General features: G+C 43.7%; 1 long non-coding RNA gene across 1 annotated transcript; it reads left to right on the top strand.

Annotated features, from left to right (window-relative positions):
• Positions 1–31678: 31678 nt before the first annotated feature.
• On the top strand, positions 31679–108766 carry LOC138113600 (uncharacterized). Its single transcript, XR_011152280.1, has 3 exons — positions 31679–31852; positions 103439–103524; positions 105452–108766. It is a non-coding gene; the product is annotated as an uncharacterized lncRNA (long non-coding RNA).
• Positions 108767–144179: the final 35413 nt, after the last annotated feature.

Genomic DNA, 144179 nt, shown 5'->3' with positions numbered 1-144179 from the left:
GAGGTGTTGGGGCCACCTCTCCAGTGCAGTAGCATCAAAACTGTGCTGCCTTCCGTGTCTCTTTGGCCTTCCTTGCTGAGGTGAGAGATGGAGTCTGAGGGAACACCTTTGTGTTGCAGAGGAAGTAAATTGCAAAAATCTGTTAGAAACCTTTTAATACATTAATAGTTTGGTTTATGTCTCAGTGTGCATATATAGAGGCACTCTATGTATAGTATGTGTGATATGGATGAATGGGTTGGACTATTAGTAAATCATTTTCTTATGGATTCATAAAAGCCATTTTGCCCCTTCAGCTGCCCTGATATATTTCTTTCTTTTTCTTTACTTCTCCCCTCCCATAGTCTATTCATGGAGAAGATCTGGGTAGAAACGGTAGAGGAAACCTCCTCTTTTCCTTGGGAAGTCAGAGAACAGAACTTGGCAATGACTATCAACATAATAGAAAATGTTTCCATGTTCCACCAGCAGACAAGTACTTAAAGAGGCTTCTCCTTAGTGAGTGTTGTTGCAGGCAATAATGTGAGGTGTAAAAGTCACTTTGCCAGAGATCAACTTTTGATAAATATATTTTAATTTCTTTATTGAGTTTTAAAGTATAACAACCACTGCTGAATAGGTACAACTGAAAACATGTTAAATAGCCTTCAACTCTTCACATTTGTATTGAACATCATCTCCAGGAGTGACATTTCATGTTACCATGGAAACAAATTTGACATTTCAAAAATACATTTATTCCTGGGTCACTAAGATGGGAGTTCTGAAAGAAAAAAAGGTCAGAAGATTTGCCTGTATCAGAGAGACTCTACAGTTTGCTGTATTCCTTTGGAGGAAAGAAATATGTGGTATCGTAAAATAGCACGCTCCAGCTTGATCCAGTTTGAAAATATTTTGACAAGATGGTGGCAATGTTACAGGTCAATAAAGCGTGTCTCCGTTGCTGAGATTTTGCGAAGTGATTAAAACTGTTTCTTGGATCAAGACCTTTTCTGGATCAATTCTTCTTCCTAAGGACTTTCAGTCAAGGCTTTCATAATCCCAGTAGCTGTCCTCCACTTTATAATTTCTCCTTGTAGAAAATATTCAAAAGATTGATATTAAGATTTTATTTCATACTCAGGAGAAAACACTGCTATCTTTAACAGGAATTATGTCAAAGTTTTATCCCAGATAATGTATTTCATAAAAAGTAGGAAATTGAAGAATCAGTGCTAAGGTTTGGTACTGAAGAATGTGTGTCTGTATTTAAAAAAGAATTGCGTAATTTAGATAATATTTAATTAAGATGGATCAAATGTTTTTGAATGCCTTGGTGTAGTTCTGTAGTAATATGTTGTAAAATGAGGGTGGTAAAGTGAAAACACTGATCATATAAAGTGAAATGCCATTTTTTCAAGAGATTTACCTTTTACATGGAGTTGTTGAAAGTTAATAATGATTGCAGAGTGGGTTATAGTCTGCAGTGAGATCTTTGGCATTTGTACTAGCAAGTAACTTGTTTGAGCAAGGGAAAAAGTGAGGGTTGAGGGAATGTGATTTTGGAGAGTGCAGCTCACTTAATGATACTGAGCAACTGGCAAAAATGTCTGTGTTCAGAGGTGTGCACACCTGCCCCTGGTGCTGAGCTGGAGCTGGCTGGATAGGAGTCAGCTCTGTTCTGCGTGCCCTGGGTGCTCCTGCACCCTGTGGCACTTTCTTAGGAGGGCTGGTCAGCTTCCAGTCAGAGCTGGCTTGTATCTGGCCAGGTCACCAGGCATCTGCCTGCCCACTTCTCTGTAGACATATATCCACGGGGGATCAATGTACATGAACTTCATTAGGCAAAGAAATACTTCTGGGGTGCATGTGCTCTGCCCTTCTTAGGTCTGTGCTTTTGCCACTTTGTTCCACTAGTATGTTTTCTGAACATCGGGAAAGGGAGAATCATTTGACTCAAAGCCATTTCAGAAGCAGCATTAATTACCATGCTGAGCTGAATTGTCATTGTGGTGTGTGGGGACTGGGGAGGAGTACCTCCCATTAATATCAATGGACTAGTCCTGTGATGAAACCCTCAAGGACCACACAGAAGACTGACCTACTTAGGTATTAACACTGCTGTTGCTAGACTTGTACCTGCCTTTGTATGCAACAAGGGTTATTAAATTAAAACCATCTAATTTTCTAGTAGAAGAGGAAAAACTGTCTGCATAAACTTCTGCCTCTGATCCCCAGGGAGGAGGGTATGTGTAAACAAGAGAATTTTTTTAATGACCTTCTCTTTTCCTCCTAGTTTTTATGGTGAGTGTAGCCCAGGCTGAGTTCTGCTCCTCTTTGCATCCGGACATGCAGGAAATGAAACTGGACCAGCAGTTTGTCTATTCAAAGCGAAATGTAATTGGAAAATGCGTAACATATATATATTAAAAAATCACAGGAGGTGCAGTGTGTACGTACATGTGTTACAGCTAGATTGTAGTCACTGTGCCACTCATGCTGAGCCTGTATTCTGTGTTCATGGTACAGGGGAATAAGTCTTTGTTTTCTGCTGGTTCCTTTTGAGCACCTCCTGTCCATTCAGAAAGTAAGGTGTTAAATACTTGCAAATGCCACAGCTATGCAGGCAAACATGGTGGTTTGCAACTTGCACTCAGTTGTATCTTGTATGACCTTGGACATTAGAGACTGTTTCCTGGGAGGGGATGTCGTCCAGGACAGAGGGGCTATCCACCCTCTCCAATGGCTCACTTACGGCTTGGATAGGTGAGAGGACTTGGTTTCAACTGGCTTCAAACACAGTGCTAATGCTACTGAGGCAAAGAGGCTCAGGAGATTAACGCCTCTGCTTATGATGTTGAGCAAAGCCAAGTCAAACTTCGAATGTGAAGACACTAGTTAATATTTTAAGTAAAGCCTAACTAGCTACAAAGCTAACTGGAATACTTTTGTGGTAGGGGCAGCTTTAAAGTAAGCTGTGACAGTCTGGTACAACTCCTTTGGGTTCTCTGGAGCACTCCCAAGCAGAGTTTGGCTCGTTCAGCATAGCATGCACAGGACTGCAACCCCCAAGTTATTAACAGAATTGCAATCTTCGTGCAATAAAAACGTGCGTGATGGGATGCAGTCAGAGCTGGAATCCCCAGCCAGACCCCTGACAGAAAGGCAATTCCTCATAGTCTGTCCCCTGCCCCTTCAGAACAAGGAGCTTTGGTGAAGGGGCACACCTGGTCTCCTTTGTGTCCCTGCTGCTGAGACTGCCCATCCCTGCGGAAAGGACATGCTCACATGAGACTGCACACAGAGAGGACAGACCTAAACCAGTAGCTTGAGAGGAAGATGGCTTGAACCTCTGAACATGTGTGAATGTGCATAGCATACTTTTCTCTGCTTTGTAGATGCACAAGCTATAATCTCGTGGGAGTTACTAAATCCCAACTGACCTCTTGGTATGCTCGCTACTCTATTTCAGTATGAAGACATGCTCACTGTGATCTACTGTGATTTGCTCTGAATTAATTCCAGTTTGAATTAAAGCTGATCTTTGAGGGGTAGACTGTCAAGAAACACAGTCACATCACTGTTCCCTGCTTAATTCCATGCTGTCTGCTGTTAACTAGCTGCATCAATTAGTACTTAGTTTCTATTTCACACTTTCCAAATCTTTTTGGTTATTTTTATAATTATCCTACAAAGCTGTTCAGTTCTTCAACACCTTCAGTCAGGACACCAGATAGCACACAGCAATCCAGTAGCAGTTACAGCTGGTCCAAAATAGTGGGTACCTCAGGGTTCCTACTTCTCCTGGTAATGTCCCTGCTTCTGAATAGAGGAGGATGTTCATTCTTCTGTCTGCATCCTCACTGTGAGAGTTCCTGTGCAGGTGATCGTCCACCAAGATGCTGTAATTCTCTCTCAGAGTCAAAGGTAGCCTTCCCCCCATGCCCAGGAAGTACAATTCACTTGTTTGTTGGTATTTGCACCTCATTTACAAAGCAATCCAGGTTAGTCTCTCCCTTATTTACCACTCTTTCACTTGTATCATCAATGTCCTTTATCACTAATGGTAGGTTTTCTACCAGGCCACTGAAAAGCAGAGTGTAGGGTTGAAGGCTAGGACACTGTTAGGGACACATCTGCTCAGTGAGATCTTCCTTTCCATATATTATTTGTCAGCTCATCATTCTTAAAGCATTAATATGTGCCAAGCTGACTTTTTTTTGCGTGTTGTGCTGGTATCTTATTTAAAACATCATGCAGTCCACCGTCTTCATAGAAATAGATATCTATTATCTCAGTACTATTACATTTATTGGCAACAGTAATTTTATTTAGAGAAAAGATGTCAAATTAGTTTGAGGAGCTCTGTTTTCCATAAACCTTTGCAGCTCAGTATTAGTTATATTACCTTCCTTTAATTTTTAATTGATTGAATCCTGCATCTGCTCTTCCATTATTCTACCTGGGATGATTCTTTTTCTGTAAGTTAGTATATGCTTGGGCCATTCCATTTCTCTTCCCAAAGCATTGTCTTGACATTAGTTTTGTTTAATTGACTTGGTTCTGTCCCAATATCCAAAAAGGTCTTGAAAATCAGCTTTAGTTTTTCAAAGAGCCCTGATCTTTACTTTGAAAATTCATGAGTGAGACTTTTTGAGATTAACTTGGTTTAAAAAATTTAACCTTAACATCTGCTTAACTTTTGTCCCCTTTGTATAGAATTTTAATACGTATTTGCCAGTTAAATATTTTCTGTGTTGATTTTGACAGGTCTGCCTACTGTTCCCAGATAGTGATGTTTAATGAGTTTTTTTTGCAATACACCTAGAATTCTCTATTGTCCTCCTTGTATATTCTCTTGTATATTTATCATTTTTCTGTAATTCCTAGTTATTTTTATTTTTATTTATTGCTTACTGCTGTTTTGTACATTTCTTTTTTGGTGTGTGCATGTGTTTCATTTATTCTGGTTGCTCTGACTTCCCCTGAGCCAGGTTGAGTTCCTAACCAATATGGCCTTTTTTGTTGATTGTGGCTTTTGGGCATCTAGTAATATATTCTTAAGTAGCTCCCAGTTATCATTCATGTTTTTCTATTTAAATTCATTTTCCAAACTGATTTGGTCCATAATTGTTTTCAGCTTTGTAAAATTGTCTCCTTAAACTGCCATGTGTATAACTTACTAGTTTGGACTTTATTCTGTTTGCATATATATGCAATCAAGTCACAATCCCTTGTATGCAAGCTACCACTAATTTTCAGTTTGGTGAACAGTTCTTCTTTATCTGTCAAAATGAGATCTGGTATAGAATTCCCCCATGCTGGATTTGATTTTTATTGAGTTAGGAGATTGTCAGCTATGATTTTTTGAAATGTCTAGGATATTTCATTACACAAGACCCCCAGTGTGTCGCTCAGGTTGGTGTACTTCATAGTAGTGTGCACATGTCTACACACACACGTCTGTATATAGGTAAACATAGAATTTGTCTTTCCATAAGATTATGAATTTCTGAAGGAGCTTAGTTTGAATTAAAAAAAGACTCCAACAGCTAGAATTCCATTTCTGCTTTGTTTGTAGGTTATTTTGGGGTTTGTAAGGATTGCAATGTTTTGAACAGCTACTCAAAATCTGAAAATGCAGAAATCCTCCAACCTGTTTGTGACTTCATGCAAAGAGATAACACTGGTGCAAATTCATTGTTTATTATTGGTGAAGTCTTATTTATCTCTTAAAAAAAAAGGACCCAAAACTGTCTCTCCAGCCCAGATAGAGCAAGCACCACTCAGGTGTGCCAGCAGAAGACATCAGTGCCACGTGGCTGCTCTAAGGCATTGCACAGCAAGAGTTGTCACTGTCAGACAGCATCCCATGGGTCAAAGATTCTTTCCTTAAACTGTTTGGCAAACACATCTGTATAATGCTCAAGCTTCAGGTGACTCACAAATAGAAGCTTTGCTTGTAAATTGAGTTCCATAGAAAAAAATCCCAGGAAATCTGTTGGTGACCCTTATTACAAACTATCACAGATAAATGAACTACTTACAGCTAAGAGTACACCCTGCACTCCTTTCATGTGATGTAATGCAAAGAGACTGTTTATACTCAGGGGAAGGAAGATGAGTTCCTCCTGGTGAGGTCTGAGAACTTTTGCTCATCTCTCTGACTGACAGTACTACTAGGTCATTAATTTCTCTGTGTTCAGAATGCCTGGATTAAGTGTAAAAAAATGCCTTGTTCTTCTCAGGAACACTTCTAGAATACAGTAGCTTTTAGCTGAAATGTTTAACACAAATTCTGCTTGTTTTGTAGCTCATGGAAGTTCCAAACAGCTGTTCTTTAAAGAACTTTCTGTATCTCACCTTCTCCTGGCTGCCTGCCTCCCACTCTAGTCCTGGAATCCTCAGCTTCCTTGGTAAGCTCCTATTACTCTGTCCTAGGGGATGGGGCACTACCTCCTCCTTGGGCCGGCAATGGCACCTGGAGAAGTTCCCCCCTGTGAGGGATGCCCTTCCCTGGCTTCTGTGGCTAATGAGCACCCTGTGGTGCCAGGAGTTGCTGGAGGGAAATTCTCTGAGCTGCCTGGTGTACAGGGGTGAGAGGCATTCGCGTGCCAAGCCATTTGCCTTAAACACACATTCCGGCACCTTCGCTGACCTCTTAATGGCTCACTTAGCGGAGGATGCAGGGCTTATGAATGAGTGTGTTTGACAGTTCCCCTGTGCCTAGCGAATCATTCATGGTAAGGGCTTGTTTTCCTGCATCAAACAGGAGAAGTACACTAGGGTTTTTGGGAAAACCACTAACAAACAAAAACCCAACCAAAAAACCCCACAACCCCTCAACAAAAACAACAACAACAACAAATATCCATCCAACCAAACCCAAAGCAAACCAATTAAAACACCAACTATGTGGCAAAACACATGCTGAAGAAATTTGTCAGGGTGGATGGAAACATAGGGGTACTTCTGTCAGTCCCCCCAGCATCACATATCAGAAGTAGAAACTGCTTCTGTTTCTTTGGCTCCTGGGGCTCAGGACTGTTGCCACACTCAGAGCTTGCTAGTTTTGACAGCACAAGAAAGGTCGAGATCTGCCAAACTACCTTTGCAGGCAGGGAACAGCTTTAGCTTCTGCAGTTGAAAGTGTTTCCCCAGCCAGAAGGTCTTTTACTGGGGCAGTGTCAGCAAAGAAAGAGGTAGCAGCAGTGGTGTGACTGAGAGGATGCAAAAAGCACCAAAGGTGACATTAGGTGAAGAGACATCAATGGAGAAACTGTAGTGATTTGGAGACACAGCAGATACAGGTTAGGAAGGAAGGTTGGAAACACCTAAAACATCACACCGATAGCCTCTGACAGGACCAACCTCAGTATCAACATGCTTGTGTCTTTTTACAATTTTTTTGTAAAGTCAGCTATTTCCCATGAAAATATTTTTGCCCACTGGAGGAGAGAGGGAAGAGCAGGAATTTCTTAAGGTTAAAATGCTGAAATGCTTCACTGCTGTTGTTAGTTTTGGTGAGAGGGAAACCCCTCCTATTCTTTGCTCTTTTGCTTTCTCTCTCCCCTTTTTCAAAGAAAAGGCAGGTACTAAAAAGCCCGTTTATTAACTTTTTGAATAAGAATCTGGCTGTGTCCTGAAGTCTTGAGTGTAATCACGTCCCTTTTGACCTCCAGTATGAAACATTTTCTTTGCAGTAGAACTGTAGTGCAGCCACATTGGGGAACTGACAGGACCTACTTCAGAGTGCACCACAGTACGGTTACTGCTCCCTGCACTGACTGGGCAGGAGCTGAAGCCTCCTGCTGCTGGGATAAGTGGGCCAGGCCAGGAGCAGCCCTTGCTGGGGCAAAGACCCTCTGCCTTTCTGCTGTGTGTCTCTTACCCTTAGGAAGGAAGGGCTTTGAACAGATTGATGGGTTGCTCATGCTGGCTGTTGAAAGTGGATTCCCAAGTTCAGCTGAGAAATGGATAATGCAGGATTTGCAGAAAAACCTCTCTCATTCTCTGAAGCGCCAGTGTCTGCTGAGCACAGGATGTCTCTACTTTCTTTTTCACATCTGTGCTTGCCTCTGATGGCACTGCCTTTCCTGCTGCCCACCGCCCAGAGGAGCCGTGGCCTTAATGTGGCATCATGAGCTCACCTTAACTGCAGGGTCACAGCTCTCGGCTCCAAGACAAGCATTTTCCTCCACTGGCAGCTGCTCCTGGACTGCTGGCCCCAGCTGCTTCTCAGGCTTTTGTTTAAAACTTGGACAGTTTTTCATCTTTGTTCTAGCACTGGTGCAGCTCCAGAGAAAGTAACAGTGGTGGAAATAATGGCTTATTCATTTTTATCGCTCCTTCCTATAGCTGTGTGGTGTTATCCTTCATTTTTGCCTACCAGCAAGGTAAAATGCTTCAAGGTCAGCTCTGAGGGGAGCCAAAAGGCTTGTGCTGTGCTTGGTGTCTAGAGATGCTCAGTCTGTAGAGGTGTTTCTCACAGGAGCCTGCTGCTCTCCAGCTGGTGCAAGGCAGTCTGATTCAATCAGGAGAAGCCTATGACATGCTGCCCAAACTAAGGCCGGGGTGGCCAAGTTGAGAGGTTGTGCTCTTTCTGCCCAAAATCCTCCTGGGAAAGAGGTGGCTGGGCCAGGGATTAGATGTAGGCCTCTGTTGTGAAGATGAAGGAAAGGAAAACAACTTTTTTTCTCCCATCACTTGCTTGAATGCAAGGGAAAGGGAGATGCAGCCCCAACAGGCTGATCCTTCTGCCAAAGCCAGTGGGTCCCTTCCATGGGAGGGAGCTACCTCAGATCCCTGAGTCGAAATAATCAACTGAAGAGTCAGGCAAGTCTAAGGAAGTGATCTGGTCAGAGTCCATACTTGTATATATGACCATACCAGGTGTTTTTTTTAGGGAATGGCTCTCTTTTCCATTAAACAGATTAACCAGAGAAGGGCAATAGGATAAGTAAAACCAAAAAGACTTGTGCAATGTTTCTGGAGAAAAGAACACAGAAATAAAAGGAGGCTCAGAGCAACCTTCAGATGGATCGAAGTAAACCTGGGAGCATGGTGCTCTCCTTGTTGGCAAATTGCAGGTGACAGGTCACCCATAGCCCTTCCCATTACCTGCTACAGCTCCAAGTAAAGTGTTGCTGCCTCTTTGGGGCAGGTGCATTCATCACTGGGACACTGGCAAGGATCAGCCCAGCAATTAAATGCAACAGCTCATACTATCTCTGGTCAGAAGGCAGCATCTCCCAGTGGCATTAAACCCTTTCAGAGGGACCTGTACACGTAGAAGAAAAATAGATTTAGTAAGCCACTGGCTGTATTTAAATAAACCTTGCTTAAATTGTTATTTTTAATTGGGGGAGGAGTGGGACAGAACAAAAACAACCTGACATAAGAAAAATTAAAGGATTAGGTACGCCCTGCTCTGGTAAAGGGGCACAGGGGAGGGAGGAAAGAGGTCCATGGTTTTGAAATCCAGCTTGCAATGTGGTCCTTGATGCAAAATATAAATAGGCTTTGTGTGGGTGCAGCCCTAATAGGAAATGAGTGTGCTTGACCACATTTGGCTGCCTGGAAAGAGGTGGCTGTGCTGGGCTAACCCTGTCCCTGCTCGGCTCCAGCTGCCTGATTGTACACAGCATTCGGATCTGAAGCCGTGCCTTGGGCTTCAATGCTGCCCAAACACTTGTACTTTTCCATTCTGTATCTCGTCTTTCAGGAGCCTGCAGGCTCCTTTGTTGCTCTTAGGCAGGGGTTTGGTGCTGCAAGCAGCATTGTCCAAACCTGTTTATTCACACAGGAAGGAGAGCTGCATCCAGAGTGGCACTAGCTTCTGCACTTTTTTGATGACAGGATTTCCAGTTTAGTGCCATGCATGGTCATATGGGATCACTTAACAGTATATGCCTATATGGTTTTCAAGAGGTATGCTTGTGGTCTCACTTCCTACACTCATTTGTTTAAGGATCAAGTAAGTTTAATTATCTCTTGGTACCTCTGTGTTCTTCCTGCCTGTAAAGCTAACTTGTGAGCCATTTTCATCTCCACTGGTGGATATGACAACTTTTCCTTCTATCTATTTTGATGTCTTATAGAAGCTGTTATTGTTATTCTGGTTCATAAACCCTGTTTAAAAATCAAATATTGATTTGGTGATTCAAATATGCTCTCTTTTGTGCTTTATAAATTCTCCTTGAAACAAGTCTCTTCCTCTCACTGTTGCTAGAGATCACAAGGATTTGAATTCTAGGGTTCATTAATACTGCCTGCCCATTATTCCAGGCACTTGATCCTAACTGATGGCAGGGAGGCTGCTTAGGACAGAAAAATGAACAGAAATGCCTCCAAATATGAGTGGGCTGGGAGAGGTTCCCCATTACTAACTGGGACACTGGGCACAGAGAGGAAGTGCTGTGGGAATGAAAAGGACCTTAGTGTTTCAGGGAGGAAGATTTAGAGATTTTCAGGGGAAGTTTGGTGTGGACCTGGAGAGGGCCAGAACACACAGCTGGGCCATGATAACATGGCTGCCTTTGAACTGCATTTCACACCTCCCCTTTTACAGTAAGATGCTGCCAAAACAGACATTTTTGCTGGTTGTGCTCTGCACCCCAAGGCCTGGCCTTCAGTGGCCCCTGCAGCCAGCTCCAGCAAAGGGAGGGTGTCATGGGTCTCCTCTCTCTGATGTGTCTCTAACAGCAGGTGAGCCAAGTGGACAGGTCCCAGCTGGCTCAGCCTGACACAGCTTAGAAAGGGTTTAAACCAACCTGGCCTGTGCCAAAGGAGCAACAGACCCTGGGCCATGATTATTTTGTCCTCATATCTGAATATAGACATGCAAAACCTCCTTAACAGTGCTATAGAGTTGCTCTCAATGTTAATAAGCCAAACTCAAGAAATCCTGAGCTCTTCTTTCTGTCCTTCAACTTACTTCTTTTGTTTTCCACTAAGTGTTTTTTTGATGCTGCTTCAAAACATGTGGGAACCATTGTTTTCCTACTTTCTACCACCTTGTAATTTACACTTTAGTAGCATTGTTCCTACCAATCGTTTTTGGAATGATCTCTTTCTGTTAACTTTCTGTTCTTTTTTGAGAAGAAAACTCATTGGGAGATTTCCTAAGCCCCATTTATTTAAATCACAAATCCTGGTCACTATGGAAGCTGCATCTATTTCTTTGATGAAATGGTAAACTAGGATTGTGGCCAACACCCATAAAAGTGGCATTAGTAGAGTTGTAAGAGTCTAATGGCTGTGAGTTTAAATGCCACGTATGATGCAGTAAATTTTACAATCCACATTTTCAATGTAAAAATGGAAATGAGATACAATAAGCAGCTCCCCCAAGGTAGCAGTATAAAATCTACAGTAAATTCTTATAGCACTACAGGAGAAAAACCACTGCTAGTCGCTAGCTACTGTACTGGGAGGAGTTTCCTGCTCACCTAACTTGGGGTTATCTCTCTGTATTTCTGGCCCTCCTGCTTTGTAGGTAGTTGTTAAACACTGCTTTGCTAGTTTTGCATAAAAATGCACAGTCCAGAAATGTGTCTGCTCTGAAGAGCTGGAGTCAAGTCTTCTTGCCAGAAAGAGGAGGGATGCTGTGCAACAGAGCCGAGCTTAGGTGTCAGCAGTCTGCAATCTCAGCCATGACCTGCAGTGGTGGTTTTGGGAAGCAGTTGTACCCCAGAGGAGGACAAGATTAAGCTTGGCCAAATACTGTAAAAAGAGCACTGGGAGATCCTGTTCTAGATTTGCCATCATGTGGGTCCCCTCGCACGGGGGAATTTCTGTTTTACCAAACTTGCAAGTAAAACAGGCGAGTGTGGGTTGGTTTTTTCCTCTGCAAAATTGAAAACTGCTTTTTTTCCTAGAGATGGGAATCTTTTACTGGCTATATAATAGATAGTACTGTGCTGATTGTCAGTTCAGAGAAACCTTGTCTGGTAAATGACAATAACCTGACTGGATTTGCAAAATAGTATGTTAAAATATTCTGCAGGAAAGTTAGTATGCTCTTTTGGCAGATATAAAGAAAAGTTGTTTCTGCTTGGATTTTCCTCTGGGAAAGAAGTCATTCTGGGTGGGATGTTTTTCCTTTGTATTGGCCTTGCCGCTCTCCAGGGCTTCTGGGGAATTGCTTATAAGTGCATAGACCTGAGAAGACATGTGTGAGTTGGTTCCCCACCTGCCAAGAAGTGGGGAGCCGAAGGCTGCAGATGCCTACTTTGCAGCTAGCATAGCCTGTGGTGCAAGGCTGCCCTTTCTGCCATGCCCCCTCAGCCAGCTTTTCCCACCTGCTGCCCTGTCCCACTCAGGGTGTGGTAGCACAAGGTGCCTGCCCAGGTTCTCAGCAGAGATGCCCATACTTTCCAGTGTCCCAGTCTTGCATGGGCATGACAGACAGTGTGACATCTACTCCCAAATATCTAGATGAATGATTATAAAAAAGTGCTATTTTTGAAGGCATAGCAGTCGATTATGCATTTGACAGAAGGTTTTAGGAAATAGGCAATGTGGGATGTACTGGGAGGAAAAAAAAAATCAATCTGTGTATTTGTCTTTTAACTAGTTGGAGACACATTGGCACATATTTTTGGCACATTAATGAATTCTGCCTTATTTAATCTCTGCTACTCTTATAATATGAATTTGTGTTCCATTTGGGTGTTAAAAATCAGAAAGTCAGAGAGTTAAGTTTCTAGAGGAAGTTATAATCACTTCAAGCTCCTGAGCTGGAATGAGGAGGCAGCCACAGTTGCTCTGAAGGAGAGCAACCAGACAAAAGGCTGGGTAGCACAGTTTGAAGCACGTCCCTGTGGCTGTGCCTCGGAGAGCAGGAAGGCCCCGCGCAGCAGCGCAGCTCCCCACAACCTCCTGGCAAACCCCATGGCTCAGCCCCACGCTCCAGCCCAAGCTGCCGGCTGTGCCAGAGTGCACAGGCCAGGGAGTGCTGACAGCCTCAGCAAGCATGCTGGGGGTTGCCCTTTTTCAGAATAAGCTTTGCCAGTTTATTTGCATCTGACTCCATCCTGCTTTAAAAGTGCGAGTGCTCCATGCTTCTTATCGATGACTTATTTTCAGTAAATGTAATTCCTTTTCTTTCTTTCTTTTTCTTTCTCGCTGTACGTCCACGTCAACGTTTTGGGTTTTTTTAAAATTTGAATGCGTACAGAACTGTTGTGTACAAAAGACCTTACAATTTTAACCAAAAATGGCTTAAATAAGAAAGTATTGCATCTTCCACAGAGTAAAGATCGAGTGGGGTTTTTTTCCCCCACGGATGAATATTTAAGAAGACAAAAGGGGAAGATTTAGAGAAAACAGCACTGTTTTGAGCATGAGCAACAGCACTAGAGCTGGCATGATCAGCAGTGCTATGAGCATTCCCAGGGAAGCTGGAGAACAGCTCGGTTGTACAGTGTTACACTTCCATGGTGTGTTGGGGAGGATGGCTGCGGTCAGAGCTGGCTGCAGTGGGTTAGCTGGATAGCATGGGCTGACAGCACATTTTAGAGCTTAAACTAAAAGTGGCCCAGATTTTTTCCATAGTTTCAAACTGTTTAATGAGAGCAGGTAAACTGTTGATATTTGTGAGGTGAAAAAATGTTGATTTTTCTTCCTCCCCCTCCCACCATGTTTGACAAAACGATTTTGTTTTGACTGTGTTCAAACAACAGGTTTTAAGAGAATTGTTTGCAAAACTCAAAAAAGTGACTTTGACAAAACCATTTTCTTTCTGTGTGAAATTGTCACTTGAATAAATGTTTGATATAAAGTTTCTAGAAAAACTAGAGTTAAATGGGGGTGTTTAATTCAGAATAATTTTGTCTGGTTTCCAGTATTTTTTGCGATTCCTCACACTGTTTTTTTCTCTCACAACTCCATTCCTCTACCTGTTCATCTGCAATAAGGTTGACTCATAAAAGCACATAGAGTTTAAATTTATTTTACAGGAAACACTGAAAATTTGGTATTTGTTTTGCCACTTTTGAGACAAAATATTTTGAAAACATTATCAACAGCAATGTTAGACACAGAAATTGTTTTTATTTTTATATTTTATTTTCTGACTGACAACAAAGCCAAACTTCAAAATCAGATTGGATTTTTTCATGAAATGTAAATGTTGAGGTCTGGTCTGCCTTAGGGTTTTTGGGTTTTTTCCCCCTATATTTCTGAAAGAAAAGGATTTAGCAATATAGTTATGAATGATTTCATTAGTGCTAAGCTGAAGTGAAAATAGTTTTTAACCTATAAGAAAATCCAGATTTTTTTCAGGCTTGGAAGGGCGAAGAGGAAGGTGTGAATTTCAGTTTCCAGCTACATACAGTGTCAAATACAGAAATGCAGCTGATCCCCAGGCTGAACAATTTTTCATGAATGAGGAAGAAGGAGGGAAGGACACCAAGTTTACACCACAGAAAGTGGGAATGGGGAAAATTTAAATACTGCCCAGGTGGATGCTGACGCCCCAGGGAGTGCTCCCCAGGGTAGAGCAGAGCAGCTGGGGGGCTGTAGGCCTGATGTGAGAAGAGCTCGTGCCATTCTCCCTGTGGAGTCACCTTGTCTGTGGCAGGGTGGGTCCATTTCTGGTCCGACTATCAGGAGCCCGCGTGCCCCACTTGCAGCCTCATGCATAAGCACTTAGTGATTCCATTTTATGTGAAGTCCAGCTGTCCTCATTCTTTGAAGTACCTTCTCCAGCATTAACAGATGTTCAGTATCACTTTGCTGCTGTAATCAGGGTGTCCTTGATCTTCATTACAATGCACTGAAGCTCTGAGTGATTCTGTGTGTGTGTGTGTGTGTGTGTGTGTGTGTATTTTCTACCTGGTCCTCTGGAAGATCACATGATGGAGGAAGTTCACTGCAGTCCCAGTGTCTGGTTGAACACCACAGTCAAATAAGGCAGAACAGCAAGTGGATGCTCAAGTTCATTGCAAATGTACCCTAGGAAAGGAAAAATTAATTTTATTTGTAGAGCTATTTAGAAAAGCCTGGGTGTCTGTATGGGTTTGTTCCATCTGATGTCCTTACTGCTGTGCTTCCCATTTCTTGCTGTTATGTCATTTAAATTCCTCTTTATTTTGTGGTTTCTTTTTAAGGAAGGATTGATATTTCTTGAGGTTGGTGAAGTGGCACAGATCAGCTTGTTTCCAGGACACTGGTTTCAGTTTGGTCTAGGTCACCAGAAACAATCATACCAGTTAATGACTATGCAGTGTATTTAAAATGAGCAAATACTCTCCTCCCATTTTCCAGTGGAAAATCATTTTATCAGAACTCCCTGGGAGGAAACTCCACTCTGTGAACAACATCCATTGACAATGGGAGCAGTGCCTGTTACCAGTGCTGTTACCATCTCCACTGGTACCTTATTGGCAGCCTAATCACTTCTGCACCTCAAGTGCCCTATTCCTCCCACAGCAATAAGTCTTCCCATTAAATGAGAGATGTACCTTTTGGCTTTTGTTTGCCTTTTACTGAGGAAGGTTGTGCTACTACTAAATAATGATAGATGTCCTGCTGCTGATAGTGATGAGGAGGGTAATGCTTTAGTGCAAACCTGGTAATAAGAAAACTATGTCTTTAATTTACTGCAGTTTATTACCTATTAAATTAATGTCCCATGCATGTGGAGTGTGGCAAGTTTGTCTGAGTTGCTTGGTAGGCAGGTTTTCCTGAGTCCAAATCCTGTACCATGTTAGCGTAATATGGATAATGGACACGCTTTATAACAGCAGTGGAAGCTGCCCTTGTCTTCCTTCCTTATTTCAGGCCTCCACTTCACTCTTTTCTAGGAGGTACCTGCTGCAATGGGTGCTTGAGGGTCTATGGTGGCTTCAGGCCCAGCTCCCGGCACAGTCTCAGCCATTTTCTGCATTAATTTGCTTTTTCTATGAAGATAGAGGCTCCTTCTGAATGTGCTGCTTTTCTTAGGATATAGGACGAATTTTGTGAGTTGTACAAGTGAATCTACAAGTCTGCTAAAACCAATCAAAGATGTGTTCCTCACTAAATTGCAGTTCATCCTTGTGTTCTACGTGACAATAGTGGGCCAGAGCAAACACTTCAACTGTCTTTATTGTCAGATGCTGGTGTTGGCTGTAATGAAGAAAATCTTGAGACTGTGGTATATTGATGACTGTTGCCTAATTCCTGCTATGAATTTGTTACAGAAAACGGTGCCCCCCCAAACTGCTTAGCTATTGCTCAAAGGAGCTGTGGTACTGGGATTGCAGCAGCTGTTGCTCCACCTCAGCACAGAACTGGCACCAAGACAGAGGTACAGAGGGATATTTGCACCTCTATGAAGGGCTTCTTTCGGGAAAGTTTTACCCAAGCTCTTGTCGTCGAAATGCTTCGGGGCCTGTGGCTGCCAGGACCTGGAAGGTTTGCAGAGATGCCACTTGCTTCCTTGAGACAGGGTAGGCCAAAGTATTGTGAGAAGAACTGGGGTAGGTAGCCTTGAAGCTGCTGAACACAGAGATTCTTGTTGGTGTTCCCAACTCAGGCAATGCCAGCCTTGCTAGTGCAACTTATCTACAACAGAAAAGAAGGGACAAATCTGCTCTAGAGAGGCCACAACTTTTTGAATGTGTCCTTTGCTCTCTACTAAGAAGGCAAACCGACCCTGGCAAAGCATATTCAGATACTCAGTGTGCTGTGGCGACTGAGTCCATGACCCAAGGCACACTGGTAAAATGAGGAGTCCCCCACAGCGATGGACAGGGGATGGTTGCCCCATTTGGAAGCCTGGCAAGGCTGATGTTACCTTTTTTTACTCATTTTGGTCTGGAATGAAGCTCTCAGTTCTGAGACAGTTATTAGGAGACAGTTATTAAGAGTTATTAACATCCAGTTGCTAAGGTTTTCAGAAAACTTATTTGGTGATTAGTTGTACATGGAAGATTCCATGTGAGAGTCCTACAGCTGTGAGGTTACCCTTAGAGTTGTGGTTGAGAAGGTATGGTGGTTGTCTTCTTCTGGGGCTTTCCCTTCCGCTGCTTAAAATCTTGCCATGTTTTCTGCGTAGAATTCAGAAACATTTTCTGAGAAACAGGAGCATGCAAATGAAACAAATAATTTGTTTGCCCTGCTTGCTTCAGGGTAAAAGATGAAGGGGATGATGGGATCAAGCAATAAAGTTCCAATGAACACCAAGCTAATAAATCTTTAAAATCAATATTCATTGATTGAGAAATCTCAACTACTAATCATATGGTTGTTGCCTGGCATGAGGGCTGTGCAGCTTTACAGTTCTGAGTTGGAGCAGGGTATGCCCAGAGTTTTTAGAGACACGGTTTCCTTTCGTTTGCCATTTTAACTCTGCAGTTGCTGATTCTGTGTACTCCTACAAGCAGTACCAAATGCTCCTGTGTTCAGTTAGTGCTCAGAGTACTAAAATGATTGCTGGTTTGGGTCCAGGGCATGGTTTTTCACCTGAGTCAGATTTCAGTTTTTGTACTGTCTGTAGAGCAGAGCATCTGCTCTAGGCAGATTCATCCAGTATCTGCACAGAGAACTTCTTTAATTCTTTTTTTCTCCTTGGACTTTTTATAGTTAGGAGATTTAGTCCTTTTGCTATGTGGTTTTAAGTTTGTTGCAGGGTAGTTAGCGACCAGCATCAGGTGGAGATGTTGGAGAACCCCTTGCAATAGCTATATAGAGTATAGGTGGCTGTATTTGCTAATCTCTACTATACTTCCTGGACTGAAGTTTGTAACATCCCTGTAAGGTTTTTATCTGTAAAGTACTGACATGTACATTTCAATTTATTTATCATACATACATCTGTATCTGTGATGTCTTGAAACATTTAAGGCACTTTACTTGTTGATCAGGCATCAGCGATTTTCTTGTACTAAGGAATTGTCTCCAAAATAAAATGTAGCTTTTAAAATACTGCCTCTGGGGATTAATTATTCTGTTTTCATGCATGATTTGCACTGAAGTCAGTGGAAATTGCTATCATAGAACAATGCAAACCAAAACCATGGACCCTGAAGCAGGAAAATGGTTTGTCCTATGCAAGATATCAGCCAGAAGGGCTGTTCCCACCTTATTTCAGAGTGATCAAAATAAAAATGCTAGTTAGATTTTATATGGGCCACAAAAAATTATTAATTGCTCATGTGCAAGCCCAGCTTCTCCTGACAGCTGAGTTTGCTACAGTACCAGTTCTGTGGCTACACTGAGCTCTTGGGGTGCCAGTGAAGTGGAATGGGGATTTGCTTCTTGCACAGTACTGCCCTAGACCATCCCATCTGCGACCTGCAGCTGTGAGAGAAACAGAGACCCAGCTTTTAAAACTCTTAGACCTTTTTGAGATGTAAGATTTGTCCTGGGTAACACAGCAATATGACCCAATAGCTGATTTAGAGAGTTGCTATATATTAATGCAGGTATGTGTTAGTGGAAGGTGAATTTAATAATGAGCAGCTTGGCCTGGTAAAGGCAAAGAGCACCCTCTGGAAGGCTGGAGCCTGCTTTGGTAGTATTGTGCCAGAAATGGAATTATTCAGTCTTCAAATAAAATTTCACATAAGAATATGCCTTGTAGAGTCAGATCTGTAATAGTGACAAGGAGTTGTGGGGTGTTCTCACGCTGTGGTAAGAAGCCAGTGTTTGGGACTGGAAATGTATTTAGGTTCATCTGAAGGAGACCATTGTGTCAGTTCATGCTACAGCAATCTTTTACACAGTTGTTACTTATTATTATTATTTTCCAGATTGAATTAGATGCTGTACAAGCTCAGAACATAAAGATGGGCCCTGCCCAGAGAAACTTAATATGGATGTGACTGCTTAAGCTATTTTTTTTTTATTATTTGAAAATAAATATATAACAGCTGCTGCCATTCCAAGGGAAGGAATGCGCCTATGAAATATCTGGCTTATATAAAAGTTAACAGTTCTTTTAAGTTAGATTCAAGTGATGGAGTGGGTGTGAAGGGGTGGGAAACTACTCAAATTGCCCACAGCCCTGGACTAACGGGGTTTTCCTGCTAATCAGATCAGCAGTGAAACTGTTAACAGTGTTGACATTCACATCGTCACCATTAAGCTGCAGCCTAAACACTCCCTTTTGATTAAAGACAGCATCTTAAATCTCTCCTCACTATTGTTGGAGCATTCCAGCAGTTTGAGCCAGCAGTCTGTCCTTACATCCCTTCTTGGAAGGTTTCCCACCTAACCAGAGAGCTAAGAAACTTCACTGTCACTGAAAATAGCTGAGAACTTGCTTTCTTTTGTATGGGGCAGGGCACATCTTGCCAGCTGTAACTGCAATATTTTTTCCCTCTGTTGAGAGGATGTGGCTGCCTATTCTGTGACTTGGCTGCACACAAAGGCAATGACAGGGGTTAGTTGACTTTTCCCCACAGTTCAAACGTGGGTTTAAAATTACAGGTGCAAGTTTTGTGGTTATAAATTACAGTTGCAAAAAGGGGAGGTGGCCCTGGAATAAACTGTGCCATCCACTTCAGCAGTGGGAAACTGAACATGTATGACGGATGTTGCTGGAGAAAAGTTAGCATCTTGTAACCACCTGTCCCACTGCAGTGGGATCCTTGGAGATAATTAAAGACAAATATATGCCCAAACAAAAGGCAGGGCTTCTCCCTCTCAACTCCTTCATCTTCATTTAATCAAAATCAGGCAATATGTTTTTATACGAGTTTGTTCTTTAATAACGTGGAGGGAAGTGAATTTGTCCCACTGTGTGAAGCAAAGCCTAGTTACATTCAAATCCATGCTCTGGGACACGCATCCAGAGGAGGATTTGAGTGGAAACATTGGCATAGCCTGACCTGCAGTAGCAGTGCCGAGCCTCATTAATGTAATCATAGAATGTATGGGAAGCTGGAGAACAGCCCTGGGTGGGGTGCAGCCCTGGTAGGATTTACAGGGTGCCACGTGTATTGGAAATGTGGTCATAAATGGGCATAAAAATTATCATCTTCAACTTACTTAATAAAATGAGTCAGAGTAAATAGGGAAATGTAAAAACATTCTCTGCTCGTTTTATTGAATGGGGTTTGGCTCTAGAGCTATGGTCATTCTTTTTGTGGTAGGGATTTTTTTTCCTTTTTCTCAGCATGTGAGAGTGAGGATACATAAGAAAAAAAAGAAGGAAAAAAAAAATCAATCAATTTATATCCTTCCTGAACAGCTTAATTGTATTGCCTTGTGCCATACCCAGTCTCTCTCTTCACTGGCTATGCTTGTAAATGTTTTTCCCTCTTGTAAGCTAACCTTCCTGCTCAGGCAGTCAGGAGCCTCCTGCCAGGCTGCTTACTGCAGGGCAACTTCCCGAAGGCAATGGGTGCAGGAGGATGCAGGTCATAGCTACCTGCAAGATCCTGTGGGGACACATGGCTTTGGACAGCTGACAATGCTGAAGACTGTTTCCCTCTCCCCTTAATGCTGTGATAAATCTGAGTGTCAGAGGAAAGGAAAATAAGCCCAGTTTAAACAAGTTTGAGTAAAGTTATAAAATCTTCATCGCAAACTGCTGGATCCACTCACCTCACAGTATCTTGACTGGTTGTGTGGCACTGTCTTGGGCCTTATGTCTGCTAATCGTCCCCAGAAGTTGTAAAGGAATGTTTTGTGCATGGTAGTGCTCTGTGTTAGGGAAATGATCAAGTCCTGTCCTCTGCAATGCCACAGGTCAGTGGTGAGGACATTCCATGGGCCAGGTGCCGGAGCCCTGGTGCTGTGACTGTGTACAATCTACATGCTAGTTGTGCCCTCCTCTGCTCTCTGAAGTCCCAATTAACTCCTTTTTGTAAAGGAAAAAAGGGGGAAATACTTTTTTCTCATTTGTTCAAAAAGTAATGTGGTCCCAGTGGTGTCTTGGGGAGGTTTGGCTCTCCATATGCCACTCCTGCCTTCTGTGGCATGACAGATGTAAAAGGTCCTTTCACGTTTACCATGGTGGCATGACAACAACGCGTGTCCCTGATTATCAGCAGCGTGTCACTCCCAAGGTTATGGAGTGCAAATGATTCTGTAGCCATAAAAAATTAATCTCTATGTTCTCTGGTTTGTCAGTCTGTATATAATTGGCCGCATTCAAATTTCGGTCAGGGTGGTGAAAATTAAGAATAATCCATCTGAGTTTATAATTGCTCAGTCTAGTATAACGTTTAGCTAAATACAGTGTCTGCTTCCATTTCTCTGTACTTGTATATTTATTTGTTTGCATATATAAAAATAAATGTCTGTATAAATGTGTGTGTATGTATGTGTAATGAAAATGCTCCATAGTCCAAAACACGTCTTTTCAAAGATGGAAAGATACCAAAAGGATCATATTGGAGGGGCAGTAACCATGGTGGGGGGAGGAGGGGAAGGGAGAAGAGGATTATTATTAGCAGTATGGATGGAAGGGGGAGGTAAATAAGATTTTTGTTTTTCTACATTCCAGCTTTTGTATGTACCTGCACTATTTTATTTGGAGTATACTGCCATGGTAGAAACAGAAGCAAAGTTCATTTACTCAAAGGAAATGAAATAAACCCACAAAGACTTAAACTAGTACAATGTAAAACATGCTGGTGGCATTGACCTCCTCCTGCTTTACCTTGACAAAAATAAAAAAGAAAAGGTAACGTTTCTGGAAGACAGCTAGTGCTGTGACCTGCACTAATTAATCTGCCTATCAGATCTGATTAAGCACTTTCAAACCTGGCAAATTGCCACTTTTCTTGACACACAAATGTAAATAAATATGACAGTGGTAAATCACAGCCCTCCAGTGATACCTCTGTCAGCAGCCCCGAGCAAAGAGCAGCAGATATTGAGACTCCAAACACTCCGTGCCTGATAATAAAAATGTTTTTCCTGCTCGGGGATGAAGCAGAGCACATTACCATCTGCTCAAACCTGTCTGATGTAGGGCAGCTGAAAGGCTAGCTCTCCTGGATGCAGCCCCAGTCAAGCAACAGGCACAGGGCAGGGCAGTGCTGGTGTGGGCTTTCCCATGTGCGTCAGCGTGCAGGTTTGAGACAGGGCTCACATGCACAGGTTGGCTGCTGCTGGGAGAGCAACGAGCTGCAAAGCCACCCGAAGGGGCTGTGCTTCCACTGGGAGGGGACTTGCAAGTGTTTCCAGAGCTGCTTTTGCAGCTGACTGCCAGTTCCTTTGCACCCTTCTGTGAATGAGGGCAAGCCCCTGGGAGGGCACCATGGAGCACTGTCCCCATGCTCATGGAAGCATGCTTCTGCTTCCCTGCTCACTCCTGGCCTGGCCCTGTCTCAACCAGGAGCTGGAGCTGCACTTTAGAAGTGCCTACGGTAACACTAGTGTTACCTCTTGGTTTACAGCCCTCTCCCTGCTCTAAGACCATCTGGTGTGACAGAGACTTCTAAATAACGTGCATTAAATTTGGTGAAATGCTTTGATTTGATCCTTTGGTCTGAACTATAAAATTATTTCCATGGATTGTTTGCCTCAGTGTACCATTAACCATTTAAGAGTTTGAATATCTTTATTGCAAAGGACTGAAGTCATTCCAGGTAAGGGGATGTTATCTTCAGTTACTCACAATGTACTGCAGGTGTTGACTGATCAGTTCCACCTACTCCGCTTGTGTACATACAATAAAAAAAAACAACAAAATATTGATAAAAGTGGGCTCTGACTGTTCAGGAGCTCTGACCATGCCTGTAAAACAATGAAGTCCTAAAAGTTTACAAATACCAGCCTTACTTTGGATCACTTTGTTACGGACAATTAATTATAACAACAGGCTTTATAGTATGTAAGAGAGGAGAAGGTTAATGCAAGTGAAGGAGAGAGTGCAGTATGTCAAAGGCCCTTTTTCTGAGTATTTAGATTTCTGAAAGCTTCCAGTAGGAGAGCTGTTAGATGGCTGTAAGTAACACCAAGCCCTGTAGCCCCTGGTCCAGTTGATGCAGTGAGAGCTGTCTGGCTTGTCCGTGAGCAGTGGTTTTCCCTGTTTCACATGGACTTTGAAAGGAAAGGTGCGCTGGAGATTCTGAGGAGCGGTGGTTTCAGCCCCAGAGAGGCTAGTATTGAAATCTAAGCTCTTTTAAGGCATTTAGGTCACAGTTTTCCGAGATTTGAGTGAAACAGTTTGAGGGTGGTTTAAATAAAGATCTCATATCTTCATGTACCTGAGAAACGGCCTGGTTTTCAGAGGTGCTGAACCCACACTTGACGAATGATTGATTGATTTCTTTACAGAAATCCTTTTCTTTGTGTAACTGCCTCTGAAGTTTAATCCTGGGTTGTAGGTGGTGCGAAAGCCTTCTTTTTAGGAAAAGAAAAGGGGTTTTTTTCTCCCTCTGTATTACACAATAGCTCTGAAATTACTTTGAGAGAGAAAAGTGATTTACAGTTTTAAAAGACTATCCGAGGATGGAGTACTTTTCCCTGCTCTGATATCCACATGGAGCTTTGCTGGTACAGAAGTAGGCAGTGCCCCACAGCTTGTGGGGGGGTTCCTTGGGGTCAGCAGGACTCTGCTTTTCCTTGTGTATGGCCACACTTGCAGGTCTGTGTATTTCTCTTCCCCCCAAAAAGTTTGCCCTCCCATAGAGAGGAGTCTGATTGCTGGGCAGCTTGCTGCCATCACACGATCCCCTTTGCAGGTAATCTGTGCCTGTTACTGCTCACTTAGGCTCATTTTCTGCATCTCTGTCACAGGAGATCACGCAACCTGCACTTTCTTCCACTGCTCCCTTTAAACCAACAGCTGAAAACTAAAATAGGGCACTGCTGAACTAGGGAGAGCTGAGGAGCTTACAGCAAATGTAGTTTGGGTGAGTCTGCTGAGTCTGCTGCAGGAATTTACCTGCATGTCTAGTTCAAGCCAATGCAGTCCCTTGGCCATCTTAGCGGAGCAAGTGCAGCCAGAGGCCACTGGAAGGAAGGAGGGGCAGTGTGTGCCAGAGCAGAAGTGAGTGGTTAGGTCATGAAAGGAGCCTCCTTCAGAGGTGAGGCTGGATAGGGATGGACTCCTGGGCCTCCTTGTGTGGTCACCATGATCTGTACCCCATGTGACTGGCAGCTGCAGAGTGAACAGAGTGCATGATTTCAGGCAATGCACATGCTTGGCAGATAACAAATTCATTTGTGGAAGCGAGTCAGTGGAGCTGATCTGCTTGGGGATGTACAGAGTGGGTCTGGACGAATGTTTGACAGTGAATCTTCTCCTAGACATCGTTCCCTCACTTGCTGGCTCCTGGGTTTCCAGGGAGTCAGCCCTCCTTTACAGCTCAGAGCAGAACCAGGTGCTGCAAGGGCTTGCAGTATCTGTGCCCTGGCAGTGGAAGGGCTGGCAGCCTGGCAGAGTGTGTGGTTCAGCTTTGACAATTATAGTAGAGAGCCCTGAGGCTTGGGAACAGCACAGCATGAGGGATTTTGGAGAAATTATAAACCCTGTCTTTGGGTCTCCCTACTCATCCAAGGCAAATGCAGCATGTTGTGGTCATTAAACAATACTAGTTCAAGGGCTTATGTTCCTAGGCTGAACTTGATCCAAAAAAGTAGAAAAGGCCTCTTCTATTCTTCAAACTACTGTGTTTTGAGCATGCTCCTGTTCTGCACTGTATTCTGTGTAGGAGATGCACTGCAGCCTCTGAACCAACGACCTGTGAACCTCCATGCCTGGCAAGTCTTTGGTTTGATGGTTGTCTGTTTTCTTGAATTCTTGGCTAGTGCTACCTCCTCCTCCTCCCATAACTTCACAATGCTCTGAGCAAATAATCTTTTCTTAAATGCAACCAGACAACAATACCTTACACAATAGGGAGATGTTTGTTGATTCATGGGGAAAACAGGCCTTGAATACATCATACATCCTCTGTATAAAATATGTTCTATGGAATGCAGTCTGAGGCAAAACATATTATAATCCATTAGCCTTGTAAGAATAACTTTTAAAAAAATCCACACCAGTCTTAGCCAAACCACACAAAACTGACACCTCATGTTTCATAAATGAATTAAGCATAGTAAAGCAATTGTCCTTGGCTGTAGGTCCATGTTCTTATGTGACAGTGCCTTCCACACAATTATTTCATCATAAAGGTGTTTACTAACATTATTTTTCTTGCAACAGTTTTTAATAACATTCTTCAGGGAACACTTAAGAGTCTAAAGAGTCTTAAATTACTAGTTTTTTTCAGAGACATACATATTGGCACTTGTGTTTATGAATGCATTTTGCCATTTCTTTTTGTTCGAAATGTGGATTAGTAGATTACATGAGACTGAAAAGAGAGTAAGTATATGGTTTTAGCCTCTAGAGCTGATAGTAAATGAAAATCTATTTTCACGAACATCTACAGTGTTTTTGAAGTTGGTTTTTTTTATGAAAGTTAAAAATGAATTGGTTCCCTTTCTGTTCACCCTGTTTGTTTTTAAATGATATCAATATGTTTGAGAATTTTCTGTATCTTCTCCTAGTTTAACAAGTACTACTACAATGACAGCTTAAATAGGATTTTTGATTTATGAAAGGAAACATTTATTTTCCCCATGAAACCCACATTTTGGTGAGGTTCATTACCATTTTCTGTAAAAGCTTTTTTTTCCCCCAAAGGCTGTATTTAGTTAAAGAAAAAAAAGTCTATGAATATGAAGAGTTCCACAGATTTCAAGAAGAGGGATAGGAAAGAGCTAAAGGAACAGATAGGAACAAAGATCTCTTAAACTTTTCCTCCCAAACCTTAAGTGTTCCATAAATGCTTCATAAATGCATAGAACTTCAGGAGGAAACACTCCGGAATGAGTGTCTTCTCCAAAGGGAAAAGGTCACCCCTTTTCCTCCACCAATAAGACAAGTGGGTCACAGCAAGTGAAAGTGGAAAAAACAAAGTCTTTATTAACAACCAACAAAACCAGGGTAGAACAGGGAAAAAAAACCCTCAAAATACAACAAATGCCCGAAGAGGGAACAGAGACATGGGCTCAGACCAGCTGGGGCCACCCCACAGCTCCCTGGACCAGCGAGGGGGAGGCAGTGAGGCAAGGGGGGAAGGGAAGGGAAAAAGAACAAGACAAACCAACAAAACCTTTTTCCTGCTAGCCACAACACAAAAGAAACCCAAAGAGCAGCACAGCACTCCCGGCTCACTCCCTCCTGAGCCCTGCCGAGACCCCCAGAGCCCTCGAGCCGTTCAGCTCAGCTGTTAAGCTGCCCCGCACTCAGGCCCTGTGGCCCCCAGGTCCATCTTAAAGGCACAGCATCCTTGGGCATTGAGCGAACGGTTAAGGAATAAAGCGGCTTTATAACATCATCCCACAACATTCCACCCCTTAGTCCATACCATCTGCTCAGTGCCCACATTAATACATTTCAACTTTAAACACACGTTTATACATATATATACGGCTAGGAATTGGATCTCTCTGGCAGTTCCCTTGACTTTGCTCTTCTTGATGGCAAAGCCAGCTTCCAGGAGAATCTGGATGATCTTCTTTCCTTTCCCAAATACCTCCCAGGCTGTGTTCCCCCACACAATGATGTCATCAATGTACTGGAGTGTTGGGGCTCCTTCCCCCTGGTGTGGGGTCTGGGGGAAGGCGGACCCTGGGGTCGAGGCATGGGGTTTCCCTACTCCCTAGTCAACCTCATTCCCCATTGGTTGTTTTGTGTTCCCCTGCCCAGGAAGGACCCTGCTGGTCCCGTGATTGCTACAGTTCTTCGGCAGTTGCCGGCTATGCGGCTGGAAAATAAACATCTCTGAAAAACATCTATCAAGAATCGGTCCATATTTCTTTTCCACGGGCCTCACTGTCTTATACATGTTGCAGTAATCCCTGCTGCAACACTGGAGATGTTCTGGAGCCTCACCCTTTTCCAGTGCAGCCTGGATCAGTCCATGGCAGATGGTGGGACTGTGCTTCCACCCCGGGGCAGTCGTTCCAGGTGTACTGCACACCCCTCCAGGTGAAGCCAAACTGAAGCCTGCACTCTGATGCCAGAGGAATGGAGAAAAGCGCATTCACAATGTCAATGGTGGCGTGCCACTTCACTGCTTTGGACTCCAGCTGGTACTGGAGCTCCAGCATGTCCAGCACTGCAGTGCTCAGTAGTAGAGTTACTTCATTCAAGGCACGATAGTCCACAGTCAATCTCCATTCCCCTTCTGACTTGTCTACAGGCCAGATGGGGCTGTTGAAGCGTGAGTGGGCCTTACTGACCACCCCTTGGCTCTCCAGCTCATGGAACATCTTGTGAATGGGGATCACAGCATCTTGATTTGTCTGATACTGCCGGCAGTGCACTGTCGAGGTGGCAATTGGCACTTGCTGCTCTTCTCCCTTCAGCAGCCCAAATGCAGAAGGATTCTTGGTCAGCCCAGGCAAGGTGTTCAATTGCCCAATGCCCTCTGTCTCCACAGCAGCTATTCCAAAGGCCCACCTGAGTCCCTTCAGGTCTTTGAAATACCCACTCTGGGGAAAATCTATGCCCAGAATACACAGGGCCCCTGGACTAGTCACAATAGGATGTTTCTTCCACTGCTTTCCAATTAGGCTCACGTCGGCTTCAAGCAATGTCAACTGCTGCAATCCCCCTGTCACTCCAGAAACAGAAACCGCTTCTGTCCCCATGTGTCTTGATGGAATCAAGGTGCACTTCATGCCCGTGTCAACCAAGGTTTCGTATTTCTGTGGTTTTGATGTGCCAGGCCATCGGACCCACACTGTCCAAAAGACATGATTTTCCCTGGCCTCTCCCTGGCTAGAGGCAGGGCCCCTCTAGTTCTGGTTATCATTTGAAACTTGAACTACTTCCCTTCTGGTGGAACTCCCTCTCTCAGCATTACCATCGTTCAATTCACGCACCCGTGCTGCCAGGACAGAAGTTGGTTTTCCATCCCACTTCCTCATGTCTTCCCCACAGTCACACAGGAAGAACCACAGCTCAGCTCGTGGGGTGTACTCTCTCTCCCTAGCTGTGGGACATCTGCTTCTGGTAACAGGGCCTCTAGTCTGCACTGATGCGATTTGGAGAAGGCCCTCTTTCAGCTCCTTCCTGAGTTTCTGATGAGTCTTGTCCATCCTATCTTCCATCTTCTGTATGGTCTCTGACAGACTCCTTTCCACAGCTGTGATTCCTGCTTGTGTTGAGCCATGCACAGTGTCTGCATATGCCCGGAGCCTCCTCACCAGAGAACTCACTGTCTTGTCCCCGTCATTCCATGTCATCATTGCTAAAGTAAGGGTGCATTCTGGTGGCGCGTGTTGGGCAAGTTTCAGCCACATCACCAGTGTGCATTTTACCATGTCAGGGCTCCTAATTGCTTGGTCATCTGAGAATATGATCTCCATCACTGCCAGTTCTCTCAGGCATTGAATCCCTTGTTCCATGGTTTTCCAGGGGTTTAGCTGCAGCTGGAGATCTCAGCACAGGTATCTTTCCTTCACACTTCTTAAGAGCCGTGTCCAGAGACTGAGAGCTTCAGGACCCCTTGTCATCCCTTGGTCAATACTTAAATCACATGACAGGGATCCCAAATGCCTCGCTTCAGTGCCATCCAGAATTGTACCATTGCCTGCAGCGTCCCAGATTCAGATCATTCAACTTAATATAGTTTCATTAGGCTGTCAGGTATAATCTTTCCTCAGGGTGCAGTGACTCAGTGATGATTTCAGGTTCCAATTCCTCTGCTGGCTGTGAAGGTCCTGGCTGCCCATCATCATCCACTGGACGAATGGATTTGGCTCTGTGTTTCTTTCTCTGGACAGGGGCAATTGTTATTGGTTTAGGCTCCCCATCTGCTTTAGCTTCAGCTGGAGTGATTGGGGTGTCTGCTGGCTTATTCTCCTGCTCCTCTGGCTGTATCTGCTGCCTTACAGTATCTAACAGTGTGCGGTAAGCGTTAGCTAGGACCCAGCACATGGGATTGAGCTTTTTGTTTTCATCAGTGTTGTTACTGCAATTTTCCTTCAGATACTTCGCCACCTCAGCTGGATTCTGAATTTGTCTGGGGGGAAGTTCCAGGCTACTGGGTCAGAAAATTGCTTCAAGGTCTGGTCTATGTCCTCCCATACCCCACACCACTTAGGATTTTCCACAACTGGGGCAGGTGTCTGGGCAACCCCTCTGGAAATCTCAGTCCTTATTTTAGACAAGCTGGAGACCGCATAGAGAAACCCTGCTAGATAAAATAACAAGAAGGTGGTATCTTTAACATCCAGGGGAAACTGGACACTTTCAAAAGGTGGCATGCCAGATCTGAAGGGGAAGAAGGAGAAGAAGGGCTGGGAATTATCATCCCTTGCTTTTCCCCTAACAAACTGGGTGTAATTACTAATACATTCCTGAAGGAAACTACCAAGGCCAGAATGGAAAAACAACATAACATACACATTCTCAATGGTTTCCATTACTTCCGTCAAACTTTGAGAGATCGCTAACACCAGGCATATCAAAATGGCAGTCCTGATTCTTATTCCTGACTTATAAAAGGTGTAAGCCAGGGACCTGACTGCCCATACCTGTGGACATGTACTTATGGCTAAGTTCCACAGAAAAATTATTAAATCAAACAGCATGGTCTTACTGCTGTATCTCAATACCAAAGTGATTCAAACCAAAATGTTGTTGTATTTTTTTCTACTTTCACGTGCCCCACAAGTTGGGTGCCAATTTACGTCTCGGTTTTGGAGACAAAACTTCAGGAGGAAACACTCTGGAATGAGTGTCTCTTCCAAAGGGAAAAAGGGCCTCTCCTTTTCTTCCACCAATAAGACAAGTGGGTCACAGCAAGTCAGAGTGGAAAAAAACAAACTGTTTATTAACAACAAGCAAAAACAGGGTAGAACACGGGGGAAAAAAAAACCCTCAAAATAAAACAAATGCCCAGAGAGAGAACAAACATGCGGGCTCGGACCAGCCAGGGCCGCCACCCCACGGGCCCGCTGGGGCCGCCCTGCGGCTCCCAGACTGGTGAGGAGGGAAGGGAGGCAGTGAGGCAAGGGGAAGGGAAGGGGAAAAGAACAAGAAAAAAAAAACCCAACAGAACCTTTTCCAGCTATCTGGAACACAAGGGAAACCAAAAAGCAGCACAGCGCTCCCAGTGCACTCCCTCCCGAGCCCTGCCAGGACCCTGGAGCTGATGGGCTCAGCTGTTAAACTGCCCCGCACTCGGGTCCATCTTAAAGGCACAGCGTCCTTGGGCATTGAGCGGATGGTTAAGGAATAAAGCGGCTTCATAACATCACCCCAGGACACTAACACACCTGGAAAAGGGGAGGACAGGTGCTCTGCCATTGCATTAATTTCAGCCTGGTACCTGTAAACTTTTGTGGAGCTATGTCAGTGAGAAATGCTACTGCTCCTGCTCCTCTCTCCATTGAGGCTGCTGGTTCAGGTTGGCAATCTCCAGCACTGTCATCTCTGTAAGTCATGCCAGCCTGTGTGTAGCATCATTTATTCACCTCCTCTTCCAGGGAGACAGAGAGCATGAGCTTGGCTTCAGTGAGGACAAACCTGAGGCTCTTGTTGGCTCTTGAGAATGAATTTACCTTAACATGGATTTTCTGTCTCTTTCTTTGCCTTTTCTACTTCTCCTTTTATATCATTCTTACAAAATTCTCATAAATTCATATTTATATTATGGAAAAATTGTTACCAGGAGAAAACTACCCAGACTCAGTGCCAGTGATATCAAAGTCAAAAACATGTTTAAGAATTAGACAAAGTATTACGAGTGGGTACAAATTTTATATTGTATGGCACAAAAAGCCATGCTAACGATATTGATCTTCAATTCTATCAATTTCAAAGTTTCAGCTTATGATTTACATGAGTAATTTACATAACACTTGAAAAGAGAACAAAAATTATTAAGTTTTTTTTCTTTCTTTAAATGTGCATATTTTTCTTGGTCTAAAACAACAACAAAAAGCTTTAGGAACTCAAGAAATAAAGAGCAAGAGATAAACTCTCCTCTTGTTTGCACCTGCCAAGCCACACAGAAGTCAGCAAGCTGGTATGGGTGTAAACCCAGAGAGAATGTCAATCTTTGCCTTTTCTGCTGTAGAGCTCACATGTGCTGCTCGAGAGGCAGACTGGAGATCTCAAGCCACAAAAGTCTGAATCCAGTTTTCTAGGTTTAGGTGCTCTGGCCTGTCAGACTGAGTTTGACAAGATCCCCAGAAGGTTTTGGAGTTCAGAGAAGGATTTTAATGGCTAAATATTAATTTTGAGCCTAAAGCAATCTTCTGCTTGTGTAAAATTTGGTTGTATCAATGTTTAGACAGACATTCCTGTTTTGTTGGCCTCTTCTAAAATTTGAGTTTGCTTGCCAGTTTTGGATCTGGTTACTAGATTGTCCCGGTTTGAGAATACAGACTACAGTATCATACAGTCACCCCAGGACATAGGTAGACTCCAGCTGCCCTCCAAAACACACAATCACTTGTCTCTGGTTTCTCAAAATCAAGTAGTTTGTGTTTCTAACAGGAAAATCCTTCTTGTTCCAATGAGATGTGCATGCAAATGAAAGTTGGAGTTCACGCATGGTTACAGACATGATTTGTACTGCGCTTAGGTGGTTCATAGTACAGGTCTGTGATGGATTTGAAGAATGAAGGGAGCAATACTTAGATATTTGAGTCTGAAGCTCAAAAGATATGAAGATTTTAAGGCAAAATCCCTTCTATTTCTTCTTCTCTAAATGTTACCTTTTTCAGAAATCACAGGAGGAAAACAATTGGTAAACTTCACTACCTACAAATTCCCTTCTTTGACTGAAGAAGGTCTCAGGTGTTCAACCAGTCTCCTATGGTGCTTAGCCTCGAAAATGCATAGCAGCTGGAAGTCTTACATACTGGTTTCTGGCTTTTCAATATGACATTTCAATTCCTTAAAGTCAAGGTAAGAGAACACTTCTCTTAATGACTAATTCCTAAGTGATATTAATGCTGGGTGAAAACAGAAATGGAGGCAGAGAAGTGGCTTTTGTTAAGTGTGTTGGTAGGAAGAACTGCCATATGCCTGTGTCCATACCCCGGGCCGGTTCCCATGCAGAGGGGACTCTCCTTATCTCAGAAAAATAACTATGTGATAAGCGGGGATGTGAGGTTCTGTTTGGTGGGACATAAGTGCTGTCTGAGAGACTTAATGGACTGGGTTGAACTGCTTGGCATGTACTATTCACTGCAGTCTAACTTGGAGTTTTGGCACCACAGTACAGTAGCAGCTTTTACACAGTGAACAAGAGAAAAAGTGTGTCTGAATTTTTCCATGAACAGTCAAAAGCCTTTGTGTTTGAAACTTGCACAGAGATGCTAATTCAGAAGAACTTTGGCATTGATTAAACAGGTCACATCTGATGTATTATGCATAAATGAGCCTAAAAAGTGCTAGTCTTCACAAATAAAGCAAATAAAATGAGGTGATATACATTTCTTTCTGAAAACCAGCAGTCACTTGGACTCAACAAAGAGTAATTAATACAATTTTTAAAGATACGCTATATAATTCCATGAATATTTAAGGCTAGTATGAAATAATACTCTATATTGGTCTTGAACCACAATGAATAATATGATTATTTTTACTTTGCAAGAGGTCACAACAAATGTTTGAGATTTAAGCTGCCATAGCTACAAATTTAGCAGAAAGTAGGCATTTAATGATAGATTTCATTGCTGTGGTTTAGGTTTTATTTTGAATGTTTGTTTTGTCTTAAAAACACTAATGCTAAAATGTTGTCTCAAATCTTTATTTTCAAATTACTTATTATATCGCCATAAATTACAGGGTGCAGTAAAAGCCAGATTTAAAAGAAGGCATGCTTTACTTTCTCATGTTGCTAAAAATAGTGCAATGCTTATGAAACACAAATCATCATTAAAAAAGTTCTTTTTATACAACTGAAGTTGCTAGTGCTGAACTAGCGGCTTTCCTCCAAGTGGCACAATGGACTGCTCCAAATTTAGGTCTGTAATGGTAGAGGTTAACTTTAGGAAGTCCGAGTAAAACTGTAATCTATAATTCTACCACAATTACAATGTTTTCTCTCAAATGATAGTGAAGTCCCTGGGGTGAATGCTAGCAAATACCTTGTAAAGATGTTCTTCTGGCTTTTATTGTTTTGATGCTTTTGCAATTTCAGCACATGTTCCTAGATTTGTCAAGAGACCCAGGCTGTGCCCCAGGACTGTTCAGAGGCTCTGGGCTGCAGTCGGCTCTCAGCACTCAGCCAGACGCAAAGGGTGGAGCACATAGTTGATAGCAAAGAGATGCATATGCCACGTTGACAAGATGATGGGTAAACAAAGCTTAAGGGACACTTGTTAAACTCAACATAGCCAAAAATGAATCCATTTCATGATATTTTTAGAAGGCTTCAGCCTAGGGAAAACATTCACCTGTGTGACCTGAGGAAAAGTCTAAAGAACTGGTTGCTATTTAGCCATCAAAAAAACCATATGTGCGTCTTTTTCAGATGCCCTCATCAGTTCTTCCCTTCCAGGCATATTTTTGGAAGACTCGCACGTCTCCCTCTGTGAATCACAGTACCCTGCTGGCTTGTCAGATTGAGGTGGGACCAACACGTGTCAACCCTGAACCTAAATCCTATCTAATAGGTGTGACGTGAGGGCTGCTAGCAGCCAGTGCTCCTTTGCCAGGCCACTGAGGGAACTCTGCATTACTGTTGCTGCTTGCTCCCTCAGCTCATGGTACAGTCTCAGTAAGGGTGAACCTGAAGGATGTCGCCATTATAATGTTGCCTCTGCCTGGGAGTGAAAAGAGCTGGGTGCCCGCCAGCATTTAAACTAAAAAGCTCCAGTGTGAGCAGGATGACTGGAGAAGCAGGGGCATGCAGGTAGCGATCCAGTTGGGAAGCAGTGGGGCGGGGGGGGGGGGGGGGCTGTCAGCCCTCGGGGCTTGGCCCAGACTGTACAAAGGTCCAGAATCGGGGGTGTTGCAGGCGGGTGTGTTGTTAGGGGAAGGCTCCCTGGGCAGCATGAGACAGTGACAGCCTGGCTGGGGAGAGCTGCAGAGGGACCAAACGTGGGGCCACCCACTTGTGCTGGGCTGCAGAGGAACAGCTCCAGTGAAATGGGATTTCTGAGCAGGCATTTAATAACGAGTTCATGCAAGCATAACCAAAATAAATGAAAACGTAGTGGAAATCTTTCTTAGCTAACTTCACCAAAGCTTTTGGCCTAATGTGCTGCAGGCATTAGCGCAGCAAGTAGGTGGCCTGTGCTGCTGCCCATACTCTGTCAGGAAGACAAAGAATCTGGGAGAAGCATCAATCTGTTTCTCTTCACAGGGCTGTCTCTTCCCCCCTTTGTCAGTCAAAGGTGTCAATGTCTCTCCCCTCTATCCTCCCCCCTCCCTGAGTTGAGTAGTGTCAGTCATTCCTGTTTTTTTCTTTTTATTAATGATTTTGCAAGGCTATGTCATTACTGTGCTATACATTTTTATACAGATGGCACGACTGTGCATTTTAATGGCAAATCTGTTTCTCACATAACGCCTGAACTGCAAAAAGACTTTGACAGACTGGTTCAAGGAAAACAAACTGGTTTTAAATGTAGCAAAAACTAAAACAATGCCTTTTGGCTCTCCTAATCATCTGAACTCAAAGGATGATTTTATTTGAAAGTCAGAAATCTTAAGGAGTGGACCAAACTTGTGTGTTGAAAGAAAGCCAGAGGAAAAAGATAGAGGTTCATCATTCATGGGCTGCATGCTTTGTTTAGTGAGACACAGAGGATTCATCCCTGATCCTCAATCTAACTGTGTTTGACCAGAACTGAATTTGGCCTGTAACTCTGGAGACTTCTGGACCCAGCAAGGTTTTGAATTTCAGGAAGAAGTGAGGTATTAAGTTTATAAATGTGGTAAGTCGAATGCAGGGCGGGAAAAAAAACCCAGAAAGTGGAAAATATTTGTATGTTAAATACCACTAAAAACAAAGAGCAGAGCACATATTTGCCCATTTTTGAATAAGCCTGTTTCTTCTTTGATCATCTTCTTTGCATTGTGTTATTTTAAGCTTATATAAGTCCAAACAGTTCTCAGGGGTCCTATCATTGTTGTTCTCTGAAGTAACACGTAAGCTTCTGTTTATGTCTCTATCCATGTAACTCCTTTATTATCTTACCTTGCAGTTGCTATTTGGACATAGTTCACAGTAGCCTTGATTTGGCTTTTTTGGCTTCTGCACTGTGCTGTTGATTGTCTCAGTTTGCTCTGCTCCCATGGATTCATTTACATGAACTCGCTGAGCTCAGTAGAAAGGTGTGCTGGTATCTTACAGCTCTTGCATGTCTGAATTTTCACATCCTTGCTACCCTTATTTCCCAGCCTTGAAGGCCATGACAATTCATTGCTTTGACACTTCCATTCATGGTGAATAAAGCTCGGTGTCTCTATTGGAAAGGATGACCAAGAGAAAGGGGAGGTGGAATTCATTCTTATTAGCACGGCAAATTCAAGTATTTTCTGAGGGCCCCAAATAGCAGAAAATTCTCTCATATCATTGGCTGTCTTCTTGTGTATGCTGACTACAGTGAAGTGTAAGAACAGTAATTTTCAGAAGTCTATGAATGTTAGCTGCAACAACATTTGAGGAGCTAGGAAAAACGAGGAAGAGATGGAAAACAGAGACAGACCTAGCTGCTACCATTGACATCTTACACTCTTGAGGCAACCTAAAGGTCCCTCCGTAGGTAAGTGGGATCACTCAGTCCAAATGGTGCTCTGAGATAGAGTAAGAAAGACAATATAATGTACAAGTATTCCCCAAATTTTCAGTAGAAATCAGGGTTTTCTGCTGTTGTCCTTCATTTGCTGGAGAGACACATCAGTGTTCAGATTTGGCTCCCAGGATGTTCTCCTTTTTTGTAGCCTGACTGTAAACATCTGGGTTTTGGTAGGCCAGTGCTTCAATAACATCACAAAAATCAAGGATGGGGAAAAGCACTTGGAGTATGCGTTCCCTCTTTATTCTTCCAGACTCAATGTTGAGCTAGCATTAGACTGAAATCACATGGTTGTTGACCACAGCTGCATTTTATATCCATTCTGCAGCATGTGTAGGACTATAAAAATAAATTATTGGAGAGTTGTTTCAAGAACAACAGTGTATATAATTAAAAAAGCATCATTTACAGCATTCTTTCATGACAAAGTGTTATGTCACTTTTGTTTCATCATAAATAAAAGGGGCGTTGGATAAATTCTTGGCATGATGAGAAAGCTGCCAAACATGAATGTGTGTTGAATTTATCACAAATCATTATTATTTTTATTCACCATGCTATATTTGCATGGTGTAAGTAACTTTTTCTCCCCACCCTAAAGCTGTGGCAGGTGAAAACCATTGCACTGAGACATCAAAATCCCAATTTTTAAAAATAGTATTCTGAATTTTTTTCCCCTGAAATATTTTTCCTTCATGAAGACAGACTTTTCTAGTACTTATGCCTATCTTTTTGTAATTTGAGTGCTCTAGTTAACTCGGACAAGGTTGTAGGTAGATGTAGACACAGGTAAGCTTCTCAAACCCATCTTTAATGACACTTAGCGATAGCACTGCAAGATCATAAGAGTTTAGCAAGTATCTTGCTTTCTTTTGAAATTTTCACTCCTTATTCCATAGCTCTTATGAATGTACTTGTCCAGATGCTCACCCACATGAGTTTGTACTTGATGCAAAAAGATGAGCCGTTTGAGCTATGGCAGAATGCTAGTTAATGAATGCCTTCCTGGCAACAGGGAGGCAAAACATCTCTTACAGAGTGAGATGCAGAGTGCCTGCAGGGGCAGGGGTCTACTGGATAACAGCCACCGATTCTGAAAGGGGCTGAGAGAAGGTGGTGAGCGAAACTGATCTGTGGTGGGTGTTTTAATGGGACTGTTGAGGACAAAAATAGTTTAGTGCAGGAACAGGAAAATTTGCAAAGGTCCTTGCCTTTATGGATCAAGCTAGTAAGACTCAAATCCATCCCCTACCTCTGCCCAGAAGAATTTATTTATTATCTATTCACTGTTTCTCCAGCAGGTAACCATTTACTCAGGGAAATGTCTCTGAGCACATAGACTGTGGTTATTTGATGATGTTTTCTACATACTTTATTGAGACTGTGGCTTGCTGGTTATTTCTCAGTGGAAGTGTAAGTACTTTTGCTTACTGGGGGACTGTCACAACTCATCTGCTATTGGAGATGAAGATAAGATTTCACTCCAATGATGAATTTCTTGGGTCAAATACCTGTGAAAGTGTCCAGGCCAAAGGGAATCCTAGCAGGACTTACTGCAACTCTCTCTTGAGAACTGTCCATCAGTCTGTCTGAGCACCTACCCTGGGTGCAGCAGAGCTCCTTTCTTGACCAAATCTTGGATTTTCTCTTTGTAGAAACCAGATGTAGGGCACAGGGGAAATAATGAGTTCTCACTCTAGGGTGCAGGCAGGTGTGGTCATTTCTGCTCCCCACAAACACATCAGTCGGATCCTCCTGCTGAAGGGAAACCCCTGGAGGAGATCCACATTTTGGCCATGGAATTCATTCCTGGAGTAACACTTGTGGGATATCCTCCTTCCCATGGCAAACAGCAGCAAAGCTGTTATTCACAAGATAAGATGTGTTTCCCCTTTTTATTAACAGTGCATTAGGAGAACTAATTAGCGGCACCTTAGAGATTTCCCTTCTGGGAATCCAGGCTATAAATATCCTCACTGCTCAGCAAGGAGCTCTGCAGAGTGGGACTGTAGAGGAGATGCTACAGCTGGTTAAACAATGCAGCCTTTATGTGGGTGTCTCTGTAAGATTAAGGGGAGCTATAAAGCCACTTCACTGAAAAGTGGTTGTAATTTTTCATCAAAACATTTCTAATTGAAAAAAATGGCTTTGATTTGCTGGAAAAAATTATGTGGCGAGCTTCTGCTTTGGTTTAATTTTTCTTTTTTCCTTCTGTTAGAAAGCCAAAATAATTTCACTTTTATCAGCAGAAAAAAAGCAAAGGGATTGGAAGGATGTGGATAGGAAGAGAATAATGATCTTTGCACTGTCTAACTTCAGAAATGGACCCCTACATTTCCATTTGTTTAGTAAAGATATACATAAGAAACTACAAACAAAAGGGGGGGGTGGGGGGAGGGAATGATTTTGGGGAGCTTCACAGTGACTGACTTCAAGCATTTCTTATGAGGCTGAAGGAAAGCAGAGACTTTCGTCAAAGGATGTTTCCTCTGGTTTAGGCACTTTGTGTTTCCATTCAGTGGATCCCAGCCTTCCCCATTGCCTGAAGGTGCAGCCTGGGCAGACTAATTTCAATTTGGGCAGCACAAATACTGCCAAATGTTCATTTTGTTCACTTCGTGTGCCTCTGTATGACTGTTATTGAAACTTGAGGAATTTTTAACCAACTTAATGTCTAGTTGAATTAATAGAAATATGCTTAGAGATGAGTTTTGATCCTGACTGTTAATAGATGTTAAAATGAAAGAAATCAATTAAAAGCTGTGGTGGTCCTGAGGAGGTGACATCTATAAAATTATGACTGCCACTGGGAGGGTGGATATGGATTGCTTGTGCACTGGGTTTTATTTTTGTTTTAAGAGCTGAAGGGCATCATATGTAGGTGGTGGACAGTGTTTCCTCCCACAATGTGCAGTACCTCAGTGTGCTCCCTTCCCCTTCTGTGGTGCCATTGGCAGCTGCTTGACTGCCTGTTTGGATGCTGAGCTGAGAGGCACTTTTGATGTGACTGTGGGTGGTGAGCAGCTCGTCTTCTGCTGCTCTGAGCTTAGGAAGTCAGGGACTTACACAATTTCCCCCTTCTTTTTCTCCCCCTTCTTCCTCTTTCACTATTCACTAGTCCTTAGAGCAGTGGGTATTGCTTTGTGTGCTCCATGGCTGCCCTGAGAGAGGTGAAGGTCCCTGATGGATAAACTTTCACTGACTTCCCCAGAGCCTCTGGTAAATTGCTGTCACCCAGGAAAGGATTGGTGAAGGGAAGAGGTATTGTCAATGGTGTGTATTTAGCTGCTCAGGCAGTCTGTGCTCAGGGAACACACTTGTGTGGTCAGCACAGCTCCTCATAGCCAACAGAAAGCTCTGGTTTGTTGCTGTCTGGCATTGCTTGCAAGCAGAAACATACTTTGGTGGGAAGCCGAGGGCTTCGGATGACATGAAACCAAAAGCTGCTCAGCAGTTGAAATGCCAAATATTTTAGGGAAGATCTTAGCTGGTACTTGAATTTCCAGAGTGGCAGTGGCTGTCTTTTAGTGTCTCCAGAGCTTTGTATCTTTGCAGCTAATGAAAAATACACTATCTCCTTATTTTAGAATAATTAGTAGAGTTCTAAAAACCTTCCTCCATTGTTTGCAAAAGCACAAACTTCTTAGGTCAGGAGAACTGCAGAATCCAGAGAGAATAAATGACATTAACATTTTAGCAGTTGTGTGACCCTCATGCATGCATGTTTGCTATTATTTCTAGGAGCTCCCTGATGATGAGCATGATATAAAAAATTTAACCACAAAGAAAAAAAAAGTGTTTCAAGAACCATTATGGATCTCACTAATCCCAGAAAAGCAAGGAAGTTCAGAATTCAGCTGATTCCATCAGTAGTGCTGGTTGTGCTGGTTTTCATTAGTGAAATCAGAAAGTTGGATGACGCTATTTGCCACCAGCTCTGTATCACTATGAACCTTTATGCTGGTGGTGTGGTGGTGGGTTTAAAAATCCTGGAAATGTAGGGCAGGAAGGACTTTGAGAGATCTTCTCGTCTTCTGCAAGAACATGGAATCAATTGTGTGTATTCCATCTCTGGCATGTGCTTGTCGAGGTTTTTACAAAATCTTCCAGAGAAGTGCAGCCTGCAGTTTTCCCCCTTCCAGTATTTCTTAATCTGTGGCCAGAAACCCAACCCGAGTCATGTTTAGACTCGAGGTGATTCATTTTTCTTGCTTGTTCTGTTAATTCCTGGGCCTTCAGTCTGGTTTTGAGCATGGTCAATTTTCCACATTAAAACACTGCGTCTCTGGTATGCAAGGGAGAGCCAAGTCCTCAGAGAAAGAGGCAAGAATGCAGTAGCTGCCTGACTGAGCAAAAGTTGGAGATGTTGTCACTCACATCAGGCCAGAAATATTGTTTCTAGGCTGCGCTTCAGGCAGAGAATGAAGTTTCATGTGTGACCCATTCATTTAGATGCTGATCCTTGTGCTTTGAAAGAGCTGGCAGGCTCCCTCCTGTTCTTCCCTTCAGCTGGTGCTGACTGCTCCAGCCTGCAGAGCTGGGAAGTGGGGAGTAGCAGGGATCAGCTCTGCTCTGTGCAATTCCCTCCTGGGAGGGGGGACACCAAGAAAGGCCAGATGACATCAGGTTTGGCTAACATAAAATGAATTACTTTTCCTCTGTCTTCTTCCACCTTCCTCTTGCTGCTAAATGAAACTTGAAACAAGCATAGAAAACAACTATACATTGTTGTGGTATTTCAGACCAAATATGAAAATGTTACACATTTTACCTTCTTAGTGGAAAAAAGGGAGCTGTTGCTGGGGAGCCAAACAAATACTTCAGCATTGACAGTGTAGTCAGCTGACCACTGCATGCAAAAAATGAACCAAAAAATGGACTGTATTGGCCAAAACTGTGCTCATTCCCCTTTCTGAATTAGCTTCCCACAGAAATTCAAATGGACCAAAAATTATTCATAGATGTTTCCAAGAATAATGAATAAAACCAAATTGTAAGCTGCTTGCAGGCATAGTCAGAAGGAGATCTAATTTTCCAGATTACTCAATGTGAATTATTAATTCTGCTTGACTAATGTTGGGCAGTCTCCTGGTGTTTAAGAGAAAAGACAGTTTGCTTTATCAGTCCATTGCTGATACCATCCTGTACTTTTCATGTCACATTATATTTCACTTATTCTGACTTCCTGAATCAAACCTAGCACAAAGGAAGTGAGTAGAAATGCTCTGGCTTGGACAGTTCTGAAAGACATGAGCTATTTGATAACTTGACTGTTCCTGAGGGCTCTTCAGTCCACAAATGCACATGAACCCATCCCTTGTAGGGCAGTGGGATGTGTGAGCTTGCATGAAAAAAAAAACAGCAAACAAACCACTTGTAGCTTACAATAAAACCAGCATAAAAAAAGATAGCCCCTGCCCCATGTTCCTCAGATAGAATTGTTTGTTGCCTTTTTGCTGTGTTCATCTCTAGCAAACTGTGCCAGAGACTCAGTGCTCTGCTGCCTGTGGGTTGCTGGGTTTGTGTGGGTAGGGCAGAGGTGGCTGCTGATGGGATGAGAAGGGACTGGGGCTTAGCTTGTCTGGAAGGAAAGCCTGTTGCACTTTCAAGGTAAAATCCTATGTGTTGTATAATTTTGGAGTAATTTCTGTGATTTACCAGAGTTGCTTGCGATTTATTCTGGATTTACCCCAGGATAAATTTCATCTGATGGATAAAATGGAGCTCAGAGCATCTATGCCACAATTGAACAAAATGTAAATACTTCAGTCCCTCAAGAATGCTCACCCCAAGTGATGATGGAAAAAGCAAAGAAGTTTTGCATTCTGGCAGGTAACTCTCAAGAGCTAGCAAGCTGAAGGAGGTGAGAAAAAATATCTGCACAGTCAACCAAGCCATTTTGAGTATTTTAGAACTGACCCATTTAAATGGTTTTTTAAAAAGGGTTGGAAAACTCAGGTCTCACTTTCCCTGCAAAGCCAGGAGGCAGTAAGATGTGGTGGTGCCTGCTGTGGGAGCAGGCAGGACAAGCAGTGCTCAGCCAGCTGGAAGGTGAGCTGCAGTGTGGGATGCTCCAGCTGCCAGGTCTCCAGAGCCTCACTTGAGTAACAGTTCAGTAAGTGTTTTCCGATCTTCTCTGATCTAGTTTGTGGCAGGGATGAGAAACGCCACAAAAAAGAATATTTTAACAATCAACTCTTGTCACAGAGAAACATTCTCCTTTGTATAGAATGACATATTCTAGCTGAAAGCAGCCTTTCCCTAACTTTCCCCCAGTTCCTACATGTTATGGGGTGTAGCTGCGTTTCTGTGGCTTGATCTGATTTCCAGCTGAAGAACTAAGCTCAAAGTAAAGGGATAAATACAGGGAGGATGTATTTGTGTCACAACTACAAATGGTACAATGGGACTGACTGTCCCTGGTCTCCAGGTCAGTACCAACAACTGAGTTATCACAAGATTTTGTTGGGGTTTTTTTTTAAAGTAAAATAAAATAAAATATGTTTTTATCTCAAAAAGCTTTTTACTCATTTTCCTGTGCTCTGTCCTGCTTTTTGTTTTTAGGCTACTTGATGTATAGTTTGCAGTCACTTAATGACTTATAATGCATAATGCCAAAGACATCCTTCATGAATTGCCCTCAAAATTTCTATAACTGTTTATTTTAGATAGGAACCATACATATTGAAGTATGCAGCATCTCTCTTCTGTAAAATACACAGTCCTGTCCACTGCATTGTATTTTAGTCACCAGTTTTGGATATCCTTTATCAAAAGAGCCATTAATGAGACTTTCCGAGTCTCTTTCCATGGGCACATAATATGCACTATGTCTTTAATTAGCACCTTCATTCCTCTCCCCCTTCCCCCTCTCCCAGGAAAAAGCCAAACCTTCTTCACTACCAAAATGGCCTGTCAAAACCTGACAACTGAAGTTCTGCCTTGTCAATATTAAATTGTCTGTACCACTATGCAAGCTGAATATTTGGGGCTGGTGCAAAATAACGCACCAGCTGCATTGTCTGTTTTCCTACTTTATTCCATTTCTGCTTAATTTTTTCAGGGCTACTGAAGGATTTCTGGACTCCCCTGAGTATTTGCTGTAGAAAACAGATCCTGTTTCCTTAGGGGCTATATGGAGAATTGCTCTAAAAGAGTACTTGTGGATGCATATGGCAATTGACATGTGTATCCATTTCTATATGTGCTTTCCTGTGTGTATTAGTATATTCAGAAGCACTGAGAACTCTTCTGTCAGGGGGTACGTGAATTCAAGCATTGTTTTCCTTTCAGAAGTGGGATTTTACTGGGAATGCTGGCAGGCCCCTCACAACAGAAGGACGGGTGGGTGCAGCTACTGTATGTATCTGTTGTCACATTGGATTTTGTGCAATAAAAATAAAACCCTTGGTCAGAAGTGTCATAAAAGTTTGATTGACTTTCCTCTTTAATTGCTTATCATCTTTGAAGAGACTTCTTGGCATTTAGAAACCAGTGAATCTGTTTCCCATTTCTTCAGGCTTTATAAATACACCCTGTTTATATTAAAATGATAGACAAATATACATAAAGCTGGAAAACATGACCACAAACTCTTCTTCTCTCTCTATGCATTTAAAAAACAAAACCCTAAAGACACTTTTATAGTTGCTAAACTTTTGCCCTTGGCTGGTAGGGCCTTCTTTATGTTTTAACAGATCCAGACATTCTTTTCATGTGGTCCTTGGATGTTCTATATTTTATATCTTTTGTGGCTTTATAAAAAGGGAAGAATGAGCTTGCTGCACAAACATATCTGATGGTAATTTTTTTTGTTGGTTTTTTTGCAAGTCAGAAGTATTGTGACGTTTCCATTTAAAAAAGAATCTTGTTTTTCCCTTCTCTGGGAAGTTGTGTTAGAGGGTTTCAGTAAGCCAATGGAAACTGAATAGATTCTGAAGTATTTTGGAGGTGGACGCTGGGGACAGCCAGGCAAGTGCAGACACCTTCCTTTGCTTTTGCTGTCATCTCCCGCCATTGGAGATGAGGCATGTGCTGGCTGCAGCCTGGTGTGGGGAGAGCTGAGAGCTTCCTGGGTCCTTTGGCACTAGGATAATACCCAGAGACTATTGCCACAAAGGTTTCGCTCCTTTCACGTGGGTTTTTCCCCTGCTGTGGCAAGCTTCTTGCTGTAGGGCAGCATCATCCCCCAGATGCTCTTGAAACCTGCAGAAGTTAAATTCTGGAGTCTGCTGCAGGAGCAGACAGGGAAAGGTGCCTTGTCTGCACTGTACCCCTGGCGCAAGGAGCAGGTAAATGAGGTGCCCTTAGGTTGTTCAAAACTGTGGAGTGTAACCCAAAACAGGAAAGAAAATGGAAATGAGGGACCAGTGAGGTGCTCTGTGGGGCACAAGGCTCTGGTGGGGCCTTTCACTGCTGAGGTGGATGGTAGGCAGGGAGAGGGGGTCATGAGGAAAAGGAGAGGTCAGTAACTGGATGAAGGGCCATTGACCTCACTGTACCTCTGGAGTGAGCAGAAGTCCCTGAAGCACAGAGGTGCTTGATCCTTGTGCAGGGAGATGCTCTCAACAGATTTAAAGATGCCCGAATGTGTCAGATCTATAGGGCAGTTTTGCACCAGAAAAGAAAATTTGGTTTAATACCAGTCTTCCATTCAGAAGAACAGAGCCCTCAAATGATTCACTGACTAAATACAACACCCAGATATTTCTAGACTAATAAAACCTAAGTTAAAGAGAGATACAGTGCAGCTCAGCCATGAAAATATGTGGTAATTGTACAACAGCCAAAGGAGAAAAAAGTTTATCAGAAAACATTTTCAGATGTTTGCTGTCTTCCTCTCCTATAAAACATGACTTCAGCGCAGATCTGTGTCTGCACAGGGATGTGGCTGGTGTGAGCTTGGGCATGGGGCTGGAGAGAGCTTGGGTAGAGAAGCAAACTCCCTGGTTTTCTTTTTGAGGTGCTGCATGCTTGTGTTCCAGATTCCAGGGCCTGAGTAATTAATGACATTTCTTTTTCATGAAATGCTTTTAAACAATGGCAGAAGGTGCCTTGTTTTACTGAATTTAAAAGTTCAAGCCTAGTTAAACAGACAGCATAGCCAACCATATGCCCCAGGGGGCTAATTCTGATCGTTGTTATTTTCAGGGCTCCTGTGCATGTTTGCTAGCCTTGTGGTCCAAGCTGCAGCAGTTCTCATGGAGTGTTGGCTTCACTCTCTGTATAGCTCCCTTTTCTTGCACAGCTTTATCCATGCATTTCTCCATGCAACCGTACTGCTCTTGTAGACATGAAGGAAGTTGTTCTCGGTCAGGATTTTGTGCTGTGAATGACAAGCAGAGACATCTCTGTGACAAGCATCTTAGAACTTTGCAGAAACAGGAAAATATATTTGGAGAACAGGAATACTTTTACTGTTAGGCTTCAGCAATGAGATACTCAGGTTTTACTGGCTTGTGGGATTTAAAAGGTGTATTAGGAGAAGTCTTAACCTACCACTTGATGGAGATAAAGGAGAGATACACTAGACTAGGGGTAAATGTCCTCTCTGGGATATTTCTGCCCCAAATTATCCTTAAGTTTTAATGTAGGAAAAGGGTTTTCTGCTATGGGCTGACCCCAAGCCTTCTCTTTTCAAATACGTTTCCTCATTTTCCTACTTGAGCTAAACCAAGTTATTCTGCTACCTGAAGTCTGCCTAGGTACCAGGGATTCCCTAGTGTAGGGATTTCATCCTGGAAAGGGCCTCTCATTGCTTTTACACAAGGCAGCCAGGTGCCTTCTTTAACCACCCAGCAGCACTCACTACCAAGGGCTGTACTTACAAGTAGCAGGCCCAGCTGTAGTTTAGAGGATAAGGGGCCTCAGGGCATCCCACGTGTGCCATTAAAGGGTCTGGTATGCAGCACCCAGGAGAAAGTCACACAAGTCCCTGTGTTCATAGTATGTGTGAAGCTAGGTGGGTCACTTAGAAGCAGAAGATATTTTTTGTGACTCTAGACTATTCTACCTCAGTATTTTTTTAACTGTGGGCATTATATAAAAGTACTCTAGAAGATTTAAGCTGCAAGAAATATTGAAGCATATTTCTCTTCAGCCAAGGGAATCCTGCATGGACTAGGAGTATTGTAGAAGCAATTCACTCCTTCCACAGTTCCCTGTCCTAGTGAGAAGGGAAGCACAGAGGTAGTTCATTGATCCGGCAACATTAACTAGCCTTTTTATCCCACATTTTCTCTGGACATTTGCTGTGTTGATGTGATACCAAGGGGTTTGGGTGTTTTTTGATCTTTTGTTGGGGATTTTTTGGTGACGTTTGTGTAGGTTGTGGTGAGCCCTTTTGTATCCCACAGGGATCTACGAGGAGCAGCCCTGGACTTTTTGACCATGAGGTTTGATTACTGTAATTTCCTCTTCACAGGGCACTCAGTGCAGCACCTCCCTAACTTGCAGTATGTTTGGGCTGTAAATAACCCAACTGTTTACTAATGAGGGCAGGAGTAGCCAGCATTTTTTAACTATACTCCATCTTTGTGGTCTTACTTGTATTTGCCTCTGGCATGCTTTCCATTGACTTTCTTTGATGATCTCTTGTTCAAGCCCTATAAGTTGTCAAATCCAATGATAAAACAAAGTAGGAAAGAATTTAAATCAATTTGTCATAGTGAAGACAGTAGGAGGGAAAAAAAATTGATGACAGAGTATTTTAGGTAGATTCTGTCAGCTCTCAGCCCCGTTACAGTTTCACAGATAACAAAATGATGCACATCCCAAGGTGGCACTTTCAGGACAATACAAGGAATCTCTAGGGAATATTAACCAAGGGACACCAAGTGGTTTTTGTCAATGAATAAATATTATGAGAAAAAAGATCGAGTCAGTTAGTTTATTAGGTAAAGCAACTTTAAAAAGAAACGTTGTTGGGGTTTTTTGGTTAGCTCTGTTTGACTCTGTATTAGTACATACTTTTGATTATTGTTCTTTTCTGCGCTGGAGCTACGAGAGCTCCTCTGTGGCCCAGCCTCAAACTTGGTTTTCACTCTAGTCAGACTATAACTTGTTTTAATAAGTTATTTGGCAGTGGTGGGGGTTCAGTCTGTTGGTATTTAATGGTGTTTTTAGAAAGATTGGAAAATCCCAAGAAAGAAGATACCTATCTTTGTTAAATGGCCTAGTCAAGATCTTATTTGATTTGTTCTTTAAATCCAAAGCACTGAATGTAGACATTCAAAACCATTTAGCATTAGAGTAACACAGTGCGCATTGACATTCGTTAGCACTGAGTCTGACTGGTAACAGATCATGTTTTATATCCTAGGAAATTTGCTGTTAAAATTAGACATAAATAGAGGTGGGGTATAATTAGTTATTTCTTCCAGATGGATTAGACTGTGCTACTCAGCCAAATGATTCCAAGCAGTGCAGTGTACAGCTGCCCTCCCCCTCCCAATCCAAGCTGCCCTCTCAAAGAAGCTTCCCCGGGCACTGTCTCTGTATTGCCCTGGTCCTAGCACTGGGACCTTGCAAGGGTCTTCATATTCTTCCATCACCTGCACAATCCCACATGTACAATGATGAGATTATTTTTTGTTAGCCTCAAGGAAATTTTTTAAACCTCACTGTAAGTCTGCAAGAACACACTCTGACTTCCCTGCTATACTTTTACTCCCAGTAGAATTGGTTCCAGAGTTTTAAGTTCTATCCATTAACTAATTTTATTTCCTGGGAATCACATGGCTCCAGGATAGCAGGTTTAAGAGAAACAGAGGGTATAGTTAAACCATGGATGAAGTTGAGGGCATTTCCAGCTCTGAGTCTGGTTTTTCTGCTTGTGGAGATGTATTGGTGATTGGGCTGTGCTTAGATAAGGAGCAGGCAGAGGCTGTGTGCCCCACATGCTGTGGGCAGTTCAAACTCATAGGTATGGCATTGCAACACAGCTAATGTCTGCCTGATAGGAAGATCAGATGAATTTGTCATGGGAAATATGTCTGGGTTTTGTTTGGTCTTTTGAACCTTTGAAACACTGAAGCTGTGCTTGCTGTCACGGATGCTGCTATAACTCACATTCAGGTCACTGTCTCAGCTCTTTCACTGCCTCTGATCTTTGTCTTTCTTTGTAAAAGAGACAGGAAGTGTTGGCAGGACCCTTGAACCCTGTTAACAAGCCTCAAATAGAATTAATTTTACCTGTGTCTTAAAATACCTGTATTTAGCACCTGGATCTCACTGGGAATGTTTTTATTTTTACAGTTATTTTAGAAAAAAAAAATCCCATTGTGAATATAGTTAATAAATATGAAAATAAATACTCAGCAAACAAAGGTTCATCTATGAATTTCTTGAGTCCTAGTTTTTATTAGCAGTGCTAGAGGTATTTTAAAGTGTTTATTTAATCCAGCTATTCAGTAGTCTCTAGAGTCCAGGCTTCTGCTTTAGTGCTGAATCAATGCTTGGTCAAGCCTTAAACTTTATGGCTTTTGGCACAGTGTTGAAACAGAAGCTTTGATGCTTGAGACTGCTGCCTGCACAGAGCAAATATAAATTTTGATCAGTAACAGTAAGTGTTCACCATTTAAAATGCCAGTGGGCAGCCTCTAACCATCCCCCTGCCCGGAGCTGCCAGGCTGTGTGGTGGGCACAGCACAGTTAAAGGCTGTAGGGCTTTCCTGGGTGCTGCCCCAGCCCACATCCACTGTGTCGAAATAGCATTGTTGTCTGATGGCAGTCTGGGATGAAATTACTATTTCTAAATTCCTACTGGGCAGTTAATTTTGGTCTTGCAGAGGCTGAGGGTCTACAAAACCTCTCTCCTCTCCATAAACTACGGGTCAAGGTCAGGTGTGAGGGACTTTGTGCTGCGACCTGAGAGCTAAAGCTGTAACTTCTAATATTGTCATTCAAGCGTGCTTCAAGTCTGTAAGGCTTTGTCTCCTACAGTCTGGACTGATTCTAACATGTACCCAGATCTCATTTGGATAATGTATGTAGATGAGTCTCTGATACAGAGGAAAGCCAACATTTATCTTTTCAGAGCTCCATGGCTAAAACACATTTTTCACTTGGTGATCTTGGTGCGTTCTTCAAGGTAACATATAGTGGACAAAAGCTCAATAACAAAGACTCACTTCCGTCTCCCTGGCATGGCTCTCTGGGATACAGCCTGTGTGTGTGCCAGCTGTCCTGCCCCTGCCCTGAGCCAGAATGACTGCACAAAACAGCAGTGCCATGTGCCAAGGAGAAGCAGGTTGTGGACACCCACCCTCCAGAGCACTCAGGAACCATGTGATCCTCTCTCCCTACAACCTCAGCTTCCCTGTCTCCCGGGCTGTGGCAAATGAGGAAGCATGGCCCCATGCAGTATCCTAGAGTGGGGGGTCCTTCACGCCTAGCATGCAGTGGTAGCTCTGATTCCTAAATTCCTATTTCAGCTTCCTTATATTGCCAATTCTTCCTTGTTTTTTTGGCTTGTATCTTCATCCCTTCCACTGGAGATGGGATTGCAACCTGGGCTGTAAGTCCTGCATTGCCAATGCTGGTTAACAGCATATGATGGAGTAATACTGTTTCAATAACTTACTCATGACCCAAAGAATTCTGTTAATTTCTTCCCTTATGTATTTTTATGTGATGTGTAAAGTTTATGGTGCAATTTGGTGCTGCAGAGATTTCACTAACATACAAGCACATTATATCTCCATCATGTGTTTCATCTCTATCTGATAATTCTTATTAATTTTTGAGCATAATTTGGAGCACACAAGGGGCCTGTCTGGGTTCCTTTCATTCGAGGCCTGCTTGTCTCCCACCTCCTGGTGCTTCGTGCTGTGGCTTCTCACCATAGCAGAGCCTTTGCTGGGGGAGCTGGCATCGCTTTCTCGGTAATACCAAAATGACAAGGGTCACACTAATGTTAGCCTGTGGCACTGCACGGAGTTTTTGCAGAATCACAGTCTGTGTCACTGCTTTGGCCAGTCATTTCCATCAGGGGCCAAAAAGGCTGTCAAGTTGGAGGGCAGAGATGGCCCCTGCTAGTTAGCAAGGACTTAATGCTGCTGTGCAGAGCAAATGCCTTCCTTTGTGGTGGTATTTAATAGACAATCACTGAGAACTTTATTAGCATGCTTGACAGACACTGTGAAGTCTCAAAATAGACCACACAGGGAAAGGACACAGTGCTATTTCACTGGACTGGGACACCAGCTCCTTCAGCACATCCCACAGAGCAGAACTGGGACAGGGAGCAAGGATGCAAACAGGACGGGGAATTGTCAGAGGAGCTTATCCTAATGTTGCAAATTAAATTGCGGTCTTCTCCTGATACATTTCCAAGACTACATTTAAGAAAAAGAAAACAAAAAGTAAAATATGTGTTCTGGGAGCACTTAACAACCCCAAGAATTCATGGCCTGTCTGTAAGCCTTTAATAGGATGTTGAGGGAGAAGAGGGGCTCCTTTCTCCTCCTGCAGCAAAGGGAACTCGGGAGCCTCTTGCTTTTCCTCAGCTGCACTGGCTCTCTGCAGGGACACTGACAGATTTGGTGCTCTCCTTCCCCCGCTCCATCGTGTCTGTGCTGGCAGTGCTTAAGGGTGGGGACTCACCTGAGTGGCAGCACAAGCAAGCCCTGATCTTAGCGGGCACCACTTGGTACGACTACGACACCAACAGGTCATGGTACCTGGAAATGCTCTCTGTTATTTGATTCATGAAGCTACCTCTGCTCCTCCTTGTAGTGGAAGAAGTCAGAGAGCCAAATAATCTGCTACAGCAGCATGTCACAGATGGATCAAGAAAACTTGGACCCTGAAGGCCTTGGCTATCTCCAGGTGCTCCCACTTGGCTGGCAGATGGAGCGCCTTTCTTCTCGAGTGCTGGCTGCTGTGAGAGGAGTTCCAGGTTTGCATCTCCCAGAGTATGGCTGCCTCAGCAAAGGAGGAGGATCGACACATCACACTCAGAGCAGCCAAGGTGGCTGCCCCACGGTGTGCCCACGTCCACATCTCGGGCAGCTGGCTAGGGATGAATTCAGCTTTTGTGCTGGCAGGAGGCTGGGCAGGGGCATAGGTGAGCTCCCTCCCTCTCTCCCTCCTCCCCTTACCTCTGCAGGTCCCTGGAACTTGATGTGATCTCTCTGCCTCCTGCCGCAGGAGGAGGGGCAGATCATAGCACCCAACACTTCCAAAGCTTTGTCAGATTTTTAAACAAAGGGAAGTAATTGCCATCTTGGTGAAAACTTGCATCTGACCTGCTTTCAGTGGAGATAACCCTTCATTTTTATCATGTCTTGTTGTCTAAATTAGGAAACTTTAATAATAGATGCAATTTGTCGTAAGGCTTATATGATAATGGTGGAAACTGATATAAAATGAAGAATTTATAATGCTGGATTAGTCTTATGAAACAGTAGTGTACCTTCATAAAGAGTCCAAAGAGCAATTATTATATATGTTTGACTGGCACTGTAAAGTCGTTAGTTCAATCATCATTGACCAATTACTGCTTTATTGTATTTTCTTTTTATTTTTATGGTCAGAGAATGGCATTTTTCCCACAATCAGTCCTTGAGCACAAAGACAATAACAATTAAAAGAAATATTTTAAATCTGGATTTTATCTGCACAGAGGGACCCATCCGTCACTATAAAGATCAGTTTTGTGTGCAGCTGTATTTCAATTCAATAGCCCCCAAATAGTCAGTTTTCCAGAATCAGAAGTTTTAATTTTAAACATTCTTCAAAAAATGAGTAGTTTGTGTTTCACAAACTTGCATAAAATATTAGAGTTCCTTATGACCTTACACTTGTTTCAACACTGCATGTTTACAAAGAGGTGTGCGTGATAAGGTTGCATATGACACTGATTAGAGTCCAGATAAGAACGATTATTGTGGTCATTAGGGACAGACTTGGGCAGTATCCAATATTATCAGCCAAAAGAAATAGAGAAATGTAATACTGTGTGAAAATGCTTATTTATCCTGACAGAGTACTGACCCGCAAATAGGGGTTTGGTCTGTAATTAAGCCGAATGTATTCCTTACAGCAGCGCAGTAATTGTACCTGTCCTGAGCGGTGGCTGCCTGCTCCAAAACTCAGGAGTGCAGGAGCAGACTGGCCTGTGCTTAGGGGTGAAGTGCTTTGGTGACAGGCTGGGGGGTGACCTTGACTTCAGCACGGTTGCATTGAGGACATGGTTTTGGATCGCTTTCAGAGCCAGGCATACTGTGTGAAAACCAGCTTTTGACATCTAACACAGCGTGTGTTCCCTTAATTGTGCCTGTGTGCTGTGTTGCCACCCGGGCACCCTGGGATGCACCCTGGTTGAGGCTGCCTGGGTTCAGGGAGTAGCCATGGGCAGCCCCTCACTGTGGCTTTCCCTTGGGTAGCCAGGTGGCCCAGGAATCTCCAGGGACAGCCTGGCTGTCTGCACATGACTATAAGGTGCTTAGCTCAAGAGAGACTTGGTGCTGCTTGGTGTCCCTAAACGAAAATAAACCCGAGCCCAGAATTTCTCTGCCTGTTCTTCCCCTGCAGAGCTCCTAGCACTGCCCAGAGGGGAGACAGCTCCTGCCCTGTGCTCGTGCTCAGCCCTTCCCTTCTCCCAGGAAAGCTGCTTCCCTGGGCAGGGGCTGGCTCCCTTGGGCATGCTGCTCTCCCTTCACCCTGTGAGGAGGAGCAGCACACAGCACCAGAGAGCCCTCAGGTAAGAACACGTGGCCTCACGTACACAGCTCAGTCTTGTGCTGTCCAGTGGGAGCTGTCAGGTGTGTTCTGAGTGGCAGCAGGTAAAACACCAACTCTTTTTCAAAGCCCTTCCCAGTCCAGTGGGGAGTGGAGGATTGCGTGGAGGTTGCCTCGTGGCTGCTGCAGGTTTCCACAGGCTCAGCATTAGCAGAGCTTCTGGGAATGGATTTGCAAGGAGTGAGCCCATCCCCTTTTGCTGGTGTGATGCAGGCAGGGGTGGCTCTCCTGGGTGAGGTCCTGAGCAGGCTGCAGCTCTGGGACAGGGCTGTGACCAGGCCTCTGCATCAGCGGAGCACAGCTGCTCACTATTTGGGAGACACTAGTAAAACTGCCTTGTCCACCCTTGTCCTCCTCTGGAATATATTTCTATTTTGGGCTTGAGGTTAGCTTTTGAATCAGGAGAAACTTTTGAAAGTATATAGAAAGCCCTGTCAGGGTGAGGAGAGGCAGGAAGAGGGAGCAAGTTACAGAAATGGAAAAAGGGCTACTGAAAAACAGAGTGTCATACAAAGGAATTTCCTTCTTTTTGCTTATTTCAGTTTCACTGTGGAAGCCATTCTTTTTCCCTGCCTGATTATACATCCAAAAATTTAATTTCATTCCCAATTGGACAAAGTATCTACAAGTCCCTCAGCACTACAGTTAACTATAATTAAATGGTGAGAAAATCAGATTAACTGAAGAGGTCAGCCAGATCTCCAGACAAAATGGTTTTTTTTCCTCCTGTTTAGAGATGTACCAGGCAGGCTTGCAACCAAATCCATAGGTGATTTGCCTTGAGGTCATCGAACAAGTTCCTCAGTCCTCATGGTCCAGTTTTGAAATAATTTGGTTTACTTAAATGTGGAAGCAATGAGATAAACCCCTAGTTAAAAAAAGCCTGCAGAAAGCTGGTATTGTGTGTTCCCAACTGATTTCAGCTGAGTTTCTGTGCATAACCTCTGCAGAGTCTCTGGCTACAGAGCCTGAAGTAAGGAGAGCATTGGGGATGAAATGCCTATCATGGCTCATTCAGTGAGAGCCCCTATCAAAAAGACTGACAAGGCTTATGGTGGGTGAGGAATTTCTCCTTGGCTCCAGTCCTGCTGCATCAAGCCTGGGAAGTTTGACAAGCTACACCCATCTCCTTCCCACTCCTGTCCCAGTGATTTTATCCACGAGGTTAATTTTACTAAGTCAGACCCCTCCTTTCCCTCCCCCTCACTTTATTTTCTTAAGAGACTTAATCAAAGGTAATTTGAGTTCCCATTGCTCTATCAATGCTTGTATTTAAAAGGGGCTTATCTGATTTCCATCACCAATTATGGGCTCCCATTTCTTGTTTATATCCATCTCAAATTTGACCAGGTCCCTGTTTGATTTTGATAGGAAGTCAGGGCTTCATACAAAGCTAAGGAGACTCTGAAGCACATTTGTTTGGGTAAAATAATATCTAGAGAATTACTTCACTTGTACTGCATGAGAAGGGGGTGGAATAGGGTGGTCCCTGCCACTTCTGTTGAAAAATATATTCTGAAGCCAAGATAGTAAATATATCCCTGAGCCAACACAGTGGGAGGGAAATCCCAGTGCCCAGGAATATTGCTATTAAGGAGACTTGAGGTCAGAGGTTAATGTAACAGGAGTTGGTCTAGCCAGAAAGGTCAGGAAAGGTTGGCCTTGTAAGTACAGAGCTGTTTGATGACTTAACTATTTTGGGCAAGAAAAACATCTCTGCCCATGTTGTTGGGAGATAGCTGGCAAAATCTGAGGTCTGTTAGGGAAGTGGCTGCTAAAAACGGATGGGGCAAATTTATGCACAGAATGAGCTATCCCTGGACCATTAATGCTTTTCCAGCTTTGACACAGCAGCTTTTAACCTGCTCCAGTGTCTTGCTGTGCTTGGTTTTAAAAATTAATGTATTTGAGGCATATGAATCCTCAGGATGCCACTGTAGCTCACTCAGAGCTTTGGTAGCACATATCTAAGTATGTGATGCCATTTCCCAGATGAATTCATCTAGCACACTCCTGGAAGAGACTGAAACCTTGGAGCCATTCCCAGCAGTGGCAGAGGGTTAGCAGAGGATCATACATTCAGGAGACAGTTGCCACTACATGGAGACCTTTGTCTTTGCTGTTTGGACAAGCAAGTGGATATTTTTATTTGCTTGGAGGAGAGAGGTTGGTTGGTTTTTTTTTGGTTTTTTAGAATTTTGCATAGCATGAGCTCTGTAAAACCCCAAAAGCAGTCAGGCTCTTCTAATATTTACCACAGAGTAGCTTGGCGAGGTTAGTGTGAGCCTCCTTCCCGTTTGGGTTAACTTCCCAGGCCACCATGATGCCAGCTGGGGTGTTAGGGTGGACTGTTTTGCGTCCTGTCCCTGCTTGCCAGGACCTGGGGAACCCTGTGGTTTGGGCTGCCTGTCCCACAGCTGGGCACACAAACTAGACCTGAACTCAGTAGTGACCACACCAGCACAACTTCTGGATGGGCTGGAGCAAGGACAGGGTGAGTTTATGCCTGCAACAAAAGGCAGTCAGGAATTCTGCACCATAAAATGTATCTTTTCCTGGGAGACAATGAATATCAGGGTGTTTATTTCTCTTTCCAAAGCAATGGATATTCCTCAAGTACACAAGAACCCCCACTGTGTGGGGGAGAGGGAGGCAGGGCACCTGAAACCTCAGCACTTTGTGCAGCAGTCAGTCGGAAAAGCCACCTACTGTGCTTCCTTGCTGCCTGCCAAAAGCAGGATCCCCCTGGGATAACATGTGCAGGGGCAGCTCGTGAGCTGAGGGAAAGTACTGTAGTTTGGATCCCATATGGACTCAGGGAGATAAATTAGTACTCGTTAAGTCTTTTTGCTGGGCCTTCTGTCCCTGAAGGGAGTGATGGAGTAAAGCATAATGTGCTTTGGGAAAGGTGTGTATTTGCTGTGTAATGAGGAGCTCAATTGCCTGCAGGAGGAGTCAGGAGCATGTGGAACCAGGAATTCTTCAGGAAACTTGCAGAAGTCTCCCAGCAGTGTATTCCAGCTGCATGCATTTGTGTCACTGTGCAGAGCATCAGTGCCAGAGACCCTGCGCTGGGATTAACTGGTGATAAGTGCAATTATGAGGCATTTTAAAATGTCAGTCACACGGAACCAACACACACAAACAAAGTATTCTTCGTCTGTCAGGCTGTATCTTAGTGGCTCTTTGCTGTCTCTTTGGGTTGGTTAAGTATTTCTTGCTCAAAAAAAAAAAAAAGTGGTCTGTCTTCAGACTGCAGTATTTATTTTCTTGTGCAGAGAACCCTGAACTGAGTAAAAACTAGTGAAAAAGGAAGTTCATCCCAGCCAAGTATGCAAGCTCATGATGGTGTAAGCACTGAAATATTTCAGAGGCAAGTTCCTCTTAAAATGGGTGATATGCATGTTTTGACACTTCTGTTATTTCTCTTTTGGGGGTAATGTCATGCCTCTTTCTCCAAGGACATCAGCTTGGAGGTATGTCTAATTGTTTTGACTGGTATAAAATGTGGAAGAGCTGCCCTGGAAAGCCATTCTGCCCATGCCTTGATGTGGAAGCTTGTACAACTCACAAAAGTTTAATATTAATCGCAATAACTGGTTACAGACTTTTAATTCCTGTTGGCACCTGTCTCTCATTACGAAAGAGAAGCCCCTTGGCTGGTGCTTTCCAATCCTCTAGTATTGCTGATTGCTTCTCTACAGTGATACATACTTTCCTGATAGAGTGGCCACATCACACGTAAGGCAAGGTTAGCATTGTTCCACATTTTCCTCTCCCTTCCTACAAGCTGCACGTTGGCCTTGTTCCATTCTCCCTACTATTGAAAATCTCAAGCATACTTGATTTACTTTGTGCACCGCCCATGTTGGTTGTGCCCTGCCTTTCCTGCAGCAGCCTGTGTGCTTCAGCTCTGCAATAAAGGCTCTGTACAGCACACAGCAGGATCATCGGACAGGTATTGGCAGGGCAGTGCATCAGTGCCAAGCCAATTAAACCATTAAACCTGATACACTAAGCCTGACTGCAACTGGCTGTCTGAGGTCCTCACCAAATATGCTCCAGAGAAGGGGGATATGAACAGAATGTGCAGAAGGGGGCCCTGCAGGAGGAGCTGGGAAGCTTTGACATCCATGCTTTTGAGTAATTACATCGGTTTGGACCGTAATGCAGAAAAGATTTTTTTAGTGCTCACATTAAGAAACAACTCAAATTCTTTACGATGTGAGATTAAATTATTTCATCCCAGATAAAACTTAAGACCAGCAAAAATCCTAATGCTTGATTGCTCTGGAGGTAATATTTCAAGACTTGATTCATTCTGTTTTAAAATACCTCAAGTTTACAATGATAAATCTACGAAGCACTAAAAATCCTACTCAATCAACTCTGGTTCTTGGAATGGCATCTGCCTTTGAGCTATAAAAATAACAGATGATTTTTTGATAGCTTATCAGTTAACAGACTGCTTAGTTAGGATAGCACATTTTTATGCTAATCTTAGGACTGTGATGAGGGAGAGAGAGAAAGAAAATCTATAGTATTATTTTGTATCTACTTTAAGTTCAGCCTAGCTTTTGGAAAAGATCTGTCCTCTTCTAGGAATTGCCAGCCACACGGGGGTTTCAACACTTATCTGAATGGAGGTGGAATTGATTTAAACATGTTAAAATGGTAGTATATGTGGCTGTTTAATGGTGTCTCTTGTGCACCACAGAGCAGACACAGGAGGCAAGGAAAACAGGTTCTGAGTGCTTCCTGGCATGGCTGCAGAAGCAAATCCATCAGCCCAGAACAGGCGGCATCGCTGTCTCACTGAGGTTACAGGTGCCTTTATCTCTGAGAGCTGGTGAGGCAGAGGGCAGAAGCAGAGATTTTCTAAACCCATGATCCTGCTCCCTGCCCTTGGCCCTGCTCCTCTGTGTGTCCTCTGAGAGAGGTGGGAGGAGACTGTGCTGGTGGGACACTTTTGGAAGGTAGCAGAATGGATGACAACTGGGGAAGCACCTGGGCTATTCTGTCCAAATATCAGATGTGCATGCTGTGGTCTTGTTGGAAGGTTGAAATGGAGAAATGGTTCTTCCCATTGATCTAATTTCTTGATCCCCTGAGACTGTGATTAGTTTGGCAAAAATAAATATTGCCACAAATTTGAGGCTGATTTGGCATTTTGCTGGCATGAGTCAGAATTGATGGTGTCTCAGTGGCCAGGCAATGATAAAAATTTAATCCTCTTTTTGTTCACTCTGACCAATTCTCATATTCTTTTAGCAGAAATGGTACTCACTTGGCTTGGCATCCATTACCAGTTCCTTTGGGAAATGAAGTGACAACATAGATGGACCTTGATTTGACCTACAGTTTCACTTTTGCATGCTTGTGTCTTTGATCTCTCATTTGAATATATTCTTTTTCTAATTTCTGTGATATGAAAAGATAAGCAATAAAAATTCTTTTAAATAATAAATTGAATCTACATTCAGACCTGATTTTCCTTGAATTTAAGGTGGGCAGGTATAAGGTAACAGTGATTTGAATCTGATGCTCCTTAATGAGATTGTTTCCTACCCAATTCTATTTCTTCGTAATGGAGAAGACTATTTTAACTGAAAATTAGCATGAGCATTAAAATATGTCTCATCCAGTCAGTTTCCCTTATGTCTGTTCTCTGCTATGCTGACCATGACTTCTCTCTCTTTTGTCTCATGAAGAATTACTTCAGATGTGTATAAAAGTCTCATGAAGTATGAGAGCTGCCCATGGAGGTAAAGCTTGTTCCTTTTCTCTGATAAACATGCCAACAGGAGTCAGTCTCCTTGATCTCTCTGACAGGGACAAGTAACAAGCTAAGACTAAATGAGGAGGCATGTGAAATCTTTGTCTCCATTTGTTTCAGCTGGGAATTTGTATTTTAGAGCTGGGGTAAATCAAAGTGGCACTCAGCTCTTGACTGGCCAGTAGCAACAGTGTTTTCTCAATCAAGTTGTCCTGACAGATCCAGAGAGGAATTTTGTCATCCATTTATCAGAAGTGGGTCCTTTTGTTCTAGATATGATCCAAAGTCAAAATGTAAGAGATACTGGGAAATAAAAACTGAAACCTGAAGCTATGAAAGGCTATTAATTAATACATGTAGACAACAAAATTAGGGATATTTTTCCCCTTTAGGGTCAAAGCCAAAGAAACATACTTGGTTCCCCAATCTTGAGTGAATGCAGGAAGGAGAAAAGAATGAGACTGGCTGCTGCCTTCCTTACAGTTTGGAGACTTCTTCAGGCTCACATTTTCCTTTCCGATATTCCACTTGGCTCCAAGCATTGGAAGGAGGAGGGATGGTGTCTGTCTTGGTCTGCTGCAGATCTTTGTCCTCAGGAAATCATCCAAGGTGCATTTGTAGAGGAGCAAGCCAACCCCTTCCTCTGTCCGAGTAGGTTGGGGTTTGTACACACAGTGTCTGAAGCGTAGAATGACTGGAATCTGTGCTTTCATGGGGTTGCCTCTTTTAAACATGCACATTTCTTTACAGCAGAGATTTCTTTACTTCAACTTTTGTTGAAGACTACCTTACCCAGAGAGCATCTTTATCAGTGACACAAACTCGTTAAAAAAAGTCAGTGTAACTAAAATCCGCCAATAGTCCTGTGCTCCCACACACCCCCAAATTCTGGGTAGGAGCATTAAAAGAAAATAGGCTTTCTATGACTCTACTCTTGGGTAAGTCAAAAGCCTGAAGAGATGAGGCTTTCAGTCACCTTCATCTTCATCCAGACATACCTACCAGATAAAAATATTATTAAAGATAATTATTAAAGATAGGAATGAGAAAGTTAAATTACTTTTTCTTTGTATCAATCAATGTTCTGGTGAATTTGGAGCTCATGGCTGGACAAGGCAAGTAAAAGGTTTCCTTCAGTAGTCCAGTCACCATGCTGGCTAACTCGCTAGTGGATTTCCACGCAGACTAAATCAGTATCTCAGGTCTTGATGCAGCACTACAATGGCAGATTACTTTTCTCCCAGCTTCCAGAGCAAGGTGCTCCATTACTTACACACACACACAAATTTACTTAGCCCCTCTCCCAACAAGAGGACTTCAAGAAGGGTAAAATTTTTAAAAAGCCTGCTCTTTAAAAGTTTTTGCTGAACGGTGAGTGAAAAAGAATAATAGAAAATTTTTTTACAACTTCAGACTCTGAAGTTGCTCAAGTGGATAGAAGCTGAAGACAAAGGAAATTGTTTGTTTTTATTCCTGAAAGGAAGATAGGTTTCAAAATGCCTTCAATACAATGAGTATGTGTGGCAGAAACAAGTGCTCATTCAAATGAGTTTACTACAAGAGTTACAGAACTTTATAGAGATTTCCTGAAATTTAGTGCTGAAAATTTATGATAGCAGATAACAACGCTTTGATTAGGCTGATGGGAATGAAATTTCTTGGAGAGATTGGATTAAAATTAAATGGAAACTAGCAGTACCTGCTAGAGACAATTGAGCTAAATATTATGATTCGGGGCTCGTGGTGACTTTTTCACATGTAGCTTGTTGGTTACTTGAGGTAGGTGAGCAAAACACATGCTAATTTAACTTGTTTTCACAAGGTTTCCAGGCATGGTTACAGCTAAACATTTTACAATTGCTGTGTGTCATTCGGATTTATAATTTCCTTCTTTCTAATGTTTCTTCAGCGTATTTTCCCCCTCTGGACTGTGTGATACTGTGCAAAAGAGGCTGCGTGGGTTTGGGTTTTGTGCATGTGTGAGAGAGAGGGGAGAGAGAGGGAAGAGAGAAGTGTAACAGTGGCTGATTTGGGTCCTATTTCTGCCACGCACAAGCTCCAATGCTCCGATGCTTACTCGCAGTCCCCCTGCCGGCGTGGGCTGAGGCACTGCCTGGGGTTGTGATCTCCACAGAGCTCAGCTTTTCTACCCAGGTCCTTTAATTGAGTGCAAATTCTCTGTGTAGGTGAGAGTGGTGTGGGAATTAGATCAGCTTAAAGGAGGCTACAGATGACTGCCGACAAGGAGACAGGAACTCTTCTCTTCATTCTGTACTGGGTGCATAAGAAATAACGGGGAAAGATGAGCAGTGCAACCCCTATCACCCATCCTGGGATTTTCCAAGCTCCCTCAGCCAAACTGTTTTGATGGTGTTCACAAGATTGAACAGAAAATCCAGTTTGGATGCCTAACTGCCTTGCCTTCTCCTTGTTTAGGACACACCTCTCGGGGAGAGGCAACCTTCCCATTTATGCAAAAGAAAATGTGAATACATGGGCCAGGGCTCAAAGATGGCTATTTGTTTTGGAATTAATGGATTTTAGAGTTTTTTTCTATTAAAACCTTTCCATCTTCTGTGGTTATGTCAGGCAGGTTAATGTAAAATGTGCAAGACTTAAATCATTGAAGCAGCATCCTTAGTCTTGCTTGCCTGGAAAGGGATACATGCTCAGTGGTACGGGACACATAGAGTGGATGTTTCCATGTTTCCCATGCTGAAAGTATCCTCTTAATACATATAATATTTACTTTCACCTCAAATACATATCAGGGATGATGGCAAAGTTATTACTGGGTGGCCAGTCATTCTCCCCTCTCTTGTTCCAATGAATATTGAAGCATTTGGTAGAATGCAGAGCAAGTTCAAAAGGATTGAGTACCAGCATTTTTGTCTGGAATACCTGTATTTTCTTAGTTAAGAAACATTCCCTTGGATGTTTTTCACCTTGGCATAGGCAGATGGCCTTCCCTTAGACATAGCTCATTTTCACAGCAATCCATGAATCATGTACCTTAGAGAAAAGAAAAATGAAATGTTTTGGGGGGCTTTTTTTTCAGCACAGTAAATGAAGCTAAAGAAAAGTATTTCCACATCAATGTGAATCTTTTTCACTTCTTTTTTTCAATGTTGTAAGTCAAGCCACAGAGCTGATAAATGTGTTATTTATGTGGTGCTATTCAAAGCCTTGTGATTTGGGGCCAGGCTGTGGCCGTGGTATTTAGCCTGGATGTCAAGGTGTGGATCACACCAAGGTGATTGCCAACTGCTCTGCTCTGAGACATTTTGAGAGCAACGACATTTCACTCTGCAGAAAGGCAAGAAAACAAGCCATTCCCCTCTTCCCCTGCTGCAACAATTTTTATTTTACACCACCAAGAGATGACATAAAATTTGATGAATTTCATCCTCTCTTTTTTTTTATACCCACTTGAACTACTATATAAATATTAATAGCTAAACACATTGCAAACAGGTGGGACCCGTTCTGCCTCTGGAGAGCTGCCACCACTAAGTGATATCTCAGATGGGGTGACAGAACTTTCCCATGTGGGCGCTGTCTCTCCCTGCCAGCCCCTCGGACACGCCTGGAGCTGAGAGCTCTTTGTTTTTTTTGGGCTTTCTTCTTTTTATGGTATCGCTATAACAGTTTTTCTTGGTCTTTTAACAGCTCATTCAGAAGGAGAAGGACAGGGAATTAAAAGACATTTTTTTCATTATCTGTTCTAGTTAGTGGGGTGTTTCAAAGGGGGTTTGTTCCCGATGACAACATTCCCTGTTGTGTGTTTGTGTCTGAGGGCAGTGTCTCTAAAACAGTAATAAAGAAGTGTTTATCTGCGAAATGTTCGGTAAATTTGGCTTCCTACCACCTCGCCTGTTCCTCTAACCTGCTTTGCAGGTACTGTTCAGGGAGTGGCTGAGAGGATCTACCCTGTGTGTGCTACTGGGCAAGCAATGGCCATATCTGTGATTTGTCCCTGCAGCTGGGCAGGATTTTGGGCAGCAAAGGGAAAAGGCTGGTTACAAGAAGCTGCAGGTCTGGAAGGAAGACCGAGAGGTGGTTGGGACCAGCGTGCACAGGGGAATGCCTGAATTACCCAGTTACTCTTACTTATTCTATGATTATTTCCTCCATCCTGTCCTGATTATAGCATTCATCCCTTCTCCACTATAAAATCTTAAAAGAGCAGTAATGCTTAGAGTTCATTTGTCACAGACTGTGTTGGGGGTAAGTTGGCTGCGGGGCCATCTCCAGCCTGATGGAGCTGTTGGAGCAATTGCTGCTGCCTTCCCAGGGCATGTGGAGCTTCCTTGTTTTCCCTGAGGAAGTGGTGGCCTTTTTTCTGAGCAAAATAATGGATGGAGTTCAACGGGGTCATTTGGGTTTTGGTTTTCCTGCTCAAAATTAAGTTTCCACAGAAGCTGTCAGCACGTTTTGTCTTTCAAACAATCACAAATCCAAAAAAAAATTTTTTTTTAATCTAATTTTTCCTATTTTTTTTTTTAATGAAAAAGATATTATTCTGTTCATACCATTTACTTACTTCTTTCCTGTTAGAACTAGAGAGATGTAATGTAGCCCCAGCCAAATTTGGGAGTCTGTGAATCTGTGACTTGTAGGCTATATTGTACTCAGAATAGTTTTAAGTGACATGTTTCAATAATTTTTAATTTCTCTTTTTGCAATAATTCAGAACAGAAGAGAAGGTTATTTCGGTTGATGGTATTTTGTTTGGGTTTTTTGCTTCCTCCAAAAAAGCCTGCACAAAAATTAAAGATTCAAATTTTCCCCAGGGGCAAGAACAGAAATATTAGTGATGTGCCACTTGCTTGGTGGCACCGTGGAGGGAACGGTACAGGCATGAATCAGGGACTGCTGGCAGAGTCACTTTCCAATATGTGCAAATAAAAATGCAGACCACATATTACATCTGGGGTCTGAAGATTTACCAGGCTGCCATAAGGCCATAAGTTTGATTGTTTGCAGTTTTTGGGTTTTTTGAATGATCTAAACAGGCTGCATGAAATGCTGCCTCCATTTTTTTATTAATACATCTTTAAAACTGCTTCTTGCTGGGGAGACTCCAGCATTCCTATTTAATGTTCTGATTAATGAGCATAAACAATGTTTTTAAGATATTTTTTACCTGTGTATAATCAAGCCATCTAGCCACCAGTAACTGCAAATGTCACAGATTTCAATGGTCTCTTTGGGACTTTTAATCTGTTTGCTTTTATAAAGGAGGTGATTTTATTTTTACATTAAGGAAGCATTAACATCATTAAATGGGCTCCCACTTTATGATAACTGCAAATGTCACATTGATCCAGAAAGATAAGAAAATGTGCTCGTCTTTGGAACAATATCCAAGGCAAGAGCAGGCAACCCACACTATTTGCATTAAAAAACAAATTGTATAAATGCAGAAGATTGATGTGCCATCTGTTCATGTCCTTCACTTTTCTGGCTCTTCTGTGTTGAGATATTTTTATGGAATAGTTACGTTTATTATTTTGAAAATGACTCACAGGTTAAAAAAGTTTACGATGGGCAATATAAGTTGAAGATATTCATTTACAGTATCTCAGGTATAAAAACTGGCATTAAAATTAACTTCCATGCCCACAAACAAACTACAGTATTCTGCAATCTGTATTACCTAGATCCTAGGAGAAAAAGACTTTACTAGCAGCACTAGCAATTTATTATGTGAATCCAAAATACTTAATTTGTTCATTGTACTTCTCAAGCAATGCAAAGGCCTTTGGAAAGGTATAGTGTCTAGAAAAAGCTACTGACTGGACTTTGTAACAAGAAGGTAAATATGTGGTGGAACTTGTTTAAGGCCAGGCTGTGTGTTCCCATGAAACCCTGGCGTTAGCTGAGGGGGATGCAGTGAGCAGAGTGCTGAACTGTCAGAATGTTTGTCAGAATGCGAAGCCCAAATCCCAGGCAACAACTACTGCAAGCTCCAGAAAGATACCACGAGGAAAACCTGTCTTCCTCACCATGATCCCTCACTACTACTTTTGTGCCCCTCCTGCTTGCCACACCAAGCCTCCTGCTGCCTGGAGTAGTGCCTACTAAGGCAGTCCTCTGCAGGACCAGTTTTTTGTTTTGTACCAAGCTCCATTTGAAAATTATCCTTGTCCCTGAGTCCTCTGGAACTGAGGACACGATGGTGGAAGGGTAGGGGAAGGCAGAAGCGTTGCTGTGATGCCCAGAGGCTGGGAGCTGGCATATGTGGCACAGCACATGGGATGAAGGAGATGGAAGATCCCAAGGGTGAGTGACAGCTGGGAAGGAGGGAAGGAGAGAACCCAGCTGCAGGGGCTGTTGAAAGCATCAAGTCTCCTTATCTCCTGAGAAGGGGGCCCATACAAATGTTCAGAACAGCAGACAAGAAATGGTGGCTGGGAGAAGGGGGCTGATATTCGTCATGCAGGGTCAGAGAAACCACCAAGCCCATGAGGCCCTTCAAATGTAAACCACAACACCCAGAACATTCACATTTGGAGATATGCAATAGGCTGGATTTAATCTCCTCTCTCCTAATATTCCTCCTCCTAAAAATGGAGTTGCTCAGAGCCTTCATGAATGAAGAGGTCTCGTTAGTCAACAGAATTGTCTGATCCCTCTCTGAAACCATTTAAGTTCCACAGCATCCCACAGTGAGTAGCTCCTAGGTTAACTATACTTTGTGTGCAGACCTTGTTCCTGCTTTGCCTGCTTGGACCCTGCTGCCTAGTTGGCTTGTCTGGTACTTTTCCCATCTTCAGTTCTTGGCTGGGAAGAAACACTGAGCCATCGGTTTCCTTGAATGATTTGTCCTCTCCATGTTTCCATAGGTTTATCAGTTTCTGATAATCTCTTAGTCATTATTGGGAGCAGATTTTGTATCAGAAAAATATGAGTTAAAAGTTGCATGTTTTAAACCCAAGTGAAAATACTGTGTTGGCATTGGTGGTGTGCATGATAGCTCCAACTGAAATGAAGATACTGTCCTACAGCCTGTGTTCAGTGGAACATGGAGTTCCATGATTTTCTGAGAGTCATGGGGGATGAAATTAGGAAGAACAAATTCCTTTTTGATTGGCATAAATCAATAGTGCACAAGCCTGCATCTTCTCTACGGAACTTGTTTTAGTATTGGCCAATTGAAATACTTGAAAATCATTTCAGTACAATTTCAAGACATACTAAAAGTATCTCAGCCCAGAGGTGTGCTGCCAAAACCTAGCAAAGCAGGAAGCGGGTGCTTGGGCAAAAGAAGTGATTAAATATGCCCAGAAATAAAGTGAAGAGCCAATGACTCATACTCAGCATGGTTTTATAACCTGTATGCAGAGCCTGACTCATCATGCCACCTAATCATACCCATGGGACAGGACTGGTGACTGTAAAGTACTTCCCATCTTTTCAAGGTGTCTGCCCTACCCTTTAAGCCAAACAGGTTTGCCACTGTCTTGGGAAATGCTGCATTTTTACATAGCAGTCAAGTCTCACAGATGCCACACTGCCTGGGATTTCAGCAGAATATGATTGAGGTGATTCGAGGTTTTGCCTGTTTGTGTTTAACAGTGCAACTTCTGTCATGTCACCATACACGGCACCATGACTGGAGTCAGGGTGGCATTAGGTGAGTCACACCTAAATGAGTTCTGTGTATGTACTGTGGTTCCATAATGGATCTTAAAGTCCTTATCGCTGAGTCTGGTAAGTCAGTCTGCCTCACAAAAATCAGCTACAGAAATTCAAGAGGAGGTGAAAGAAACCACACTATTTCAAAACAAAGAAGATTTAATTTTGCTGTTGGAATACCTTTTACTTTCTTCAAACCTTTTCTAGGAATGCTTGTCTAAAAACTTGAGTTTTTAAATTGCATATTGAACAAGGGAATATACGGCACACATGACACCTAGAAATGACATTTTCTTTTTAAGTAGATAAGCCATGTCCTTAAAATTTTACATTTTATCTTTTGTTAAAGAAGCTCACCTTTAAATTGGAGAAGACAGAAGTCCATCTTTCTCTTCAGGGAATCTGATGTTTCTGCTCTCAAGTGTACTGTCAGGGTCATAAAATTATTTTTCAGTGAACAACCTTTTCAAATAATTTGTGTGCTGAACAAGTTCACCTCGAAAAAGACCCAGCATTTACGTTTCACTTTGAGACGGAGGCCAGCTTTGATGGAGTCTGCATGTCTAAAACTTTTCAAACAATCTTTATCACACTGCTCCAGCTAACTGTGTGCACAAAGTGAATCCTACCCTACAGATCAGTATGCTGTACAGCTAAAAAGAAAATAACATTTAAAAAGCTCCAGATGTTAGAGTTGATGAAAAGAAAGAGAACAGCTCAGCACTGTAACACCAATCTTCACTCATCATCTTTTGTGCTCCCTCTCTCTGGGCTTGTTTCTGTCTTTCACTCAAGACTTACACTGTAAATAGACCAAAGCAAGGACAAGCTGCTGTGATATCTCCGGGTGCAGACACCAGCAAACTGACCTGGGTCTTGACTTGCAGCCGAAGCTCCTAGAGCTGCTACTGCAGTTTAAACAAGGGCTATTGATTCCAGGTGCTCCAAAAGTAGTTCTGGAACGTCATGATAAAATGGGGAGTATCCTATTAAGGAAAAGTTTACTGCTTTTGCACACCTTCAGTTACTTGGACCTTTCCTGTTTTGATGGAATGGATTACTTGATTTTCATCTGAGCCTTCTGTAAAGCTGGGAGTCACCAGTGCCAGCACAACCAAAAGGCATGTATTTATTATGGGATGAAAGCAGTGACTCAGGTTCTGTGCAAGTTCATCCTGGTTTGAGAGGCACACTGTCAATGTAACAGAGTAGAACTGCCCACAGTCAACACCATTCAGGCTGCAACTGCCATGAGTAGCTGCAGGAGAAACCTCATACCTTCTGATGTGCTCAAGGCATTCAGAGACCTACCTGCTCTTTGGTTTCAGTGGGACTAAAACACCTGATTCTCTTTAAATTGTTTTGCAGCTCCTGAATGAGAAAAAACACACCAGGAAATTACAGAAAATTGACAGAAGCCCAGATAAACAACTGAATCTACTGACCATTTTGTAGGCTATCCCCTGCATCCTTGTGGTTGACTGTGCATCTTGCCAGATGTCAGGTAGAAAGCCCATGATGAATTGCGGATAGTTTTTTCCAAAGACTGTCGGTGTAATTTTCACACTTCTTTAGGAGTTTGGGGGGAAAGAAACATCTACTTTTGTGCTTGTGGCAGTAGGACAACAGCCCGTTGTTTGGTAATTTGGGAGCCTGGTTTCATGCAAGGCTGAGTTCCCAGGTTAGTTTGGTCAGCTCTCCCTTTTCTTCTCCCCCTTGGCTTCAGTGCCTGGAGAAAGGCTGTGTGCTTAGACTGAGCAGAGCTGTGAAATGCTTAGCCTTTTATATCCCTCTGACTGCTGTTGTTATTACAGCTTGTAGCTCAGTTGTGTATGCTTTGTTTCCTTTCCAAAATCTGCTTGAAAGCAATCCTTAGAACATCCCTGGCAGCAGAACCATGGCTGCATGGAATTGCATCCAAGCATTTGTTGGTGTGTATGCCCTTCCACACACGTACTCCTCATTTCTGTCACGGGTGTGACAGCAGAGCTCAGGCCTAGGCAGGGAGGACTCGGGCATCACTGCTTTGTGTGGATAAAAAGATGCAGACAGAGGGAGAGAGATTTATATCTCTGTGAGAATGGCTTGAGTTGCCACTCAGCAGCTTGGGTGGATGACCTTCGCACCAGGGAAGAGTCTGGTCTACAGTGACTGCATTTTACTCCTGCTCATAGAAAAACCACATAATGTTTTAGCTGCATTTTGTCACAAAAATAGGTTACAAAAAGAAAGAGGCCACTAAACTAGCTGCCTCAAAGAGGGGGAAAGGGGAGAAATTCAGCACTGGTTTATGTATTTGTCTGTGGAAAACCTCTAGAGCTTTGCTTTTTGAGATCACCAGGGTGTGGTGGCACAGTTTTTTTTGTAATGGAAACCATTATTTATGTGACACTTAGACCACAATGCTCATTTCACTCATTAACTCAGCAACATTAAGACTGCTCTCCAGACAATGGGCGTTAGACATTCAGCGTATTGTTATTTCCATGCCTATGCCATTTATGCAGTGGAAGATGTTTGCATATTACATTTGTCACAGACAACTATGGGGTATCAGATGTAGTGGTATTATTTTAAAATAGAACTGTAAAATGCAGCTAAATATGCTCAGCTACAGATAGCTTTGGATTTTCTAAACTGAAAATTCCCATAATCTTACAAGAATGTGGTGCAATGTGATGTTAACGGCTCAGGGGACTGGTGAAGGGAAACAAGGTTTTCTTAACTCTTGATAAATAACAGAAATCAAACCCAGCTTGATCATGTCTATTATTCTCAGATTTACTCGTATTTTGGTTTGGTTGTGGTTTGACTAGATGAATATATAATCCAGTTTATCAAATAAAAAGGTGACTCATTCTGATTAAAAAAAAAAAAGCAATCAGAAATTAAAAAGAAATCAGAGTTGTTTGAAAAACAAACATTTTTTAGGTACTAACACAAAATGAGGGCTTCTTCACCCCTCTTATTGGAATGAATGCTCCTAAATGAATCCTCCCCAGTGGAAGCCTTTCTGCCCTCCAGGATGAAGTAGCAGTGCTGGAAGTCAAGTCGGCACTCATTTACACTTTGGGTGTGTTTGCCAAAGGTTTACTGCACCTTTGGCTTGAGAAGGGAGCACTGTGAACCTGTACAGGGAGCATTGTAAACCTGGGAATAGCTCAGCGGGAACCTGGAGGGATGGGAATTGGCGGGTGAATATCCCAGGTTGCCTTACAGCCTCACAGCAGAACCCAAGCTGGTTCAGCCCCAGGGCCATATTGTGCTTCAAGGGAGTGGATTTTGAGAAATTGCATGTTTTAATGAAGAGGATGGTGAATGTTAAAAAAAGTCTGAGGAGGAGCAGTGGAAGGGTATGTAAAAATCCTCAAGTCTGGAAATACAGCAGGTAATGCTAAAAGACAGTACGGTTGAGGTAAAATATACAGCAATTTTGTTCTGCTATGTAAAATAAGCTTTTGATTTATGGAGTGTCAAAAATGTAGATTTCTACGCCTTTCACGATGAATTTTTTTGGCAAATTTTTGGATGAAAATTATTATGGGAAAAATGTTCAGAATATAATTATGGCTTTGCTGAAGAATTGAGGGCTCTTTAAAGATGTTTTCTGCTTGTATCTGCCACTGCTGCTGTCAGAGTGCCTCGCTGAACTACTGGGTGGCCTCAGCTGTTCTGTATATTTTACCCCCACCCCCTCTCCAGGGAGTAAAAGCACAATTTGGCCCAATACTTGCTAGAAATGAATTGATTCCACTGCAGACTCCATGCAGTACATGCTGAGATAATTAAATAAGGACTGGAAACTGTTGTCATAAAATATCATGATTTGAAATAGGGATAATCATCTTTGTTTTATAGTGGGACAGCACCTATGGGGTCCTGGCCCAAAATGCCAATAAAAATGGTAATACAGAACATCCTTCATGGGTCTTTGCTTCTTTTGGGAGGCAAAGTCCTGCTCAAAGCATTTTGAATTCTAGTTATTTGAATGAAAGTATTTTTTATTTCTAGCTTCTGCAATTAGAACAGTGAAATTTGAGTGGGAACATTATTTTACCAGAGGAAAGCTTAGCCTACAATTTAGTTTCAATCTATTTGGTTAGAAGAGTTGAACAACAAGACTTTGGGGGCATCCACTGGTTAACAACCTCACAGTAAACTGTTTGTAGTGCATCTATATTTTAGCACTTGGCACACCTCTTGTAAATGTACTATGGACCCCCTCCAGAACTTGCTGTTGCCTTCTCTGCTTTGAACCCTAAGGGAGCAGGAACCTCACCCTGTTTATGAAACTGATGTCAGGCTCACCTGATGGCCCCGTTCCAGTCATTCCCTCCAGGGACCTGTGGTTGGTATCAGTGTATCTCTGAGCACCAGAGGAATCCCTTCTCTTCAAATCTAATCTTTCTTACTGTTTGAGTATTGCATGGCCTCCATTATTAACAACCTCCATTTAAATTAACCATTTCTCCTTTGTCAGAAATTTATCAGTAGTTTTCACAGAGGCCAGAGATGAATTAATATGAGCCATAAATGTATTAAAGTTTGCATGCTTAGCTCTTCCTGGAGGCTATTGTGAAGGTCAGTCCCAGACTGAGCAGGAACACATCAGTATTGCCTCTGTGAGGTGTGGGTGTGGGCAATGGATGTAATTGAATCTACGTGCAATGTCTGGAAAGCTCTTATGTCCAGCAAGCCACTTATCTTGCCACAGTATCTAACAATTAAGGATACTAATTAACACTTCCCTCGGCACTACATAAGGTCTGCATTATGGTGTGCATCTACTGCATGGGCTTCTAAAGGAGAAGACATCAGTGCCAGGATGCTCCTTGGTGACCTGTTGAGAGGGGACCTAGTCTTCATTCTTTGTCAGCCAGTGGGCTTTTTTGCTTTACACAGCCACTACAGATACAGATCAGACCCTGATCTGGTAAAAATCTGCATGTTGTGACTCCAGTGGACCCGTTCCACGCTGCACAGGCCGGGGAGCCGGGCCTGTGCCCTCTCTGGCCGCTCCGAGCTAACGCTGCTGGCTCTCTTCAGCACTATGTTCTCCGCCTGCCATTAGTGGTTCTATAATTAAGCTCCTGCCATCGTTCGCTGCCCTTTTCTACACATACACCCTCCTACATCTTTTGGAGGAATGTTCCCTTAGCAAAACAGTTTGCATGTCAATTGCTGATACAACATTGTGTTCTCGATGCCATGAGGTTATATTAGCACTTATATTTGTGTTCACAAGGGTTGCTTGCATACATAAAGCTTGTGAGTGTTTCAGGGCCATAGTATGCAGTGTTACTGGGCAATAATCTTATGATGTAACCATAAACCTCGATTGTCTGTTTAATATCTCAGATGTTTCAATTTGCATTTCGTTAAAACTTGGCAAAAGGTTATCAGCTCAGATCCAAAATTCTCACAAAAATTGTTCTAATATGTAAAGTAAGTTTTGATTTATGGAGTGACAAAAATGTAAATTTCTAAGCATTTCAGTTTATTTTTTTGCCAAACTTTAGACTAAAATGACTTTTTTTTTTTTTAAAGTGAAATGATTCTGGATGTAGTTATTTTCATGATTGTGGAGTAAAAGCAGTTGAAGATGTTAATTTAACTGCATTTACAAATAACTCTGGTAAAGAGCATTGCTTCCTATGAAATGAATAAGACGTCTATACTGAGCTTATTAAGAGTTAGATGTATAGACAGAATATGGTATTATTTTTTGCTGGGAACCTGAGTATAAAATAAACTTTAAGTACATTTAATATTACCAAAATATATATTGCTCTTGATCTCCTCATGAACGCTGTTTACTCATTCCAGAGCTGTTCTGCATTATAAAATATGACATATTATTGTTGGGTAACACTTGTTGTAAAAGAGCACACTATAAATATGTAATATTTCAAAGGAGACTTGCTTTGCAATAGGAATACCTTTGACCATTGAGGAAAATACTCATTTCATGCTGTATTTACTGCTGGAATATCACTGAAAGTATGACACACTTCCAGTGTATATACATAGATAGATTTTGTAGAAGAAATGTCTAACAGCAGATTGCCTTTGATGGTATAAAATTTGAACAGTGGGATAGTCTCAGATTTGTAGTAGTAGTTTGGAGAAGGAAAGAGTATCAACAGCTCACATAAAAACTCTTCAATTTGAATTCAGTTATCATATCTTCCTTTAAGATACACAGAAACATGGTATTTCTTTCATAAATCCCTACTTTGTTGTTGTTTTATACATAAAACAGGCAATGGGGTCTCTCGTGTTTAATCATTTTAATTAAAAGTGTGAATTTTGCCAGTTGGATCAGCTGGTCTATCATTTTCTGTGGAAGGATTTCTGCTGTGAAATTGGTTTTAAATCTGGTTACCTTTTAATATTTGAAATCCCAGAAAAGTGTTTGGATTCAAAGAGAAAAATATGACTTATTAACCTTGCTTTTAATATTGGAATGTTGTTATTTAAATTTGATATTTTCTAACAAGTCTTCTAAAATACTTGTTGGGTGGGGTGCAAGGAATTCAGAGTACTTGTAGGAACAACTTCTCTAGATAAAGCTTGAAATATCTCATGCAAGAAATGTCAGCATTTCCAAATTCTTTTTCCCCAGTGAAACAAATTAAAAAAAAAAAAAAAAAACAGAAAAGGAACATTTTCACACAGCGGGGAAAGGATTCTGAGGAGTTTTGAATGGGAAATGTCAAAACAGAAAGTGTAACTGTTTCAGTTTTCAATTTCTTTACATTTTGATTCAAGATGAGATTTTTCATTTTGATTATCTCTATCACAGAATGAAAGGCCTTTGTCAAAACTGCCATTTTCACATGAAAAAGTTTCAAGTTCTAAAAATCACCTTTTTCCGGTGAGAAATCTTGTTGACTGAGGCAGCTGGACCAGCTGGACTGTGATGCTGAACTGCAACCAACAGCTGTCCAGGACTCACGTGTGGGTTTTAGGGAGGCTCTGCTGGCCGTCCCCACTGGCTCTGCTCCTCAGCTGGGGCAGCCTCCCAAAGGAGGCTCAGTCTGAGCCTGGTGAGTAGAAAGGACCATCTGGCTTTGGATGGGTGTCAGGCAATGTCAGGTGGCAATGTGGCCCCGCAGCACTTTGAAGGAGGTGCAGGAAAGGAGAGGGAGTGTGGCATGGGAAGGGACCTGGCCCCAAGACATGGCCTTCATCAGCCCACCCATGGGCAGGCAAGAATTGATGTGCCAAATGTGCTCCATCCCATGTCCACAAACCATCTCACTGAGAGGCACCCGGGACTGAAGGCTCCAGGATGCAGCTGATCAGAGAGTTTCTCACAGGCTTGTACATCTGAAACGTCAGGCACTGTGCTGACACTTTTGGGTTTGACGCTTTCATGTGCTTCAGCCATGGAGCAGTCAGGGACGAAGGACAAATCTGTGGTTCCTCCCTCGCTCCCTCTGTCCCTTGCCTGCCTGCACCTGCATGGACAGCAGGGCTGTCTCCTCACTATGTCCTCTGGCACTTCTGCCACAGCCAGGGCAGGCAGAGAAGGCTGCTGTCACTGCACAGTCCCCCGCCAGCTGTGCCCATGAGAAGGGGTACCAGCCCTCTGTGTGGGGACAGCTGTGCCATGCTTCTCTGGGGATGGGTACTCTGGTGGTGACAGCAGGACACCTTAGATTGCTTTCACCAGAAAGACTTGTTCCTTCAAATCTTTTAAATTGTGTGCATGCATGCAATGCATCTCCCCAAAAGGGTGATGACATATCGTGAGGAAACCAATTCCCTTACTGTGAACAAGAACAGGATAGGGTCTTGTAAACCCTAAGGACACCGAAGGTGCTACAGTAAATAGGCATGTAAGCTCTCAAACCTTTAGTTATTCATGCGTCTGATGCCTCATTGATCACATCAGGATGAGTGACACGATTTTAGTAAAATGTGTGAGTGAAATTTTCAGAATCCTGTGTGAAAGTGTATCCGCTTTTGGTGGTGGAAACCACAGCTGGAATGTTTTTGTATGCAAGAGAAAAAAGACAGCTTAACCTCTCTTAAGCTCTGTTCAGTATTCCCCCCCACATAAATGGACCCCATTTAATTTTTCTTTTGCAGTCCTGATACTGCATGTACTGTATGTACTTTGTCACTGTGATCTGCTCAGGAAAGAGGTATATATTTAAATAGATATATTTTATATTTATGTCTATTATTTAAATGTGTATACACATATTTAAAAGTAAAAAGATGTTGGTTTTTTAATTGCCTTTAGTTGCAGCAGAGAGAAACAAAGCTTTGATTTTTAAATGCTTGTAAACCTTGCTTTCAGATCTCACAGTAAAGTTTATCTTTCCACCTGAATCCCTGGGGCTGAAGTTGCTAATTTTGCAGAACTTTCATCCTGGAAAAGTTTGGATGCATTCAGCACATCTCAGGAGTGTTCACCTGGGCTGTACTTGCATGTGTTTTTGAATATACCTAGGAAGTCTCAGTCTAAACAACACCATCATCATTCAGCCCCAAACCTTCTCTTATTGACAGTCTGTGAGCCTTAACTCCACTTTAATGCATTGATTACTCTTGATAACGCTTCTGCTTAACAATGCTCCTTTCCAAGCTTGTAACTCCTGAGTAGACATCTTTGTGTAATACTCAGCCATGCCTTTATCAGTCCTCCGTGCATGTGGCACACAAAATTATCCTTTGCATTAGCATAAAGAAAAGAAATGCAGTTTAAGAAACATTAGTATGTTTTCCCTATATTTGTGTTAATTACAAGTACACCATACCCAAGTACTGATATAACTTTACTGTATAGGAGCCTTCAAGTAAAACAGTATTTATTGTGAAAGATGATTGCAGTTTCAATAACAACTCCTTCTTATTACTTAAAAAACATATATTTAGTCAGATACCATGAACACTAAATTTAGTTCACTTGGCAGCACTTTAACCAACACTTTTATAATCTTTGTACTTAAAATCCCAAATAAGTCATAATTCACTGGCCATGCTGAGTAGTGACTGTATGCATCCTATGTTTTAGAATAGAAGTATAAAATTACAGAGATATGATCAATTATTTTAAAAAATGTAAATGTAGTGAAATGGTGTAGAAGAGAACCACACTGGTCTTCATTACTCTGAAAACAGAAATTGCTGGGAAGCAGGAATAAAGGCAATCTGAAAAGAAAGGGTTCCTGGGGAGAAATGGCTTTTCTACAAATGGCACTGACTGAATTCAAGAGAAAGGGGATAACAAGGCATTGGTTAATAACAAGTCAAGGGTGTTTCATACCCTTTCATCTCTAAAATTACAAATGAAAAGTAACTGTACTCCGTCTGATCACAGGATTATTCACAGGAACCCTTTTTCCTTTGGGAGTGAGAGTAGTGTATGTTGAGTGAAACTCCCTCAGTGTTGCGAGTGGTCACCTCTTTGGAATCACACAGGGAAACAATTGGGATCCACTCGCATGAGAGACCTTCTTTTACCTTCATCTCAAATGTTCTTCTACATTCAAGAGTTGGAGGAGTTTGGGAAAACATGTGGCACTCTTCTGTTGAAATACAACCTTGAAGTTTTGGGGTTTTTCCTTTTTGAAGAAAAGTGCCTTTGAAGTAGTTCTTTTTTGAATTCTTGTATTAAAAAAAAAAAGGGGAGGGGGAGGATTTTACACACTGTGTTTACAGGGGCCCTTGGATTCAAGTGGGAGGTGGGACAGGTTGTCTGTGTGCTGGCAGTGATCCTCTCAAGCTGCTGGCCAAGGGCTGGTGAGAAGGAAGCAGAGCGGGGTCCTTTCAAAGCATCTCCACTGAGTTGCCCTGATGATGCAGTTCACTCTGGAGCAGAACAGGGAAGGGTCTTACCTCCACCAAGGAGGGATTAATTCTCTCAATAATTTAATTAGGGGTAAAGTCTCCCATTAAGCATTTAATCTGGATTTATATATCCTGAGAGCAGAGAGTGGATGAGTGAAATTTTCAACTTAACCTTGCAACAAATTTAAGTAATTAGTTTCAGAAATGTGGCCATGTGGAAAAAACCAAAGCCTTCCTCTAAAATAGAAATGCTTAACAGTGGCCAAATAATAATAACCTGATAAACACAGGGCTTTATAAAAATGTAACATTTTAAAATGTTAGTTTACTTGGTGAGAATTAGGAACAACATGAACAATTATAGATGATATTTTGAAGATTGGCTATAGAAATGAGCTAATATTTCACTATTTGGGGGTTTGATGTGGATCTTTTTCCCCAGATTTCTTTAAAAATTGCTCCAAAGGGACTGGAGACCTCTTGCGGGAAGTGACCACTAAAGACAAAAGCATTTTGGATGCACTGCCCCAGGCATGGTCTTCAAATACATTTCCCTTTAGCTTGAAGTTGCTTTTTTTCTTTTTTCTGTGTTGTTTCAGTTCTTCTGTTGGATTATTTGTTAAGAATATGGGATTGTCTGGTAATACTGTTTTGTGCATTTTTTACCAGATTCAAAGGCAGTGGAAACTGTCGGTTGTCCTCAACCAAATTGGTTGAAGCAGTAAAGGCTTCAGGGATTATTAATTTCCAGGAAGTTTTAGGAACATAAGTGGTTGTTCAGAGCAGCAAGGCTCTGAGAGTTTTGACAGAAGGAAAGGATGTGGCATGAACACGCCTGTTAGCAGCTCTAGAAGGTGAGTGTGCCTGGAGATGTCGTGCTGTATGGCCCAGGGACCTGCAGCCCTTGGCTGTCAGCTCACGGCCCACAGCCCCATGAGCTCAGGCTTTGTTATTTCCAGTGCTACTGGAAAAGTGTGGGAATCTTACCCATGCTGTACGCTTGCTGTCACTTGCTGCCAAGAGCGCCAGTCCTACTGTCCATCCCAGTACTGCCTTCCCAGTCCCAGTCACTGTGACAGCACCATTATGCACACTGGGAAGCAGCTGAGTGACTCACTCTGTCAAAACCAAATTTTTTTGGCCAGGTGAGTCTGCAGCTTGGTGAGATTCTTGATCCAGCCCCTGAGACAGTTGTGTCAGTGTTGATGCAGGTCTAAGGGATGAGCAGGATCCTCTACCAGGATCCTTTTTGGTACCTTTTGATAGCCTTTTGGTATCATCAGCGGATCAGGACACAGAATGCTGGGGCTTCCAGTGAGTTATCTGTGTGTTGTATGGTTGCCTTGTTTTTCTTTCTTGCTCCCATTTCAGGTAAACCATTATGAGTTATCAGGAAAGTCACTCTGCATCTTTGTTGCAAGCCTTTTGGGTGAACAGCAGCAGCTTTGCACTTGTGAATTTTCTTCTGTTCCTCCTAACCATATTCTAATTTGGAGTTTTTTCATCTTTCTGTTTAACAGGAAAGATGCCTGCTCTAAAAATATAGAATATGGCTCCAGATCTCTGTTCTGAGAACAGCTGGTCACGTTCAAAATGAATGCCTAAAGAAAATAGCAAATTTGAAAAGAAATGTGAGTTTCTGAATTCTGGCAAGTGAAAGGCTGGCCTGAGGTAAGCCAGCCAATTCCTGGATGACTCCAGCGCCAGTGTGAGTGCCAGCACTTTTGCCTTCTCTCTTTCACTGCAGAGCTGGTGCTAAGGTTTCAGTTTCACGTAAACTGTTCCCCAAATGGTTAGTTCTGGAAATAACAGCCCAGTTCCAATGATGACACAGGTGACATTTTCAAAATCAAAAACTGGGACAGTTCTGTAGTGACATTTTTAGGGTCTCAAAATATCCCTGCAAAAGACGAACGTATGCTTAAAAAAACATGCTGATGTCACTACTGCCAGTGTCTGCTTCAACAGCGATACATACATACTTCCCTGAGCACAAGGTTTTTTCCAGTTGCTTTAATTTGAAGTAAATTGTGTCATGAAACACCAAAAGTGCTGCTAACATTCATTCTGGTCTTGTCTGAATCGTGAGGCTGAACCAGTTTAACTTAAATTAGTTCAGTAAACCAGCGGGACAAGTATGCAGCATCTCTTGGATTGTGTAAACTCGTTATCCTTTAGCCCATCCGTTTGATCGGCACGTGCTCGCTGGCCACAGCTCGGGCTTGAAATGTCACGGAGGCGTTTGCATACAAGGATGGCTGGATATGGAACCCCTGGGCTGTACAAGCCACCATGGATGTGCAAAGGTTGGCATGGAGAGGGAGCTGTACAGGGGCTGCTCTCGGTGGGCTGCCCTGCCTACCCCAGCTCCTGCTGTGAGCTGCACTCAGGGCTTTGCTCTCCGCAAATTGGGAGAAATATCTTGCCCACGTGTTTGGCACCCAGGAAGAAATCAAACATTTTTTCAGTTTATATTGAAAGTGGAAAAACTTGTGCAGCTTGGGTGCTAAAAGAAACTCCTGGGCTCCTGAGATGACCTATGGGACCAGGACAGTCTTGCTTTAAGAAATGTCAATGTTCATTTTGTTTTAACTATTACAAAGTAAAATAGTTTTTCCCAGAGAGTCACAAGTCCCACTAATTAGAAGTGGGACTAATTTTCACCGAAGTACAGTAAATCCTGGGTGTTCTGCTAGGTACCCACTGTTTAGGACAGCATGTTGGAGATATCTCTGCTAATGGGCCAGGGTGTGAGCAGACGAGGAGGTGTCCGTGCTGCTCAGCAGTGCACTGGGAGGAGCTGCAGGGCTCCCAGGCATCTGCAAGGGTACTGAACTCTTTTGTCCAGACCCCTCAGCTTAAGGAGAGCTGCTTAAAGCCCTTCACAATGTTAAGTGTACACATCAAAAGGTGACAGGTACACAGAAGTAAATTGTAGGCATCTTAAATGTACCGGCTCTACCCCTTGTTACAAAATGGCTTTTCTGCTGATGGGTATTTCCTACAGTGTTTGTCAAACAGTAGGTTCATGGCTTAGTCAGGGACAAAGTTATTAAGGACATAAAACGCCATCTGGATGATGCTAATAAACATAAAACCTAACCTTCAGATGCACTGCAGCAGTGACCAGACTGCACCAGACCAGATTACCCTTTGTGTTAAAATCTGAGCCCTGTACTAACCCTCATGGCTGCCCAACCTCATATATTTCACTCTGAAAACCTAAAATGTGGTTATTCCAGAGAGACCACCAAGTGACCTATCCCTGACATCTTACTGGAACACTGTCTTAAAAGGACTGATTTCCTAGTAGAGTTTCTTTTTCAGTTTCTAAACAGTTGGTGGTTGCTTTTAAACTTTTATTTAGGATTTGTTTCTCAGTTTAGTTGGCAGTTCATGTGGCAAGTAAAAAAAAATTTAAACCCTTTTGCAAGCTGAAAACACCCAAACCTATCCTATAAATGCATTTTATACTTGTTTATATAAGAAAATGCTGGGATTTTCCATTCAAAATCTATTCTGTGCTCTAGGAATAACCTAGCTATCACTTTACTCCCATAATTTCTTGCAGAGTATATCACTGTTAGGGAGACAGAAGGGTATGCAGGCCTAACCCTAATCTATTTAGTATTAAAGGATGGTTTTCCTCTGCAGGAAGGTTTTGGGTTTTTTTTCTATGACAGGACACTGTCAAATGAATTTGTGCTTATCACTAGCACTTGCTATTGAAAGTTGGTATTTGCTAACAAATGTCACACAGGCATTGTGATTTATTGTTCTAAATGCAACTGCTGTGCAGACAGCAGGTGAGAAGTGTGAGCAAAGGGCAGCTCTTCTGGCTGCCCCCAGCCGTGCTGACCTCTACAAGGCTCCAAGGCAAGGTCCAGCATCACCTTTGATGAGCAGTGCCATGCTCTACGAGAGAGCACTGAAACCTGTGACTCAGCTTGCAGTCAGGATCTCACCCCCGTGGCTGCAGTGTAAATAAATATCTGCCTCTTTACCCGCCCAGGCTGAACTGAGCAGACCTCTAGACAAATGTAACTTCATGTGTTATTCAGTGCTATGAGACTGTGAGGAAGATGCACACATTAAGGTGTCCAAATCTGATGCCAGATCTAGTCAGATGCTTCCCAAATGAGCATGCACATGTGCGAGAATTGAAAATGTTACACTTAAAAAGGACAGAAAGTGAAGTTTGCTGTCTAATCAGAGGCTTCTCCATGCTGTCAGGCTGATTTGCAGCTTTGTGTATGGTGCGTTAAAATAGACAGGACAATTGTACCTGTAAGTCTGGTCTAACCTTCCACTTCCAGCACAACCCAGCAGCAGAGTGGTTAAACAGCCTTGCCACTGTCACTTGGTACTTGTCAAACAGTGTTATTTCTGGAAAAAAATAAATCACGAAACACTACAGCCCTGCTGTGAACGTTGCCGTGCGAACAGCAGCAAAGGCTTGACCACTTGGCAACATCAGTACATGCCCACAGGCCGAGCAGTAACTCCGGCATGGGCAAACTGCAGCTATAGGCACACGTGTTACCTTTTTCTCCCTTCTCTATATAGGCTCAGTATTAGAAAAATGTTTCCTACAGGAATAAATGGTATTTCCACTGTGCCTGTGTGAGGATTGTAGGGATAGTTCTGGGAGCAAGAGTGTGAGTAGCTGACTCTCACTTTGTGAAATTGCATTGATGTTAATTGTTCCTCTGTACTTTTACACCTCTGTTGTGACCATCATTTAATGCTTACTGTAGATAATCCTTTTGTTATGTAAGTTTAAAAGTATCCCCTCTGTTCCCCTCAGAGAATTCAGCTTTTGGAGGTCTCCTCTCTCTGTCTCTTTGCTAATTATGCTTGCTGCTACCAACCACCCCTCATCTCCACAAAGCAGATGAGCACAGATGAAGCTCTCGTGAAGTCCTGATCATTTTTTTGGGGCCTCACAAAAAAGCACAGGAAGGACTTACTGCCCCAGCAGTGTCCAGTCTCAAGGGAAAGAAAGAGTGGGAGAGTTTTAAGCAACTGTGGTGAGGGAAAGTTGGTGTTTTAGTGCAGGGGACAGGTTTCCACCTGCACAAGTGTTCTTGCCTCACCTCCACCACCCTGTGTTGATGGGCAACTTGGTGCCATGCAGAATTTTGGAATGGGCTTCCCATCCCAGTGCAGTGACCCATGTGTGGAGAGAGAGCACTTAGTTTCTCCTCTCCAGACCCCCCTTTCTCTGTCTCACATACTCTGCATTTGGGATATGGGGTTTTTTGCTTATTTCTGGTCAGAGACATGAGATGTAAATAAAGTGGAAATGCTCAGTCAGTAGCATGTTCTCAACTAAATCAATATCTACTCATGAACCTTTAATACTAGTAAGACATTTGGTAAAAATCTTAATTTGGCTGAAGCCGTTGTGGGGGTATGACACTCGAATGAAAGTAGCATTTCTGGTTTTCATCCGATATACACTTTGGCTCAGATATTACGTTCCTTTTCAAGAATATATTGCCTCTGGTTGTCTCCATGTGTAGTGGATTTAGCTTCAGGTGGAAGAAAGTAGCAATTTTTGCAAACAAAAAAATTCATCCTTATGAAAATTGGTTGCAATTTAATAATTCATAGAGTAATATTCAGAACAAGAAACATCAGAATAAAACTTAACTAAATATTCACAGTTTGGGAATATCCATGTTTACTTGCTAATGCTTTTTGCAAAATAGGAGCCCAAATATAGGAAATCTGTGCTATTATTCATTACAATTAAATGGGCTTTGGTTCTCAGAGACTCCCGCTAAAACCTGCACTCTGGTGAACAAGTCTGTACTAGATTATTTAGTGTCTGCTATTAATAAATATTTCATTGTGCTGATGGAAAATATTCCTTTTGCTTTGTGATACAAGCCCCTTTTTTTTTTTTCTTTGCATCCTGAAGGAAGTTTAAGGCCCTTTCTTCTTTTTCTTTTTTTCTTTTCCTGGATTAGGACTTTCATGCACAGGCAGCTGCTGATCTGATTTAGAAGCTTATGTTCAGGTTAGTTGGCTGGATGTAATTGTGATGATGTAGTAGGCTGGGAAAGGCAAATGGAAGAAGTTATAAGGAGCCCAAATCATCCTTGAGAAACTGTCCCCTCCTTCAGTGATACTGAGACCCTCTGAATTTAGTCAAGGCTCCTGATGCTAAACTAGGATTTCAAATGGAGAGAGGCCTTTTCAGCCAATGGTCTATTTAAGGCCGATGGAAAACAAGTGAGTTTTCCAAAAAACATTTTTCAATTGAAATATTATTTTGCCAGAGATGCCATGAGTAATCAGTTCCTGCCACCAGAATGAGACTCTGTTGCGCATCAGAAAATTGAGGTGAAGGAGGAAACCTGGCCAAAGCATCTTTGAGTTTCACCATACAGCCCTAGAAAACCAAGGACATTTCTAACAAAAACATCTTCTTCCTCCCTTATTTTATCAAAACACCCATGGAAAGATAAAGGAGCAGGAGTGGAGACGCTGGGAAAGAAGGGTCAGGTGGTGGGTTTCCTGACCAGGTCAGTTTCCTTGGCTATAGGACCAGAAGATCCTCTAGCCCACAGGACACTTTCCCTTTTCTTGGTTGATGAATTCAGTGTTCCACAGCAATCCTAGGGACCCTGGGATTTGTTCTGTGTCACAAGCATCAATGCATATCCTGAGGTATTTGTGCATGCTCTTTTCTGGTCTGATAGCCTCGCAGGAAGGCTCCTCTGAGCCCCCTCCCTTGATATCTTTAAATAGGAGCTGTGCACTGGATAGCATTAATTTAACGTGGGATTCAGATTCACCCCTGGATGATAGCCCAACATGCATCAACAGTGTCAAAAACTCTTTCTTCACCTCAGTAAGAGCAAGAGCAAGCCCACTTCAGTGGCTGAGATTCCCACCCTCTCTGGCTGCCCTCAAAGTCATCAATTATCCTGTTGAGTTTGGGACTTTAAAATAAGATCAATGGTAGCCAAAGGAGCAACTTCAAGGTAACAGTGCCCGGGGAGTACAAGTTCTGCCCTTCCTGTACCTGCTTCGAGGTTTGGATGTGAGTAGGGTCCTGCAAGGCTCATGTCTGGGCAGATCCAACAGACGGTACAGAAGAGGAAAGCATGGATGCAGGAAAACAAAATGCCTCCCCTGCTTCTCACAGCAGAGCTAACTAAAGCAGCACTGCCTTTTGCTTCTTGCTCTGCTCTCTGCTTTGGGCTTTGTTGCTTCTTTAGTGTTAAAGTGTCCAGCACACGGTGTGTGTTTCTGGCAGAAATCTGGGGGGGTCAGGGGGCTATGGGCACTTCAGTTATTTCAGTACAAGGTTCTGTGGAAAAGACAGCAAAGTTCACACAGTCTCTTGCTTTTTAGGCAGTAGTGTAATGTTTCTTTCCTGACATCCAAGCCTAATAGTCGTTTAGGAATCCAAAACATAAAGATTGACAGTTTTCTAATTCTTCCATTACTCCAGATGATTGATTCCATTTTCTAACTGAAGAAGTTGGCTTTTAGTGTTGAATGAACCATGTTCCAATGTCCTTTCATTATTTATGTTCATTAATGAACAACCCCCCTCCTGCCCTACCACCTCCCATTTGCCCATAATGTAGTGGCCATTATGTCCCTATACCAAAATCACACACCCTTAACTGTTTTTAATAATCTGCGTGTGGTCTGTCTGGCTGTTCTGTCTGTCTGGCACAAGTTTCCAAGGCTATTAAAAAGGAAAAATAGCATTGGCTCCTGTCAATGAGACTGGGGAAGATTTTCAAGGTCAAATCCTGCAGCAAACTGCTTTCTTTCACAAATGTGAGAGACTTGTAAGAACCCCATTCACGTGATAAATATTTATGATTTGGGAGGAGGAATTCAAGAGTAAGTGAAATCTTCTGACATTGACTATCGTGGGAATTTGGGGGGAAGAAGGACAGGAACAAAATTAAGGGGAAAACCTTCAGCAATTTTAATCATTTCAATTGCATTTTCTCAGCAATTTACTTTTCACTTGGGAAAAATCCTTTTCCATTGGAAATAGTGAATGGGAGGGGAACTTTCTTCCTTTCCAGTCTAAGTTCTTTATATTTAGCCTGTAAATCCTGAAGTGGAACTCTCTCAGTGCAAAATACTATTGCGGTAATGGATTTGTTGGCATCCCTCAAAGCTGAGGGACTACATGAATTTGCCAACGTATGGATCTGCTTTCCTTCATTCCAGGTTTCTCAGCTGACTTGTAATTACATTGCATGGAAGGCGTATATGTTTTCTTGGGGTAAACTGAGATTTTGACCCAGGGGAGGAGTAAATTCTTATTCCTTTTCTTCATGTGGAAGCCTAAGGAGGTGGACCTTCCTTTAGACTTAGACATGTTTCTTCGCCAAGAGGATTCTATCTTGGTTAAGGGATGAAGTGCACTGAGTAAATATCCCTTACCCATTATCAGAGAATTTAAAGTCTGAGTATCCTAGAGGAGACTGGCCAGCTTTTCTCATTAGAAACTGGACATTTCTAGGAAAGTCTGGAACCACAAGTCAGCATGATTCCTGTGCAATCTGATTTATCTGTGGGATTCTGATTTTTTTTCCCATCAAAACAATTTCAGCTTTTTTTTAGTGGGTCCTTGTGTGACTTGCACTTTTCCTTAAGAAATGAAATTCAATTAAATTTTAAAATCTGACTATTCAGAAGCTTTGAGTAGAAAACACTGTCCCCCTAACAGAGACATTCCTTTGGGCACACTGAGGCATCCACTCAGCCATGTCGGACAGAGACAGGGAAATTTCATATTCCCAAATAGTAGTGTTTTCCTTCTACCTCAGTTTGAGTTTCTGTTCTATTTGTGCATAATCTAAAGCTGCTTCTGCATGGAATTAGATTGTTAGTTCAGCTACATCCTCTAAGATGCACCTTTGTCTCTGGGTTTTAGCAATTATAATAGTAGGCACAGGTATTTGTGTTCCTCTGGCAGGTGAAACTTTCTTTGAGCTGATGAGGGAAACGAAAGAAAAAAAAAGTACTTTATACACAGAGGAAAATGCTTTCAAATAATTTTGTATGTAAAAGAAAAAAAAAAAAAACAACACAACACAACAAAACCACCCTGTTACTCCAAGAAACTTAGCCAGAAATTTATATATTAAATCCCAGAAACATCAGTTCTAGCATGTCATGTGAAAGGAAAACATTTTTGCACAGTTTGAGTAGTCCGTCACCATAATCATCATGTTCCTGTGCCAAGTCCAGGGGAAACCAGGGGATAGAGCATGCAGGACATGATGTATGGCAGCAGCAGGCTCCACAGACTCCCTTCCTCTGTTCATCTCAGACCTCCATGCCAACATCTAGCCCCTCCTTTCTTTCACCTCCCTCCTCAGACCATGTTAATTTTATTTTTTAATTAACTTATTATTATTATTATTTTGTTCTCAATCTTGCCGCCTCCCTGGCCTCCTCATACGGCCCTCGTGCCAAGGGTTTTGGCCATGGTCTCTGGCACCTGGAGGACCTGCAAGTTCTTCCAGAGACCTGAGAGCAGGGCCAAACACACAGGAAAATCTCCAGGACAACAGAGCTCTTGCATTCAGCCTTACCCCTCTAGTTTTGTAATATTTTCATGTAAAACCAAAACTTTCCTGACAGTGCTCTCAAAAGATGGAAAATCTTTCATGCAGAACATCCAGAAGGTTCATCTGAGCATGGTGTGTGACACTTAGGAGCCCCAGAGTACCACTGCTGATGACTTTCATCCTGGGGAAAATACCAAACACAGGTTAGTTTTGTCTACACTGCATAAAAAAATTCAAGTTGCCAAAAATCAATAGGAAAAATTATGTCTTCTACTTAATTTATTTAATAATTGGTAAACAAACCAACTTCTTTCTTGAGAAGAATGGCTTAAATTCTGAGATTCTTAGAAAAAAGAATTTGAAATGGGACCTGCAGTCTGTGTTAGAGACAAAGTTACAGTCCCTCCTTCTTGACAATGACTGTGAGAGAGCTTGATAAGCCTTTGTGTGTTTCTCCTGAATGGATAAGAGGGTGTTTTATAAGTTACAAATAATGTTTGGCAACATTAAGGTAAATGCATTTCAACTTTGTGTGGAGAGATATATGCAGTGATAAGGTCAGTGATGTTATTTTAAATTAACACTTATTAAATACCACTATTTACTTGATTGGTGCTTGGTCTGCATTTCCTTGGTAGAGGAAAAACAGTAAGCACCTGCCAAGGATAGGTAAATGGTAAGTGAGTCAAAGAGTCGAGGAGGGAGTAGTGGGCTGGTGCTGATGCACTGCCCCATCACTGCTCCACGATGAGAGGGGCTGGCTTCACATGTGCTGCCTGCTCCTGGCTTCTTCAAGCCTGCAAGGGGAGGCGATGTGCAGCACAGCATTTCCTCTCTGCACCATTAGTTTCTCAAGAAATACGACAAGAAGCAGTTTTCAGATTGTGATAACTCGTCATTTATCAGGAATTTATTTTTTAACTATTTAAATGTTTTAGAGATTTTGCTTCTTTTGAGCTTGAGGAAATGCAAATTTGTGGATGGCAAATTTCTCACAATGCTTCTCATTTTCAAACAATTTAGTATATCTAGGGTAAATCACAGATATAAAATCAATGTGTTGCATTTGCTCTTGAAATGGCTCTTTTTCTCATCCTCTTGTTTGTTTTCAGAAAAAATCAAATAACTTTACCAGAAGTAGGTTAGTATTCCTACAAACGGCATGTGCCACGTCTGACTGGATGTTTGCTCTGCTGGATGATGGTCAGGATGTGGGTGGAGTGGATCCCTGCTCTCGCCAGGGGCCACAGGCTTCTGAGGGCCAGAGGTCAGCTGGCAGCAACCCCAAGAGCTGTGCACTTCAGGACCTTCCCTGTGGAAATGCCTCTGGTTGTGTGCACAAGGCCCAAACGCCAAGCGGGGTAAAGGAACAGGAAAGGAACTGCATCGCAGAGCATAGACCTGACTGCTTTATGTCATTGTATTGATAGAGACCTGCCAGCAGCTTCCTTCTGTTCCCAGCACCTTCACAGCTTTGCTCCCATTTCCTCAAGGCATGTCCTGCCGTTGGCAGGGGGGACGGTGGCACATCCCATCTGTGTCTGGCAGAGCTCACGTTGGAACCACAGAATATTGCAATGAGGGCTTTGGTTTTCAGTGTGTAGACACCAGAGCATGCACCCAGGAAATTCAGCATGAACTCACTGTTTATTCGGAGCTAGGAAAAAAATGCCACTTTCAGTCCCACTCTCAAAATAATTTTCTGTTACTCTCTTTCTGCTTGATGTAAGTCCTGGAGATGAAGCCTTCAACCTGTGAGCAAGCTCTGCTCTCGGGTCAGCAGTGCATGAAGATGGTACAGCCCCACCACAGCCCAGCTATCCTGGTCTCACCTGCCTGGTCCATGGTTAGAAAAGTTCTGCCCTTGGCTTTGTGTAGTTCACCATTCCCATAGTTTGGGTGGCTGTTTGCATGCAAGATGATTAACCTGACACTGCTGATGGCTGCCCGACACCAAGCAGAACAAACACAGGAGTTTACAGTCCTTGGGCTGCCCCCAGCCAGGTTCACAGTTTGCAGAAGTTAAAAACTCTCACGTCGAAAATAATTTGTTCCCATTAAATTGTGTATGACACTGAAATAAAAGTAACCATTTCCTCTGCAGGAGGCTCTGCTAATAATTAAGCTCTGTGCCAGGACGCTTAAGGAAGAGCAGATACTGAGCCGAATTCTAAACAAAAGTGTAACGGAACGCGAATCTGTGTTTTCTGTCTAATTTTCTTAGATGTTAAGGCCTATTTATGATCTCCCTCATGCCTCAGAAACCTCTCTGAAATCAACACATATGTGCTGTCATGCAACCTGGTTAAATTTAGCAGGGGATGAATTTTCATTTAGGACAACTGTTTGCTCAAAGCTGATATTGTTTCAGTTTCAGGAGGAGCTCTGGGTTTAGTTGTTAATAATCTGCCGCCTGGAGAGCTGTGTGATCATCCAGATAATATGTTCTGCAGCTACTTTGTATGCACCGGCACTGAGGGTTGCTGCTGCCCTATAGCCCCGGTATTGGGGTCCAGATCCTCAGCTGGGGTGTCCAGACTGATCCTCCCCAGCACCAACTTGGCTCTGCCAGTTTGCAGCCGCTCAGGGTATGATTCTGCTTGCAAATGGCACCAGCAAGTTAAACAAAGAAGTTCCCAATCTTACCTTGAAGTAACCAAAATGGGGGGTATAAGACAGCCAAGACAGATGCAGGAGCAGGGTTTTTTTTTCCCTAACCATGGAGTGACTCCCTGTTTTCTAGGGAACAAGAGAAGTTACGTGTCCCCACTTACAAAGTCTGCAAGCTAAAGCAGCCTTAAATCTGCCTTCTCTGCGTGTGCATGAAAAGGTTCAACAGGAGCTGCAGCAAGTGCTGCTGAGCACAGGCACACGATGCTCTCACCTCTAGCACTGCTGCTGCAGCCCTGGACCCGTCCTCTGAGCCGACAGCTTTTCCTTGCTGCAAACTCCTCTGCTGCATGAGTTAAGAAAGAGGACTAATGAGAAAGTCAAAGGGGCAGACTTTCACCAGACTTGGTGAAAGAGAGCAGCCTCACTCCACCCAATGGTGCTGTGCTGGTATATGGACCTAGGAAAACAGCCTGTTATTTTCCTGATTTTGCACAAGACAGTATGGGTGGCTCTCACAGCTTTCATTTTTGTTGGAAAACAGTACTTAATAAGCTGATTCTTGGATGGCCAACCATAACAGCACTACTGTTTAATGAACATTACTATTTCAGTGTATGTGGATGTGTACACACAGAAGACTGCATATAAATAGTTGGTAACAGCTGGAATTTAATTTAACAAATGATCATAGAAAATGTAGGGCTGACTAGTAAGGTGAATTATTGGCTTTTTCATCACTGAGATTATGAGCCACATGCAATCCAGACCAGAGAATAAAAAACCCTCTTTTTTATTAAATGCAAGGAGTCTTCCAGGAAATTTGAATATAAGCGGGTCAGTTCTGTTTCATGGTTGCCAAGGAGAGGCTGTGGGAGGTCTGGGATCTGTTGCCAGCTGCTGGTGGAACATTAGGGACCTGTGACAATGGACTAACATAGTTTGGACCCTACCTTTAAGGATGCTGTCCCAGTACTCTGTACTAGAAACCAGAATATGAAATTATCTTCTTGAGCAAATTCCCTCACATGAACTTACATAGCAGCATCTCCAGTAAACTGTGGGGCTGGGGACAGGGGGAGTGCTGTGAGGTTTCTGGGGTTTGGTTGGTTTTTTTTTTCCAACTTAATATATCAACAGACTCCTAACCAAGGGGATTGGTTTTTATAAGTTTGAGATTAAACAGAGATGGCAGTTTGCACATACTAAGGAATTTTTTAAAATAAGGGCATTTTCATTGTTTGCCATCATTGCTTTCCCCTAAGAGAGGATGGTGTTACAGTATGTGAGAACGACTTGGTCTGGAGATCTTGCATCTGTTTTATCTACTGGCTCTTGCTGTGAACTAATGGGTTTGATTAAAGATTTTAAGCTGTATGCTTACTGTTGGAGCTGTTCTGTTTGAAGTGTTAGGAGTCTAAAATCTTCATTGGGTTCTTTAAATCTTATGTACCTAAACCCTGCAAGGATGTTATTTTTGTTGGCTATTTCTCAAGCACCAGCAATGTGGCTTGGTGACGTGTGAGATGCTAATATCAGGAAACTTTCCTTCTCAAGTAATTTACATTAGAGAATGAACAGATTCAGTGAGACAGGGTGAAGTGCCCAGGCCCCTGTCATGAAATCAACAGGAGATGTTTTCCTCCTCCTTAACCCAGGGTGGATTTTTTTTTTCATATTAAGGCGTTTTGGAGGAAGTGATCTTCCTAAACACTGGGCTTGTGCAGAGCGCTGTGTGTATTTTAATATCTCGGTGGTGGGAAGGGAAAGAAGCTAAGAGGCAGGAGAGAGCCTGGCTGGGTGCAGTCTGGGCGCTCAGTGGGCTGAAGCCTCGGTCGCCCCTGCTCCGTGATGCCCTTGGTGCTGCGTGGGTGCTGAGCGGGTGCTGAGCACCGCCCTGCAGTGAGGCAGTGTTTGCACTCACTGCAGTGGCGTCTGCAGCTACTCACGGCACAGATGACAGGTTAGATCTGCTTCAAGTGTCCCAGAAGTCCCTGGACTTGTCATTTCTCCAGGTTTAAAGATATACCCAAGGATTCTAAAAATACTGCATCTTCCCACAAAAAAGTAATAAATTGGAAACTGCTAGCGTTCGCTAAGGGCACTCACCCTGACCATGCCTAAAAGCCAGGGAGTGTCCACTTAAGAGAGTACATATTCTTCCTATTTTAACCCACACAAATCGCACTTATAAATTCCCCTGACAGACACTGTCTCTATAAATAAGTCCCCGTCACCTCCCCCGGGTACAATAACACAGTATACTAGAGGTGTCAAACATACGGCCCATAGGCCAGATCAGCCCACATATGTACTCAGAACTGACAGAATCTAATCTTTCATCTGAAGAAAGCGAAGTCTCTAGACCTCGGAGTTTAGGGGAAAAAAAAAAAAAAAGGTAAAAAAAAAGGGCTTTGGCAAGGAGTTGGAACCAAGGAGTTCAGTAACATCTGCTTGAATCCATGGGCAGCCAGACACAGGGATGGAGGACAGGAATGTTGTTGACTTCATTGGGATGTCAGTGATTTAGAAGGCTTATCAAGCCTCACATTTTTTCTTTGTCTGAGAGACCATGGTTCAATTTAACACCCTGAAGAAAACATTAATGTTCATTTATGGCTAGTTAACCACTTGTTAGATATCTTTTGCCTACACAGTTATTGAAAAGAATTTTCCTCCATGACACTTATTCCTCCTTTTCCTTTTGTGCTGCAGTGATTCTGTAGCCACCATCATGGTCTGCTTGAGGCTTAATTTCTCTGGGCTAAACCACCCAAGATCCGTGTGATCCATGCCTCCTTGGTCATCCTAATAGTCTTTCTCTCTACCTGTTTCATCTTTCCTGAATGTGTGGTGATGAAGGTCTGCCTGGTAGAGTCTCCTGACCTCCAACAGGGCTGTTACTGCTACCTTACATTTGTGGGGATTAGTTTGCCTTACCTGCCACAGCAGATGCCTTTTACTCAAGGCCAAGTCGTGTTAATTACTTGCATTTGTCCTGTGATCAGCCAGTACTTCTCATCCACTGCCATTCCCAGACAATGAGCTCCCAGAGCACGGCAGTGATGCTGCTCTGACTCCTTACAGCTTGTGGCTGGGCACGTATGCTATTGAATCCCACCCATTTCTATCACTCCAGTCAGCCAGCTCTTCCAGTTCTCTTGCTCCAGAAATATCCCTCCTATGTACTCTTTTTCTCTACATTTGTTGTCTTGAGCCAGCCATCAAAACCATTATGAACACATGTTAAAAAAAGACATTTAGGGGTTTTTATGTCAGGTTTTTAAATGCAGGGGATTTGACTAATTTCATTTTGTAACAAACAAAACAATAGCAAAAAATGGAATTGCTTTCTCTTGCAAAATTATTTTGTGTTTGTTTCCATTTTTTCCTGGAAAATACAGTGTGGATATTACTTTGAGAAAGTTCAGTGATTCCCCAAGTGTGCCAGCCACGTTGGGTGAAATCCTTTTATCTGGAGTCCAGGATAACACTGAGATGGGCACTTCCCCAAAACTAGTGGTATCAGTACCAAGTAGCCAGAGTATTAAGTTCTGCTCCTTGCCACAGTCAAGGAGGTGGTCACAGGACATGGTCGCGGGAAGTTTGGGCAGGTATAAGTCATGTTGTTATCTAAAGAACACGGTTGACCTCTGGTGACTTGGGACTTTACCTATAAAGTTGTAGAAGCACAAAGATTTCTCCTCCTACTTGAGATATTTGTGAGAATATGGGGATTTATAATTTTTTCTTGATCAGGTCTCAAAGCCAGTTAAAGGATCTCCTGCCTTCTTCTTTTCATGTATAAGATTGTCTTAGCTGCTCAGTGCTCTCAGTTCCTTATTCAGTAGTGGGGGAGTCACACCGTGCTCCATCAACTATTTTGAGGGGCTTTTATGGCATTTCAGCACTACTTCTGTTTATGTAAGCACTACATTCCCAGGCACGGCCATTTAGTGCACATATAATCTTTTCGGCCATAAACCAGGAGAATCCTATTGAGGTGAAACTGGAAACTATCACACCCACATGGAAAACACCACCATAAAGTATCTACAGGAAAGAGAAGGTTGAGGCTCTTGCTGTTCATTCTCATTTAGGAGACAGAGACATTCAGCACTGACTCACTGAAAACTTTACTAGGGGAAAAATCATCAAGATAGATCTATTTTCAACCACAATACCCAAGTTGTTTTTCATTTTTTTCAGTCAGGTTATTTCTGTAATGAGACTTTCGCACGAGGCGTAGAGCGCAAGCCAGTATACCGTATTCATTGAGCCTGGGAAAACCAAAATGACTTTATTTTTGACCCTTGAAAGTTTCTGATATCTCCATTTGGTTTGGATTTTCTCAATCTTCAACATGATGCTGTAGCTGAGTAGAGCATATGGTCCTAATAGATATTCAGTCCAGATGTTAGTTGTCTAATATGTATCCTGAACGGCTGTGCCGAGCAGCATATAAGAAAAGCTGGTGGAGCAGTTAAATAAGGAACATGCACATTCCAGTATTCTCACCAGTTTACGAAAGTTAAAAGTTCCAGATTGCAATACCTCCGGTTCTGTCACTTTGAATTTCTGGGAAATGTTAAGAGCATGAAGCTTGGTGTACACACTGAGAGCAGGCAGGGAACAGCCCCACCTGAAAGCCAAGCAGAAATGTGGGGCTGGGAGCTGTGGTGCCTCCTGTCTTGTGCGGGCAGCGAGCGTGGATTGCCCTCTGCTCTATGCTGGGTGGAAGAAGTGCCCAGTTGTTTGTGGTCTCCTGGTGCAATTGAAGGTTGGATAGCAGCTTGCTGTCCAGACATCCTCGGAAAGAGGACTAGTCTGAGAGAAAACTTCACGCTTAATGAGGGAGGGGAAAATCATCTCCTGCACCTTTTGAACCCAGGGACTTGTCTCTGCTAAGCGTGAGCAGCATCTATGAATGGTAGAGGTTTTAACTCTGGCAAACAAGATGAAACTGGTGATGGACAAAGAGCATTAATCCTGCTGCCAAGAGAAGGGCTGCTCCCCAAGTGGCAGCCTGAATGCCCCCCACCAGTGGGAAGAGCTTCAGTCAGAGCTTGCCTACTGCTCAGCACAAGAAAATCCCACCACAAATTACAAAGCCAAGGAAGCCTTCATGTTTTCCCTGCTGCTCGGAGAGCTATTTATATTTTAATGTTCAACATAGCATGTAAGCTGAGAACAGACCTGCTTTTCTTCTCCCATACCATGTCTTCTTCTTGCTGAGGTGATGCTGGGACTTCTGGGGAGTCCCACGCTGCTGGTTCTGGCGTAAGAGGAACTTGTGCGCAGAGCTTGTGCACAGCTGAATACAGCCAAACTGGTTCACAGCAACTTGAAGTAGTCTGAGATATCTGGCATGTCCTTCGTTCCCTTTTCTTTGGCTAGAGCTGAGGGAGGATAAATCTGTGTGATATGTAACTATTCTTTGGCTCTCTCAGTTAGATTTTAATTCGAGAATAGGGGCAGGACTAAATCCATTGAGTTCCTTTAAAAAAAAGGATCAAAACCTCTCCTTCTCTCCTTGTCCTTTCAGTTCATGAGGAAGATTCACTCCCTGTAACAACCCCCCATAAACTGTGACCAGATGAGGGTCCTCACCTTACTGCCTGGGTCCTCTCACCTCAAGCCTCATTCTGGTTCTCCTGGATGTAAGACCCCCTGTCAGTTGATAAAGCAAATTGTTTTATAGTTTTAACTTGTGAGTGCAACTTACTCAGCAAGGAAATTAGCAGCTTCAAACATATGCACAGGTATACATAGACCCTCTTATTACTCAAGGAAACCTGAAAGTAGTTTCAGAGCTACAAGTTTATTGACTGGGAAGTCAATAAAAAAGATTAGCTTTTAAGATTAACAGTAAAACTTGATTGCTGCTTTCAGCAGCTAACCTAATAATTTCAGGAACAGAGAGTCTGTGAGCGGTAGATCACATACAAAAACTTGGTGAACATCTTTGAAAAGGATTGTTTTTTACACATGGATGGAAATAATTTAAGTCACATAAAGCATCCTAGACATGCTCTACTATGTGTGGGTTTTGTCCTTGTCAAATAGAGAAAAGAAGACTTTGACCTTTTTAGGAACAAAAGGAGAGGGTTTTCTTTATGAGAAGTAGTCTTTAGTGATTAAGGACAAATCTCTCACAGTGTTAATTCACAGGATCTCTGCTTATTAATGTTCAATTGTTGATTAAAAGCCTTGTCTGTGATTAATGCCTGTCACTGATGTTTGCATGTGATGATGATATTTCATCAGAAAATAATACTGTTAATAAGTTGCAGCCCTGAGAAATAAGCAGAAGGGTAAGTGCCACACAGAGGCTATCGATCACACATGGGCTGTTGGGTGCTAAGCTGGACTCCTGAATATCATCCCTGAGCTTGCTCACAAAGGCTTTGCCTGCTCTGCAGATAGGCAGGTTTCTGTTTTTGGATTAGCCTGGGGAGGTGATGGAAGAGATGCAAGAAGGAACAGGAGAATAAAGCTGACTGGGTCCCAATAGCAGTCCTCTGGTGGTAGGACTTCTGGGGTGAACACCATGGTTACCTGAGCTGAAATACACATGAGCAGGTCTGAATTCCTTCTCAGTGGCCTTTAGGAGAATTGTATTTGACTTTTCCCCAAGGTTTTCACAATTCTGCCTCAACACCTTTGAAAGACTTTTTAAGATACGTGATAGTTTGAGGAAGTTCTGTCCCTGAACATGCTTGTGTTTCAGCCTGTAGCATAGCTGTGCGTTTTTCCTGTATTGTCTAAACAGCTTGACTGTGGGGCCCTGAATGCTGAAGGGAATTTGCACTTCTCAGCTCCCTCAGCCTCAAGCAAAATCGTGGGTTTGAGGTGAAGTTCTCCAAAAACCTCCCATAAGAATAATGCAAAAGACAGCTGGAATTCTCTTGTCTGAGGTGGCTGCTTCTTGGCTGGATGAGATGCAAAAAATGTCTACTTTACCAGCTGTCAGAGGAGTTAAAGGCATAAAGTGCATACTCAGCAAAACAGAGTTGTCTTCAGCAATAGGATTGTATTCATATCTAGAGTTTTCTTCAACAAGTCAACAAGTTATCGCAGGAAAGGTGTTTAAAAGAAAAAAGAAAGGCAAATAGGAAATTGTAACTGGGTAGAATTATTCCAGTTGCTATAGCATAATAGCTCTATGTATGTACTGTGTTTTACTATTAGTTCATTACTCAATGTTGTACCTGAAGCAAATCCTGACTTCAAAAGAGCAAAGTAATTTCAGTGACCTGGGTTTAGCTTCCAGGCTTAAGTTTGTGCCAGGACTAATCCCTGGCAGTTCAAAGAGGGTCAAAGTTGCTCCCTTTTAAGTCTGAGCACTAGTGCTGGTCCTATGTGGAATACGAAGCTGACCAGAAACTTGCAAATGTCATGTTTTCTTCCCAAAGGAGGTTTGAACCCCACATAGCGTTTACAGGAAGAAGCAGATCCCTCCTGTTAACTCTGGAATCTACTTTTATGCCTCTTCCTGAGTTTTGCAGACAAATAATTTTGCAAGAGGATCCTCCATAACAACTGAAAGCCTAAGGGGAACCAAGGGGATGAGAGGACAGGAGATAAGTATGATGGGAGAGGGAGCATTTCTTGCATTTTATGAAGATCAGATCTACTGTGAATTTTAAGCAGCCTTGCACAGGGAATTCTTGACAGCGCGGAAAGCAAAGTAAGCAGTATCAGTGGAACAGGACCTCTGTTCGTTTGAAGAACCTCCTCATCCACCTGCACAGATGCTCTGTGGAATTCCATTTACATCACTAGGAATCAGTCCTCTCTGAGGGCAGTTTAATGTTCAAAGTTCTTGTCTACATGAAAAAAGACCTTGAAAGGTCCAGTGCAAGGCAGGTCTCTCCCATGGTAAAAAAGGATCCTTAGAAAACAATACTGAAAGTGTAGCACTTTTTCAGTCAGTTCCCAGTCCAGGCTCCCCAGCCAAGGCACTCTCACGTCTCTGGCTCAGATTTGTCCAACAACAGATTACTGTATTAGCTCCAGGATTTGAGTGTTTAGATCATCTTCAAATATTGCAAGTTCTCTGAAATCAAGCTGTTCATTCCAGGATGAAATAGCTTATACCTTTGGGAAGTGTTATGCCATGTTTCCACCCAGGAAAATAAATCTTTTTCACCTCCTGCTAATCAAGTTGCTGATGTAGTACCCTGCACTAAGCTGTGGCCAGTTCTGAGCCACCATAGATGGACTTCACTGAAGTTTTTTGCCTTCATTTTAAAGATTTGTTGGAAGAAGAAGGAAAATTGTTTAAATTAACTTTCACTTTTGCTTTTCCAGAACTTACCACTGAAATTCCAATGGAAGGTACTTTTGTGAGTTAGAAGTATTAAACACTCACTTTTCACTGGGTGTCAAGTGGAGGTTTCCATTCTCACATTGACAGATCATTCTCAATACTAACAGAGCCCTGCTTTTCTAGGCAACCTGCATCAAAAGAAGCAGGACACAATCAGCCTCATGTCATTAGAAGTCTTGCCCTGTTTAGAAATTCTTGGTGTGCTACGCTTTGCTTTGCATTTGCTGTTTCAGTGTCTCTGTTTTCTTTGATTTGACCCGCCTCATTTATGGTGTTCCAGATTCAGTCAGGTCTCAATTTTATTGGCAAGAAGGTGCTCCTTGGAGGCTTCATCTGCAGCTCAGTTCAGTCAGTAAAAGGGCCCTTGTTGACTCCAGCAGATGCTGGATGAGATCTTGAGCGTCTTTTGCTCCATTATCTTTGGCGTCTACTGCATAGGGTGCACAGCTTGCAAGCATTCCAGAGCTTCTGAATTTACCCAGCATCTGCATTCCAGATAACCAAGTGCATACTTCTTAAAAAAAATAAAATAAAAATGGTGCCTATAAACTGTCCTGGAAGTTTACATTACATCAAAGTTCAGATGAATGCATAACTGTTTCATTCTGCTTCCAATCTTTCATGCACAGTTCTAGGTTATCCTTTCTGTTTTAGGAAAATCTTTAAATATGATTTGGGGTGTCATAAAACAACCTAGCTGACTGTGACAGAGACAGTGCCCTTTCTGAAAAATCATAGTGTCTATTTAGATATTAGGCTTCAGCTTGTTAGTCAAAAATATGTCACACAGAGCATTTTTTGTGTGTGTGTGTGGGAAAATACAATACAGATTTTGAAGTTTAAAAAAGTCTGGCAAATTACAAATTAGGATAATAATTCATGGGAGTAATAAAATATCAGACTTTTATTGCACTATTGAGAAGGGCATTAAAAAGCATCTGGGAACTTGAGGTTTGGAAAGATGGGCTTTGAAAGACTTGGTGGGTTAAATATTAATGTAGAAAATATGGCATCTGTACATGCCTGGAAATATGCTAATAGGGCTTGATTCAGTGAAGGATTAAGCATTCCTTTGGGGTGCTGAGTGCCTCCAGGAGCTCCTGCTGACAAAGGGAGCTGAGGGACCTCAATATCTCCTAAAAGCCTGTGGTGCCTGAGAGAGCTGTGCTTATAAGGATCATGTCAAGGGCTTTTGCTGTCAGCTAGGCCAGCCAAGGGGGGCATGGCAAAGTGAGAGTCACCCACAGAGAGGAGATGCCCAGCACAGCATTTTCCCAGGCCAGCCTGGGCCCCAGGGTGTCAGGAGCAAGCAGCAGAGTCACCCCACACAGCACTGGCTGGCACGGAGCTGTGGGACATGGGAAGCTGGGCATGAGGAGGGAAACAAAGGCTATGCATCTCCCAGTACCTGTAGTCCAGTACCCTCTGGCTGGCAGGCTGAGGGCAATTCCCTGCCAGTTATCTGTGTTAAGCTGCAGGAACACTGGCCAGAAATGCTGCTGTGCCCCAGTGTGGTGGGAATGGGAGATGTCTTCTTCTGGGGCCAGCAGGGCTGGAGAAAGAGATCCTCACATTTTTCCCATTTCTTTTAACTCTGGGTAGCAGCTGCAGTTACCCTTCCATAAAGTCTTCTTCTCTTTTCACCTTAATTTTAGTTTTATTTTTCAGTCTGTTGTTTGTTTAGATGCAATGGTCTCGGGAGAACTGAAGTCCTCACTCATCAGCCTTTTATTGTTTGTGCTGAGGAAACCAGCTCTTGTTAGCAGTGGAAACCTCCAGAGGCTTGTGCTTTTCCTGCTGTTTTTCAACACAGAGAACCAGTCTGTGTGACTTACTGTCCTTTTGAAGACACTGTCAGTGTGAGGGAGACTGGTGAACTGGGACAAGCCACTTTTCTGTTTCAGACACCAGTTCCTACATGCAGTGGGCCACCACGGCTTTCCACCTTGCTCCAGCGGCAGGTTGCTCACCACTGGGTGAGGACTGCACTCTGCTCTTGAAACATCTTGATTTTATTTGCATTACTATTGTTAATACCCTTCCCTCTCTCTCTCTCTCTCTCTCTCTCTCTCCCTCTCCCTCTCCCTCTCCCTCTCTCTATCTCTATCTCCCTCTCCCTCTCCCTCTCCCTCTCTCCCCACACACCTACACGGTTTTTAGGTTGCTGTAGGAGTTACTGTGCCATGTGCTCCCCATTGTCTACGTGCGGCAGCAGAGCTGTGGTGGTGCTCAGGGGTGGTGGATCCTCAGGCTCCACTGGTCACCAAGGAGCTGGGAAAGCAGTGCTGTCTCTGAGCCATCCAGGGATGCCAGCACTGTTGGTGCAAGGTGCTGGGAGAGCCTTGGTGGTGCCATGGGCCTTATTTAGCACTTGTCACAGAGTGGAGCTGTGAGGGGTCTGTACACTGCCTTTCCTGAGACAGAACAAATACATCTCAGCTTTCTGGCATTGATTTTTGACAAAGGATTCGAGAGGCTGCAGCTGTGCTGGCTTTCTTGTTCCCTCCCCCACTTTATTACAATGCATGTTGTTCTGAAATACTCAATTCAGCTATAAACAATCTACTCTATCAACAACATGCTTTTGCACTTTTTGAAATGGTGCTTTGAGGCAGATAAATGAAAGTAAGTATGGCAGCTTGCCAGTAAAAATCCTGCAAACTGTATCATCACAGGGGCACTGACTAAGACAGCACATTATTTTATTTACTGTGGAAACTGAAAATCCATTTCTGCCCATACAATAGCTGTTTATTTCGTCTTTGCTTCATGTTTGTTCTAATCTTTCTTGACACTTCTAGATAGTAATGGTTCACAAGCTGTTCAGATCAGTGCTTGCAGGGCTCCATCAGCCAGCACTTCCTTCTGGTTTCAGAAGTCCAGCACCCTCTTTGCAGATGTGTACCCACTGGCCAACAGTAAGGGAGTCTGCCCAGGTCCTGGACACAGGCAAAGTACTGAGGAGGTCCTACAACTCCCTGAATCCATCCCCTGGGCTAAACCAGCATACTCATCTCTACCAGCCAAGGTGTACAGGGAAGCTTGTACTGCAAGTGCATTAGAGTGGGCTGACCCAGACAAAGGATTTCCTCAGGATTTGAGTTTTTCTTTCTGAACATTCAGTCTGTCTGATATTCACATTGCCAGCTATCTAAATGACATCATGCATCTCATACTAGAAAAAATTATTCTGAGATGCAGAAAAATGAAGTGACAGGGTGGCTAGAGCAGTCCTGCTAAGACCTGCTGGATTCAGATTAGCCTTGGTGATTTCTTAATCTGGGCAATGTGTCCTCTGACAGCGTGACGGCCTGTTCTCCAGCTCTCGCTTGGGTAGAGCAGCTCCTCCGGCACTCATCACAATGCCTTGGAGACGGGAGAAAACCAGGCTGGGGAAGAATGTTGAAACCATTCCAGAAACCTCTGGAGAGAAAATGAGTAATATTTTGTTTTCCTGAATGGTTTCACTGAAATTTAGGGAAAATAATTGCAGTTGAAAGATCTCAGTTTTTGTTGTTCTGTTCTTTCTTTTCTATTTGTTTTCACACGCTTCCTTTTGAATATGTTCCCTCCTTTTCATCTCCAGCCTCTCCTATGTTAACCTGTATCCCTTACCCCACCACAGAAACGTGCAGGGGCAGCAGAAGGGAAAGAACAAATATAATAAAGAAAAGATAAAAAGCATTTCAAATTTCCTTTTCCGGATCCAGAGAAAACAAGGTTTTATTAACTTTCAGGTCCTAATGATGGCATTCTGTGACCAAATATCAGCTGAAAAATATTCTAAGGAACTATGATTTAACTTATATTTGGTTACCTAGCTACTTCTGGGGAATTCCATTTCATCCTTTTTACATAGCCAAAGATCTACCATATTCATTTTGCTCTGGGGATTTCTCCCCTGTGCATATCTATTATAGCCCATCATGCTGAATGATCAGGAAACTCATGAAGAGCCTTTTGATGTTGTGTGGTTGGCCATCTTTCATAAGCTTATCCAGAGTACAGTCTTTTGCTATGTCCTCTTCTTGTCTTTGAAGGTGTTTGTTGAAGTGTAATGGAGCTTCATGCATTAATATGTTCTTCTCACTGATTCTGGGTACTCTACAGGCCTGGTTACTCAAGAAAAAGCACTTGTATGGAAAGAGATGCATAAGAGGTCAAATAGCAGCCAAAATATCTCTGTATCCTGAAGCAGGGGAAACAGAGAACTTTGTGATTCCTGGAGATTCTGCTGAATAAACAAAACAAACCACTTTTAAAGCTACTGTCTTCGGCCCAGAGACAGAACCCCTTTGACGCTTAGGGTAGAGCTTAGAATCACCAGCAGAGAGGCTGGTAACAGTCCTGTTGTGCTCCTGGGGCACTGCTAATGAGCATTTGGCTGTGGGAAGGCAGAAAAGCTGTGTATGGCAGGAGATGTGGTTGCTGGGCTGGAGGCAGGACAGCCTGTAGCAGAAGAGGGATGGCTGAGGATGAGTTAATAAGAATTACACTGTTTGGAGACAGGTGTCCCTTTAAAACTGTGGATTTGGCCCTGCCTTTACACGTTTCTTCTAAGTTCCAAGCAAAAAAGGCTAACACAATTTTCTGTTTGAGAATAACCTGAAAGCTGAACATGCAGGATTGATGAGGGTTTTCAAATGGTTCCAGGCAGATAGGTAGGTGTTGTTCTTCATTCTGCCAAATTCAGAATATACCCGAGTGCCTGCATTTCTGTCTGGTTTATTTTACCTTGAATCTATTCCAAATAAACTGGAACTGACAATTACACACACGCATTGTACATTTGAGACCCACAGGTGTACTTGCAAAATAGCCTAGGGGACTGAAATACGCATCTTTGATTAATTTTAGTGGTAAAATGTCCAAATCCCTTACTCAGCCTTGCAGTGCTCACCTGTAATTATCAGCCATACCCCATATTGGTGGCCCTTCATATTTTTATCTGCAGATAAACACAGTATTAGCCCTTGGAACTCTGTGCTGCTTAAAGCCCAGGGTAGACAGGATTGTTGCTGTAAGACTTGCCCTAATAGCCCAGGGCCTAGTCATTACATGAGTTTATTTCTCAAATGTCTGGTAATATTTGACCACTGCAGAGCTGGGGTAAAGCTGTTGTGCACACACAACTGTTGTGATAGCAAATGGAAAATAATGACATGAAAGTGTCTCAGTGAGTACAGCTTGTTTCAATCCAGGACACTTAGTGCAGTGGTGTAGGTGGCATGGTGGTGTTTCATCAGATTGGACTCAATGATCTTGGAGGTCTTTTCCAACCTTAATGATTCTATGATTCTGTGCCAGGCAAAGAGCAGCTTGCAAGAAGTCATCATCTTTGGAGCAGTTCCTGTCTAGACGAAGTTCATGTTGCTCTGGCATGGGAACGATTGTTTGCCACCTGTGTGATGCACAAGTGTGTTCAGAGCTGGAAGGAAGCAGACAGGAGGGGCGAGGAAAAAATCTTTAAGGAAATCCCACCAAAAATGCCCCAGGCGAGGAATGCCTTTGATTTTTTTTTTACTGAAAAGCAAATGTTTTAGAAGATGTTTCTTCTGGCCTCATATATCGAACATGACCACATTTTATCCTCTCAAGTACTGATAGGATTTCCAGCTCTTTAGAAAGGCTCAGAGAATTTCCACAGCAATGTGATCCTTAAAGAGACAAAAAAATAGCAAAAAAACTGTGGACATTGTGAGATGTCAGTGTGAGCAGCAAATCAATGTCACCTCTGCCCTTGTGGAGTATTCTATTTCCCTTTGGATCAGAGCTGGTGAACAGCTACTGCCCTCTTTCTGTATTCAAATATGCAGCAAACCACTGTTAGATATTCCCACAATGAAATGTCTGATTGAGTCTTTTGTTTGCTTTCCATTTTCCTATTGCTTGTTTCTTGTCCGGAATGTCCCATGCCTTATTAAGCAGAATTAGCTCTGCCAAACTACTTATCCTCTGTCTCTCAGTTCCTGCACACTGTGACAAGTGTTTTTGCATAGCATGTGTTGGTATGGCCATCCCAATGCAGGTGGAAGGGCCCTCTCAGAGCTCCCTTCAACCCTTTGCCCCTCAGGAGGGATTCAAGCCCTCAGTGGTGCCAGTTCTGCCCTGAAACCTGTCCGTGCTGATTACTGAGGGTAGTGAGGCCTCAGTGTGGACAGGGAGGAGAGGCAGAGTGGTCCTACACACTGTGTGCTCCATGGAGACCTTCCTCTGCTCAGCCAGCCCAGGAGAAGTCCAGAGGGCACTCCTGCCCTGCCCTGAGCTCACAGCTCTCCCCACCAGCACCGCCACCTGCACATGTCCTGGGGGAAGCGCTCACGCTCCTGAGCAGTCCCTGTCAGCCAGGAGGTGCCTGCTCACTTCCCCTGCTTGTAAGGTGAGACCTTACCCCTGTAAAAGAAGAGGCACTTGGCCTTACAGGTGTGTCCAAGGCTTGGGACCACAGCTGCAGGTTTACCACATAGACAAGCTCTTAGGAGAGGTATCACCCACAAATGGGGTGACAGGAGGGGTGTGCTCTGGGTGCCCTTGGACCCAAAAGAGGTCATCTGATGTCCCTTCAAGGGAATAATGGTTCTAGTTAATAGAGATCAGGGATGCGGGAAGAAGTTTTCTTGGGAAAGCAAAGTCAATTTAACCCAGCTGGCCCCTATTCCTCCAAACAGTGATTGCTCCCTCATCCCGCAGTGGGAATTTGCTTCTAAACAACAACAACAAAAAAAAAGTTGGATTTTCCATGCAACAGATACCAGATGTAACTGCTGGGGGAGAAAGCAGGTGGAGAGATTAGACATGCCTGGTGCTGACAGATAGCATGTTTGTGCCTAATATGTTGGAGAAATTGTTCAGGAACAATTCAGCCATGTGAAATATGTCCCTTGTAAAATTGCCAAGGTCAGAAAAACCTAAGGAGACCCACTGAGTAAGTGCTGGTTCTGCAAGGAAAAGCCATCTAGAGGCAGTGTGGTCATGTTGCCGAGGGAGTTTTCCATCAGGGTCCCGTAGGGGCAGAGAGAGGAGCTCCTGCTGCTTTTCTCTGTTCTTTCTGCTCACAATTAAAAGTCCTGTATCAAGGTCCAAACCTGTTCAAGCCCACTTGGCTGTTGTTTAATCACTTTCAGTTAAATCTAAAAAACCATATTGATCCAGAGAGATTCATGAAGCCTGTTGAGTCTCCTCCAGGTCCTCTTTCCATGCTGTCTTCTTTTCCTTTTGCTCTGTTCTGAAATTAATGAGGTTTAATAACCTGTTTCCTTCTTTCTCATTCAGGCCAGCTTGGGGAAGAGAGGGAACATGGATCTTCCTACCTGTGAACATGTCCCTGCCTGGAAAGTCCCTCTGCAAACACATAAGAGGTGTGTGAGCCATTTGGGGCAATCCTGGGGTGTACCAGGTGCAGAGGAAACAGCAGATGCTTTTATAGAAAAATGACAGACAGGCAGGAATATATCTCCTCTGGAGTCCTCTCTTTCACATCCCTAGGGATCTAATGTAAAAGACCAGTCCTATATCTACTTGGAGATTTAGGCTGAAGGGAAGTAATAGCCAGATGCTCTTTCCAGGAAACTAAGAAATGCCATGTGTTAGATCCCTGTCATGGTCTGGCTAAGTGAGCTGTGCACAGCCAGCCAGCAGGCCTTAGGTCTGTAAGCAGGGAGGAATGGGAGAGGCAAATAGTTTTGGGTTGGTGCAGACAATTTTCACACTGTCAGCTTGGCACTCCACCGCTCTCTTGGTAGCATCCAACGAGATGTTTGCAGGGAAAGGCAGCTCTGGAGATTGTCGGGGCCTATGTGAAAGAGGGGGAAAAAAAAGATGAACTAGCAAAAAGTTAATTAAAACTCTTTTGATTATGAGGTGGAATTTAATACTTTAAAAAATGCAGTGTGACACAGTGCAGCACTGCAGCTGAATTAATCATGAATGAGGATAGTAATTTTTAATTTTTGTGTGCATGAGAAAAACACTCAACAGATTTGACAATTAGAGCAGGGTAACAGCATTGCATGGCACAATGTGAAGTAGTTTTTCCCAGTGGTTTTTGAGAGGGAGCTAAACAGATGTGCTCAAATATTTACAAGTGCACAATATTCACATGCTTTTCAAATGCTGACCCTGCTGATTCGCAAAAGTCTGCTTCAATCTGGAGACCAGCAACTGTGGTGACATGGGCTATTTATCATAGGTAACACAGCGGCACTGCCGCCAGCTCCCCGTGTACGTGTGTGCACAGTTATCTCCTACTCTTCTGACACTGATACACGACCTCAGCAACTCACCTGCATCACCAATTTGTCCCAACACAGTCCTGGCAGCAAACTGGGCCCTGCTGGCTCAGCCCCAGTTTGTGGGGTAAGAGTGGTTCCTGTGCTGCGCCACGCCAAAGAGAAACAGGTTTGATTTCCGCCACAGCCATAAAAAGTCAGGGTAGTTCAGTTGAAGTGTCATGAGGGCAAAGCACTCCTGTAAGAGTCTAATATTACATGTTTATTCTGTGTAATTCAACAGGGTTAGCCATCAATTATCTGCATCAAAGTGACCACCCAGAGGCCCAGTGTATTTGGCCTCATCTGTCACTTAGCTGTCCCCTGTCATTCTTCAGTTAAGAGCTGAGAATGCCAGCTAACATTGTCCATATCACCAGCAGTGCAGGGTGTTTCATTGCCTTGTTTTCTTCAAAAGGAGCCCAAAGAAAAGTCAGGCTTGTTCAGCACAAGCTGTAGTTGGGGAGGATTCAGGTAAGCCAGATGGCAGTGTCAGTGATGAATGGCACAGATACTGTAGGGCTATGCCTGGATATCCCAACTGGGAAAGCTGAGCTGCACTGTACCTCACTGAAATATTGACTATTGCAGCAATTGCTTTACACTGTTCAATTGGCTGTGTAATTACTTTCACAAATTAAACAAAAACAATGGTGAAAATATGTAAAATGTCACCTGGACTGAACTGTGGTTCAGATCCCCAGTGAAAATGAGTTTGGCAGCATCCCCTCACTTCTAATCTGCTCGATTTCAGCCTGAACACCTCTGTGCTCTCAAGCCCAGGTTTGTGTTGCAGGTCAGGCTTTAGATGTGGTGTGGGTGCTGCTGTGTGACAAGCCCTGCCTGTCTGGCTCAAACCAGGATAATTAGTGCCCCATTTTTTTCAAGCCATCCCACCTGTTCCATGCTTTGTATACTTTTTGGGTTGTTGTGCCTGCTCTCCTGGGTTTCTTCACTTTGAAAGGCAAACATGCAATGATGCACTTTTCAGCTCACTTTCTTTTCCTTTGGCATTTAGCCCTGCAAATGTGATAACCGCTTGCTCAATGAAGACAGAAGAGGGAATGAGGAGGGGACAGATCATCCACTTGCAGGTTTACAGGTCAACAGGTCCCATCCATACTGACTTCTCTTCAATAAACTCAATGTCACAGCAGGAAGTCAGACAAGCTGAACAACCTGCCCAGCTCTTTCTCTCTGTGGTCCTCCATGCTCCTCAGACAGCAGTTAGGGGGGATTAACCAGCTGGGGCTCTCCTCATTCCAAGTGGTCTCAGGCAATCTGGCACACCCACCTTTCTTTTCACTGCACTCTTGGTAGGGCTGCACTTCATTCTAATTTCCTTCTCTCCTTTTTCCATCTGAATGGGTTAGTGATGCAGTAGCCTGTGTTTAGCTGCTGCACTTGAAGAAATGGACCAAGAGACGCTGCCATGGACCTCTAGACAGTAACTGCAGCTGCTGTGATGCATCTCATGTGTTTTCAGGAACAGAGGTTAATTCACCCATTCTTGAGTGGGGAGACTGGTAAACTCTACTCTTGAGTCCCAGTGGAAAATATTATTCTCACATTGCCTTCACCAGTGGGTGTGAAGAGCTCTACCCTATCTACTGCCTGGTCCTAGACTCACTGTAGGGCTTGGTTTTCACTTCTTCTAGCAATTTAGAGAGCTTTTATAAGGTACCAGATGAAAGATGGCTCTGTTTCAGCCACACTCTTAAAAGTCAAGATGCCTTAAATGCCAGTTACTGTGTATCTTGGTTTTGGAGACAAAACTTCAGGAGGAAACACTCCAGAATGAGTGTCTCCTCCGAAGGGAAAAGGGCCTCTCCTTTTCCTCCACCAGTAAGACAAGTGGGTCACAGCAAGTGAGAGTGGAAAAAACAAACTGTTTATTAACACACAAACAAAAGAGGGTAGAACAGGATAAAAGAAACCCCTCAAAATAAAACAAATTCCCGGAGAGGGAACAAACACCCAGGCTCGGACCAGCTGGGGCCACCCCGTGGGCCCGCCGGGGCCACCCGGACTGGTGAGGAGGGAAGGGAGGCAGTGAGGCAAGGGGAAGGGAAGGAGAAAAAAGAACAAGAAAAACCAACAGAACCTTTTCCCAGCTATCTGGAACACAAGGGAAACCAAAAAGCAGCACAGCGCTCCCAGTGCACTCCCTCCCGAGCCCTGCCAGGACCCTGGAGCTGATGGGCTCAGCTGTTAAACTGCCCCGCACTCGGGTCCATCTTAAAGGCACAGCGTCCTTGGGCATTGAGCGGATGGTTAAGGAATAAAGCGGCTTCATAACATCACCCCAGGACACTGTGTATCCTGAAAAGAATGGGCAGTTGTGAGTTAGCTGTCTTGGTTTTGGTTGACAGTGCTTCATGCAGAAAATGAGATCGCTGTGTTCATCCTGAGGAGCAGACTAACCCAGATACCTATAATACAGAATTCACTCTCGGTGAAACGGGTAAGTTTACGTCCCAGTGAGAATCTGGATTGCCACAGCTGGATTCACCATCAGGCAGTCACAGAGAAACAGTGTGTTCTGTCAGGCAGGCTGGAGGAGTCCATGCTTCTCATCAGATAGATGTAGTAGTGCCTTTTGTTACTTTTTAATAGTTTACAAAATTATGATAAGCTCTGCAAGGCCATTTAAAATGGATAATCTTCAAGTGGTATTAAGGATTAAAATGGGTCTGCCTTGTATGCCTTAATGGGCCCCTCGCAGACTGTTCAACATTATCAAAAGGTGATTTTAAGAGTTTGTAATAAATATGTTCCTTTGGGGAAGATTAGAAAACAGGGTGGGATTTGCCATCCTTCTGCTACCTCCAAATTGCTGTGCTTTAACTGAATTAATTACAGTGGGTCTGCCTTGAACTCCAGAGTTCCAGTTCACTTCTGATCTATTGCTCAGTAAAGAGGTTTGTCCCTAGGGGGAAACGTTTGCTCCAAGAGCCAGGGCTATTTAGTATTTGATTATCAGCCTAGGAGAAATTAGTCAAATAAGGCTCCAGCTCTGTGAACGCTTACATGCATGTTTAACCTTCCATTCCTGAGGAGTCCTTTAGATTTCAAAGTGCAATAAAATAAAGTGTGTCTGCAGAAATCTTATGGGGAACAGGGACTATGAGAGTTATTTATTCACAAACCAGAAGTGAATGACTTCATTCAGAACATTTTCCTTGTGCAAGCTGTGCTTATCCTCTTCTAGTGTCCAACCTCATCTTTGTTGCAAACCCAGCCTTTGTCCACATCACTTTCAAGGGCTGAGCCTGAAATAGCAGGGAGATTTGAGTGTATGAGTTAAACTGGATAAAATTATAGAAATTACCCTCCCTAAGCATTAATTTGTCATTTCACACTTTCCTGTATTGACAAAGTTCATGTCCTTGGGCATGAGTGGTACAAAACCCTCAATAATAATCCTTCCCTGCCAACCTTCTGAGGTTTCTCTTTATATATCTGTTCCATTGTACATCAGTTAAAGGATTTAAGTACAATTATGAAACTTGCCTATTTCATAAAATGTTGAAGGTTGAACAATTTATTGTGGAACCCACCAGAAAACTGCTCATAGTACCTACTGTCAGTGTCTTCAGCAATGTGCTTCCTGCTATTTTTGTCTGCCTAAAATGAACACGCTGGAATTTATTAATTTGTTGAAATCAGTACATTTAGGAGGTTTAGGAAGACAAAGTGGTTTCTTATGGTTTTACCAAGTCTATCTGATGTTTGTTGGTTTTCCAGCAGGCTTTTACTCTCTTGGCTCCCCAGCCCTCTTAAGATCTGTGCTTTGAAGTCAGCATTCCCAGAGCTTTCATACTGACATACTTCCCATTATTCTTCTTGCTGAGATACTGAGAACCCATTAAAACTGAGATGGTCCATATTTTCATGGACCTCAAGTGTGATTTGGAGGTGTCAGTTCAGGCAGAGAATTTTCAAAAATCGCAATACTCTTTGTGTATCACCCAAGGGTTCTGTATAAATGCAAGCTTCCCACAGTGATGCGTGTGTGAACCCAGGGAACTCCTTACTTAGCTCCAGCCATCTTTTTTGACTGACAGGTTATTAAGTTGTCACCCAAACAGATCTTGTGCACAGGATATGAATTTTCTTAATTTGCTTAATCATATGATTGCAAAATATCAACATGTAATACAAGAGTAAAAAAGCATTAATACAGTAATTTGTATTAATATATGATAATATGAGAAATACGTGATGATATATGATCAATATGATGGTATGAGAAATTGTCATCTATGTATCTAACTCACACTGAATTCAACCAAAATACATCGTAAATAAAGGTTAGGGGCTTGAAAATGTCTTGAATTGGTCTGGTAATGGTTAATTTCAAGGAATAACTGAGGGGAGGCCAAAGCAGGGATTCCTGGGGCAGGAAATCTGCTAACCCCATGCCATGGTCTGTTGTTGTTGCCAGTTCACATGACAAGAGGAGCACATAAGCAGGCTGGGAAGCACCCCTGTTCTAAGTATGGCTGCATTTGCTCTTTTTATTGTGACTGCCTCCAAGTTCCAGTTTAACTCAGCCTAACAATACACACTTCCCAAATTTCAGATTGTAGATTTTGAGTTGGAGATTAGTGCTTACACTCTGACTCTGGGGTTAAACTCTGTCTCGAGAAATTGAAGTGGGCAAGTACTCCTATTGCCTTCTGCATTTCACACCCTTAATCCTATTTTTAGGCATCCTGGTGAATCAGACCTACTAAGGCAAATGCTAAAGCAGATATTTCTCTTGGTGCACACGAATAATCCTACACCAATATTTGAAGGCCGGGACTTTTTAGATATGAGAATTTGCTGGAAAACTCCAGTGAGGTATGTACTGCTTTTACTTTTACCCTACAGGACAGTGGTATTCACATATTTTTGCCTGAAAGACCATGCTGGGTGACTGAAAGCATGTGTGGAATCTGGAACATTTATGGTGCAAACATCATTTCAGCATTCTCCTACGCAAGAGATGATGAAACTTCCTAAGATGACAGCCTATGTAAATATGTGTTATCCATCAGCTAGGCAAACAGATGAGGGACTGCTGTTTTTAGAAGCTCCAGATGATGGCCATGATCCTGTAATGATTATTGTGAGCAGAGACCTACATCTGCAATCCAATTCTTGCTCTGCAGATCCACTGAATATAAAAAAGAATACCCAGAATATAAAAAAGACTACCCTCCATAAATTCCAATGTCATCTTCTCTATTCTTAATAATGCTTAAATTAAATCTTGACATCTAACTCTTCTTCAGCATTCCTGATTAGAGAAATTAATTTGCAGTTTGTTCTGAAAACATATCAGCAAATGGGCATCAATGCAGATAGCCATTTATTGCTCCAGCAGTGAGGTTAAACAGCTTGTGCTTTTAACTGCATGGTACAAAATATATAAAGCTATTTGCTTGAGTTATTAATCCAGGATGACCTGATATAATGTGATAGTAAAAGTTCTTTTCCCAAAGAAGAAAAATACGTGCTCTGCTCAGTACCTCCTGCTGACTCTCTGCTCCAAGTGAATAAACATACAGCTGGATTCTCCCAGCCAGGCGTGATCCAGGAGCAAACTGTCAGCACATCTTTGTGTCTGCTAATGTAAATTTTAACTCAGAGAAGTGGCCCACCATTAGTTCTGCAGTCAAAATGCTTGCTCTATCTTGTCAAGAATCATGTTTCACAGAACATGCCACAAGCCCAGAAAAATCACCTGGTTTAAATCTCTAAAGAATGAAGCACATGGTTTGCACTGATATACTGAAGGATCATATGCAAGACTGGTGTTTCAGGACTCAGCCACTATAGATGAAATGGAAGCAAAAAAGAGAAGTCTTGTATGAATTAGACAATAAATATTCTTAAAGACAACTTACAAAGACTAATGTCTACAGAAGGATCTGAATTAGAAGATCTTAGCTCATCTGAAATAATCTGTTCCTCGGAACATAGTGACACATTCCCTCAGCCTGCACCTGCTAAACTATCCAGCAGGTCACCCTAGGAAAATTGCATATAATTTGAATATTTGTCCTGTTCTTCTGTGACCCAAGTATATCTCTCTGTCTTTTTCTCTGCTCAGGAAGACCATAAAACACAGTTAAACTTATCTCAACAGCTCAATTCATGCTGCATATAGAGAACATTAGCTCTTGACTGTAAAATGCATACTTGGATTTGAGTAAGTCAGCTTTGTCTTGGTATGGTAATAAGGAAAAAGAGGGTTAAGAAAAGATACAGGCATATACCTAAGGCTGAGAGAAGTTGGGTAATAGGTATCAATATATGAAAAGTCTTTCACAGGACTCAACTTGAACAGAACAGTGTAAAAATCAAGGAACCTCATGGTTAATCATTGTAATGGAATACTGATAGTTGCCATTGGCTGAGAAAGAATTCAGACATTTCGGACCCCTTGATGCACTTTGATCCTTTGGATGTTAAGCTCTGAAGCAGTGCTGGGTTTGGCAAACTGATGACAAAAACCCGTTCTTATTTGAATGCTACTTTAGCTACTAGCATTTCATTCAAGATGGGGTTTTGTTATTTTCTTAGAAAAACACTAAGCAAGAAGATGACAAATGCTGTTATGGATGTTCACACAACTCCAGGAGCAATCATCCATGATTATTCAGACAGGGCTCCTGCAGGAATGGATGAAGCTAAAATCTTGAAATTTGGCAAGAATAAAGTCCTCGATTAAGGAGCAGCACTTACAGTTGCTCTGGAGAAAATCTAGTTTCGTCAGTGGGATTCATGCTCATTTGGAATTGACCATGTGCAGTAGAACATCTTGTCTGTATGTATGCAATTAAGAGATGCACAGTGAATAGTTGCCATGCAGTTAGTGTAACATATGCTCCAGTACTTCCAGACGTGACTACTGAAGTTGTTACCAAAATCCTGATGTCTTCAACAAGGCCTCAATTTTAGTCAGATAAAAACTGCTACGTGTGAAAGCAGCTGGGGATCTTTCTCTCTTCACTGAAAAAATGTGAGAAAGAGAAGAGGAATCCGTACTGAGGAACTGACTGAAAGGCTGGAGAGGCTACAAACACTGGCTTGTAGCATTCAGGGGATAGAATGATATTGCTACCCAGTCTGTGACCTGCTGTTTGCCTTCTGGCAGATGCTTTTCTATTTCTTGCACTTTGCCTGATGCATCCCAATAAGAAATCCTCAGCCTGACCCCTACTTAAAGGCATCAGGGCGTTCCTCCTTAGTCTCCATAAGCATTGAAGTAATGTTCTTAACATTTAAATCCCAGGACCATATGTACTATACTCTTTGGACAAAGAAAGGCTGGATTACTGCACTGGACTGCTGTCACAACATCTTGGTTTCAAGGACTGAAGCTCACTTGGTGGCCTGTGTGATATAGGACAGTAAGAGGCTGCACACCAGAGAGGCAGTGATCGGAGGAGCAGTGTTAGTCCTAACACCAGTTGTGGATCTGAAGCCTCCTTCAGGCTATTGTGACAAAACCCAGGGCTGAACTCTGCAAATCACATATATTTCCACAGTGACCTACCCTGAATGCTGGCTCCAAACAACCCCCACTGGAACTGTGTGTGGTTCCCCATTGAACTGACTGCTGTGAGCCCATCTCTCATGATGACAAGCCCAGCAGGTGATGCACAGGTTCATCTGGTGCTCCAGTTTGTCACCAATTCTCCTCTCTGCAGACAGTAGGATTGTGCTGAAGCTTTAGAAAAGGCAAACAATTTCAGGCAAGATAAGAACAGACTAGGTTTTTATCCATCCAGAATTTATTTATGTGAGGCTTCTAAAAGTTCTGTAGTTTTAACTCCTCTGCTGTGTGCTTCACTGCTGTTTTCTGGAATCAGGAGAGGAAGTAACAAATTAGCACAAGGGAAAGCATTCCTGCAGCAACATCATGGTGGGAAAAAAAGTCATGAACTGCTGGAAATCAACCCAAAAACATTCCTCTGATCTTCCAGGATTTTTTATTCTCTGTTCCAGTTCCCAGAGGTCTATAATGCAGTAAGTTTTGGATAGGTCTGCCCAACTCTGATGCCAAATTTAAATTGGGATTTTTGATGCTCTCTCCTGTCTGGTTTCCTTTTTCCAAGTTGGGGGGTTGGAACATTTTTCTTCTCACTTTGAACTCAGGGTCTCCTGATTATAGCAAAACCTGATGAGCTGGGGCCATGGTGGGGACATAGGCTGGACACCAGCTGGACACTGTACTCAGAAAAGCCACCTGCTGTGGCCAGGATCTCTGTGAACCTCAGAGGGTGCTGCCCCACTGGCTCTCCAGCTCTTTCCTTTTCCTCCATGAATGCCATCCAAGAAAGTGGGTCTGTGCACCAGTTCTTAAACTCCAGGACCAAATTGCCTGCCCTGGAGCCAGAGCTGGGTTCTGCAGAACTAATCGGAACATCTGAATTTGTAAATCCAAAGTTAACATTGTTGAAAAGCAGGTCAGATTCTGTTGAACCACAATAGCCAGCAGGAAATTCAAGTGTGAATCCTCAGTCTAGGCCATGGATTTGTCTGTGTCATGAAAGTGAATGTAAATACACCACACACACCCCCAATCCCAGGAAGGTTATGGGGAACAGTGGCTGGCTTCTTCTCCACACAGCAGAGAAACATCCCTGCAAGGTCATGGACAGCATTCCAGCTCATCAGTGCTGCAGATAAACACACTTCCTTCCCAAAGAGCATATGAAAACAGCTGTTCAGCATTACAGTGTATTGCAAATGATTTCTTGTCTCATCAAAGGCAGTTGTTCTTGGACAATGCAAAGGTAGTGGTCTGAGAAGCACCCGGCACCTGCACCGAGCTATGCTGCTTGGAGAGCAAGCTGGAGCAGAGGAAAGGCGGTGATTTGCCAGATTCGTTGGTTTGCATGCATCAAATATTAAGATGCTTTTGTGAATTAAGTGAAGGGGAAAAAGTCAGGTGTTTAATGACCAGACTTCTGAGGCAGGCAATATGTCAAATATTTCTCCAGTGGTCTTACAGTAACTTGTTTCACTTTCCTTGCTTCAAAAATGTTTGTAGGGCTCAACCTCATGAGGTTCAGTGCAATGTGGACCTGTGCAGGGAGGCACAGCCACGGGCTGGGATGCAGGAAGGATCTGTGGGGAGCACACCAACAAGAGGGGCAGAGATAAGGAGCATCTCATGAGGGGGAAATGACACAGGGGCTGCAACACTATGGAAACCCAGACCTACTAGCATGTGGAAAGAGAACAGGCTAGGACTGCGGACTTGGCCTGGGCAGGTAGAGAGGTGGGGTCAGCCAGGGCCCTGACTGGAGGAGCAGAGGTGGACTGGGACATGTGAATCCTCTGCTTGCTCTGCAGTAACCTGTAAAGCAGACAGCTCCACATTTCTCCTGTCTCATGGTCAAAAGCACACAGACAAGGCGACCCACACTGCGCACACCTGCTGAGGAAGCAGCACACCAGGCCCTGCGGGGCCTCCTGGCAGGAGGAAGGAAAACATGCAGAAAAAAATGTGTTCTAGTGCTGTCCTTGTCCTTCCTTTAGTTGTAAAGCTACCCAGGATAGTGTTTGTTTATCATCCTAGGCTTGCATGTGTGAATTGAGTGCTGACTCGCTGTTTAAAAGCCCCCACAGTGGGCAGCCTTTCAAAGGCCACATTAAAACCATTTGTTTGCTGTATTGGGACAACTGACGATGAAAATGCTTTAGAACAGACAGAACTCACAGAAATACATAACTCAGTTCCTTCAAACTGAAGGCAGCCATCCACCTCCCCCTAAAATGTTTCTGTTAAGATACTGTTTACACAGATTTAATCAGTAGTGTCACTGGGGCACAGCAAAAACAGCAATGTGACCTGCTGAGATTTAGCACCAGATTGCGATTTACAAGCAAGGCACCAAGAGTCACTGAAGTGCATAGCTCCTGCCCCAATTACTAATTAATCAGACCCAAAGAGGTCTCCATAAAAGGCATAGCAGTCAGCTGTGAGCCCTATAAATTCAGAGGGCTTCTCTATCCTTTATGTAGGAAACGTGACCTGTGAAGCTTTGCATCCCGCAGTTAGGTGCTGGTCACAGAAGAAAGCAAACTTCTAATTTGGTTTTGTTGGGTTTTTTCTCTCCCTCCCTAGTAAGAATGCAACCAGCTTGACTGCAGTAAAGCATTGTTAAAAAGGCAGCGTGAGATGCTGGGATGGAACGAGTTGACTAAGTTGCTTTCTCAAAAGTGTGAATATTTGGATGCTTCTGTTTGGTTTGGTTATTCGTTGTTTGTTTTTTTTTAATTTGCTTAAAAGTGATTAGCAAAGTGGCAATAGCTGCACTGGTCCCTAGTGGTGGGGTGGTGACACAATGGCTCAGAGAGGGCACATGGCCACAAGCTGCAGTGAACAGACCCTGCAGGTCCCACTTGTGTATGGGGCTTCTTCCTCATCCGGGAGCTTGTCCTGCTGGAAAGTGCCATGTGAAGGGTGAAGGGACAGCAGCAGTGACCTGCTGGCGATGCAGGGAGCAATTCCCAGCAGGCAGCGAGCCTCGGGCTCTCAGCTGCCCGTCCAAGGAGCAGGCAAGGAGCGGATCTTGCTGCTGGCATTGGGGCATGGAGTCAGGGCTTCAGGGGTGCTGCCAGGGCAGGGTCAGAGGGGAATTTAGCTGGGGTGAACCCCTGGGCTGAAGGACCTGCTGAGCCCATCATTTGGGTGCTGGTGACACTCAGTCTCCAGCCTAGCACTGAGTTTGCTCCTGGCTGATCTGGCCATGAAGTGTGTTGGGCTAATTTTCATGTGGACCCTTCAGAGTGCTGCTGCAGCTGTGTGAGACACGGGGGCTTTGCCAGTGGCCGTGGCATCTTGGCTTGGGGCTGTGCAAGGCCTGTCATCCGTGGAGGAGAATTGAGGGGAGCAAGGCAAGGGCTTGGCAGTATTTACTGAACTCTTGCTGGGTTTACAGAATTTGAGGCTTTAAAAGCTGCACTGTGGGTATCCAGCTGGGCTGGAGGTGAGCAGTGCTGCTCCCCGGGGGCTGATGGAGATGCCCCTGCACACATTTCCCAGCAATCCCCAGCTTCTTTCCAGGGGCTAGAGAGTTTTCTGATGCCATTGGCTCTGCTAGACTGGTGTGTGTTGGGCTCAATGGGCTCTGAAAAAATCTCAAAGAGTACCTCAAACATTCCTCAATATATCTTTCAAGGTAAAGGAGGTAATTCTGACACTATTAAAAAAAAATAGAGAAGGAAATATAAAAGTATGAGCTAGATTCTCCCATTTGATATTTTTGCTCACTTTATTGCATTTCATCTCATTACTTTTATGGTGAGACCAAACCTTCCTGATGTTGATAGTCCAAAATAGAAACCCACAATTTTAATACATACTTTTAGATGAAACCACAAGATATTGTGAAAACAGACAGTGCAGTGTGTCATTAAAGTGAGTTATTTAAGTATAAATAGTCTATTTTCTATTTTTTAAGCATTCTATATTTTAGGAGATGATATGGATTTATTTTTTGAGGGCTAGAAATAACAGGGTAAAATCTTGCTGGTGGTATTTTTCTAGTCACTTTGTCAAATGCACGACTGCACACATTACATAGGGGAGAGAAAAAGTCTTCCCTCTTCTCACCCCTCAGCAGCATAACAGGGAACAGAACTGCACATCTGTAAATAAATGCATCATTAGATTCTCATCAATTTGTAAGCTTCACTTGATGTATGGCTAAAATAATCCCACAAGGATAACTAAAGAAGCGTTTGCTTTCAAGCACACAGAATGCAGACCAGTGGAAATGCTATTTCAGTTGAACTCAGTATGCTGGGATTTTTGGTTGTTGGCTATTTTTTTTTCCAACAGTCCACACTGAAGAATTATTTTAGATGCATTGCTACCAGTATATTCATTAGCTGAGGATCTCTGGACATATTAAAAGAACACAGTAAAACAACTAATGATGCACTTGAGCAGTAACAGGTTGTCATTAGAGCAGCATCTGCTCTCATCAGAGTTAATTATTCAGTTGCTTTGTTTTCCAAGTAGGTGTCTGGTAGAATTTAGCAGAATCTTAATTAAAACACATTTTCAAACTCCATGGATGCTCATCTCATCTAAAGAAATCAAGACAATTTCCACCATAAACATCAAGCTTCAGTTGAGCCATCAAACAGCAGAAGGATCTCAGCCAAGGCAAGTTTTAGGCATTAACCATTACAGTGCCAGTGGGATGCAGGTTGCTGTGGAGCAGTGCCCTGATGAACTCCCCTGATAAACTGTCCTGTGCACGTACCCATAGCCAACACAGGCACACAGTTAAGTAATGACAATACTCACACTGTGTAATTGCAATTGTAATTGTACTGTTTTCACTGTACAAACCCTTCAGATGCTGCTTGTTAATTCTGACCTGCAGAGGGGCAGGGGGTGCTCCCAGGAAGCAGGAGTCGCTCCATGTTCAGGCACAGACCTGCCCTTCTGCCCCCTTCTACTGTTCCAAACAGCACTGCCCTGTGCAGGTGCCCTGAGCCGACCTAGCAGCAGATGCTGGTGTTTTTGAAACTCTCCCTGCTCTCTTCCACAGTGCTGGAGAAAGATGTCTTTCCTCTTATAACAACTTCTCTCTTGGAAAGCCAATGGAAGTGTTCTGTCTTTGGACATAAAAAGATTAGGTGATTATTATGAGGCTGCACTGACTGTCAGAAACTTGCTGCCAATATAGTAGCCACAGTGATGCCAGAGAACTCTTCCCATTGGATGTGGTAAACCCAGCATGTTCCCAGGATGCTTTCAGGGAAGGAGTAGGGAACTGGACAAATCCATTGTTGTGTGTTTACACTCAGCTAAAAACTCTCTGTAAAGAAAACACTATGAAGTAAATAAGCTGAGGTTCAACCTGCTTCACTTAAATGTCAGTATCTATGGTTACTTTCCAGGGTCTCCTCTTTATTAGATTTCAGCGAGTGCATACCAAAAAAGTTCAGTCTATGAGCAAAACCTTTATTTCCCAATGGCCAGCACAGAATATGAGAACTTGAATCCTAAGCTTGGAGTTTTTTGGTGCAGTGTATTGACTTACACTTGAAGCTAGTTGGGAAATTTCTATCATAAAAATGCTGTTTCATCAAAAGAAAATATTTCATGAAAAAAGAGTATTCTAAGCAGGCTGAAACAGCTGCATTCATACTTGTAGATGGCAATAATCTGGTTTTTCACATTGAAACTGGTTTTATGAAAAAAAAATTATTTGTAATGTTATAAACAGTTTTTTGAAAACTACGGATGAAAGAAAAAAATCAAAATTGTCATGACACATTTCAGGTTTACCCCAATGCAGTATCTATTTCAATCCTATTTTACAGAGCATTTCAAAGCTTTTTGGGTTGGTGATGTTTGGAAATGGAGCTGCATCTGGAGAAGTTTACTTTTGTCTTTGCTTTCCTGATCCCTTTTAAAATAAAAGCTGTTCTGATAGAGACTACCTGTGTGTCGTGAAAGGGAAAAATGGAAATCCATAGCTCAGTGACTGTATTTTAATGGCTTATACAATTATTTTCAGGCCATTTTGAGGAGGTGAGTAAGTAAACCCTCCACAGAGCAGGGGTAATTCCAGGCTGTGCAGTATTGCAGGACTTGGGAACTTATTTGGTGGAAATATCTTCTGGTTTGGGTTCCTTAAGGGAAAACAAGCTTCTGAAGGACACCAAGGTATTTCCTTACATGTGTTCTCTTCCTCCTCCATGCTGCTGTTTCTCACCTCAGAGCAGCTGTAAGAACTGTTTCCCCATCACCATCTTCCCTCTTCCCACCACAAGTGACTCAGGACGAAGCTGCCAGCTTTTCTCTCCTGCCTGGATGACTTTTCAGATCTCACATCTGACAAACAGCATACTGCAGGAGCACAGCAATCCTGGTGAGAGGAGATGGATGTCTTGGGGTGTCCCAAGGGATTTAAAAGAACACACCTTCATTTTTAATCCCAGGCCTGAGCAGCTGGACTCGCTTTCTGGCACACTGACTTCTTGGGCAACAGGGCTCAAAGCAAGAATGAACTGATAACCAAGTGCTACCACCACCTCTGAAACCACAAGCTTTTCTCTAGAATACTCAGTTTTACATCAGAATTATTCTGAAAACTGGCTTGCACTGAACAGCTGGTGGTCCACAGGTGAGCACATGCAGAATGTGACCTGAATAATTCACCCACAGTTTTACCCCTCAGAACAGTCCAGGCTCCCCAGACTGACACTCTTAGGAGCCCCACCACAGCTGTTTGTACTCTCCTTGACTGACTAACAGGCAAAGTGGGCAAGCAGATCAGCAAAGCTGTGGGCATTTTCATGCCACAGCACTGGTGGATGTCACAGAGCACTGCCACGTTCCAGCTGTGGGCTCCTGCTTCGGCAGGCACCGAGCAGCCATGGCTGCAGCTGCCACAGTGACAGCCTGTGTCTGGGGAGCTTTGCTGCTGTGCTCCCTTTTAAAGCCTCATTTTTGCCTAGAAAAAAACCTATAGGAACCCCCCAGCATTGGACGGTGCTTGTGCATGACCACTTTGGGTGTTCAAACCTCTCAGAAAAGTTGCCAGGATTTGCTGCTTGGAGGGGAAAACACCTGGGCTGTAGTAGTGCCCCATCCTGAGGAAAGGTGGCATTCTGGAGGGAAAGGGACTTTTTAGTTGTCCTGCTCCTGTCATCAGAGCATTCGTTGTGCACATGGAAAACAAATAAATGAGGGCAGTACTTTGGTCTTCACAAAAGCAGCTATGATCTCTGCTGAGTGGGGTTTCTTCTGAAGAGTAGCTGCTTTCCAGCAGAAGTGGGCACTGGAGCCTGCGAGCGGCACATGTGTGAGCTCCACGTGACATCTTCTGATGGCAGACAACCATGACAAGCTGGCAACACCTCTCTGTGCCAGGATAGTGGAGAGGGCCACTGTTGCTCTTCCTGTGTCTGTCATGTAGTCATGGTGACTCAGCCAAGCTGGACCTTGCACATGACCCTCACTTTTGAGAGAGAGACACATGTATTTACTCACTGCCATGTGCCTCCAGGAGAAAGATCTACCTTATGCAATCCTGTCTAATTGGAACTTGGGTCAAACAGCTGCTCAGCCAAATTTTGTGCACACACCTTTGCAAGCAAATGTATCTGCTCATGTGTTTACACTTAAGCATAACTTGCAGCTGGCATCTGTGTCATGTGGAGCTCGGCACACCGGGGCTCTGCCACCGAGCAGTGTGGGCTGAGCTGGGGCTCTGCAAGGACCAGAAGGGGTAAGACAGGACACCCACCAGGACACCCAGCCTGCCCCATTTGAGCTGTGGACGAGAACTCTGCCTTTTTGCTGTGACGATTTCTGTGCCTGCAGAAGTGTGTTTTTCCACCCAAAGTGAGATCAGATGGGTTGTAATAGCAGAGTAGGCAGAGAGGGGGGCATGTAGCAAGCCCAAAACTGTAAGTGGGGAGCTACAGTGATGCAAATAGCTCATTCCCAGAACTCACACTTTCGGCTCAGTGATATGATCTGATCAAATTTGTCAAATTCTTTGACAGTTAAAAAAAAAAGAGGAAAATGAGGACTCTATTTGGGTAAATGGATTTTTATTAAAATCTTTATAGCATATTTTGTTTCACTCAGAACTTAACTTGAATCAAGTGCCAAAGACTGAGTTTCTAGTGAAACTCTGGTTTCTCTTCCTTTTGTCTGGACCTGATTGCAGGATTAGCACCCGCACTGCCCTGACTGGTGTGCACAGCGTTATCAGTATGGCAGAGCCAAGCCCCCAGGGATCTTCATCTGCACAGAGCAGACTTGGGGTGCCTGCCACTGCAGGGGTCCAGGTCCTGCCAGAACACCCCAGGGCAGCACAGGTCTTGCTGGGGCAGGGGCAGCTGTGAGGACTGAGCTTAGCCCTCTGAGGTACCCCTGGGCAAGACCCTAACAGGGCCTGGGCACCAGGTGCTCCAAGTTAACCTCTGGGTGAGCTAACTTTTTCGCATTGGTTTCAGCTGAACCTCAGAGGAAGGAAGCTGAGGCTGACCTGCAGAGGAGATGCAGCAGTAAGAAGGGCTGAGCTGCACCAACCAGCCCCAATAGGCACATGTGTAGAAAAGGCTCCTTGGCTGCTTCCCAGGTTCACTGTTGCCCACGTTCCACTGCTGCAGCATGGGTAGAAATGCTGCATGAAGACCACTGAGTGGTTTAGACTCTGCCAGGTAGGACTGTGAGCTGTATTTATGGCCAGGTGGTTTGCTTTGTGGTGTGCTGGTGGGTTGTTACACTTGGCTTCCTGGTAGTGATACTACTTACTGCCTTTTGTTCTGTTCGAACCCAGCTGTGGTGGTTTTGCTGTAATAGTGCCTGATTGAAGTATTGCAGAGACTGCTTCTTGATGGCCTTGTGAAAATAGAGATGAGAGAGAGTGATGTTAATGAGAGGGAGAGGGGAAAGCAATGCGCTTGGGCGTAAGATCTGTTTTTAAAACCAAGATGCTTGCTGTGCTCTGAAGTGCGTTGTTGCTGCCAGGGTTTGACCTAGTTCTCAGTTCAGCCAGGCTAGCTGGTTCTGGGAAACTCCTCTTCCTTTCACTGCAAATACAACATCAGCTCAATTAATCGGGCTCCACGCAGTGAATTGAAAACCAAAAAGTCCCCTCTGACATTTATCTCTGTCTTCATTCCTGGGGGAAAAAAACACAGGCACACAAACCCCTCCTAATGAAAATCAGACAGTGTGAGCAAGTGGCTCCGAAGCAAAGTTTTTCTGCTCCTAAACTGTACTTCAAGTCATTACAAGCTTTGCTTGCCAACCTTACAGTAGCTGAAGCAGTATGTACAGCCTGTGATACGCAGACTGGAGTAAAACCTTCTTCATGACATTTTGTTGTATGGGAAAGCTTGAGTTTTTGGAAGACGCTCCGATAACACAATATGGAAAGCATGCTATCTTAGCATTTCCTACGCCGACTTGGAATGCCTTCTGTTTGGAGAAGATCCACTGGCAAGTGAGGGAAGGTCTGAACAGTCAATTTAGATTTTCTTTTAAATGTATTCTGTATGCATATATTGTGGTTATTTTGAGATTTTTGCCTTCTGGAATGATTACTGTCTGATACCAGATAGAAAAGTCATTATGCATAAAACATAGGTGTACGAGTTCAATAGCTATGGGGAGCTGTGGATGGAACCAATTAAGTTTCATTAAGAGGTGCAGACCTTATTTGTCTTTAAAACCCTATTCCACACCTGTGGAGCTGTTACCATTACATTAAAATCAGTCATCAAGACTGCTTTCTTCTTCTGAAGCATGGTTTTGCTGAGGACACCCTAAAAATGGAGCAACATGTAATTGCTGACCCTGGATTAAATGCATGATCTAGCTGTGTTTTACAGCCTTTTGCAGTTATGTCCTTCCACGCCTAGCTCAGATAGGCTTTGGAAGGAAGTTGGGAGTCCCACCCTCTTTGACCAGTGTCAGTCCCCTCTGAGCTGTACCATGAAAGTCTGGGAGCACAACTTGCCCAGAAGGGCAGCCTTTCATCGCTGTTTGAATATGCAAGGCTACTCCTGCTCTGTGGTACAACTGTGTTGAGCAATGGGAGCATCTGTGTGTCTCTTTCAAAGAGCTTACAACTCGCAGGGGAATGTGAGTGGGATGTTATCAGAATATGTAAAAGTGTTTTGTGCATTATATCTATATTAAATGTCTTTGAGATGACTGTGAGTGGCAGGAGGATTGATGTGGTTGACTGGAACGGTTGGCTGGCCAGTCTGTGTTGGTGGAGAAGAGGAAAGGCTATGCAGGAGGAATGGCAGCACTTGTATTGTTCAGAGTGGCACAACAGAAAGGACACAGATGGCTGTAAGGGAGGTGCCAAAGTGACTGGATAACCCCACTCATCTACAGCCTTAAAGGAAACAGCCTTAGGGCAGGAAAGTGGAAGCTCAGCTTAAGGATATTTCATTGCACCTTGTACTGCCTGTATAGGGCAAAGACAAAATAATAATACTTCCTTCTTGTCCCTCTCTGAAGGAAAACAATAGGGAGGGCACAGTTACTAAACTTGGCAGACAGCCCTGTGTACCCACAGCCTCTGCTTGTTGCCATTGCTGCCCTGCTCAGAGCATGGCACAGCTTCAGGATGGAGTGTGACCTGCTGCTGGGGAAGACAGGGAGTTCCTCTGGCTCCTTGCCTCCTTTCTGCTCTAAATGGAGCTTGGGTGATGTGTCTGGGTCCAACAGGGCCAGCACATGGCCTTACTCAAAACCTGGCCCAGTAAGCCCAGAAGCTGTTGCGCTGTAGCTCCAGCAGCCTGATCCAGCTCTCTGCACACCTGGGCAGCGAGTCAAAAATGTGGGGTGCTCAGCTCTGCCATGGTTTTGTGGAGCCCTTAGCCTGCATGGGAAGGGGAGGCAGTGAGCTGCAGCCTCCTTTCCTGCTTTCAGGAAGCACAGCTGGCATTGGCCTTCGGTTGCTGCTGTGCAGTGACTGCTCCTCACCTCTAGTCAAAAGCCATTTGGTTACCACACTGCTAATACCTGTGTGGAGCTGTGCCACGCTGCCCCCTCAGCATTGGGGAGCGCCTGTCACAGATAGGGAGAGTGTCAGGGCCTGTTGCTGAGCTCTCAGTTCACACCTGACTGTTCATAAGCAGCATTAACTAAAATTTGAGGCTACAGGCTAGCATGGACAGCAGCTTTCTCCTCCTTTCCTCTCCCCTCTTGGAGCATGCAGCTGTGCAGTTGCCAGTCACAGTCAAAGCCTTCTTAGCCCCGGGCTCTCAGGGATGCTGTGCAGTATTAAAGCCAGTAACCTCTGTGCTGCATGTAAGCAGCTAGAGGAAGGCAATTCGAAAAGAGCATGAACAGAAGGCTGGAAAAAGAGCCTCTTGATTATTCCATTTTTAGGAGGGGAAAATGCTGCAAGAGCAGCAGAACTTAGGAAACCTGTTTTCTCACTGATGCTCTCTCCCATGCCTTGATTATCTTGTGCTCATCCTGATTAAAGCTTTTCTGGTGGCTGGAGTATAGCATTGCTTTCCCATGCAGGATTTGCAGTATCCAATAGCATGGGTAATTTACATTGCAGTCTTATTCTTCAGAGGGGACAGCAGTTCAAGACTCTCTATATATTTTCTTGAGACTCCTAGGAATTTGGTACATCTGAGATTCCTCAGTGGCATTAATTTTGACTGAAATCAGCCATCAGAACATAGCAGTACCAGAAAGGACTGGAAAGTAAATAGTACAGCTGCATAAATCTTGCCTCCTTAACAAAGCATATCATGAAAAAATCAAAATATTTTAACAACATGCTACTGAATACTAGGGTCATTTCTTCTCCCACATCCCCAGCTGAAGATTCACATGGTGCTTTCAGCACACCTGTTCTCTTATTAGACTCTGATAATGCAAACACTTTGGTGTTTTTTCCTCAACAAGTGCCCTGGAAGCTGCAGAGCTCTTGCAGGACTGAAATGAGGCACACAGGTACTGCTGGGCAGCCAGGGTATTAGATGGGTTTGTGGTGGAGGGGAATAGCCTGCATTCCTGAATCTGGATGAGGCTTCCCAAAGTGCTACTGCTGGTGGCTGAAAGTGTTTAAATACCCTTCCCGTGAGGGATCTGCTGGCCCAGTTCAGGCAAAGGGTGCAACACAGGGTGCCCTGCTGCGAAGTGACACCGTGTCACTGTCTCTCATGGGTGGTATGGGCAGGGTCCCATACTAGAGGGTGCTGGGCATGATGCTGGTATTGGTGTCCCAGCTTTGGCACAAATACATGGGAGCTGTGTTCATGTCAGGAAGGAAAAGGTTTTTTCAGGACCTGTGGCCTTTGGTGTGAACTGATGTAGAAAATGAAGTGCCCATGGGAGGCGTTGAGTCCTACCTTTGGGGAAGGAGGAACTCAAAGTTTAGCAAAACATTCCTAATCTCAGAAAAATGCTTTGCTTCAAAACCCACAGGAGGAGTGCTTTTGACATGCTTTTAGTGCTGTCCCAGCTCAAGCTGCAGAATCCAACGTGAAGCCCATTGCAGAGCCTCTGCCGATCAGTGCGGGCATGGCCAAGCGCTGCTGGCAGGCGCTCCCCTGCTCAGCGCTCGGCGCCGGCGCCAGCCAGAAACAAACAGGCAAAGTGCCGCGCCAAGGAGAAGGGAAACATCTTACTCCTTATTTAATCAATATCAACAGACATATTAACAATCGCATATCAACATGCACAATTATTTGTAACCCACCAGTAAACATGCTCGCTAGGCCAAATTGGAGGTGCCCTGCAGAGGCAAGAAGGCAGGGGCGTGTTTGGGAGTGCACTGTTTCCTCGGGAGCTCCAGACGGGCTGGGTGCAGGGTGCTGCGGGCACAAAGCTGTGGAGGGGAGTGCTGGCACTCCAAGAGCATCGCAGCTCCGTCAGTGGCACGTGTTCCTGGGCTGTGCACTCGGGTGACAGCACACGAGGACAAAGTCATCTCCTCTGCCGGAATGGGCCTGCAGCAACCACCACATCTGCTCTGGGCCCCACTTGTGTTTACTCCTGTGCAAGCTTTGTACAGAGGCCTAGAGCTTCCTCTTTGTTGGCTGCCTGTGGCTGGCAATGCTGCAGCTTTGTGTTGTATATGCTATGGGCTGGAAGAAAAAGTGGTGTCTAATAAGTACAAATCCAAGGTCTGGCCTACAGCAGAGTGATGGGGGCTTGAATTCTGCAGGCTCTGGAGTGACAGGGTAGCTTGCAGCAGGGATGGTGTGAGTCAATGGCTCATAGCCTGCCATGCATGGGTGGGGACAGGGGAAGCAGCACTTTTGGAGTGGTCCAGGGAGGACCTGCAGGAAGGCTGATGATGATAGATGAGCCAGAGCACAGCTGAGGCTTCAGGTTCTCTGTCATCTGTGCAGGAGGTGGGAGTAGCAGTGTGGTGCTGTTGCAATGGCATTGGTACAAGAATAAACTAAGCCTCAGTCCTCCTTACCCATGTGAATGCAGAAAGCATTCAGTCTCAGACTTCTCATTTTTTCCCTGGAACAAATGAAGTTTCATGAGTCCTACTGACTGCAATGAGGCTATGTCCATACAGAGAGGTAAAAATAGAGCTCTGCTTTAATTTGAGGAATGTAAGTCTTTCTCTGGTGACAAAAGCCCCCACTGCCCCCCAGGTGAATGTGCTATCAAATATGAGTGTGTGCGGACAGGGCTGCACAGACCATTTGGGTGGTGGGTCGGTGAGGGAGATGCTACCTCCCCCCTCCTGGGGGGAAGGGGCAGTGTGGGGAGCACACCAGAGCTCAAGTGTGGGCTGCTTTCCTGAGCCCCTGTCTGGATGTCAGCTCGAAGATCATCAGCTCCCTGCAATATTTATAAATATATCTGCCTCTGAAATCTGCCCAAGTTTATCAATGAGACAGGAATAACATTACAGAGCTGTACACACACATGTTATACATTCCCCCAGCAATAATTCCTTCCTCCAGTTATGCCATGTATTTAGTGCATTCCTCCAGTATGATAATCATCAACATGCTTAGGAAAAAAAAAAAAAAGGCCAACAAGATCAAAACAAAACATAGAAGCTGGCCAGATAGTGGGAAGAGAGTACTGCAGCCCCTGAGGGTGGGACTTCATCGTCCTGGCAGTCTCTGGCCTCTCGGAGGGCAGCAAAGCCGCTGCCTGTTGTGAGAGCAGCAATGCTGTGAGGGTGTGACAACAGCCAGCCCCACTCGCTGCCTGCCGGGCAAACGGAGGGGGCTGGCAGGGGCAGAGGGGAAAGGAAGGCTAAAACATAACAGAAGTAATAGAAAGCAGCTTGGAAATCTTTTCTCTATTTATGTATCGACCCACAGAGGCGGGGGGAAGCTGTGTGGTGCATTCAGCTGTTGTTAGCTGCCTCCCCTGTGCCGAGGGTGAGGGAGCTGCCATGAGACCACAGCCAGGCCCGTGAGCCAGCTCTAAATCCCTTGAGCAAGGGGTGTGCTGTTCTTTCCCAAAGCAGATGCTTTGTTAGTGGGCTCAAAACCTGCTTTCTCACAGTTTGCACGTGAAGCAGTAAGTGGTGCAAGCCTGTTAGCTGTGTCACAGGGTTTTGTTTATTTTTAGAATAGATTTGAGGGCTCCATATCTCCTGATGTTCAGCAAATAATGAAATGTTCTTGGGTTTTCTGTGGCCAGTCTCTTCTCTTTGGCTTGTCCTCAGCACAAAGCTGCTTCTCAAGCTGGCCCCAGAACAAAGCAATTGCTGTTCCTTTCCTCTCGTTTCACTTGATTGGGCACAAGCACCCTGTGGCCACTAACTGCTCTTGAGCCAGCAAGACTGCAGGTGAGTGTCTCCGCTCTCTGTCTTGCCCTTGCTGTCATCAGATGATGCCATGTTTGGCCCTGGATTTTTCTTCTGGTCATTCCTGTGGTACCCTGGCCTGCAGTGCTGCTAGGCATGCTTTGGGCAGCATCTTCCAAAGCTTTCCTTAGCCAGGACTGATGGGAAGGGTCTTTTGATGGGGAGAAAATGAAGAGTAGTTGTCTGTGTCTTTGCTCTCTGTGGGGCACCCAGTGTTGTGAGCCTGGCAGGAGCCATTAACCCAGCAGGTCTGGGTAGGAATTAGCAGTTGGAGATGTACTTTCTTCCCCCCGCATCCTGCTCCCTTGCTTTATGGGAGCTGTTAGCTTTCCTGGTGAAGCACATGCTCAAGCATCTCAATGACAGCATGCTCCTTTCAGCCTGAACATGTTACCTGCTTGCTAGTAAGCATGAGAAGTGGTGGAATGCATCAAAGACGGCCTTTACCACAAAGGCTTGCATGGATTCCCAGGTTGCCCAGCTTCCTTCCAGCTGCCACGTGCTCCCCGTGGCCTCCCTGCACAGGTGCACCTCGCTCTGCTGCTGTGACCAACCGAGCTGTGGGGCCGTGGGGTACTCGGGGATCACAAGCGACAGCCACAGGTATCCAGGGGGCCTTGGATACTTGGAGAATTGGGGTGGCTGGGATTCCCCACCTGTGCCACCTCCCAGGTTGCCCTCAAGCTGTGTCAGCTCCAATGCCTGCAGCCTCTGCTCTGCTGACAGATGCTGCACCCCACCCCACTGACAGAGGGAGGGCTGCTGGATTTGGGAAAAATCCCAGCCCTTCGAGTATATACCAGTGCTGAATACTTCCTTAGGCTTTTGTTTTCTCCCTAAAGGCAAGAGACACATGTTTGGGAAAGGAAAGTAACTTTTTGCTTCTAACCCTTCCTAGTACAATTGCTTATTTTCCATTCCCCAGGAAAATTTAATCATAGCATTTCAGCCAGGCAGCCTGTGCAAGCCCTGCTTCCAGGGTCTGCCATGGCAAAGCAAATTTTCCTGATGTCTGAGGGGCAGAAGCACACGAAGTGGGGTCGCATGAAGGTCTGGGAAAGGGGAGGCGGTGGTGGGCTCGAGTTTAGTGCCTGAAGTGCAAATAGTTGGTTGGGAGCACGTGTGGAAGCACTGCTGTGTGCAGCTCTCTCTGTCTGCATTCGTCTTTCAGGCAACAAGCGGCAGCACGTTATCGGGTGTGTGAATACATATTTACTACGGTAGGCCCAGAAGGGCTTTTCAACAACTTTCCCTGCATGTGTTGCTAACAAGTCACTCTACAGATTTACCAAGTGAGCAGAATCGCAAATGTTTCTCTTTACAATGAGAAGTAATCAGAGGAGGTCTAAATGGCAAACAGCGATCCAATATATACATTTGTCACAGATATAATGTGAAGTCAGCTCAGCCTCTTTGATGTCACATAAACATGTCATTTTGAAGCAACTCAGTTTCTCTGGCATTTCATCAGCCAGTGCACAACAAACAGCGCCAATTACGCTCCTTCGCTGTTTATCATTTGCCTCCTTTAAAATGCCCATCCATTACCAGCAGAGTGGTTTGCAGTGTTTAGTCTCTGGTGGGGGTGGTATTCCACAGCCCTCAGCCCTGAGGCAGATTCTCTCTTTTGCTGCTTAACCCACTGGTTTAATTACTGTGTGGGTTCAAAAAAAAACCCCAAAACCTACCCTAAAATGTCCTGTATGCCAAACCTTTGTAATATTTAGCCTCTGAAAAAAGAGATGCTGTGGAGAGGTGCATGGGGAGTAGGATTTCTGTTTGAGGAGAAAGGGAAGGACACGTCTCCTTAAGCATCCCTGCTATTTGTCTGGTTTCCTTTTCCCAAGGGGAAAGTCAGGAATGAGTCTCATGGCTGGGCCCAGGGAACTGCCGTCATGGCACAGGCATGGTGACCAAAGCATGTCCCACTGGCTCAGCTACACTGGGTCCCACTGTAACCAGGACAGTGCGTGGAGAACCACTCTGCATTCCCAACAAAGTGACTGAATCCCAGCACTTGTGCTCTAACGTGCATTGCCAGTTAATGGGAAGAGGATGCAATCCCTTGTGTGTAGGCAAATGCATCATTTGTAATGTACGTCAGCCCCCACACGTACATGTGTGCATGACATAGTCATCAGATCCTGCACTGATGTTCTTTCAAAGAGTTTGGGAGATGAGATATTCCAAATGTGGTGTTTGAAACACTAATGCTACCAGCTGCTGAACTCACCGAAAAGAATACAGTTCTTCTGTTTGCTTCCCTGCTAGTAGTTAAAAAGTAATGAATCCTTTTATGCTTTCTTTACGTAATAGGCTTCAGCCAGAAAACTGGATGTTTCTTCGTCAATAAAATAAAAAAGAAATTCCCAATATTAAAGGAACAAAGATGAAATTGAGCAAGTCTTATGTTATTGTGGTTAACAGTCAATAAGGAAAACCAGAGTTTTGTTCTGCTGACTTAAAAAAGCATTAAGCTGTAAATATCTTACTCTGTTCTATTTTAGTGTTGGGGTTTCTTTCCTTTAAATTTAATTCATGACAAAATTCCCTCCCGAAGTTTTGGTGTTAGTTTTCTTTCCCTTATTCTTTCCTCAAGACATCAACCAATTTACATATAAGGGTCTTGTCTTCCTAAAGTCTGCAAAGTTTAATGGAAGCAGTAATTTTTCATGTGCGAAAGTAATTCTGGGACTGCTGCATAGTTAAAATGGGATTTCACCACTCATGGAAACCCGGTCAAAGAATAGGAGCACCATGTCTGAGGTTTGTGCTTGTGTGGGCAGAGCACGGAGTGGAGTGGCTGCAGGAACGATGATGTGTCTGCAGCTTTCCTGGGCAGCTCGAGGTTCAGCCACTGGTGATGGGACAAACACCTCTGAGAGTGATTGACATACCTGAGCCAACATTAAATGTGGACACCCTCTGCTGACTCATTATCAGAATGTTTTTGATGAGGTTTCTGTACATGTCTGAAGACATTCTATGACAAATGCTTGTTTTGGGTGGGAAAGCCCAGCAACCCTTGCCTGACACACAGGAACCCAGCTCCCAGACAATTTTACTTCTAGGGGGAAAAGGTCCAGGCACACAAGCTGGAGTCAAGGGCTGCAAATTCCACATGGCAGGGGTAACATGTTGGAAGAATAACATACCTGAATAATTCTGAGCAGTTTATAGATGAGCAAAGTTGGACCCGCACATGAACTTGAGTTAGCAGGCAGATCACATTGGTCATAAATATAGCTGTGCTGTAAAGTATGTGCACACAAATCCACTCTATATATTTTAAGTGCACTGACAAAGACTTTGGTTGCAGTATTTAGAGGAGAAAACTGTTTTCTTTCCCCTGAGCCCAAACTGTTCCCAATGAATAATTTGTCCAGTTCTAATGTATAATTAACATCCGAAGGTGGAGGCTGCTGTCGCCTATAAACATTACCATATTTCCATATTCCTACTCTGCAAGTTATCAGTTTTAAAAAGGAAACCGCACATGGATGCACACAGGAGCAAAGCTGGCCCCGTGACCTGACAGCAGCAAGTACCACTGGTGGCAGTGTGGTCACCAGAGCCCCTTGCCCCATGTCCCTTCACATTCCTCAGCCTGCCCTTTACCCCCAACAACCTCCTTCACAGCCTTTGCATGCCTTCCTTGAAGGCTTATTTAAAGGCTTATACCAAGTCGTAGGTGGCCACAGTGGGACTGACACGAAAGCAGCTGCTGATCCCTTCCTGCCTGTGAATGGGGGCTGATTGCTGCCTGCTGAAAACTTCTCAAGGATCCATCCACAGAAACTATGGACGGGTTTTGGATCATCTGCAGAAACTTGATTTATTTGGAGTTTATTTGCCAGTTTAGCTCTCTTTGATCTATTTCATTGAACAGATCCTAGGAACTTTTTTCCTGGCTTTTTGGGCTTTTACCATCTGCTAGCATTAATCACTCAATGCCAAATGATGCCTATCATTCAGGAACAAGCACTTTGCAGAGGCCTCAGCCTTCTCTGGAGTAGGACCAGAGCTGAGGTGTGTGGTGCTGCTGGCAGGGCAGTCACACAGTAGCTGCCTGCTGACATGGCTGTATTGATCCCTACAGCTGGTAACCAGAGGGGAGATGGGAATCAGTGCTCCTGAGAGCAGAGCCCTGTGGTCCACGCAGCCTGGTGCAGCACTGTTCTGGGCCAGGGCAGTAAATTAATAGTCCGGCACTGGTGGTCGAGCCATCCCAGCACAGCCAGCAGATGGGTTGTTATGAAGGAATTCACCTGTGTCACCCTGGGGCCCCTGTGCTGCTCTCAGGGAAGAGCCTTTTATTTGCCTTTTACCTTCTAATTTGGTTGAAGGAGACAGCATCCTCCCCAACAAGGCTGCAGCCCCAAGCCTTCACACACCTCTGCACACATGTGGAATGGAGGGGCCCACCAGTGGCTCCAGTCTGTGTGTGACCACACTGCTCCTCACCTCCATCCTGGAGCTTTGGGGAGGCTCTCGCTCGGCACAGCCGTCGGCCGGGGCTGTGGGGTCTCTGTGCTGTGTTGCAATAACTCTCTTTGTGGTGTGCAGCGCATGGGAGCATATGGCTCTGTCTGGTTTGTTTGTTTGTTTTAGGGATTTTTTGTTTCTTTCTATTTTGGTTTACTGTCACAAATAATTTAATTATCCCATGACTTGCCATTTCAGTTATGCATTGTCTCTGTTCCTGTTTGACTTGGGGGCAGCTGTTGAGCTATCCAGATTTAGGGCTCAAATCTGCTCGTCATTATGTGTGAACACAGCACAGCCCATCTTGTAAAACTGGCAACTCTGCACAAGGTAGGCATGTGTGAGAGCTGATGTGCTGGGATGCAACTCACATCCCACACCAGGAATTGGGACCAGCCCTCGGCCCCCAGGAGTGCCCTGTGGGACCCAGAGAGGCCTGAGCACACGGTGGGTGTTTGTTAGCAGCTGGCAAATGGTGACCCACCTGAAGGTTGGTGGGTTGTGAGGTAGGCTAAAAATCAGCTCAGAAATACTTGTTGCTGTCAACAAAATCAGTCATCCATCTTCTGTAATTTATCTTTTTCTTTGTCCAGTTCTCAAGTTTAGAGTCCCTCCTGTTCTCAGATTTTCTCCTTTTAGCTCTGATACCAGGTTTAAAACCAACCTCCCCTTATGCCACCTGTATAACTGTAGATGCCAATGAAAGAGAGATGGAGATCAAGGATTTCCATGAATTCAGCTGCCTGGGGCTTGAAGAAAAACACCTTTAAATCAAATGCCAAGAGATGGCTGTAATTAGTGTTGTGATGACTGACAGGTGTGGCAGCCCTTGCTCAGAAAATGGAATCAGCTTGTGTGTTGGTCCATCACTTTTTATCAAACTATTTGTGTTCATATTTACATCTGTAAATCCCAAAAAGTAGCTGTAAACTCTCTGCTGGAGATGGATGGATGACTTGTGCCTACAAGCATGTGCCCAGAGGGGAACATTTGTTTGGCTTTTACCTATGTTTTTCTCCCGTGCAATGGATTTAGGAGGCATGTCCTGTGGGAAGATAGGGAAGCAAACAATTCAGCGGTATCTCACTGGAGCTCTGCAGACATAAGACATACAGCTGTTTCTCTTTTTAATTTGGAGGAATACAGGCCTCACAAACAGGGTTGTTCCTACAAATAAAAGCCCACAGCTTAAAGGCAAAATATTTTGAAGACAATGTACAATGTTTTTTAGCCATGTAAAAGCTGTTTTATGAAATTAAGCTGGAAATATCATAAGTGGGAAATGACCACAGAATAAATAGAACCTTTTAGAAAGACAGCAAACATGTGTTATTTATTTTCCTAGTAAATGGAAGTGGCAGATTCAATCAGCAAGAAACATCAGATAGTTATGACCATTTTAATCACATAAAAAAAGTTCGTAAGTTTTGTTTGTGGTGCATTTAACATTTTCAGTTTAGTGAAAGGGGAGAAGCAAATAACTCATGTTTACCAGCAAACTAGAGATAAGATGAGATGGATTCTTCTTATATTGCCAGAAAGGGGACAAGAGGTAGAACAGTGAAGTGTCTGTGCCATTACCTTTTGCACTCCATGTACTCATCTGGAAAGCATTATGACCCATTGCATCAGAAATATTTTAAAACTATCAAACAGTTCCAAAGCATGCACTGTACCCCATGAAGAGAGACAGCCTTCATGCCTGCCATTTCAGGAGGCTTGTCATCATGCCAAGGAAATTCCTATTTTGCATAGGTCTATCTCAGCTTATATTTGCTTGAAGGCTTTAAAGTTGTGTTCAAAAATGCTAATGCTAGATGTTAATTTTAGAGATGGGACAAAGCAAGGGTTATAAAATAGCCAGCTGAGATTAAATCCCTGCATAATGACAAGATGCCGATATGCCATCAGTAGCTGCAAGAGGAAAGTGGAAGGAGGGACAAGGAAATGTGGCATGTCTTGGCTCTGGGGTGTGTGTGTCAATGCTGACCAAAGCCAACACAGTGTTTGTTCATCTTTTCCTGTATTTTGGAAGCCATACATCTCAAGTTGAAACCTGCCTCATGGATTTGTGCGTTATAAAGAAAATAGTCATAAACCCCAGCTCATTGTCCTTTTTCAGTGTGAGTTACAGAAGTTACAGAATATTCTCATTGGAAGGGACCCATGTAGATCATGGAGTCCAACTCTTAAATGAATGGCCCATACAGGGATTCAGCTGAATGTGTGGTCTGGAAGAGCTGTACAACTTCAACTGCTCATTGAGAAAGGTTAATTTTCTTCTTGGCAAATGTTCTATTACAGCAAGAGGGAAAGGCTTGTATTTGAGGGACACAGAAGGAAAATATACAAGCAGTATAAATACAAGGGGGTATTAACTATATGTGGAATGGACCAATTTATTAAAGGAGACTGTGTGCTTTTGTGGATACCACATGTGGTGTTTTCTTTAGAGACAGCAGTAGATCTAAAGTAAGCTCGTATCATTGGGATATCAGCTCTATCAGCTCCTACAGAGCAGTGAATCCAGAGGATAGAAGGCAAAAGCTCAGGGAAGTTCATCTGGGAGAAGAAAAAAGGAGTTAGCAGTAGGACAGCAGAGAAGAAATAAACCTCCAGAAAGACTTAGGTGGAAACATGTTCAAACTCAAGGAGCAGTGACATTCCTTGAGCACCTTAAGTATTAGTGCAGGCAGGCAGCACAACCATTGCCTCCTACTCTCCTCCATCTCATTTCTTTCAACTGAAGAACAAAAACTTGTTAGATGTGGTCTGAGAGTCCAGGGATTGACCTACAATATGGGGCTTGATGATACCTGGAGTATAATTGTCTGGTGCCTAGGGCACCCCAAGATCCCGCTTTAGTGGGATTGTCCTTGGTGGGAAAGCACAGACAGTTAAACACAGGCATGGTCTCCTCTGGCCCCCCTTCAGTGCTGGATCTGCCAGAGATTTGGAGGGTTCTGGGCTCCCCAGAGGTTACTCTCATTCATTGGCAAAGAAAGCCTGATGCAATTCTTCTCTTGGAGGAAGGCTTGTGTCCCCTAGGAAATGTGGCAGGTGTGTTGCTGTGTTTATATGGAGCAAATACAGGCAACAGCTAAGTGGCCTTCAGGGCTGGATATCTTGGTTTTGCAGCAACAGCAGAAGACTGGAAAAGCACAAACAGCTGGGAGAAGCCAACTCTGCACAGAGTTTGGGGAGTAGGAGCACAGCATGTCACTGTGGGGCTCACTCCCGGACACAAGTTTCTTCTGTGTCCTTCAAAGCACAAGATCTGATGGGGGCACTAGCAGATGGCTCCTTTCCCAAAGGCTGGATTTGGGGTCAGCCTTTCTCGGAGGCTCATGACTGCCACTGCTTTGTCAGGGATCTAGAATCAACACCCCAGCATGGGATGGAGAGAGGGTAAAGCAAGATTTCGATATGTTAGGAAAAACATGTTTCCACTTTGTTGAAACACTGAAATGCCAAAAGCACAGGCACACCTTGGCTGCTCCAGCAAGAGCAGCCACAGCACCAGTGCTCGGTACAGGGCCGCTGACTCTCCCAGGTCTCTGTCATGCACACGCTCTGCCTCTACATGCACACATACATAGTTAGCTTAAAATAAACAATGCCACACAGCTGCTGAGTCAGGGACTTGGCCCTGCCCAGGAGCCCACAGCTTGGCATCACCTCTGTTCCCTCGGAGGATTTCCAGCATAATATAGCCTTGAGCTTGTTTAAGACCTTGGTTTGCAGCAGCCAAATAAAGGCTTATAATAATCTGGAAGATAAAAAGATGTCATAATGCTGTGTATAAGAAAAGCAGAGCCCAAGTGTCACGTGGCAGGAGGAACAGCCACGGTCATGTAGCGGTGCAGCCTCACATGTGGCGCTGTGGTGGATCCTGGGCACGATGCTGCTGCTGCTGCTTCCAGTGCAACCAGCATATAACAACAAAGGCAACAGATGATGGCCCTTTTCCTCTGACCCCTAATGTTTTCTGGAAAAAAGGAGCATCCATGACACAACAAACATTAAATTACTTCAAGTTACCCTGTGGAAACATAGCACCGCATGAGTGAGCAACCTCAAGGCAGGTTCTGTTGCCTGCCAGCCATGTTGTGCCACCCCATACGGAGATTGAAGTCCTTCTGGCATGTGGAGATGCCCCTCAGAGTATGCATTTTGTGCCGACTTTTGGTCAGGAAAATGGCAAGCTCAGCCTCTAGAGAGATGAAAACTTGGCTGCTGCTGACCCACGCACAGGCAATATTTCTGCATCAAATCATGAGTGACGCTGCTGGGCTCCGACACAGTGGTGGAAAGGTGCAAGTGTGCACTCATGAGCAGGGGAAGAGCCCCTCGCTGCACTTTGGTGACCAGTGCTGGACTTGACAGTGCAGAGTAATATCTGTTCTGCATTCAGCATTCTCTCTCTCTCTGTCTCAAACACACACAACTGGGTAATTAAAGTCACCAAAATCTTCTAACGCAGGAAGGTGGTCTGCATTTCGTCAGGAGGAAAAAAACAGTATTGGCTGCTATGCAATGCTGCAGACAATAGCTGGAAGAAGCCTAGCTCTTTTCTCTCTTGGAAACAGTTCTCCCTTGCTAAAATAGACTTTGGCTGTTGCACTCTTCCTACAGGGTTAAAGAGACAATTAAAAAAAAAATAAATATTGTAACCCAGGATATTATGCTAATTCATCTTTGCATCTTAGGGGTTCTTTATGCCTGTGCACTGTTGCCCTGTGCCAGCAGCATCTTTGAGTTGGTGGCAGGACAGGAGCTGTGCCACAGTCTGTCCTTGTAGGAGCAAAGTGGGATGCTTCACTGCCAGGCTGAGCTGGGACTGGGTGTGGCGTCCATGGCAGCAATGGTGCCTTGTAAAAGGAAGACGTAACCCTTGTACATGCACTGGGTGGCAGAGTCCAGCACAGGACTGGTTACCAGCTGTGGGGAGCAGGAGGGCTCATGGCAGCACTCCACCATGTGGGAGTGATTAGAGAAAGAATTGTGCTGGATAGATCCCAGATGAGTTAACTTAATAAAGTTGTGGTCTAATTAAACCACATCCCTTGCATCTTATCTGTCTTCCTGCATGTCCAGAGCAGTGCCTAAAGACTGTGTTGCTAGCAAGCATTCACCTTGTTCTGCAGCCCAATAACCACTACCTGCACCCAGTCACTGGGCAGTGCTAATGAAATTGTGGGGGAATATAATCTGATTTCAGGTTCTCGCTACCTGGAGTCATTGCACACTGGTCAAGTGCTTGAGGGTTATCCCTTCCTATAAAGAAGGAGGCAGATGCATGTAACTCTTTCAAACATGCCTATTTCTATTAAGTTTATCCAATTAACCTTGAGCAGTACAGACATCTGAGGCCCAGGAACAAAACTCATCATGTTAAAGGCATATGAAGTCTTCAGTAATGAGGTAAAATGCCTGTGAGTTTAAAGGGTCTCTCCTGCTCACGCAGCACTTCAGGAGGTTTATTACTGCCCAGCCTCTCAGTGGCCAGGCTGGAGATGTCACCTGGAGGTGACAAACCTGTGTCTGGTGCCAGTTAAACAGAGGAGGCAGCATTAAGGGGGACTCGGTGGGGTGGTTTTGCAAGTGAAACCTCACATCTGCACCTGTGGGCAGCTGCTCAGTAAATGCAGAAACTGCCAGTGTGGTTTGCTGTGAGTAGATGTGAATTTTATTGCAGTTCTGTAAAAGCCAGAACCAGAGGGTGTCTGGGATTGCAGAAGCAGCCCTGTGGACTTTCCTCAGCCTCACCAGAGCAGTAGAATGGGTCCAAGGCAGGACCTGACAGGGACCTGGGGTGGCCGTGTCAGAAGCAGCATTCTTGGCATGTCCATTGATGCCCTCCTGCTGGCACTAGGAAGGGCTGCCCACAAGCTGCTCCTCAGCATGGCGCTGACACTAGACAGCTTGAGGGACTGCCACTATACTGATGTCAAAAAGAAAGGAAAAGAAAGAACTTTTATTTAGGGAAGCTAACCAATGGTGACCTGTAAAATGCCATTGTTAACACATGTAGAAATCCTCTTGTGGGAATTTGTGACTGACTTGTAAGAAGATAAATAAAAGCTTCTCTTGAGTGGGAGTGTAGCGGGTGTCTGCAGCCAGGACTAGACAGGCTGGTTACTTCTCACTTGGCACCACGATCATGACTGCATTTCTGTCTCCTAGCTCACACACAGCCAGAAAGCTGATCCCCAAAATTGCGTGCCATTGAATGACTTGGAAGGAAAAAAAAAAACCATACGAGTCCTAATAGGAAGGTTTATATTCTGCATATCTGGTCTATGTCTTGCTGCAGAAATAAACAGCCCTTAACTGAGAAATCTCTGTGGACAGGAGTATAATAGATGAAGGAGAGATGGCTGTATCATTTTGCTCAGTTGGTCATTACATGGAATTTTAACTATTATCAATAAGCCTCAATGTCATTATTTTGCTATACTTGCCAAATGCAGGCATGCCCTCAAATAAACATTCTCCATTATAAATATTGCAGCCCATTAGCAGACTCGAGTGCCTGCAGCCCAGCCGCCTGCTGCTCACCTGACCGGGGGGATACGCTGTGCTGCTCCCACAGCAGCACCAGGGCCCCCCACATCCCCTTCCCCACACCCCGAGGGCTCTGGGCAGGCTTCACCAGGATGTGGGCACCAGCAGCCACCTTGTTGTAACGTTTTGCTGAGTCTGAAAGTCCTTCTTCACAGGAAAAGAAATTTTAGCGCTTGTGTAGCTGTATCAGCATCTGTAGTCTGTGCAGTAAATCTTGTTGTGAGTTTCAGGATATTTATTTTTAAAGAGAGAATTAATAATAATTGTTTCCTCCCTAATGAAGATAAGTGTCACAGGAGACTCGAGCTATCGTGTATTTCATGTATATGGTCTCAAATTCTTCTGTATCTCTCTGCAATTTATTTTCACTCAATTAATTTTATTTTATTATAAAGTAAATGGCCCACAGTGCTGATGGGCATTAGCTGTGGAGCTATCACATTATAATACAATCAGGTTAACTCCTAGCACTATGAGTTAAAACTCCCATCTGCCACACATGTCCAAAAAATTATTATCTTTCTGGAAAAGCACATCTCTAAGTCTGCTGGTAACCTGCAGCTGGTTACTGTCACAGGCTGAAGGAGTGTGCACCCCACGGGGGGCTGCAGTGCAGGACCCGTGTTGCCTCTGAGAACCACCAGAGTAGGTCAAATGTGTTTAAAGTGTTTGTTATTATTTATAGAGGTTTTTTTTTTTTTATTGTGCTGTTCTCAGTGTGTTAAACTTCGGTGGATTTTAAGCAGCAGTAGGAAAAGGTGAGTTTCAAAATATTGCAGACTTTGAAAAACAAAGTTGATATTTTCTGAAGTTATACTGAAAAATTGTTACAAACATTCTAGAAGGGTAATTTGCTGCATTTGAGAGAGGACAACATAAGATAATTCTTTTGCCCTAAGTTCTGTGTAACATATCCACAGTCAGTAGAAAACATTTTTATTCAGGAGGTCAGAGGTGCCTACCTGCAGCTAGGATGCATTTCCCAGCCTCTCTTCTGGTGTCTTTGTTACAGCAGTGCCTTGGGGCACTGCAGCTCAGCAAGGTGCAGTTGGATGTGTCCGAAGAGGCCTCCCAGCATCCACTGGAAATTGGGGAGGTGTCCTCCTGCAATATTGTTGCTGTCCTCTGGCTCTGCTCCATGGACTAAGGATGCATCAAACCACAGCTGAGACCTGTCCGATCTTACCCATCATGCTGGTATTGCTTTAAGAAAGGCTGTAGTGTTCTAATTCAAGGGCTTCAGTTTGAAGTAAATGTGCTTTTGCTCAGAAAATGGCTGAGTCCTTGGTTTAATGCCACATTCAAGGTTCAGAGCAAATCTTCTTGCTAACTGGTGAGATTTGGGGGCATTTGTTTTCTCACCTCAAATGTACCTGAAGCCTTTCCTTGCAGTCAGTACAACTGGAAACTTTTTTTTAAGCTTGACTCTACTGCCTCAGCTCTGGGAGGTGATGCTTGAGGGAATAACTCTTTACTGATAGTGATAAAAATGCTTTAGCCAATAATAACATACTCCCAGATTCTGTGCCACTGATTTTCCCTCCCGAAGGAAATCCTTGCAGACTGGAGCAGTTTGCTGTGTAGAGAATGCACAATCTGCTGATTAAAAGAGAATAATTAAAGATCTTCTCAAATTTTAAATATTAAATCAACAGCAAATTTTGTGTCTCTGTGGTTTGGCCTACTCAGAGCCTGACTTGAAGCAGCCCCTCTTGGGTTGCAGGGAACATGAACTCAGGGCAGGCTTGCCCTGGCTGAGGCTGGTTTTAGCTCAAGGGAGAGATCTGCTTGAGCTGCAGTGCCAGCATCCCATTTTCCCTCAGTATCCATGACTGCACCACTGGGACACCGTGGCTGCCTTGGGGAGACACAGGCCAGCAGGAACCCGTGCAGGGGGCTTCAGGCTGAGCAAAATGGCAGTTTTATGGCTTAAGTGCAAACAACTAAAAGCGCTTTCTGAAAAAGCACCCAATAAAATTGTATTATTACATCCTGTGAACAGCTCCAAAATCCTTAACTTGGGGATATCAGCAGCTCCTCAGTGAAACTAAGCTAATAAACAAGTAGATAATTAACAAAGACGAACATGAATCTTGGTACCAGTGACTTCATATTAAGAAAACTTCTGGTTTTAATATTTGGCATGTATGCATGAAATAATTTATTGCTGTTTCAAAGCAATTTCAACTGTTAAACATTCATTGGTTTGCTGAAGGAAATAGTAAAAAAAATTCTTGCATGTGAACATTAGTTCTTAATTTTAACATTTCCTTATTTTCTATAATGGGATTTGATGTGGCAATAAGCTTTTAGGAACAGATCTAAGTGGAAAAATATTGCTAGCAGGTGAAGGTTTTCTTACCAGATCCTTGGACTGTCTGCAGAGCAGGATGGTTTCATCAGCAAGCACGCTCTGAAGCACAGAGCTTGGGTGTTAGGGAGGATCACCTCCCTCCTGTGCCTCCCTGAGGAGCAGCCTTGGGGATAGCTAAATACATCCACAGCTGAGAGGCACCTTCAGCACATCCCTGTGCTGCTGCTGCTGCTGCTGCCCAGATTTTGGGAAGTATTGATTTGCTGAAGGTGCATGTAAATAGGTGCATCGACTTATGACCGTGTGAGCAGCTGGGGGACCCATGTAAGGAAAAGTGCCGCTCAAATGTCACTGTGGGTCTGCCAACCCTTGGCAGCCCAAGCCTGGGCACAGGCATCTGGTGAGCCCCAGTTCACTGTCAGAGCTGGAAGAAAAGCTCTGCTTTGCCCAGAGCTGCTGCTAGTGGTAACTTTAAGTTTGTCAAAAACCGAGTTGTACATAGAAATCAGGCGTTTTTGCACACACACAAATTCCATGCCCTGTTATATCTGGTTTATGTTTGTGCACTGATTGAAGAAAGAAGAAGTTTTGCTTGACAGCAGTGTGCAGCTGAGAGATAATATACAGAAATGTCTCCAAAATAATTCCAATCTATTTTTATTTTTCCAGCAGTCCTGGATAGTGTCATGGAATGGTGTACCTTGAACTCTGAAAAACAAAAAACCCGCACAGGAAGGACCCATCGTCTGCCCGGTGCCAAGTGCCAGAGTGACCTTGTGCTGCTCCTGCTGAGCACGAGGGCTGGCATGAGGGCTACAGCCAGGGTGACTTGCCATGTGGTGGGGAGGTGGCTGCAGTGGTGTTAGAGGAGCTTTGACTGAAAGCAAAATCATTTGATTCTGAAATAATTTCTAACAGCTAATGCAATGAGAGCTGCAGCCAGGACAGGGTGTGCTGTGCTCTCAGTTTGCCTTGCCAAGTCCTCCTTACCTGCTCAGCACCAGCCCGTGGCTGCTATCCCTTCACAGTCCAGGCACCCCACATGCAACATGCATGGCACAAGCTCCCTGCATTAGAAAGGCTTTATTTAACAGAGGCATGGAAAAGTGATGATACGGTTTTATTTCCCAACCTTATTTTGCTATTAGTGCTCTGAGATATAGAGCGGTATGGAGAGGCAGAAAAGCTTTGGCATACTTTTGGATAGGAAATCTAGCAACTTCTTTGCAGTGAATTTAATCCCCTACATTTTTTCCCAGTTTGGTTTTCATTATTACTAGACACAATTAAAAATTAGTAAAGCTGAGGTAAGAATTAAAGTTTGTAATTAAATTTTCTCTCCCTCCCATGGTTAGCATGAATTTGATGTCAATTTACAAGGAAGACTCCTTTTTGCAGCAATTAGCCATCAAAGAAGTAGGCAGTAATGGAAAGCATTGGCTAAATCAAACAGACTGGCAAACCATGGTTATGTAGAGTTAAGGGGCACTTTCTGCTCGGTGTGGGGCCGCTGTCAGACTGCATCGCTCTCTGCCAGTGCCCGTGTGGGCCCTGTGGCCGCCGGCAATGCCCTGCTGAGCATCCACCTCAGCACCCGAGTGAGCCCCTGCACATGGAAGGGAGCAGCAGGCGAGCCCTGCGCGTTCATCCAGCAGCCTTTGTGTTGAAGTTGGAGGTGCTCTTGCTCCACTTGCCGCCACTCTTCCCCCGCGCTGCAAAACCAGGGAGGTGGGAGCTGCCCGCCTGCGCGGCGGCTGCCCTACATAGAGCGACTTCCCAGGCTTGCATCTCATTTCAGTGCAAAAGTCAAACTGAATGACTCATGCCAAATCTTTTTATCTTGTCTCTGCGACTGTCAGCGTAGCAGAACTCCAATATGACTATACTTATTGGAAGGATTATTTTTAAGTACCAAGCATATATTTATATGTGCGTCGATACTTCATCATTTTCAGCTGAATTGATCTACTGGAGCAGAATAGTCCCTCTTTATAATAATCTCCAACTTGTTAACTCATTCATCTGGGTAAGCCAACAAGTTCAAGTGAGGCCTCCAATATGTTAATTATTCATGCATGAATCTTTTATTTCATCTAGCCTCATCCGCCCCAGACTGCCTTTTCTAGGAAAGCTCTCTGTTGAGAAGAAAGCAACAAATACTGTACAGTGATTTGGTGGGGAAAAAAAATCATCTGCATATTCCAAATTATAAATTGTCTAGTCTCAGCCTTTTTTCTCTACTGCCATCTATTGTGCAGCAAAAAATGCATAGTTCAGTGGCATAAAATCATGAGTTCTGGTTTTAATGAGAAGGTTTGGTGGTAGCTTCTGGGTGCTTGCAATTGCTTTTGCTTTAAAAGAGAACGTATTAAATTAATAAGGAGAAGTAAAACTGACCAGGAAGCAATAATTAGGAGGCCTTAGGAGCACCTAAGAATATAGATGGGATCTGGTGTTAGAAAGCACAAAATGGGCTGCCGGGGCTTTTCTTGTAAAAATTCTCCATAAAGGGGAAGCAGCCCCTGGCTCCCTGGACAGTTGGCACCCGGATGTCCTAGCATGGGGCCAGCCCATGCAGGACCTTGGGCAGGGTAGACACAGGCTCCTGTTCCCCTGCTCAGGGCTTGTCCCTGCCCCAGGCAGCCAGGCAGGGGCCCCTAGTCTTTGTTTCTGCTCCCCCTATCCCCTGCACAGCTGCAGCCCCTCCAAAGGGCAACTGCTGTCAGTACCTGTGCAACAGCAGGAGATGACCACAATGGAAATGGAGGTTTTCTCCTCTGCTCCCTCTCTCTTAGGGGCTGCCTCCTCTCTCCAGTGTCACTGTGTTTCTGCAGAATGGGTTGTGCCACCCGTGCAAAGAGCTAAAAGACACTGTTGCTGTCTGTATGACAGTAACTGGGCAAACACGCCTTCAGAAAGGTGTGTGCTGTGGACCAAGTGTTCCTTGTGAGATTGGTTCAGGTGTATCACAGGTGTTTTGTCTCTTGCTCATACTGATTTTACACCAACCCTACTCAATGGGTTACTCCTGGTTTACCCAATGTGATGGGGGAAACTCATGGCCAAAGCCAACCTCAGAGAGCCTGGGTTTTCAAAAATGCCATCTGGCTTCAAAACTAGGAGCGTATGAGTTTCCCTCAGGGTCTTGCTTCCACCCCTGGCCAAAAGACTGGGATCCATCATGGCAGAATGCAGCAGGCAGCCCTTGCCCTGTCTCCTGGCACTGCTGATGGGATGTTGTGCACGTGGCCTCCAGTGCTGCAGGTTACTGGTGACCTCTGGTTCTTAGGGATGCCTTGTCCACACAGGCAAAGACAGACCTAGCAGTAAAGGGAGGATTAGTGCTACTGGAATGTCAAGGCAAGCTCCTCACTGGGACATGGGGAAAGCACGGCAGATGCACCAGCAGCTGCCTGTCCCGCTCTAGGGGCAGGGTCACATCCCAGCTGCAGATTTGAATACACCTGTATGGCATCAGAAACAGTAAATCCACAAACCAGAGAGAATTCAACAGCAAAATCAAGTGCAGAATCACAGTAGCATTGATGCATGCTTCAAAAGATAAGATCCTAAAGATTATCATCAGAATAATTTCAGGTGAAAAAAAGGTTAAAATAATGAAAATTAGGATCAAGTAATGGAAAGTATGTGAAAATTAACATTAATCCTAAATTAACATATAATCCTAAATACAACTTGCATGAAAGACAGCTGAAAGCCAGTTACTGGTGGAGTACATATGACAGAGTATTAAATTGATTTTGAACATGTGAATGGTGTAATGTGCTGTGGCCCCAGGGCAGAAAGGAATACAGCCACCACAGTGAGTACTGTTTCCTCCACCAAGGGCCGTGGCAGTACCTGTTTTACAACTTCACAAATACTAAAAACTCATCCATCTGTATCTAAACCAAAATGACGCTACATATTTTCTCAGATTTATTAGTAAACTACTAAGTAGTAACATTAAGCTTTTAGAAAAAGATTAACGACACTTGAGCAGTAACCTGTCATCTTAATTTAAGGGAAAGTCGCTGAGAATGCTCACTCTTTGTGAGGGAGCA

Source organism: Aphelocoma coerulescens, chromosome 7 (assembly GCF_041296385.1).
Source record: "Aphelocoma coerulescens isolate FSJ_1873_10779 chromosome 7, UR_Acoe_1.0, whole genome shotgun sequence".
Lineage (NCBI taxonomy): Eukaryota > Metazoa > Chordata > Aves > Passeriformes > Corvidae > Aphelocoma > Aphelocoma coerulescens.
This window is presented reverse-complemented; position numbering and strand designations above follow the sequence as displayed.